Here is a 126,177-nt window from a genome sequence, read left to right on the forward strand (position 1 = left end):
GTGGCCAAGTGGTAATAGCAGAATCATTAGAGCAATAAACATGAACTGCTGAAAAATTACATGCAACAACAGAACAGAATTAAAAATAAACAAGCTAGCCTTTAGGGGAAAGGCCATAGCTCAGTGGTGGAGCATCTGTCTTGCATGATGGTGGTCCCAGCTTCAATCCCTGGCATCTCCAGGTTAGGAATGGGAATTTCCATCTGAAACCTCGGAGAGAAGCTGCCAGGCAGTGGGCAATGTAGACAATACTGAACTAGATGGACCATTGGGTTTGACTCAATATAAGGTAACTTCCTATGTTCCTAACCTCCCTGTTAGCATAAATAGAAACAGTAATCACTTAAAAATAGGGAAAACCCTATGTTAAAAAAGTTAACTGTCAGCAGGTTGACTGACCTCAAAAGCCAGGTCACCGACTCAATGGAATGTCCTTTAGGAAAACACCCAGATGCAGTCAGTGTTGAGGCCATAAAGGCCTCCCTCTAAAGCACATTCTATTGAGTCAGTGGCACTACTAAAAGGGGCCTGCTCCTGGTGGTTGGCCTATCACTGTTCGCCTCCCTGCCTTGTGTCCCACCAGTCCCAATGGACATCGGCCATGACCAACCAAGCAAACCACTGGAAGGACAGGTCGTTCCAGCGTCATTCAGTGTCTCAAACCATTTATGAGCACCATCCCATGTGCAGGCAATCTTAGGCTTATGTTTAAAGCACTTAGAGGTATTTTGTTCTAGTAAACAGTATATATATTTTGTTAAAATAAAAAAATGCTCTGCTCTTGCAACTGCTTATGTCTATTAAGATAACAGTTACCTCATCCAGCCACATTTTACCAGCTTCTCTGCAACAATATCATGGGAGACTTTGTCAAAAGTCTATTTTATTTGGTTTTGCTGTCCTTCATTTGAATTTCAGTAATTTAACGAGTGACATCCAAAGCTGGACTACTGAAATGATATTGGATATCACACATTTAAAAAATTAAAAAAAATTAAAAAACCCAAGCCTACTTGTGTTTCCTTTGTTTCAGCTTGTTTTGTTGAGCTTATGTTACATATGTTTTATTCATCTATGTTGTGGACTGGCAGAATATACGTATAAATAATTTAAATAGATACATATTAGTTCAAGTTATGCCCCATTAAACTGGACGGAGGAGGGAAGACAGAAAGTACACAGGGGAGCTCAGTTATGGTATCCACAATAATAAATGTCAGCAGGCGCAGACAGTTGCTTTATTAATAAGCGATGTTTACAAATCGCCACCTTAAAAATATATATATATATATATATATATATATATATAATAGTTTCAGGGGTGTCGGCATGCGATGACGTCGTGAACAGTTGCCGGAAGCGGAAGTTCCTTTCCCTCCTTTCTCTCGTTGGTGAGCCTCTCGAGCGAAGTATGGCTCCTAGCCGGTGTCGCCGGACAGGCTCCCACAAGGCACATTCCTTGGCGCGCCAATGGAAGACGAAGCGGCGGCGCCGGGATCTGGATCAGATCCACGAGGATATGCTGCCTGAGAAATCGGCCAAGCTGCTGCGCCAAGAGCCGGACCCTGACATGCCTGGGAGCGCCCAGCACTATTGCCTGCATTGCGCGTGCGTAAAGGGGAAAGGCGGGGCCGGGCTTGGGTTTGTCTCTACGACTTCGCTTTTGCTTACTGCGCCTGCGTCAAAAAGAAAGCTGCTTCGGGCGTGACCCTGCTCTTTTTTTTAGCATAGAGATACGAAAGTGTAAAGTAGGCTTCCTCACACTCGGCCCTCCAGATGTTTTGACACTACAGTTCCCATCATCCCTGACCACTGGTTCTGCTAGCTAGGGATCATGGCAGTTGTAGGCTAAAATCATCTGGAGGGCTGAGTTTGAGGAAGCCTGGTTTAAAGTAACTCAATGCGTTGCAGCACTATAGAATTCCTTTTATTTAGATTATCTTACCCTAGGATGGAAGTGAGCACTGCCTATAGAAGTGAAGAATTTTAGCCTGGCTATCCATGCAGAAGCCCAAGGAGGCCTGTCTTTTTCTAACTCACGCCTTGCCTTGGGTTTTTAAACAGTTCCCCACCACATGTACCATATACATGTGTCAGTATAGCCAATTATATCCATATTGGGTAGGGTTGAGGGGTCTTACTGCAGTAAGTGCACTGGAACGCAGGAAGGGCTGTGCAGACACCGTATATTTAAAGCACCCCGCCAAAGAATTATGGGAACTGTAGTTTAGCTACAATTCCCAGAACTCTTAACTCCAGTTCCCATGATCATCTTGGGAGAAATATGCTTTAAATGTTTGGAGTGTTTACAGCCTGCCTGAGCCAGATCACTGGTCCATCTAGCTCAGTGTTTCCTACACTGACTGGCAGCAGCTCTCTGGGCTTTCAGGCAAGAAGTCTTTCTCAGCCCTACCTGGAGATTGAACCCGTAACCTTTTGCATGCAAACTGGTGCTCTCTTGAGCTGTGGCCTTTTCCCTCTTTTAAGATTGCATGTGAGAGGTGGGTCTGGTTTGGCTTTCCTGCCACTCCCCCCCCCCCCCCCGCAATACTCCTTGGGTTGCTGCAAATGTTATTCTACTTGGAATTCCTATCCCTGAGGCAAGTCTAATCTTTGGCTGTCTGAAGAAGCCTTATGCTTACCATAGCAAGATGCAAGGGAGGCAGATCTCCTTTAACACTTGAATAGAAGAGGGGATTTCAGCAGCTGTAGCTTTTCATGCTGAGTTTCCATCTTTTACTCTTATTTGTGCTTCATTGCCTTGCACTCATATATGTTGCATTTGTGGGTTTTTTCATATAGAAAACAACAACATTTTGCACACGGGACTGGATTTAAAAAGAACGCAGAATTCCTGCTTTCTTCTCTATTGTTTCAAACAATAGGATAAGCATTCATGCCTTAACTCAGGAGTAACCAACATGATGCCCTCTAGATGTTGTTGAGCTCCAGTTCCCACCATCCCCATCCAGCATGACTAATGGGCAGGGATGATGGGGCTGGAGTCCAACCACATCTGGAGGCCACAGGTTTCCTGCCCTTGCATTAGGACAGGCTTCCTCAAACTCAGCCCTCCAGATGTTTTTGAGACTACAGTTCCCATCATCCCTGACCACTGGTCCTGCTAGCTAGGGATCATGGGAGTTGTAGGCCAAAAACATCTGGAGGGCTGAGTTTGAGGAAGCCTGCATTAGGACCTTAACTGATGTATCCCTTAATTGGTTAAAATGAAAGGGGCTATTTGTTCCTGGGAGAGAGCATATGTTGCTGGATCCCGCACTCCTAACTGGGCAGAATCAGGGCAGTTTCTTCTGCACTGCCAAGAAAAGTGGACAAGTTTAGAGCTTTGCTAGAAACTGAAATATGAAAGCTAGGAGCTAAATGGCACTTTAAACCTGGGTTATGGGCACAACAACTGAATGTCTAGGTGCGCTTTTTAATAACAGGAATACAAAGCTGAAAATGAATGAACCGCAGCTAAAATATTATGTTCATTTTTCACAAGATCTAGTTCTTCCCCTGCTCACCCTCCTAATATTCTTAAAAGGGTCTCTTTTCCAGTCTTCAGAGAGTAGCTGGAAGTAGGAAGGCAGAAAAAGGTCCTCTTTTCCTTCCACTCTGCAGTTTTAATTTGAAATCCTAGGCGCAGTACTGTGCCCAGAGCTCAGAAACTGCTTGCACTAATGAAATTCCTTGTTGCAAAATGAACCTAGAACAATGGGAGTTTCGAACACTGGTTTAGAGGGTTGAGGTGATGTGAAATGACATGAAAGCTCAGCCTGCACTTCTGATGGCCATTTTCATGCATTTAAATATTTGCTTGGTGCCGTTGCAATAGGCACAGATAAATGTAAGTCAACAAAATAATTTCTGGGAATGAACTTTCTGTTTTTCAAAGGCATCAACCAGCTTAACTTTTTTTCCTTTTTCTCCCTCAACAGGCGATACTTTGTTGATTTAAAAAGCATGAAGGATCACTTCAGATCTAAGGTTCACAAAAAGAGGTAATTTGAATCCAGCATATTATACAGCATAGCCTTTTTCTCTGGGGAATACATAGGCTTGCCTATGCACCCTGCTCTCTTAACCATCCAACGTTTTGGAAAAGCACATCACTAATTATATGTATGTTGCCTGGGTGCTGTCTGGATAATATATGTTTGTTATAAAATAAGTGAAAAAGATGGGCAGTGGGGGCCCTCTTGGCAGTTTGAGTAGTACTAGCACTGGGTGCAACTGTAGGGAGAAAAGTGGTAGAAACTGGCTTTATTAGCACTTAAGTAAATCAGTTTAAGCAGCTCGTTTGACTTACGTTGATTTTGTTTGCTTTGTAGACTGAAGCAGCTGAGTGAGGAGCCGTACACCCAGGAGGAAGCAGAGAGAGCGGCTGGAATGGGGTCCTATATACCTCCTAAGAAAGTCGAAGTCCACACACAACCGTTGGACGAGATGGAGGAATCTGGCTGAGAGAAGCGGAGCCCATCTGAAAATTATGTAGATAACTTGAGACAGTGGGGAGGGGTGTGGGATTTGGCATGTGACATGGGGCTTCAACCACAACTATTTCATGGTAGTAGAACTGGGGCATAAAATGGCTTCAGTGGACATAAGCGTCGCTTTTATTTTTTTGTGAGGGAACAAGCACTCTTATCCTGTCCTTTTGGCAGAAGATGGAGTTCAGCTGGAGGTCTGGGAGCGGATGAGCAGACCTCCCCACTGTCCTATTGACCTGCTTATGTAACTAATTGCGTCTCTCATAGCGGCTCATGTTTGTAAGCCGTGGCTGTGGATTTTTAGCATTCTGCTCTGAATTTGACCTTTCTCCAGCTTCCAAAAGAGTCCCTTTTAATAAATGAGCTGGCAAGCTGCTGGGCTGACCCTGGGCCTTGTGCTTCACTTGATTTGATTTCATGCTCTAAAGTAGACTTTCAAGGGCCTGGAAGAAGAAGAAGAGCAACAGATGCCACACCATAAACCATTCAGTTTGCATGACTTACTTGAGGAACAATTGCTTTGGGTTCCATGTTCAGAACAATTAACTTGGCTTAGAGCTCTCCATTCATCCATTAAGTGTGCATTGGTGGGTTAAGAGAAATCTTGCCATACTTTAGCGTCTCTTACTGTGAGTGCAGCCAGATAGTTAGAATGGGATGAGGTATTCTGGTGCGGGAGAACAGGTGGAAGAGAGAACAAGCCATGTTCTTGCATGTGCCCTCCTCACCTCTTCCCTCCTCATCGCATGCCTGGTTTTGTTGCTTTTGCCCTGGGCAGATGGGGCTTGTCCACCTGGGAAGGTAGCTCATCCAGGAGAAGGAAAACTCTGATCCTAAAGCTCCGCTGCCTTGCGGGATATCTTCGGGAGAAGAAAAGGCTAAAGAGTCAACCCTACACAAATCTGGAGTCCCTAAGACAGTTGGATGGTGCTTTGTACACCTGCTTCGAGCAAGTCCTGCAGCCAAGCTGGTGCCCAAATGTATTGCTCTGCTTTCATTTGGACCACATCAGTGAGGCAGAGAGGGGGGTCTTGTCATCTGGGCAGCCCAAGACCTCCACACACACAGTCCAGGCTAGTGCCCCAGGGAGGTCACTTCAGTGCTGCTAATGCAGAAGTTTGACTTAACGCCCGCAGGCACCCTCTGTTGTCTCTCAAGACAGACAGATGCCCACACAAACAACCTTAGCTTGCTTCAATGAAACACCGCACATAGTAAACCTTTGGACTTGCTCCCACTGGATGGTTGGTTAGTTAGTTAGTTAGTTAGTTAGTTAGGGGGAAAAATTACATACCACTGGATTGTAAGGGGGGGGGGACCCGCAAAGTGGTTTACAAAAAAGAGGAAAAAACCAATAAAGTTATCAATAAAAACTCTTTAAAAATCACAAGTGGAAACATTAAAAACATAGTAAAAATCAGTGATAATCTAAAAACAGATTAAAACACCTGTCAGCATTCTACATGTCTGGGTAGGCTTGCCTAAATAAAAATGTTTTTAGCGGGCTCTGCAAAGAGAACACTGAAGGCAGCTGCCTGATGGCAACAGAGGGAGAGTTCCGAAGCGTGGGTCCTGCAGACATTTAAATAGCTAGTTGTGTAACGTTATCACTTGATAATTCTTTACAAATGGTCTGCTAGCTTACAACAAGGAATATTACGTTGCAAGGTCTGGATGCGTTTGTGGGGGTTTTAAAAAAACCTTTTTCGGTAATTAGGTGATTGAATGAGATACTGCAAATGTACATCTCATTTAGGTAAGCATAGAACTGTGTACCAGGTTCAGATTCTGGGTGGTATGGAAGTAATTGAATCATTTGGGGTTACACTGTGGTGTATACTACATGCCCACTTTCTAGGCCATATGGAAATATCACTAAACTTAATACTGCTGTGATCGAGTGAGTCAGGCCCTAACATCTTGTATGTCTTGTGTGTCTTGTCATGCCTGTTGAATTGAGATATTGCTAGCCCTTTTAGACCCTAGAAATCATGGGAGGGGAACATGCTGCCCTCCAAATGTTTCTGGACTACAATTTCCATCATCCCCAACCCTTGGCCTCACTGGCTGGGGCTGATGGGAGCTGGAGCCCAACAACACCTGGCGAGCCAAAGGTTTCCAACCCCTGCTATAAATGGTTGGCATCCTAGGAGCAGAAATAAATCCTTTGCCACAGCCGTTCGTGCATATTGCTGCAACGCGTTTAGCTGTTGACATCGGCTGAAACAAGCACATCATTTGCTGTGGATCAGCAGAGATTAAGCCTCTATACAAAAAGGCTTTTGGAAGAAGAGAGAGGGATGCTTTTAATCGCCACTACTGCCTCTCCCTTAGCTATTTAGGGGGGACACAGAGTCAAGAATTATTCTAGCCTTTGTTTATGGCTCTGATCATGGAATCTGCTGCAAGTTTCTAAACTCTGATAATCTGTGTTGTTTGTTTTTAACTGGTGAGGGGTGTGACTTGGGAGGGGAGGGGCCTGCACAGGGTCCCAGGGAGCACAGAGAGAGGTCTGAAGGTTCACATTTGACCCCTGGGGTTCCCCCACCCTTGCTTAAGGAAAGACTGGCTTTGGTCATGTTGCGAGCAGCTGCTCCCAGGGTGCAAAAATGACACAGGCAACATTCTTTAAAACAGAGATTTATTGTACACAGTGCAACACGTTTATTCCTAGCATTGTTGGTATGAGACAGATGAATCGGCTAGTATGGTGTTTGAGATCTAGCTGCCTTAGCAAGAGCCTAATCCAGAGAGGAACAAGGGCAGATTTTGGTGTTGAAGATTTAACGGGGGGCCATAGCTGAGTGGCAAAGCACCTGCTTTGTATACAGGGTTCAAGCCCTGGTATCTTTAGCTTAAGGAGCAGTGGATAGCAGGTGATGAGAAAGGCCTCTGCCTGAGATTCTGGAGGGCCTCTGCCTGCCAAAGTAGACAAATACTGGGCAAAATGCAAAAACCACTCTGACCAGGTAAACAGCAGCTTCCCTGTGTTCTGTGGGTAAATTGGTCTGAAACTCCCTGAAGAAGGCAACAATTATCCTCCTGTAAGAGCTGAAAGATTCACCTGCCTCGCCTTTGCACCCTTTGAAACTCCTCGCCAACCCCAAACTATGGGTGCATTTTTTAAAACGGAAGGCTGAGCGCCTTTAAAAATCCCCCTCTCCTTAATTGCTCATGGGAAGGCATGATGTAGGTCACAGCTGTCTGGCCACATACTCCGTTACGCAACGGGCAGTCTGCAGTTCCTTTTGGTTTTCCCATGATGCACTGCTTTGCCCAAGTCAAGTGGGAGGGAGCAGACAGCGAATGCACTCGTTCAACCGTATATAATACACTCGCTTTCTTTTTAATGCAGTGCATTATGCTCATCCGACTTTTTCTCCCTGCCCCTCTAAATACTGTGAGGGGGTGGGCCTGGCCCTCCAGGAATAAACCCCTTTTCTTTGGGAATTGTGTAAGACTTCGATCTTAGTCTATAAAAGACCCACCTTTAAACCTCCATCTGTAACAAAGGATCCATATTTAATTTCTTACTGTAGATCTATGTCGTCTTTCTCCCTCTTTCCTATTCTCTCAAAACAAATGTGGGGAATCTTTTTTGACGCATGGGCCACATTCTCTTCTGGGCAAGCTCCCGAGGGCCACATGCTGGTGGTGGGCGGGGCTGGAGGCAGAAGTGGGCAGAGCAGCAAATGCATATTTTAACTTTTGTACAGTATCTGCACACACCCCTCTACATCTTCCAAGGCAATATTGGACCCAACCAATGAGGTCAGTTCTTCAGCTTCCTTCCTGCATGGCCATCCTGGTTTAAATCCATTTCTGGGCTTTGAATGAGGATCAGATCCAGGGGTAACTTGGGGCAGGGGGCTGCAACCCTGGTAGTGGCCCCCTGAAACTAGAATGAAGCAAGTTGGACAATAGCTGAGTTGACCAGGAGGATCCAATAGGAGAGAATGAAACTAGCATGGCCGGAAGGGGCACTAGCAACACACCGTCTGTGAAAGAACTAGGAAAGTTGGCGCTGAGTTTTCTAATGTGAGCCACCCAGCCAGCGCATGCACAGGATACCTAAAGGATGCTGCTTGTGCCGCAGAGTGCGTGCCAGGGTCTCTCTCCAACCTTGTTTCTTTTCTGTGCGTTCCTGGAGTCCTCTTGGGCCCGTGCAGCTGCCGCTCGGCAGCCCAAGGGTCAAGGTTCCGGATTTGGTTTGGTCTCTTCACTCATTTGCCGGGCGCTGTAATAGGAGAGGCTTAATCCCATAATGGCCAGCAGTAAAGCCAGGTGATTCATCAGCCGGTCTTGAGGTTCCGACTCCAGTCCACTGGCCACTTGCATCTGTAGGGATGGAAAAGTTGAGGTGTAAATCTTTAGAACTGGGGTGGAGAACCTCCTCATACAGAGTCAGAGCCACTTGACCCATCCTGACTGGCAGTGGCTCTCCAGGGTTGTTGGGCATCAAAAGCGGTGCCCTCATGTCTACTTGCAGGCTTCCTGTTCACATCTGGTCGGCTACCATAAGAACAGGATACTGAACTAGGCAAACCTTTGGTCTCATCTAGCAGGGCTCTTCTAATGATGCAGGACTCCCAACTTCCTTTAGCATGACCAGTAATCAAGGATGATGGCAAATGTAGCCACCATTTTGAGAGCCATGGGTTCCCCATCGCTGCCTTAGAATGTCAAAAGCAAACCCAGCATTCGTATAGTGCAAATTGGTCAAATTCATACTATGAATTATACCCCAACACCAAAATACAATGCCGTGTTGCAAATTACACTTTTAGGCAGCGGGAGAGAGGTTTTTCAGTTTTTTTGTTTTTGTTTTAACCCTCTACCTTTTTTTAATTATTGATAATAATAATTTATTACTTATACCCAGCCCATCTGGCTGGGCCTCCCCAGCCACTCTGGGTGGCTCCCAACAGAAAATTAAAAACATGTAAAACATCAAATATTAAAAACTTCCCTAAACAGGGATGCCTTCAGATGTTTTCTAAAAGTCAGGTACAGTAGTTGTTTATTTCCTTGACATCGGATGGGAGAAACCACTCCAGTAGCTAACAATTGCTAAATCTCTTTTCAAGAACGAGCCTTTCTTTGTTTACTTTTACACTGTGTTTGGGCAAACTAGACCATACCTTCTGCATTGTGCACCGCCAGTTTAGACTTAAGACACACCCTCTCTCAACATCCTAGCAAACAGGGAACTTTGCTGAAGAGTTTGCCTCAGGGATTGTCATCTTGGTTAGTTGTACATCATTAACTTTGAAGTAGCTGATATTACACAGGCTGCTGGAGCAATTCTGTGTTAATTAAGTGATTAGAGCTGTTTCCTTATATGACACTCGGGGGAGAAATAGGGTTGCCTGTTTAATTTTGCAATGGACCTTGCCTGCAGGTCAAGCAAATCAGCCATGCTTGCCAGCCAGCCAGGTAGGTGGTGGAGGAGAGTGCACACACATTGTGAGTTCATGCGCATGCACACTACAGCTAAGAACCAGAAATTTACAGCATGATCCTTTATAGGTCTATCCGAAAGCAAGTCCCAGTGTGGCTTATTCCTAGGGGAGTGAGTACAGGATTGCAACCTTAATTTCTAGAAACCTGACGGAGGGAGGCAGAGATGAAATCTGAAAGCTGCCTGGCATGTTTGGCAGAGAGGTGGTGGTAGTGTGAGGTTTTTTTGTGTGTGTTTTTACTAATAACGCTTTAAAAAGGTATTCCCAGCAGTTCCCCAACTGTCTCTCGTCTACCAGGGACAGGTACCAAGTGTAGGATTAGCTAGTGGATCTATTCTTTTTTGATGATGCTGAAAATCCCATTTGGGTACCCTAGAGTATGGTTAAACTAAGTGCAGTCTCCAGCACTGCAGGACTTTGCATGAACCAGCCAGCATCTCATCTCCTCACGTGGCTCCGCCACACGCAGCATCCTCCCCTCTCCTCCCCTGCCCAGAAACACACAGCTCTGTTCGGCAGGCAGTGTGATCTAAGAGATGCATGTTGCTAACCAGCTCTTGTTCACGTGAGCTTGGAGTGTTAAACTGACAACCTGGTTTGAAGGCAGGTGCGCAGGTGTTAAGTTAATATTCATATTAACTTAATAAGAGTGCAAAGTTAATATTCAGGCTTTAAAAAAAATCTATGGAAGCTGGATGTCAGAAGATGTGCAAGTGGGATTTAGGCTAAGGAAGGCCAATTTCTTAATGGGGGTGGAGAATAATGCTGCTTCCCCATTCACCCACCCCACACGCTCATGTAGGAAGCCACCTTACACTGTTTCAAATCGCTGATCCATCTAGATCAGTATTGTCTACACTAACTGGCAGCATCTCTCCAGGATTTCAGACGGGGTCTTTCCCAGGCCTACCTGGGATCAAACCTGGGACCTTCAGCAGGCAAATCATGCACTCAACTGCTGAGCTAGTACCCCCTCCCCTAAACAGAGTCAGATCACCTAGATTTGGTCCACCTAGCTGAGCCTTGTCTATAGTGGATTTCAAACAACAATCTTTCCCAGTCCTGCCTGGACACACCAGGGATCAAGCCTGGGACCTTCTGCTTGAAAAACAAATGTTCTGTGGCTGAGCTATGGCTCTTACCTCTTTTGTTCCCCCAGGAAAAGTAGCTGGGAGATAGCTGCTTTTGTACAATAAAAGAGAACAGCCAGAGGTGATAAGGTTAAGCAAGGTGTTCCCCAGCTCAAAGTGGCAGCAGCCTATGGTCACTTTTTGTCAGCTGCAAACCTAAAATGATCCTCACTGTTGATACGTATCTGTTGCTGTGAAACAAGTTCCATTGCAATCAATGAATTTCTGGTTAAGACAGAGATAAGACCTAGCTCGGAGAGCTGCAACCCTTCTAACTGCATCTTTACGTGAAAGTAAGCCCCACTGAGCTTCGGTGTTAAGTGTTCCTTGGCTACTCAGTGGATGGATCATGGCAAGTTCTCAATGAATGCATCAACTGAAAAACTCAAGGCTCTCCAAAGGTTTAGTTGCGGCACACCTTGAAATTGCTAGGAACTGGAAAGTGGTGAAACCACTTATCGACAAGAACTTGGCTTGATAGAGTCTGGCACTTGGCACTTGGTGAAAAGATGACCCAAGGGTGCAAACAGGTGTGGGGCAGGGTTAGCATTAACTGACAGACCATGGCTGCTAGCCTTCTATGCCCTCCTAAATGTTGTTGGACTCCAGATCCCATCAACTCCAACCAACATGGCCAATGGTCAGCAATGATGGGAGCTGTAATCCAGCAACAGCTGCAAGGCCACAGGTTCTCCACCTGAGATCTAAAGAGTTCCCCCTTATTATTATTATTATTATTATTATTATTATTATTATTATTAGCCCACCCTTCACCCTAAGGACCCAGGGCAGGTTACATCAATTTAAAACACAACATTAATAAAATAATTGTAACTTAAAATCACAAAATGCAATCACAAAAAATAGGATGGGTCCTGCAAATATACATCGCAGGTGTCAAAAGGGCAGGGTAACAATTCATTCAGAGTCTAAAATTACCTAACCACACTTCTGAATACGCTACTTTGGAACTGATTCTGCTCAAGATCACAGACCTTAAAATATTCTAACACTCTGCAAGGTAAGAAGTATTGAGCTTACTTGTAGGAGGCGGAAGTACCCTGGGGTTAAACACTTCAGACGGAAGATCATAGCCCAGAGCAAGTGAGAGAAAGGATAGGTTGCTGTCACCTTTCCCCCCTCTGATTCCTCCCTCGTAGCTTTGTACAGTTATTTTAAGTTGATTCAGGCTGTGGGAGGAAGGGGAAAGAGTTCGTTAGAACATGGTGACCAAGAACAGAAGGAGGAAGAAGAGGAAGAGGAGGAGGTTGCAGCAAACACCCACTGAAATTTGGTAGTGGAACTGTCTATAGATATTGTCTACAGGTAGCCCAGTTGACAATCAATGAATTATCTTTGTGGAGTGCCCACCATTGCTAAGGGCGAACGGCACGGACTGTTTTAGAGTTAATTCACAATTCACATTTCAGCCACATCAGTCGCCTACTACAGGGCAACTCCCTGGGTCACAGCGGTGCACGGTGGAACATCGTCCTACATTCCCCCATTGCTCCCGACCATCTTCCCCATTCTTCAGCCTGCCCTGCTCCCATCCTGTTCATTTTTTACTCAGATGCAAGGGCGATATTCATAAGCATTCATCCCACCACTCACCAGCTTCTGGATCCCGTTCCTTGTGTGTCGCGTTCCAGCAGTACAGTCGGGCAAGTGTGTTATGGGAGTGCTTAAATATTGCCCTCCTCCCATTGCTGCCCGATGACGATCCCTTCCGCAGCCAGCCTCAGGAGCAGCTGTCACAAGAGATCAGTGCTTGCTGCTCTGCCGACCGCACGCTATCCACGTGTGAAGAGGAGTCGGCTTTGGTTGCGGAAAGAAAACTTGTGAGGGCTTTGTGCTGCTTGCACCATCCAAGGAGAACCAAGTTCCACCCCGATGCAGCAAAAATTTCAAAGCTGGCCTTTGTGTTTTCCTCTTCTAATTTTATTATTTTCAAAATCATGTGCATATATGTCTGAGAAACAAAGATAACCCAACAAACCCAATGGAGTTTTCCCTGGAGAACCCCCTAAAGTACATTATGGAAGTCAGCATTCCCATACATACACCAGGATTTATAACAGTATACAACTGTAAAACATGCTCTTATGTGATCTACAAGTTAGTAGAAACCTTTGGAACTGGTCTTTGGTTTTCCAAACAAAATAAAGCTCTGCCATTCTCCAGGAAAGATGTCTTTGTGCTTCGTTCCTTTTGCCAGTCTCAGCTGGTGCAGCTACAATACTATTCCAGGATGGCAATACACCTTGTGCCAAGTATTCAAAGTTTGCATCTTTTAAGTCTTTCCAAAATGTGGCTATAACCATACAACACAGGCTTTTGTACCTGTAGGCCTTACCAACAAAGGGTGCTTTCACAAGGTTGCCACCTAAAGCAGATGCATTGTGGGAAAGATCACTGAGTGTAAAGATGGGGAGGTGACCTAAAGATGCATCCATCGTCCTCTGAAATGTATTTTTTTCATTCCAACTTTTTTAAAAACTGAATATAAAAGCATAAAAAGAGCCTTGCAGAATCAGGCCAAAGGCTCGTCTAGTCTAGCATCTTGTTCTCACAGTGACCAACCAAATGCCTTTGGGAAGATGCTCCTTCAAGTATTGTGGTCCTGAGCTATTTAAGGCTTTATACTGTAGGTCAAAACCAACACTTTGAACAGCGCTGGGTTTAGGGTGGTATGGGCGGTTCCCCTGCACAGGACATCGTGCCGAGGAGCACAAAACAACAACAACAACAACAACAACCTACACTTATACAGGTACCTGCTGAGAGGATCCATAAAAAAGCAACTGTACCAAAAGAAATTGTTGTGAAAGTAAGAAATATGGGAAGGGGTGTCATAATCATATTACCAGAGTCTGTCTGGAAACTAATTGGAAGCCAGTGCAGTCGGGTCAAGATCCGTGCAATATGCTCATAATGCCTTGCGTCACTGAGCAACCTGACTACCAAATTCTGCACCAGCCGAAGTTTCTGAACCATCTATAAAGGCAGCCCTACATATAACATGAGACAGTAATGTAACCTAGAGGCTGCCAGGGCATAGACAACAAGTGATTAATGTTCCTGCCTTGTCCATAACTACCCACCCCCCTTCAAAAAAAAATGTAGAATTTTATAAGGTGGTTCAATTGTGGAACCTATTCATTGCAAGTGACATGAGTTTTGGAGTGATAGTTCATCAGCATCAAATATTTAGCCAGTTATGCCTAGGCCCTACACTGTGAAATATTATTTTGAAACAACTCCAGTCTAGAGGAAACCCACTAGCTCCAAGCAATGGACCAGCTGCAGATTACTTTGAGCCATACAGTTCCCTGAAATAAATCACAGGCGATTATCTTGACGCTCTGCTTCCTGTTAATCTGCTGGCCCCTGGTCATCTTCCCCAAATAAGGTGGGGCAAAAGATAATTACTGTGGAATGATCTTGGAAGCATAGAGGCAACATCTGCCTTCTGTTATATTTACCCCCACTTCTCTGGGCAGTGAGCAGCCCAGGGTAGCAGTGAAAGTGTTTAACTGTCTTTGGATGAGAGCTCTAAGGCAACCTCTGGTCTCTTGGCAATATATGTTTCATGCATCAATGTACAAGCAGAGGGCACTGAAAGTGATCCCTAAAACAGGCTGTGGATCTGCCAGCCCCACATCAAATTTGACTGTTTGGATGCTAGTCTTGTTGGAATCCTGCCTCGGTCAGAGGAATGTGCCAGGCTGCAGGCACCAGCTGAATTCCTTGTTAACCTCCCCCTGCGACTCCCGGCAGGTAAACATGCGAGGTCTGTAATCGGTGATCCTTCCCAGATGTGAGAAGAACACACCATTCCTTCTCTCTCCCCTTTGGTATCCCCAGGGAGGGGAAAGAAGCAGACAGAAATGTATCTACATGCTTTTATTTCTGTCTTTCGCAGCCATACAGATAAACATGTCTGCACACTCTTACATCCACAGCAGAGAGCACATAACTCCACCCATGTACTTCCAGTACAGGTCATATGACACACACTGAGCTAACATCCGTTGCTCAGTACGGTGAATGGACTGCCCCTTTCTTCCCATGGCAACAGTCACAAACATCCTGTCTGGCTTTCCAGCCACCTGCAGCTAAAGAAGCTGCTGCTGCTCGCTGCTGCATTGCTCCTTTTTGGTAACAAGTCTATCAGGGCAAATCGGGCACTTCCCCACCAACCTGTCAGCCCTTAGCCAGCCCCCACCTGTCTGCCTTCTTAAAACCAGTCTAGACGGTGCCCATTGGCTATCAGCTTGCTCCGCCTTAGATGCAGTGTTGTCCTTGTAGAACTCAGCAAAGAAGAGGATAAGGGGAAAACTAGAAGTAGCTGGCTCTGCCTGTCACTGGCTCTGGCTCCACCTAATGTTTGTCTCCTTGCCTTCTACCCTGCCAGCCCTAATAGGCACTAGCCATCACTGCCTGATGCTGCTCTACTCCAATTCCTATCAGCCTCAGCCAGAGATTGTGGGAGTTGTGGTCTAACAACAACTGGTAGGCCATTGATTCCCTTCCCCTGATTTCCTGCCCTTTGTGAAAAATTCCAGGGCTTTTTGCAAAATGTCAAAACCAGAAAAATATAGTGTGTGTGTGTGTGTGTGTGTGTGTGTGTGTGTGTGTGCCGTTTCTATCAGATTTCTCCAAACAGGACTATCGGTGTAGGCTGCCCCAAGGCAAATGTGTGGGCAGCTTCCTGAAAGTTGACAAATGAATGCTGATAGCCGATTCTGGCTCTTTGTCTTCTTGGGACTCTAATAAGGCAAGATGGTTGTCAGAAGAGATTACTCATCCAGATACCCATCCATGCCAGTCAGGGGGAAGAGAACAAATTGGTGTGAAAACAAAGAAAACAAATTAGGCTACAGCTTGGAGAAGGACACAGAACTGAGGTTTAGGCTCAGAACTGTGGGGATGCTAGCGGTTCCCTAGAGAAGCTACGAAGGAGCACCAGGAAAAGGCTGTAGCTCAGTGGTCCCAGGTTCAGTCCTAGTATTACCAGGTAGGGCTGGAAAATACTCTGTGCCTCAAACCCTGGAGAGTCCGTGCCTGTCAGTGTAGGCAGTACTGAACTACATGGACCACTGATCTGAGTCCGTATAAGGTCAGCTTCTCTTATGGATTTGACTGTCTCTTGGAATGTGCAAGCTTCATCTTCAGCTGTGCTCCACCTGTATATTTGTAAATAAACACAAATATTGCAGAACGCTGATAAGATTGCAGCGACCTCCTGGCAAAGGAAACCAGCTTCCCCCTGAAACTTCTCGCTGTTTGCAGAACTTGGTTTTTGTGTTTCACACTGATGTTAGCTGTGGGATTGCATTTCCCCTGAGTGGAACTGCAAGGTGGTGTGATGAACAGCAATGCTGCTCATGCAATTTGATGTTGGAGCCCTTGCAAGAGATGTTTGAAGAGAGTCTCAGAAGACACTTTGAATCCAATAGAGCATACAAAATTCTCTGAGAAAGGTACTTCACCTTCAGCCAGTTCACAATTCTCTGCCTTGACCTGCATTCAAAAAATTATAATAATTCAAAAAGGACCATTCTGTTTCCAAGGGATATTGATTCACTCTGCATTTAAATTGTACACTTCCCAAAACAGCATGAGAACCAAAACACAGCCATCCTTTGAAATTCACACTTATTGTACGATGCAGTTCTCAAAGCAATGTTAACAAAAATGTACATATTAAGGGGGAATGTGCCCATAATTCTTTGAGGGAAAGAATGTGCTTTGAATGTGTTTTGAAGGCATACTGTGTATACAGCCCTAGTGCAAAAAAAAATATGTAGCAATGTGGTCACCAACTTTTCTTTTCACTGGTCCTGCTCTGATGCTTTTAGTGGCAATAACCTGCAGAAATCAATTAAGAACATACGTAAGAAGAGCTCTGCTGGAACAGGTCAATGACCCATCTAATCCTGAACCCAACCAGATGCTGATAGGAAGCTCACAAGCAGGAGCTGAGTGCAACAGCAACACTCCCCACTTGTGAGTTCCAGCACGTGGTATTCAGGGGCATGTGCCTCTTCTGACAATGGAAGTAGAAAACAGTTGTTGTGGCTACTAGCCATTGATAGCCTGACCCTTCATGAATTTGCTAATCCTCCTGAAAGCAATCCAGCAACTCAACTTTGACACAGAAATTACTGAAGAATTATTCCATGATGTAATAGCATAGATACGTAGCTATGCATGCAGTGATGTCTTCAGTGATGAGTAGATCTCTGGCATTCTTTGTCTGCTGATTTATCTCCCTCTAGCGGTGATTAGAGCTCATCTTCACACCAGCATTGAATAGTTTGAAGATCATTATTTGATCATGTGCAAGTTTCTTTCTTTCCTTATTTTAAAATACTACTCTGTAGGCATTGACAGCTCTGAAATTATTGCTGCAACATATTTTTGTAACAAAGCGGCATGAGTGGCGCTGTGGTCTAAACCACAGAGCCTAGGGCTTGCCGATCAGAAGGTCGGCGGTTTGAATCCCCATGACGGGGTGAGCTCCCGTTGTTCAGTCCCAGCTCCTGCCCACCTAGCAGTTCGAAAGCACATCAAAGTGCAAGTAGATAAATAGGTACTGGCGGGAAAGTAAACGGAGTTTCCGTGCGCTGCTCTGGTTCGCCAGCGGCTTAGTCATGCTGGCCACATGACCCGGAAGCTGTCTGCGGACAAACGCTGGCTCCCTCAGCTAGTAAAGCGAGATGAGCGCCACAACTCCAGAGTCATCCACGACTGGACCTCATAGTCAGGGGTAACTTTACCTATTTTTGTAACATAACTTTCAGATTTCAAGAGTTTGCATCCAAGTGATTAAAATCCTCAGATTACCCTGATTTTAAGATGAACATGCCATAATGTAAAATCACCACTGCAATTTCAGCTCTGTAGTATTTGCAAACACAATGAATACTTCTGGATTTTGTTTGCATTGAGCTCAGGGATGTGAAGCCTTTGAGGGCTGTATCTTATCACCTGGTTTTATACTTGGATATCTCTTCTAGCATAACCAAATAACAGGAGCTAGGAGCTGCTGCTGCTGCTGTCCCCTCCACATCTGCTGCCTGGAACAGTTGCTGCCTGGTTAGGATTAGCAAACTGGAGTGCTACTGCTTAGCAGTAAAGACATAGAGAAATTACCTGAGAACATGCAAACCCTAGACTTGAAATCTGACTTTGGAAAAGCATCTGACTTGGTATAAGGCAGCTTCCTGTATTCCTTCCCAGGAAGATATGCAGGTAGGAGCTGGCTTGACTGTCTGTGGTTAATGGTCACCAGCCACAGGTTTTGTCTCCAGTTCACTGATGTGTCAGACACTATTCCTTTACCTTTTTCCATGTGAGAAATGGTTGAAATAAATGCCAATGGGGTACAATATGAATGTTGATGGTGCTGTGGAAAATGTTGATATAGCAGTGGGGTACAATATGAATGTTGATGGTGCTGTGGAAAATAAATGAATATTTTTTTAAAAAAAAATATTGTCTGACACCAACATTACAATCTTTGCTTTTTGACCGGGAATTTTAGATAGAATTTTAGGCAGAACTGCTTCTTCATCTTTTTTGAGACCCAATGTGGTATGGTGCTTAGGACTTGTGAGGCCAAGCTTCAAATCCCAACTCAGCCATGAAACTCACTGGGTGACTTTGGACTAGTCACAGTCTCTTAGCCTAGCCTACCTCACAGGGTTGTTTTGAGAATAAAAATGGAGAAGAGAGCCATACCTTGAACTCCTTGCAGGAAATGCAGGATATAAATGTAAACAACAAGTAAAAATAGTCTCCCTTCATTTTATGTGTTTAGATTTTTGTTTTTCATTTTCTGCTTTTTTATGTTGTGTGCACTGTTTCAGTTTTGCACCGAGCCCTGAAGTCTTCTGATGAAGGGCGGTTCAGGAATATTTTCAATACCATCAATCACTTGCCAGGGCCTACTGGGCCAATTGTGCAAATGATAAATGTCACGTCTCTTTGTGCAGAAAGACCCTACACAGCCCTTTTCTTCACTGTGTGTTTACTGAGAAGTTACATCCCCGCATATTTTAGGTGGACTTGCCCTCCCATAAGCGTGTATAAGACTGCAGGTTTACCTTTCCAGGCAAACTTCAGAGTGATAAATGCACTGTACCTTTAAGGAAGTTAGACAAGGCGGTGAAACTGGTTTGTGTGGCATCCTGTTGAATCAGAAGCTCGAAAATGGGGAGGGAGTGTGTGCCTTCTCAGCAGCCAAAAGGTTATCAGCACCCAAGGACTGGAGAATGAGAGCTTCTTTGAACGGGGGTGAACTGCCCCCTCTACCTTTCCCAATTCCCCAAAGGGGGACAGCTGGACAACATTTACTAACTGGCTTAGAGAATCCTACGTTTTAGAGAAGGCGGGCTTTACTGCCGAGTGACAAGTGGGCGGACAAACCAGAAACCCAGCTGGGAGTTACCTGCTGGAACCTGCAGGTGCGTCTTGAGTTTCATCCGTGATTTCCCTGGAACGGAAACATATTCCTCGAATAGGAGTGTCCAGAAGGGACTAAGCCAGGGGCTTGGAACATGGATCCCATCTCCACCTGGAATACTAAGATGGTGGTGGCCTGGATGAGAGGTGAGAGGGAGAGCGGAACTTTTGGGGAATCTTTTACACCTAAATCAGACAGGTGTGTGTTGCTGGGAGGGTTCTGTATTCGCCTATTGCGCCTCCATGGGACTCGAGGCTGGCCCATACTCGAGGAACTGGTAGGAACCAGGAGGTGTAAATCTGAGCTAAAACTGCAACTATGAGAGAGATGGCAGGAGTGAATAAGAGCCGACCTCTTTGCCCACTGGAATGAAGCACATTCCTGCTCTGGGCAGGCCCTCTTACCTGGCCGGGCGGTTACTACATGTTCAATGGAGTGGGAGGAGAAGCCACTCCCCCAAACAGTGTTGTGATTGCCATAACATGCCCGATTTTTCCATGTGTTGACTGTGGAGAGGTAAGGAAAGGGTCTGGAGGCAGCTGTCGGACATGACTTTCTCTTCCTCCTTTGCCCACTTCTGGCTTCTTAACACAGGGCAGCTTTATTTCCAAATTTGCAGACCTGGGAGAACAAGGAAACCAGTGCCAGATTTACGTATAAGCTAAACAAACTACAGCTTAGGGCCCCACTCTTTTGGAGGCCCCCAGAAAAATTTAAAGGGAAAAACCCCCACTGGATGTACATTTCCAAAAAAACAAATAAAATAAAACCTACATACAGCAACAGTGTTTTGTGTTGTGTAGGCTGCTATTTGTTATGTGCAAGTGGCTTTAGATACCTATTAGGTCCATAAATTACCATATAGCATATATTCAACACAAAAAGCAGTGATAATTTGTTGTTGACAAAGGGCAGCTGGACATATAAAGGGTCCCATTACCTTCAGTAGCTTAAGATCTCATCAAACCTAAATCTGGCCCTGAAGGAAACGGAACTGGAAAACTATGGAGGTGGCTGGGAAGAGGAAGAGAGATCAGCCAAGTCCTCATTTGTTTGCAAAAATAAAATTCTAATTAGATTTAGGACAGGGATAGAGAAGCCTTGTCTTCCAGATGTGTTTGTTTACAGAATTTATATTGCTACTGTTAATCAATTTATTACTCGACCATCTGTATGTTTTTAACACTCGATTGGGAGCTGCCCAGAGTGGCTGGGGAAACTCAGCCAGATGGGTGGGGTATAAATAATAAATTATTATTATTATAAATTATTATCACCAACAGGTTGCAGGGTGGGTTGCCACAAATGAAGTTCAGCATTCTATCCCACTTATCCTGCCCTGATATCTTACAATGAAAGGTAGTTAATAATAATAATAATAATCTCAGGACAGGTCAAAACCATTTAAAATAAAATAGCTGTAATTTCTAATTAGATTTAGGGCAGGAACATGGAACCTTGGCCTTGTAGAAGTGTTAGTTTAAAGAATTAATGTCCTACTCCTCTTCACTACTGATTTCAGTGTGGGTTATTGCAATTTAAAATGCAACAACCAGGAAAAGGCAAAAAAGTAATTGCAATGAAAAATCACAGCTGCAAATTCATCTGTTGTTTGACTCCAACTCCTATCGGCTACCCCCACCTCCCAAAGCATGGCCAACAGTCAGGGATGATGGGATTTGTAGTCACACTAGATCTTGAGGGGCACAGCTTCTCCATCTCTGATTTTGGGGAAGAAATTGAAAGTCATAAAAATATTTGTGGCCACATGATGCTTGACAACGTCTTTCTTCTGCTCCCTTCCCAAGACTCCCCCAAACATGTGATTTCAAAGTTAAAATATGAGATTCTGTAAGCCTTGCCAAATTTGTTATCAGCTGTAGAAAACAGAGTCCTTGGACTCTGATAATGCTTCTTGCATGCCTGGATGGAAGATGAGGGCGGGGTGTGTGTGTGTGTGCTGTGTGAGTGTATTTGGAAACTAACCTACTATGCAAAGGTAAAAATGACATTCATTGCTCCTGCCACTTTTCAGCCTACCACTGGCATGTGACCCTTGCATGGTTACCCAAAAAGGATCCCGGGCTTTAAAAAAAATGGTTCCCCACCCACCTCCTAACTGAAGATGCCAAGGTTTGAACCTTCTGCATGCCAAGCAAGTGCCCTGCCATTGATCTATAGCTCTTTCCAAAACTTCTGGGCCAGTTTCATGAAAGAAAGAGGATCAAATGCTTTCCTCTTTTGCGTTTAGGTTTGGATCCAGCGTTACAAGACTATCCCTTTGAGACGTGGGGCCTGACTGGGAAGGGGCTGCTTCATCTGTCCTATCGGGACCTGGAAGATCTGGGCATGAGGCGCGTTGGCCATCAGGAGCTGCTTCTGGAAGCTGTGGAGCAGCTCTGCGTATTGGTGAGCACATGGCTGTGAACCTCAGTGCAGCTCACAAATCCCTCAACAACTTGGGCCTCTGAAGTACTTTAGGGACCATCTGATTCCTTATCTTCCACCTCAACTAGGGGCATCTTATGACGGGGCCCTTAAGGTGGTTCCACCCATGAGATTCAGTTGACCTTCACTAGGGAGCAAACCTTTAGCGCTACAGGCCCTGCCCTATGGAGATTCAGGGGGGAACCTTCCCTCCCTTCTTTCTTTTGAAAACTTTATTATTTAGACTAGCCTTTGTACTATGAATTTTCTCTTTTTTAATCAATCGCTCCAGTCTCTCTCACACAGATCTCTTCCATCAATCTTCTCTGTTTATGTGTCTTCATAAAAAAAATCTCCAGCATTTTCATGCAACACTAAACACAGTTGTGCAGTTATGCAGTTGTGACCACCTATTTTTGCGAGCAGTTTCTCCTAATATAATGCATTTTTGTATGTGTGTTATTTTCACCAATATCTTCATTTTTCTGCATGTTTTCCCTTCATATATGTATTTTTTTGTAAGCATTATTTAGCTGGGAAACTGCACTGCAAAGTTAAGAGACGTGTCAGTTTCAAAGCATGGCTGTGCTTGAGTTCTCATTTTGAAAAGTGCGAATTTGGTTTAATTTCTCCTTTAAATGTGAACTGAACCAAATCCTGCCCCCCTACTTTGAGTGAAACTTTGCTGTATACAAGCCTTTGTTTCCATTACTGAGGGTAGCTGGGCTTGTTTCCCTCTCCCTAGAACTATGACCTGGCAACGACCAATCTTCAGGTGCTGACTGAGAAGCTGCAAGGCATTGTAAGGACAATTGAAACCTTCATCCTGAGCCATAGGAAAGTTAGCACCTACGACGGATACACTATGGAGAAACCCTCTTCGGACCTCCTGGGCTGTGTGGTGGAGCTGATTGGTGCTGCAAAGGGTCTCTTCTTATGGCTCAACAGGTAAAGACTGTCATGATCATCTTCTCCATTCCCTTTATTTCGAATGTTCAGGCTGTGAGTGTTGTTTATGTCATGGAAATGGCACCTGCCATCCGAAAGAGCAAAGCTGTGTGTTTGTGAATGAATCTCCCAAACAGTCAGATGAGGACTGAGTAATACTCTGTGGTCCTGGAACACTGACTGGCTCTTAGGGGAGAACGGAAAACAAGTTGGGAGATGGAATGGAGTGGAGTGGCTGGGATCCTGAACAGTAGAGTTCCACGCTGCAGCATTTTGTCACAGACTCCATTGGTGTAGACCAGGTGTGGGAACCTTTGGCCCTCCAGATGTTGCTGAACTATGGTTTCTATCATTCTTGGCAATTGGGTATGCTTGTTGTGGCTGATGGGAACATCCAGAAGGCCAAATGTTTCCCACAAAGAGATACTGCTTCTTGTTATCCACTTTGGGGCAGTGAAGGGGAGATAGTCTGAACACTGAATTAACTTAATGGCCTGGAGGAAAATAGTATAAAAGGGCTGGAGAGGGGAAAGGTTTCATGCAGATTTAAGGGAGATGGGTGTGTGGAATGGAAAGGGTTTGGGAGTGTTTAAATGATGATTCACTTGTAGAGTTCTGTACCCGAAGGGAGATAAGGAGTGAACCTTGAGAGAAAAGGTACCAAGGGAAATTGGAGGTCCTGTGTACCGCTTCAAACACCCACTGGATGCTGGGCCAATGCCAGAGCTCGGCATAATCAAGTAGGAGGCCATTTTTCTGAGAGCCAAATTGGAGCCAGATGTCAGCAGTTTTTCAGACTGTCTATGTGAACATAGGAAGCTGCCATATACCATGTCAGACTGATGGTTTGTTTAGCACGGTATTGTTTATTCTTGCAGTGTTTCTCTTTTCAGTGCAGTATTACTTACCTGTAATACCAAAGTCAGGTGGAGAGTAGACAGAAATTGTATTTAAGTGGGATCTCCGATTATCAAGTAGGAGGTATTGGCATGTAGGAAGCAGGCTTATTGATCTTTTCTTGCAGGTATCTCTTCTCCCACCTTAATGATTTTTCAGCCAGCAAAGACATCATCTGGCTGTGTGGCGATCTAGCAGAGATTATGAAAGCGGTAAGTTATTCAAAGACAATGCCTATAATGTGTGTTTTCTGGGAAGCTTAGTTTTGGCCCTCTCTGGGAGAATAAGTGCCTATTCGTGCCACCAGCTGAAGGTATTATGAAGGCCAGAATGTCCAGTGGCCTCTTCCATGGGTCTTTGACTGCCATAAATCTTTGTACTACTATCCAGAGGTGATTAGCTGCCCTGCAATGGCAAGGCAAGTGATTTGGGTGTGCTGGCTCTGTTGGGTCTTCTCTAGTCATTTCTCACTCCTAGCAAGCTGGGCTTACATGTTTTAGGGGCCACAGGCTTTATAGATGCAGGTTGTGCTGTGACTCCAGAAACTGACGCCTCCTCTATGCTGCTAATTCCAGTAGCTGGGAATCACAAGTAGTAAAAGCCCTGCTGATTTGGTGTGCTCAGATCCTGTTTGCAGTCTTCCCATGAGCTGAATGCTTGACTTGAAATGAGTTTGGTCCACAGGAGGTTGTGGACTTTCCAACACTATGTGAAGAATTCATAATTCAGCATGCTTTAGGAGGTGTTGGACAGATGTTTTCCCCAAATACGTGCTGTATCCTATGACGATTTGCTGACGGCTCGCCACAGATGGGGATGCACCTTATCACAGGCTTTCCCCATATGCAGGACACACCCAGACTATCATGTGGTTTGGTGAAATTGAAGCTGGTTTTATTTTTGTGCCTCTTGAGCTGGTCTTATGCTCCCACACCATGGCCACATACTTAACTGAAGCCTCACCCTGGGACATGATGAGATCCAGTTACATTGTCGAGAACGTTCGTAAGACTTCCTCCGTATGTCCCAAATTCTTTCCCACCAACACACAGAAAGGCAATTTAATATTGATTTCCTTCGCTCCATTTGGACAGTGCACCATAGGTTAGAACACATATCCTGATTTGAGCCTCTCGGTGTACAGGTGATCAAACTATGATTTCATTTTCGGTATGTTTGGCATGTCTGTTTCAGGGGAGGAGTAGCAGACCGAACTATGGTTTATCATTTCAGGCATCCACACTATAGCACCTCCTTCATTTAGGTGTCCCTGTGTGTATTCTCCATTTGGTGCCTGAGGCCTTATTCTGAGTGCCAAATGTGGTTCAAAGAGTGTCTTACCCAGTTGAAGAACCTAATTGTGAAATACAGTACCTTCCCTAAGGAGGCTGTGGTTCTTTATTCTTTCTGGTGTTTTAAACAGAACATGCATGGCTATGAATTTTCTTTTCTCCTTTCTATCTAGCTATCTTTTAAGTGTTCCTGTGATCTGCTTTTGTTTGCTGTTATAGTAATTGGAAGAAATTACTATGGTCCTTTATTTTGTTTTTTGGACTTTGTGTGAAGTGTTTTTGTTTGTGTGTTAAACTGTAACTCATTTGGAGTTTATGCTTATGAGGAAAAGTAGGCTGTAAGTTTGAATAACAACAATAATAATTGATAGGGAAACTTCATTAACTGCGGTTTGGTGTGATTTCAAAACTGAGGTTGTATAAACACCATACATTTAAAACCTGCCCCCAAGAATGTTGAGAACTGTAGTTTAAGGGTGCTGGAAACTATAGCTCTATGGTGCTAAACAACAGTTCCCATTAATCTTTTTGAGAGAAGGTGCTTTAAATATATTGTATGTACATAGCTGAGCTGTGTTAAGAAACAGTCTGCAAATTGGCCTGAAGTTTAATGAGCCTCCTGCAGATATTATTGCATCAGGAGGTTTGTTTTATGATGTAAGAACTGGGTCAATCCTTCGGAACTCCCTTCCACAACACATGAGTCAAGTGCTGTCTCCATTGTCATTTCAATGTTTTTCAAAAAACCTTCCTTTTTCAACAAGCCTTTTAAGTGGCGATTCTTCTCCTGGTCTGTGTTTGTGTTGGATTTGAAATTGGATTGATGTTTCTATTGTTAATCCCTTAGTTTAGGGTGTTTCCTAGGAAACTGTTCAGAAAGGAAATAAAGGCTGTGTACGTACTACACCTTTAAAGCACATTCAAAGTACGTTCCCCCCTCAAAGAATTCTGGGCCTTGTAGTTTGTTAAGGGTTTCTGGGAATTTTAACTCTGTGAGCGGTAAACTACAGGGCCCAGAATTCTTTGAGAAAAAGAACATGTTTTGAGTGTACTTTAAAGGTACGCTGCTCCAGAAAGATGGTCGCCCCCATGTTTGGGTCAGAGAGGCCATCCATCTTTGAGTTGTAAGGTGCCAAGCTCTGTGGCTCATTGTTGGCTGACAGAGGATGAGACACCCTATTCTGAACTTGAATGAACTGAGGGAAATGGCAGCTGACCAGAAATGGGTGGGAGGAGTGAGACCGAGAAGAGCGAGGTAAACAAAACTGGATGGGGGCGAGGGAGCGACTTGTTTTTTGTAGAAATAATCCAGTGAGTCACGCTTTGGGATCGGGGTCAGGGCTGGATAGCTGAGTTTGGGGAATCTCCATTTTCAGTTGGATGTAGCCCAGTGAAAGGAAGCATATGCGCTGAGGGGAGACAGAGAGAAAGTCTCTTCAGGGAAGCTTTTACAGGTAGGCACAGCGGTAGGTAGCTTCTTTGTAAAATGTTCCTTCTCTGTGTGACCTTCTGCGATGGAATCTGTGGAATGAGCTGGAGGGACTTGATGACAAATGGTCCTACTGGAAAATCCCGCGGCTCTAGACGAGAGCATGGGAAAGGAAAGGAAGGGAAGTGTGAAGGTCGTAATAGCAAGAAATTGTCAAAAGCTCCATGCTATAGATTTCTTAAAAGAGCTGGGAGCAGAGGGGAGGGGCGTGACAAGGTGTGCCATGTTGCAGAAGAAACTAAAGAATTAGGCTTCTTTATCTAAGTAGAAGTAGCTAGAAATTTCAGGTGAGTTCCCCTCCATTATAGTATTATAAGTGGAAACGTTTTACCTTACTAAAACTATTTGAACTTTAGGAGTGCCCTACCAGGTGAATGATATTTTATGGCATTTTGAAGCAAAGGTTTGTGTGTGTGTGTGTGTGTGTTTGTGTGTGTTTGTGTGTGTTTAGGGCTGTATACACCCTGTACATTTGAAGCACATTTAAAGCGTGCACACACACACCAAAAATCCTGGGGACTGTAATTTGGTAAGGGAATTGTAGCTGTGTGAAGGGTAAATTACAGTTCACAGGATCCATGGAGTGGGTGTGCTTTAAATATATGATGGGCATGCAGCCTGTATTGTTCATTCTGTAGTTCTTTTAAGATAAAAAACATACAAATGACCAGGAAAGAAGAATGTGCCCAACTCATTTTGACGGATGGGAAGGGAAGCTGGGAATGTGGTGGGAGAAGATCTTCATTCAGCTGTGATCTGCAAACCTTCTAAGGCCTGTAGGGTAGGGCTTAGATGTGTGTATTCTGAAAATTTCATATTCTTTCATAGTGTCTCTTAGTACTCTGCTTTTCACTCTTCCTTTTTTCCCTTCCCCACTTCCCACAAGTATTTGTTTTGTTTGTGCAGTTGGGTTCCTGTCATTAGTATTTGCTGGGAAATCTGAGTCTCTGGTCCTGAGACTTGGGGCTTGAGCCTGGGAGCCTGAGGGTGGTGCGTGTTGGAGAAGGGGGCAAAGACTTTAAAACTTAGTGTTTGTATTTTAAAGAAATCTCAAGACTCCTTCTAATTGTGCTGCAGTGCTGGATTGTTATATCTTCAAACTGTCTCTATTTTACTGGAACAGTCTCTGAATTCTGGTGCCTGTCCCTGGTAATGCTTTGTCTCCATTTTGCCCTTTTGCTGGATGCATGTATGAGAGCCAGTATGGTGTAGTGGTTAGAGTGGAGTTGCACTAGGACCTGGGAGACCCACGTTCAAATTCCTCACTCAGCAGTGAAGCTCACTGGGTTATCTTGGGCCAGTCATTTTTCTCTCAGTCTGGCCTACCTTACAGGGTTGTTGTGAGGATGAGATGAGGAGAGGGAGAACTGTTTGTTGCACTTTGAGTTCCTTGGAGGAAGGCTGGGATATGAGCTTCGTGGCTGTTTGGGGTTTTTAACTCTGGTCTCCCAGGTCCTAGTCCAGCACTCTAACTAGTGCACTTTCTCTCTCTCTTTTTAAGGGGGGATCTAAGGAGATATTTTAAAAATCCATTGGATCAGCATGTGGTGAGGAGAACAGTAAATAGTCATTTTACCTCCAGTATAATTGCATCCAAAAACACATCATTTTGTGGAATGTGTACCTCCCTCTGAGATGTGTGCATGGCATTACTTGGAACCTAATACCCTACGTTAACTGGGGGAAGGTCAGTGTTTGAAGATAAGATGCCCTAGTGTGATCTTTCTTGATCCTGGAATACCATCGAGTGGAACACACATGATTGATGACTGCGCAATCTTGTCATAGCTGAAAGCCAGATCCCTCAGGGCAACTTGCCTCTAATGCACACGCATGCAGATGCACGCTTGTGCACATTTAAGATGCCATGTGTGCATAGCTTGATGAGACTTGCCTTGAGTTGTGGATAGCAGATGAAAAGACAGAGCTGTCTTCTATAGTACAGCTTTCCTCAACCTGGTGCCCTCAACCTGTATTTTGAACTACAGTTGTGCTGGACTGGGCTGATGGATCTTATATACCAAAACATCTGGAGGCCACCAGATTTTGGAAAACTGTTTTAGTCTCTCTTACACCAAAATAAAAACCCTGAAATGCCTTAATGGTGTTCTTATTTTTCTGTGTGTGTTTTTAATGCTGCAGGGACTATGGTCAGTGGTATGCCATGTGGAAAATATATCCATCCCTTGTTGACCCTAGAAGGAAGCTGTGCCAAACCTAGGATCTAGTAGCCATTACCCACCATTCTCATGGTTCCTCCAGATATTCTATTTGCTTAGCATTCAGCTTGATTTGCTTGCACAAAACTTGCATGGTAGTTGGAATATGCCCAGCCTTTACTGAGTGTTCTTCTGATTTGTTTACAAGGCAGTTATCTGACAATGGACATTATCCTGATTTCCTTGCAGGCTTGTCTACACATCTTCCTGTTGATCATTTGTTCATCCCACACATTTTGGTGCATTTCCCCATCACTTTCCTAACTGCAGAAAGTCCTTTGGGGCCAAACACTTTAATTGTGCAAACCTAAGTTTCTGGTATGGGCCTGCAAGATAAGGACCGCCTGGAGGCACCCAGAGTTTGGAGTGTGGATGAAGCAACTGGCGGGGGTAGGCATTGGAGGGAATTAACATGCAATCTGTACTACACCTGTGCAGGTGAGCTTGTTTCCCTGGTCACTGGTACACTCAGAGAGAGTCCCTGCTGCTTTTGAATGAACAATTGCTTCCAGGCTGTTGCTATCTTTGGGTGGGTTTCAGTCGCATACTGGAGAATTCAAGCTATCCGGTTAGTGTTGACTGAGAGGTCTTGTGCAAGAAACCTGCTTCTCCAAAAAGAGCAGACTTTTCGTGATAAGCGAAGTGATGAGTAAATGCAGAGGAAAGTGTGGGATCACACTTGCTTTGATGCAGCAGCATTTAACCTCCCCATAAACAAATCAAGAATGGATTCTCATTGAATAAACAACCTTGTCTAATCTCCCTGCAAACAAATCAGGATGAATGATCAGGTGAACAGGTTATCTGGAAGGACCCTAGTTCTTACCTGTTTCTGGGATAGTTTGAAGAGTCTAGCTTGGTTTTCTTTGTACTTGCAGGGCTGCACTGTGTCTGAGAGGGAGGACCGGATTTTACTGATTGTAAGTACTGCAATCTGCGGATGGAATGTGCTATGAGATGAGGCCTGATGTGGAATCTTGCTTTAAATTCTTGGCTGACAGCTATTTTTGGGGGGGTGGGATGTTCAGGTCCCTTTAATCTAAACTGGACATTGTCAAGTACACAAGCCCCCTCAGATGGCCAAGTATGTTTTACTGGCATGAGAAATGTGTCCATCGCCTCTGTTCTGGACATGTGCACACCAGGGATGTACAGCAGAAAATGTTCCAAAACAGCATATTTCCCATTTCTTAAGTTCATTAGGGATGATGAATGCATGCCAACTCCAAGCTTGACAGTTTCAAAGTTTTGCTTTTGTTTACTAGATACAGACAAAACAGCTAAACTAGATCGTTCTGTAGGACCAGAGTACAGTGGTACCCCTAGTTACGAACTTAATTCGTTCCAGAGGTCCGTTCTTAACCTGAAACTGTTCTTAACTAGAGGCGTGCTTTCGCTAATGGGGCCTCTTGCTGCCGCTGCGCTGCCGGCACACAATTTCCGTTCTCATCCTGAGGAAAAGTTCTCAACTCTTCCAGGTTAGCGGAGTTTGTAACCTGAACCATTTGTAACCTGAGGCGTTTGTAACTTGAGGTACCACTGTAGTTGATATGATGCCTTCTAGATGTTGATGGACTATAACTCCCATCATCCATGACCATCGGCCATGCTAGCTGATGGAAGTTGGAGTCCAGCAACATCTAGAGCGCACCACATTGTGGAAGCCTGAAACAACCTATTGATTTATATATTTTTAAAAAACTGAATAGTATGGAGAGAGTGAACTGGGAACAATTATTTTTCTTTCAAAATTGAACACTTGGCGTAATCTAGGTAAATAGCATAGTCTTACGATGGAGTAAGCTGCATCAAAACCATATTTATCCCATTTGGGAAATAGCAGGAGACCGGTCTGCATCTTGTTTCCTGACCCAGGTCACATCCACACCATACATTTAAAGCATGTTGATTCTCACTAAGAACCCTGGGAAATGCAGTTTGTTAAGTGTCCTGGGAATTGTAGCTCAGTGAGTTCCCAGGATTCCTTGGGCGAAGCCATGACCATGAAAGTGCTGTAAATGTGCTATAAATTTATGGTGTGCATGTAACCTCCCGGTTAGCAAATGCATTTTTTAAAAATTGGGGTAGGGGAAGATCTAGGAGGATCTTGTGCCTCCAATTGCATTTGTTCTTACCTCTGTCAGAAGGTTCATAATCCACCTGGTGTCTTCTATAAGAATGAGTTTTTCCCTCTTTGCGACCTGCAGGGCAGACACATCTCAGGAATCTGCGAGCACATCTTGAATTACAGTCCAGCTGAACTCCTGCATCGAACTGCCATCTTGGAGACAGTGGAACTTGTGGCAGCAGGTCCAGAGGACAGTCTGGTGAGCCTGCCAGGCTATTTTTATTTTATTTTTATTTTATTTTGCAAGGCCGTCGCAGGCAAAAGAGCTGAGCGCAAAGCCCCCATCCACAGTTATAAAGTGCATATCCAGCACTTATAAAGGCGGGTGTGATTTTTGGTTGTTCCAACATGAAATAAGAAACAGGAGCAGGAAATCAATAATAAATAATAATCACAACAACTAGCATTTACTTACGTACCGGAGGGGATGGGAAAGTCCCACAAAGCAACATGATGCAGCTAAACAGCATTTCGCGCTGCTCAACTTTACCTGTACTGACTGGCAGTGCCTCTTGGGCGTGTCAGGCAGGGAGTCTTTCTCAGCCCTACCTGGAGATGCCAGGAATTGAACTCAGAACCTTTTGCATGCAAGGCAGGTGCTCTGGCCCTGAGCTGTATGGCCTTCCCTGTTTATGTATGTCTGTCAAGGCTGGGTTGGCAAAGTAAAATGTCAGGTCCCTCTCCTGCAACTTGGAAGTCCCCAGAATAATTGTCCTTTATTGAAAGAATGTTGACCTTCATCACGGGCAGGGTGAATGAACTCTTCTCCCTCCTCCCTTTAAGTTGTCTTAAACAGAGTCAGGCAGGGTACTTAAAAGCAGTGAGCCCATGACATAAAATTGCTTCTGGGCAAATTAAGACAGCTGGAGCTTCACTGTTACTGTTCTCTAAGCACACCTAGCTGCCCTGTAAACAATGGGTGTTTTTAAACAAAACAAAGATTATAGAGAAGAAAGGACAGGAGATCTGGGTGTCAGTGCAAAAACCCCAGGGCTCATGCTGTCTCCCCCCCACCCCCGCCGCCGCCGCCACCGCCACCGCCAAGACAGGCTTCTAGTCAGTTAAGCCCATCATTGTCTATTCTGCAAACCAGAGATACTGGGAATTTCACCTGCAAACTTCTGCATGCAAAAGCAGGTGCCCTGCTGCTGAACTACAACTTTTATTCTGCTGATATAGCAAGATGCCTTATACTGAGTCAGGCTGGGAAACCAGGGTTCAAATCACTACTCGGCCATGAGGCTCATTGGGTGACCTTGGGCCAGTTACTGTCTTTTAACCTAGCCTACTTCAGGGGTTGCTGTGTGGATGAAAATGGGGAGAGGGAAAACCATGTGTGCCACCTCGAACTCCATGGAGGGATAACTATGTGAATATTTATGGGTCTCCAAAGTCTCAGATATGGGTCTTCCCCAGCCCAGCCTGGCATTGCTGGGAACTGAACCAGGCAACTTTTCTGTGCATAGTTAATGCTCTTTTACTGAGCTAAGATCTCTTCTGCCACTGTCTCAGTAACCATGTCTGCTACATCTTTTCCTCTGCAGGGCATTGAGATTAAGTCCTCACCCACCTGTCTCCATTTCATATCGGGAACTGCCCCAGAGGTGAGTCAGAAAGAAGATACAGGGCGTTATTTGTGTCTTCGGGGCATTCCCAGACTGTCACTATATTTCACAGGGATTTGGTTTCATGCTGGCAAATTGAAGATGCACAATTATAGTTGACTGTGGGAGGTCTTGCGCAACAAGCATGCTTCCCTGAAAACTCAGACTTTTCACGCTAAGGAAAATGCACTGGAAAGTTTGGGATAAACCCTTGCTTTGGTGCAACGTCATCTGTCCTCCCTGTGAACCAACTGGCATAAATGCTCATAGCCAGCATCACCGCATCTCCTCGCAACAAATCAGAATGAATGCTTAAGCAGGTCGCCTTGAAGCGCACTCTGGGTTTTCCCATAGGGAAGAAGGGAGCATTAACTTAGGTCCTAAAATAGTGCCCTGCCCTGTCCCACCACGGTGACTTCAGGTCTCTGAAATGAGCCTGTGTGGGAAACCTAGCAACTCATCTAGAGGTGGGGGAGCTCATATTTCTTCCTCAGATTGTGCCAGGCAGAACATGGCTTAGCCCACCTGCTTTGCTCCCCCCCCCCTCCGACAGTGACTCTGCGTCATCCGAAGCTTGGCCAAAACCTTGGCGTGTGTGTGTGTGCACACGCTGTTCAGCCCAGCTAGTTTCTTCATTCCTTTGCCTCCTTGCTGAGCAGGAATTACCCCAAAGGTCAGAGCTTGAAGTTAATACTTAATCCCCTCTGCAGCAACTCCCCAGCCCTCCCCCAGTCTCAACTTTCTCTGTCCAAGAAAGCTGCTTACTTGGATTTGTGGAAGAGTGAGAGTGACCAAGTTGCCTCCTTCTCCCTTCCAGCAAAGGAGATCTTGACGTTTGTTTGTTTGTTTGTTGCATGTGTTGCTCCCTTCCAGTCCCCGGCTGAGCACTGCAGCAGCGGGATCCTTCCGGGGGATGAGATAGTGCAAGTCAACAACCAGGTGGTGGTAAGTGTGGGCCTCTTCCTCATTTGGCTCAGTGGCTGACTACTTGGGCAGGACTAACTAGGATGCTAAGTCAGCTACTGCGGTGGGTCGCAGCCAAATTCGATGGGTCTTCATTAATGCCAGGCTCAGATTTTCCTCCTGCAGTGCTGCTGCTTGACTGCCTTGTCTTGTTTTGATGTGGGTTTGGTTGTAGTGATAGAAAGTCATGGAGGCAGAGCATAGCCGTCATGGCTAGTAGCTGTTGATGCCCATGAATTTGTCTAATCCTCTTTCAAAGCCATCCAGGTTTCAGACAAATTTGCGGAGAACAAGATAGGCTATCCGTGCTTCACCTCCTTAAAAATGGCAATTGGTTGCCTCCTATAGGTAAATTTGCAGCTAGCAACTGGTGAGTGCAGCAGCTCAGGCCTGTAGCCAGAAATATTGTGGTGGTGAGGGAGCCTAAGGGTACATAGAAAGTTAGTTAATTAACTGTGTGACACGTCAGTAACAATTTTAAAAATAAATCTTAAGTGCCTAGTGCTTGCCAAAATCAACAAATTATCTTCTGGCATCTTAAGACTAATACATATTTTAACGTGGCACAAGCATTCAGGGGCTAGAGTTCCCTTCAGCAGGCCTATGAAGTGTAATCCTCAGTTGCAGATGGATGGATGCAGAGTGGCTAGTGTTGCACGTGGAGAGAAGGACCTGAAATGCAAACAGTACAGATAGTGGAAGTTCAGTTTGAGCTAGAATGTGTGCAAGATAAGCAGAATGGTCCTCTACAACAGCCCCGAGAGGTGATAAAACAATCAACTTGGCAATGCTGAGTCAACTAACCCTTGAATGGGAAAGGAAACTATTATCTCTATAGAGACCCAAATGAATAGATCAGACTTCAGGAATTGCAATTCCATTTCCTGCTGGAGCCCCCCACTCCCGTTGAAATTCCTTTAAGATCACTGACAGAGTATGCTGGCACACTGAAATGTTTTGGGTTTTTTTACTGGTTTATGAATATTGCCAGTTCTGTCAGTGTTTTTATCCCAGGGCTTTTGCATAGGGCCAGCCTTATCGTTAGGCATTGCGAGGCAGCCACCTGAGGCAGTGGATATGGGGTGGGGAGTGGTGCTGATGTGTTAGAGCAGGATTGGCCCATGATGTTTCGCTGCTGAAGTTTAACAGTGTGTGGTTTAACAATCAAGCCCTCTCCCCAGGGAACTCTGGGAATTGTAGCTTTGTGGAGGGAGCTGAGGCCTCCTAACAACTCAGCACCCTTAGTGAGGATTCTTTGAGGGAAGACATGACTGTTTAAAGTGGTATGATACCGCTTTAAATGTCTAGTGCAGATGAGGCATATGACTAAGCTAGCCTGCTGCTGTTCCGTCACCAGTGTTAACATAAGATGTGCCCAAGCCCTGAATTTTGCAGCCCTCGTTTAACTTAATTTATTTGACAATTGTTGTTTTTATTTACAGTATTTGCAAACTGTGTTTCTACATTGGCTCATCACCAAATAATAGTGTAGGTAGGTAGGTAGGTAGGTAGGTAGGTAGATACAAAAATATTTCAAATAAAATAATGTTGAAAAATGTGAAACTTAACGAAAAGCACTTTGAAGCTAAAAAATATCATTAAAGGCAAGACAATCTGTCAACCATGTAGGTGGGCTGGACACGGATGAATCTGGTGAAGAAGCTTCTTGAGACGTCAAGTCAGGTGACTTTGGTGCTGAAGAAAATACCACTCATTTTCCCAGGGACTCCCAGTTCCCCTGAGTCTTCTCCTCTACAGCAGAAGGTAAGCGAGGCCTAGAACAGCCCAAAGGCCACATTTCCCTGTGGGTACCACTCTGGGGAGCTGCTTCCCAGTGGTGGGTGAGGCCAGAGGCAAACATGGGCGAAGCAAAGGACAGGACCCTTACATTGTACAGTAGGCAGCATTCAATCTACAGGAAAGTCAAAGAGTTTGGCACCCCCATATACCTCCATCCTGCACCCAGGCATGCAAGAGGCGTTATCCCTATTCAGGGACATATTCCAGCCTGGAACAAGCACCTGAGTGTTAGGATGCGTCTGGGGAGACGGGGGCAATTGGCAGGCCCCCAGCTGGCTCTAGCCCACCTGTCGGCAGCCAGGCGAACTCCGGTTCTTGGAACAGCATCAAAACTGTGACTCAAGCCTCAGAGACCTTTAGAGACTGAGCACGCAAGCCAGCAGAGATAAGAACTCTTTGCAATAGAAGTAGCGGACAGAGGCATATGTAAGCATATTTACAGGCATTTATTCAGCATCAGGACAAAAGAAAAACATGTCTGCTTTCCTTTGTGTCCAGGCAAACAGCATAGGCAAAAGCTATATACAACAGAAGTTCCCAGCAGACTGTGCTGGAAGTAAACAGACATGTGACATACAACAACTCCACATGCCTGTTCTAAAGGTCGAGCGGAACTATATCCTAACACTGAGGACCTCCTGAGATCTCTGTGAAGCTGCCCCATGTGGTAAACCACTGAACGTTAGCTAGCAGCTTCTCAGATCCTGGACTGACTCCACCTCCATGTTTGGCATAGGAGTCTCCTGGAAAGGAGGTTATGCACTCCCTCCTTCCCTGGAGTTTTTAAGCAGAGGATGGGTGGCCACCTGTCATATATGATTTAGTTGAGATACCTGCATTGTAAGAGGTTGGACTAGATGACCCTCAGGGTCCCTTCTAACTCTACCATTCTATGATTCTAGGGGTGTTTATCTGATTACTCCCTGTATAAGTCCTGACAAGAGCTTCTAGAGCCAGACCTACCGCTGCTTATCATCACTATCATTATTATTGTTATTTATTTCCCTCCCTTCAACCTAAGATCTCAGTGCGGGTAACAATATTAGAAATGGTTCAAAACAACTTAAAATCACAGAAAGAAGGTGGGTCATAAAAATATGCACCTCAGGTGTCAAAGGCCAGGTAAAGAGGTGTGTCTTCAGCATCGGATGAAGCAGAGCTGGAGTGGTCTCCTTAGACCATATCTTTGCAGCTATGGGTTGCTTACTCTGAGGTGAGCTTCAGAGTCTTAGTAATCTCACATTTCCAAATAAAACTGTGACTAATCTTTGCTCGTCCTTCCTTGTCAGGCTTTTTTCCTTTTTTTACGACTCCCCTGGAGTGTCATTTCCGACCCAATGGAAAGGCAAAAGCAACATCTCAACAATATACCGAAGGCACAGTGTAGACTGTCCCCTTGACTGTAACAGATACGTGACTTTGGTCTGTTCATTCCATAGGTGCTGGAAGGTTTGTTCGATGTTGTGGAACCCCTGAGCTTGCACAGTGATGAGTCTGCGACTAGTTTTGGTTCTTCAACTTCCAGGTTAGGAATCCAACATTTCTGGGGATTTTAGGGTTTCGGGCCCACTACTGTGCTATGTAGATATTGACATGTGATGACTGTGGGTCTGGTCCATCAAGGATTGCTTTCCCTATCACAGAAAGTGTGGTATTTTTTGTGCTGGGGGGTGGGGCGGTGGGCAGCAAGTTTGCTGTACGAATCAGCTTTAAATGCTCATCTTGAATTTGCTAGTATGTGGTCAAATGCTGCCCCAAAATGGCGACACTCCAGAAGTGCCCTAAGTTGGTGGGTCATCACTGCATCCCATGGGAGCAAATTCTGTATAAACAGACATTTTGTGAGGATGCCCTTCATTTTCTTTGTCCTGAATCTCCCAACCTCTTCAGCTTCACTGGATTACCCCCAGGGTTCTGTGGACTTGACTTAGAAGCTGTAGCAAAATCTGCAACTCAGTGAGTTCTGATGATGTCACACTGTACTCATACTTTCAGTGGGAACGAAACTGCAGAGGGTCATGCTGGAACTTGCCCAGGGAGGGGGCATTCTCTGGTTCAACGCGCAGATGGAGTATCTCTTGAATAAATTAGTGCCCTTTCCCCCTTCCTGTTGCGCAAACCAAGGTCTGTCCGAGTTTAAACATCCCAAGAATAAAATATTTTCCATCCTCTTGGCCTCTCGCTCAGCAGAAACTAGGGGCAGAGGTACTTAGAAAATCCCTTTGTGATCTCATGCTGCAGGGAGGGCTATCTTGAGGCCTGTTGCATGGAAGATGGAGCAAGTTTGTTTTCTCCTGCCCTAGAGGGTAGGACTTGAATCCATGGCTTCAAGTTACAAGAAAGGAGATTCTGACCAAACGTCAGGAAGAGCTGTTTGGCAGTGGAACAGACTCGGACTCTCCTTCCTTGGAGGTTTTTAAGCAGAGGTTGAATGGCCATCTGCCATGGATGCTTTAGCTGAAATTCCTGCATTGCAGAGGGTTGGGCTAGATGACCCTTGGGGTCCCTTCCAGCTCTACAGTTCTATGATTCTATCTCAGGCATAACCAGTGCTTTTTTTCTAAAAAAAATAATAAAAAATTTAGGGGCGCTCTCATTTTGACTCAAGAAAATCACCAGTTTGTAGTTTAAATCGGGAAAAATAAATACAGTAAAAGGACAAAAGGACAGAAATTCACAAAATGTTTAGGGGTATGCATACCACTGTGTGTCCCCCAGGGGAAAAAAGCACAGGACATAACCATTCTTGTTTGAATTTTACTAGAACCTTGAGAGAATTAAGGATTGTAATGCTTCAGAGCACACACACTGCTCAAGAATTTCTTTTCGGTACCAGAACTAATCTTAGTTTTCACCCATGAATCTACTCCTGGTTCCCCACCCTCAAATGTTCTTACTTTCAGTAACCTAATTTGGAAGGGAAAGTATTTTGTTGTTGCTGCTGTTTTAAGCAAATGGTTGTAAAACAAAACAATTACTGATCTACTGCAAATTGCCTTGGAATCTAGTGATTCTGCCTGTCCTAGATTTCTGGTGGTTAGGGAGAATAGCTGTGTGTGTGTGTGATGGAGAGCCAAGATCTCTCAAGGTGTGGTGTTAAGGGAAGAAGGGCAAGGGAGAAGGCAGGGGCAAACATCCAGCTCTGTAGCTGTCTGGGTCCCAGCATGTTTTGCTGCCAAATCGACATTTGCTGGACTCCTTCTTGTGGCTGAAGTGCCAGACAACTGGGATCTGAAGTTCTGGTAAACAGTGCACAGCTGCTATGAAAGATAGAGCTTCAAGTTTGTTTGTTTGTTTCTTTTCTCTTCTTTCTTTTGTCCTTTAAAAGCATGACTGCTGAGGTGGATGGGAGACCGGATTTTCTTCTAGGTCTCCCTGCTGATGAAGAAGAGCAGGAAGCAACCAATTCATGGCATTCGGACGGCTCTCTAGAAGAACCTTCTGGGGCAGGTAAGGATTTGGACATTGGCTTGCTGGTGGTGGACACACTGATGCTGGACTCCATCTCCCAGCGGTCAGGGATGATCAAAGGCAAGAAGATGCCTTACATCAGTGATGGCCAAACTCGGCCCTCCAGCTGTTTTGGGACTACAATTCCCATAATCCCTGACCACTGGTCCTGTTAGCTAGGGATGATGGGAGTTGTAGTCCCAAAACAGCTGGAGGGCTGAGTTTGGCCATCCCTGCCTTACATGGAACAAGAGTGTAGCATTGTCTCACTGACTGGCTGTGACTCCCTGTGACTTCGGACAGGGGACATTTGCTGCCCTACTGGAGAATCTAGGCCAGTGTTTCCCATACACTGGTCTCCAGCTGTTTTTGGACTACAATTCCCATCATCCTTGTCTTGCTAGCTAAGGATGATGGGAGTTGTAGTTTGAAAACAGCTGGAGACCCAAGCTTGGAAAACACTGATCTAGGTACTAAACCAGGAACTTTCTGCATGCAGAGCAGCTGTTCTGCCACTGGGCTGCAGTCCTCTCGCCATTTGAGTATTTTTAAAGAAGCTTTTTATCAGCTCATTACCTGTGGCCTTCTCTAGAGCATAGAGGTCTCAGTTAGGTGTGCTTTGGTTACATCCAGGCTAGATTACTGTCGTGCACACTACTCACAACAAAGAAATGACAATCGGTGCAGAATGTGGCAGCTAGAATGCTTCTTGGAGTTAGGCATTTAGACCGCATTATGCCTATTCTGTTCCTGTTTAAATTGTCTATTTGTTCCCAGGCCTAATTTAAGGCTGTGGTGTTAACCTGGTTCCAAACCGTTTAGAGCAATCTTCACTCTAAAGAGTTTAACTCAAATATGCCCCAGCTAGCACTTGGAGGATGCCAGCTTGATGAAATCTGATTTGAGGCTCTGGAGCTTGGCTTACAGCTGTACACAAACCTGCCCAAACTTTGAGATCAGCGTCTGAGGCTGTGTATTTTACTATATAGTGATTAATTTCAAATAAGCAGTTTACAGAGAATATAAGATATACATTGAATTGTCAATAAAAATAAAAGTTAAAGACAATGTTTTTTCAGGGGAAAAGGATCAAAATATGAGTAAGATCAGTGGTTAAAAATAAACATTATGAACTAAAATTATAGATTAAAATACATGTCACCTTTACATGTCAGGGTAGACTTGCCTAAACAAACGTTTTTAGCAGGCACTGAAAGAAACAAAATGCCTACTCATTGTCAATGGGCAGGAAGTGCCAGTGGGTAGTAACTACTACACTGAAAGATTGGTGTTTTTCAAGTGCAGAATGAACATCATGTGGCAATTGTACAAGTTCCACAAAGTCCTCATGTGGGCATACATAGGGTAAGGTGATCTTCCAAGTCAGCTGGTTCCAAGCTGTTAAGGACTTTATATATGAATAGTAACAACTTGAACTTGTCCCAGTAACAAATTGCCAGTCAAGGGTCTGAATTAACATGTTACATGCAGACAAGATCTCACTCCTCTCAGTCAGTAGTCATGCTGCAGTATTCTGCACTAACACCAGGCTCAAGTGGAGCCCCACATAGATCAGGGTTGTTTTCATAGTTTAGAACTTCAGAATATTGTTTGCTGCTATGCTGTTATGGTATTGATGTATTTATAACTGTTGCAAACTGACTTTTTGAGGACAAGTGTGCAGAAAGGTGGGTTTTTAAATATCTAATGAACAAATGAATCTTTCTGCTGTAAAATCTTTTCCCAGACTGATTAACTTATGAGCTTTGGTTTGGGTTTTTGACTTGTTCTTCCAGGTGCATTTGCTGAACCTGTGCTGGAAGGTGAGAGCCTTGTCAGGGTCGATCCTGAAGGATCCCGATCCACTGATGCTGCTTCCCCTGCCAGACCCAGTACCTTGGAACTTGAATCGGAAGACTCCGCAACCCCTGAGAATGGGTTTGTCAGAGGAATCCAAGGGCTGGGATCTGCAGTTTCTTCCAAAGAGGTAAGAGTTGCATTGTGTTTTGCTTATTTCTAGGTTTTATTTAGACCCTTTGGCTTCAGGTCTAAAAAGGCCTCTCTGAATGCCTGATGCAATAGAAACAAAAATGCAAACTAATTCAGCAGCAGCAACCCCAGCATTGTCTCCAGACTGTCAGCATTTTGCAGGAGTGATTCAGTCACATGCTGTAAATTTGGGTTTCCGCAATTAAAGTGGATTAAAGCACCGTATTGCTCTGGTGCAACAGATTCACTTTACAAACAAAACAGGTTTTTGTGGCTAGAAAAGTGACAGGGAACTGCATAAAAAGTGTGGGATAGATGGTTGATCGTTGGGAAGTCTAAGGGCATGTTCTGTTTACTGCATCCAGTGCACTCCCACTGCTAGTTTTTAAAGCTACATAGACATGTTAGCCACAATCCATATCAATCCTGTGATTTCTTAACAAATGCTGCTGTTTGGTGAGTCCCCCCCCCCCTTCGAACCAGTCTTAAACAAATTGTAAAACTGTGAGTTTGCGTTTATACTGAATTGTAGTGTGATTTCCCCCACTCACTTTTTATTGTGATGTGGGGTGGCTGGCGCCAGCAACACTCAGCCACCCCACATCACTCAGCCATTCTTGCAGATCCTGATAAATTGCTTTTCTCCCCCTCGATTCCTTTCAGGGCAGTGTTGAATATCGACGAAAGCAAAAAGGTAAGGACCGGTAACATCAAATCCTTCAATATTACAAGCATTTCAGCCTATGCTAAAGCTGTGTAACGTGTCCATAAATATATCCTGGTTAGAAGGAGAACAGTTCTTTCTTGTATGCCACTATTCACCAGACAAGGGAGGGGGGAACATTTATGTCCCCCACGGGCCAGGTTTGAAAGGTGGGTAGTCAGTCTCTTGGCATGATACCAGGTGACTCATGTTTGCCCATGTGGTTGGTCAGCCGATTGTCGGAATTGCATACAGCCACGCATGGGGAATGTTGTCCCAGCCAAGGACCAGAGTTACCTGAAGGATTATGAAGACTAGCAGAGCCTTTCCTTCCAGAGGCTCCTGCCCCCTTGAGAGAGCTGAATGCAATCTTTAAAGGGCCCGTGGTAGATTCTACAGCTGCATATTGTGGAGTGGCTGTGAGGTTACAGGGTCATCCTCCAAGTCCCTTGCAGATAGGGACCTGCTATCTGGAGGGCACCAGGTTGGTGAATACTGGTCTGGAGTAATGAGGAAGCCACAATTCTAGAGGCAACAGGAGAAGGGGAAGCAAGGAAATAATGAAAAGGAATGGGATTGTGCTTGAAATTGGCAGTCCTGTTCTTTGTAAAGTGTCATGCACACAGATTTCAGTTTGTCTGAATCGGAGTCCTTCTCATGCCATCCCTGGTTCCCTAAAGCAAGGGATGTGACACCTGGAACCCTGAAGAGGCACATTCTACACTGCAACATTTTGTTGCAGATTCCTGTTACCTCATCATATGGGATACGTAGACTAAACTCACACCCACACTGTATACATTTAAAGCTTGAGGCTTTCTCCAGAGAATCATACTGGAAACTGTAGCTCTGTGGGAGTTAAACTACAGTTTCCAGGATCCTTAGGGGGGAGCCTTGGCTGTTCAAGTGGTATTAATGTGCTTTAAACCTATGGTGACCAAAGCTGCATCCCTAGAAGGATGGCTTGCTCTTGGCCCTTCTATAAATGCCTCCCTAATTCAGCAAAAGTTTTTTTAAAAAGTGCTTGTGGTGGAAAAATCGCAAACTGTATACTATGAGCCTGATTTTTTTTAGTGAATTGCATTGTGCATCCTGTCCTTCCTTTTTGTCATAACACCCCCCCCCCACCCCGCTTGTGTTGAGGAATGGCAACCCGACTGAGTCGCCGCCGAATCTCCTGCCAGGATCTGGGCCAGGTGGACTGCGATGGCTGGCTCCTTAAGAAGAAAGACCACGGGGGCTTCATGGCCCAGAAATGGAAACGGTTTTGGTTCGTGCTGAAGGGTCAATCCCTCTACTGGTACAGCAACCCCAACGTGAGTTCATCCTAGGTTGCTCAGTATTTCAGAGAGTCATGGATCACCAAAGGGTAGCCCTGTTTGTTGTTGTCATCGTCGCAACAGAGCACCTGTCCCACATTCAAGCATTCTTTAGCTGTTAATCTACCCCCCCCCACCACCATCTGAATTAGAATGGAATAGTCCACACATATTTGAACTTGTATATGTGGAGCAACTTCTGTTTTTTTTGTTCATATCAGTAGATGTTCGCTTTTGTGTTTGTCCCTGCCTTCTAATTTCTTGACTCCTTTATTCCAATTAAGTGCTGATGCGGCACATACACACACCCCCCTCCAGCCTAGGAAGTGCTTAAAGCACACAGTCAGGCAAGTGTAAATTCCCAGCACACATCTCTGTGGTTTTCTGGTTTTGTGCAAATCTGAGAGCTCCCCCCCAAAATAACAAATTTTCCTTCTTATTTATTTATTTAATACTTTTTAATACCGGCTTTCTGCCAAGGCACCCAAAATGGCTTACAGTGTTAAAATACTAAAGCAAATGAACGCTATAAAACATAAAATTGGTCAGGGGAGGGAGCAGTCTGACTCTGGAGCTGGCACCTATGTTGTTTTTGCCTCCCACCCTCTCTTCTTACAGAACAGAGAGTGTCCTGTACAATATACAGGATACAATGTATTACGACACTCAGATTCTACAGAGATGGGCAACTATGCTATGGGATATGGGGGGAATGCAAAGGGGAGTAACAGGAAGTGACAACTGATCCACCAACCACCAAAACAAATTGGTGAGTGGAGCAGTTTGGAGCACATTTCCCCCCAGCTTATCAATGTATATCTAGGGCAGTTCACAACATAAAATTACATTCTAAAAAACACAAAATGATTTGTTCTCTGCTATTGCTAGTTGCATCCAGGTTGCAACTGGTCAGTTTCAATGCAAGTTGAAGACCATGTCCATGGAAGCTGGCTGCATCTCTATGATCATGGATGATGGGCGCTGTGGTCCCGCAACATCGGGCGGTCTGCAAGCTCCCCTTCTTTGCTTTATAGCTTGCCCATGGAAGGTTAGGAGCAGCCTGCAGGTCCTACAGCTTTCCCTTGCTTTCTGTAGTAGAAACCTGTTCAGCATTCCAGGGCTGCCGCTTTATATATGGGTAGCAGCAATTGGAGCCAATCAGGGTATGAAGTGCTGCTCTGTTTTAATTGGTGCTTTCCCTTCTCTTACCCCAGGATGAGAAGGCTGTGGGTTTCATCAATGTGTCAGCGTACAGACTGGAAAGCAAAAAGGAACAGAAGAAGAAATAGTGAGTATGTGCAGTGAGCTTGATGGGTGGCTCTGGAGAGATCTTGACCATTGAACAAACAGGGGAAGCTGACTTCTACAGAGTCAGGCTGCTGATCCATCTAACGCAGTATTGTCTACACCACCCTGGGTTCCCTAGAGGGACGTGCACATCATAAATCCAATAATTCACTGACATGCAGCAGCCCTCTGGGGTTTCAGGCAGGAAATCTTTTCCAGCCCTTCTTGGAGATGCTGGGGATTGAACCTGGGAGCCTTCTGCATGCAAGGCAGATGCTCTTATCACTGAGCTACAGCCCTGCTCATAAATGAAAGGGAAATGCATCCATTAAGTAGGGAGAAAGAATGACTAGGACCAACTACCCTCTGAGAATCACCCCAGCGTGGGGTTTCAACTAGCAAGAGTGTAAGATGCTTACTGTTTTTGTTTACTTCACCTACTAATGGCTTCCTGTAAAACATCCTTGAGCAGCTTAATAATAAAAACAGCAGTGGTATATTGTGGAATGTGAAACAGGGACCTCGGGTATCTGATCTGGTCGGGAAGAGGAGGAGGTTTGGATCCCAAGGAGGGCTGTCAGAGGAGAGTTCAGCTCCCATAACACAGAGTTCCCCAAGCCTGACATTGTCCAATGAGGAGCTAATTCCAGCACTTCCACCTGTCAGCAGGGAGGCTTCCCCTCCCAGGGTGGTGTTTGGGGGAAAGTCTGACATCAGTCTGGCTCCAACTCCACTCCTGACTCCCAAGGATGTGGCAGTGTCAGCACCGGGGCAAACATACCTCACAAATCCAGCCTATATGGAGGAATAACATTGGTTTGCCCAGTCCGGAGGCTCTAGGTGCAAACTGCATGAATTGAAGGGCCCACCCCACCCCTTCAAAAGGAGGATGCCAGGCGCATGTCAAGTGTTGGATCAATGTCTTACCTACCCCTAGCCAGGGCTTGTTCTACTCCTCTGCGCTTCCTCTGTTTGTAGCCTGTAGAGCTGTGTTGGGATGCTGTATTGATTTGCACAATAAAGCTTTCAGGATAGACATAGTGAAGAGTCCAGTTCCAGGTCTAAAGAGAGGAAAGCCAGGATAAAGGGGAGGAATATGCAAAGCAGCTTAGTGAGGACCGAGCATGCTCAGTGGGCATGGAATGCTGACTGACTGATGCATGTGATGGTCGTTGTGGGGGAAGGAAGAAGGAAAGGAATATCCTGGAAGAGAGCTTGGCTGAATGGCACCCTGAATGTGAGCATTCCATGCTGCAGCACTCTGTTGCAGGTCCCGCTAGTCCGTCATATTGTACAGTTCATCAGTCATTTTATTCAAGTTCTTGGACCATAATTCTATCTTTCATGTGCCTAGAGTAGAATTATCTATCTCAGCATATCCTGAGCCAAAGAGGTTGGGAGAGTGAAGTTGCCCACTGCAACCATTTTCAAGCCTTGACACACAACTGTAACCATGCAGATTTGTAGTTGGGTATGGGCGTACCTTGCAAAGAATCATGGGGAATTCCACCACAGCCACCTTTTCCTCTTTTTCTGCAGTGTCTTCCAGCTTACCCATGAGAAATACAAGCCCTTTATCTTTGCAGCAGAGACCCTGGCTGACCTGAGCATGTAAGTAGCCAAATGGGAGTGGCCTAAGCAATCTCAGGTTCCACCCTAGAAGCAGCTTTGGGGACTGATGCAAAGTCGTCTCGAGTAGTGTTGCAATCCTTGACAGATGTTGCCTGATTTCCCTTAAGGCCTCACTGCAACCTTATTGTGGAGGGCCATAAACCGAGAAAGATGACCCTAGTCAAATTCCAGCCAGGGTTTGCACAGAAAAACAAAAACTGTGAAGAAATCTAGGGAGTATCTGTTATCAGCTGCTTCAAGCTGACTAATTCCTGAGTCTGTGGCTTTCCAGCAAATACCCAAATACACTTTGGGGAATGAAGTCATCAAGGGGAGTTGAGAGGCAAAGCAGCGTTAATACTGCTAATAAAAAGATCATATTCAAGTAGATATTTTTTTTTTTAGTGATTTCATATACCGCAGTGAGGAAAATTGTCTTGAGCATCAGGGTAAATCTCAAAACAGACTGTTTCTCTTCCCAGGTGGGTCAGCCGTTTGATAACTTCTATGATGAAATACACTCCAGTCCATAAATCTATTCCACATAGTCAAGAAGGTGGGCTCTCAATACTTGATTCAAAATGTTTATGTCTCAACTTTGTAATTTACAAAAATCACTAAAATATATCCTTGAAACAGCAGTATCAGATCTATTCCTGCATTGCAGGGGGTTGGACTAGATGACCCTTGGGGTACCTTCCTTGATTCTATTATTCTACTAGGGGTGCCTAAAATGCATTAAATTAGGTGCCTGGCAAGCATCCCGGGATGTGAGAATGCCAGAGGCAGGAGAGTGCCCTTTCCACAGTTGCTATCCACTTCTGATAGAAAGGTTATCCGCAAAAGGGCTTCCACTTCATAAACAAAACCTATTTAGCATATTCTCTCTCTGTAAACTAAAGAGACTCTATTGCCTGTGATTCCTAAATCCATTTTGATTCCTAAATCCAGGTCTGGAGATATTCCATTTGGTTTTGGCAGACAAAAGTCAATGTTGTAGGCAGTGCTGAGCTACTTCACCAAAGGTCCAACACTTGGTTCATTTCTGTGTCACGCTAAGCCAAATCATGGTTCTCAAAGACATCATGGCCACTTTGCTCCTCCTCAGATCCTGCTCCTGTGAGCTTAAGCCATAATTCAGCAGGCATATGGTTTGTCTTGTTCCAGGCAAACCACAAGCTGCAACCAAGGTTTGTTCTTGGGTTTACAGCTCATGGTTTTCCTGGAGAAGGCAACCCACAAGATTGGTTTGGGATGCCACACTAAGCTAAACCATGGCACAGTTCATAGGAGCGCAGCAGCAGCAGCAAGACTGAGGGGAGGAGTGCAGCAGGAACTCATGCGTTCACCCGAAGCCATAGTTTGCCTTTGTGTTATGTGCAAACTGGTCCTCTGAATAAGGCAGCTTCCTCCATTTCTGTCTTGGGATTTTCAGAGACACAAACTTATGTGTTTTGACAGTGAGAAAGAACAGGACCACATTCTCTTTAATTGCCCCCTACAGAAAGGTAGAGAAAATATGTCTCTTGCTGGGACTGAATTTCATGGTGAATTTCATGTAATGGAATGCGATTGGCCATTGAGAATTTTCTTTGAAAAAAATTCCCCTTTGAACAGATTGCTACAGTGAAACAGAAGCAGAGGACCCTGAGGACGACTCTCCTAGGCATAGCTTTGATCTGGTAAGTATCTTATGGAAGGATCATCTTTACTATGCACTCCATAGTAAAGATGTGTGACCCCAAAGAGGTCCCCTGAAATTGCAAGCCCATTCCCATTTATCTGAGCTATGGGGGTAAGTGGGAATGGACTCACACACTCAGTGCCTGCCAAAAGGTTTTGATAATGCTATATTGATGGTGCAATTGAAATGTTGCTGTGGGGAATCCCCTTTTCACATCAAACGCAAATGGGGATTCTCCACATTTTTTCATTCCTCTTGTTCAATGCATGATGTATTCAAGTGAAAATTAGTGCTGATGTTGATTTCCCCATCTTCCCTCCCCATCCTTTTTTCCTCCAGTTTCATGTCTCTTAAATTGTGAGCCTTAGGAAAAGGGGCTGTCTTCTCACTGATATTTTCAAGCAGCTCAGGGAGCCTTTGGGGCTGAAGCGTGGCATAAGAATGCCAAAATGGGCTTATCCACCTTTCTTCTTGTCCCACTGCTTTCCCCCTGGGGAAAACTGCTCTTTAGCACCCAACTGGAGCAAACAGCAATTTGGGTTTTCTCTGGATTGATGTTTTTTTTAAAAAAAATAATTTTTATTAAGTTTCCATTTGCCAAATTAAACATATCATACCAATTAGTCCAAATTATATCAATACACATAATAAAGTCCAAATGTTTTTTATAATTATAATTATAAAATTATAATTTTTTGTGAGGGGTACCCATGCTTCGCGATCGGCAGGAGTCCAATCATCTATATTTCTGCTGCTTTCATGTTTACAATGATGTTTCCAGTGCCATCTTCTCAACTCTTTGTCATTACTCATTTTCCTTTTCAGTCACCTCCGAGTTCTCTCCACAAGTGGATTGAAAGAAACAGTCTTATTTATATCTCTGTGTGGACTTTGTAATGGTCTCTCGTAGATCTCTCACAGAAATCCAATAGTCCAGGCGTTCCGTTCGAGCAGGCATTCGAGCAGACATTGGCCATCTTGTTCCACTCCGATGAAATACAGTCTAAATGTCCGCTCATTAACTTTCCAGACCCGCTGCATCGTAAATTAGACTCTCCAGGAAGATAATAGCCCTTTCAAATTTACGATCCTAACCTGATAACCGATCCACGGCTCATCCTCCCTAGACCATATATCATGCAGCAAAGGTCTGCCTTTCCATATCGGATCACATTTCTTGCTGCATCACAAAGAGAGCCTCTTTTCTTTCCAAATCTTTCACAGAATAAAACCTTTAATTCATATTTTCCCCCCACAGTTCATTTTTAATCCCACTTGCAAATTGGTCATTGAGACGGTTCTTTAAGGGGGAGCGTTGTTAGGTAAATCACATGAAAAAGTAGAAAGTCTTTCCCCCTCCTTTCCGTTCCATTCCACCTACCAGCATGTCTGCGATTCTCTGATGTTATCTCTGTTCCTTCCGTCCCGATCTTCTTCTCAGTGGTAAAATTATTAGCAGATTAAAACACTCCTGACCTCTCTTGAAGCATGTGTGTTTACTTCTCCAGTTTTTTCTTCTTTTTAAGCAACGCAACCAGGTTCGCTCCTGAAAGCAGCTTCAGGGAGCTCCAAGCCCGCACGAGGGCTATCCGCCCAGTGCCTCTCAGCCCCTCCTTCATCTGAACTCGGGGGTGATTTATGGCAACCACGGGCGAGGGCAGCACTAAAGAGTGGGTTTTCCCTGGGATAGGAGCAGGGCAAAACCACTCAGACTCGTGAGCAGAAAGTGAAATTCAAGCAGAAAACCGCTCAGACTTATGCTTTCTAGACTTGGGACAAGCAGAAGGGTAGACGAGCCTAGTGATAATGAATTTAGCTCTTCCAGACTCCATTTCTTGCATGCTGTAATAAAATCTTGCTTTCTTTCAGCCAAAGCGGAGGGAACTGGAAAAAGATCAGCTGCTAACAGGAGCCGCAGGGAATAACGAATCCCCAAGCAGGAGTCCTCTGGGTAGTCCCCTCCCAAGACAAAATGCAGACCACAGCCCAGCATTGCCCTCTCCCACAGGTGAGTTTCACATTGCCTCCCCCTTCCAAGTTTATGTAAGAAGAAGAAAATGTGAAAGGCTGTTCCTCTTGTACTAGCCCTGCCCTCTAGGGCAGCAGAGTTCTAGAATGCTTTTGCTTATGGTTTTCAACCTTCTGCCTCATGAAGATCCTTCAGGAGAAGAACTGGAGTCTTTGATCAAGTGTCTGAAGCAAGGCGGAGTGTCTCTCATTGGGAAACAGCAGGTGTTCACCCGCGAATATTACCGGAAGTCCTTTGTCAAGCGCAACAAGAACCCGGAGATCAACGAGAAGGTTCATCTTGTTCGGACCCTCCAAAGCACACTCAAGGTAGGTGGAGCATCACATTACACTGGGGAGGAGAACATCTTTCAGCCTGAGGGCTGCATTCCCTTCTGGGCAACTTTCCAAGGATCACATGCTAGTGGTGGTCAAGGCCAGAGGCAGAAGTGGCCAGAGCAATAAATGTGAATTTTACCTTTGTACAGTCAGCTAGCTTCTGTCAACAGATGCACACACTATTGATCCTTCATCCCTCCAGGCAGGCAGGAAGCATGGTCAGAGTTCAAGAACATGTTCTGCATAGGCAGAAACACTCAAGGAATGTGCAGAGCAAGGTCAGGGGGGGGTGAACTGGGGAGAGGAGGTGTAGCATGGAAAGTGAGGGGTGGACTAGAAGTCAGGTGTGGGGAACCTATAGCTCTCCAGATGTTGCAGAACTTCAGCTCCCACCACCCCTGGCCATTGGTCATGCTTGCTGGGGCTGATGGGAGTTATAGTTCAGCAAGATATAGAGGGCCAAAGGTTCCCCACACCTGCGATAGATACCACAACCAGCATGGAAATGCAACAGGCTGGCAGTTTCCTAAGCTTTAAAATCCTTGCAATTCTGGGCTTCAAAGACTTAAAAATAAATTTAGAAAGAACAGTGCATCAGCATTAAAGATGGGACCTTCCTTCCTCCCTCAGGCAAAAACAGCTGAACTTCAACTACTCGATATTCTTCTGGATGACTCTGAACTGACCTCTGAGAAATTCAGAGCATGGAAAGAACAACATCAGGAGTTGTACCAGGAAATCCAGGCCTGGTGGGCCAAGAGGGTGAGCCAAGAGGATGGCGCAAGAACAGACTGTGTGTCAGACTTCAACCCAGAGGACACTGTTGTTGCTGCTGCTGCTGCTGCTGCTGCTCCATAAACTATTTTGTCAGCAGGATATGTGTTCTGTGGATATTACCATCCTCCCTGTTCCCATAAACAAACTCAGATGGTCCTCTCATCCTAGAGAGAAAGAATATGAATGACAAAGAAGAACTTCTTGCTGAACTGAGAGATTGGGAAGCTTGTTTGTTGTCATGGCGGGCATTTTGATTTCATCTGGGTTTATTTTTTTTTAAAGAAGACTGACACATGATTCTGACAGTGCAAAAGAGAAGCCTGACCAAGGGAGCAGGACACTAACTGCTGTCTGTGGACCAACATCTTGAAAAAAGCTGAAAAAGCAAGATTTTAAAGTTGCTTTCCGTAGCTTTGTTTCCCTTGAGAAAGTTATTCAGAAAGCAGCAATTTCACTGACACGTTTCAAGTTGAAACTCTTATGTGTAATTTTAATAACTAAAAAGGCATCCTAGCAATGTGTGGTTTTCAGTTTTAAATGACCGGTGGTTTGCATCAGGAACCAGCTTGGGTTAAGAAGTGGGATAAGCATATGCAAGAATAAATAATATTGGCTACGTGTACTATTAAACTGCAAAAAATGCTCTGACAATATATAGATTCAAGGCTGTCAAACATGTTACTTTGCATATATCTTCAAAATGATGGCTTTCAAATTGTCCAGTCCCGAAACAATGAAGTGTACGTTGAGCTATAATAAATCAAGTATTTTTTTTAGGACAATGCTTATCCTTTTTAAAAAGAACACTTTTGGAGAAGTATCATCTCCTGCAATTCAAAGACACCCTTTTTAGCTTGTATTTCTATCAGCTTCGTGCATATTTGTGTTAATTATAGCCATCCAAATAGACTTCCATTTTCAGTGGGCCCATGTAGGCTTATTTGGCAGAAGTGGGTGTCACATTTTAAGAGGCTGCAATGATGCATAGATAGTGTCTGGCAGGACATGCCCTTTTAATACCCCGCAATGTCCCTGTTGCACAGTCACTGTTGCATTGTGGGAAATCGGCTGATTGGTGCTCGCAGCAAACCCCACTATTAAATCAGGAGCACATTTTAAGGCCCCTGCTTTTTTCTTTACAGCCACAGCTTTAGCTGCCCTATTCAGGAGTGTAGGAAGAGAGGTGCGGCACGCCTCTGGTGTCATCCTTGAGGGGCAAACCGCGGGAGTCAGCACTTACCATGGGGCCTGACCTTCAGAGTGCCTGATCCACGCGTCTCTCTTGGGAGTGACGTGGTGGCTTGGGCCCCTGCGCTGCCCAAAATGGCAGCGTGGGGTTTGCATCCACCATTGCGGCGCCCCCATATGCAGATCGCCACAGCACCCCCGCGTGGTGCACCCGTGGGCAGCTTGCCCCACCCCCACCGCTCCAGGTGCCGAAGCAGCTAGCTATCGCCCCTGGCCCTATACTCGGTCACATATGACTTGCTCGTTGTGCTGGAGATTCACAGAATCATAGTTCCCCAGTGCTGTTCCAGGGTATCTGGGTTCAAATCCCACCTGCCCCTTTTAAAACTTTGGGCAAGCTGGTTTACCATAGACAAGACCAGGAACAGTGGTTACCTATCTGTTCAAGGAGTTTCCTCCTAATTATTTATGTTGCTGCTGGAATTATGTGTATTTTTTGCCATGGTTTAACCAGAGCTTGTATAATTTAATATGCCCTTTTTGTGTTGGTTGTTTAAAGTCCTTTGTTGATCATTTTGTAAGTCACTGCATTCTTTTAAACAAAAAAGTAACTTCAGCTTCAAAAATAATAAAATACTTCATAGGGATTTGTTGCAAGATCAAACAACTTGCAAAATACTTTTTTAAAAACCCCTGTAAGTGCTGAATGATAAATATTTGTTTCTGACTTCTCATTTCCTGCAATTCTTTCCAAGAAGTGGATGGGTTTTGTTTTGTTTTGTTTGCTCCAAAGCTCTGCATACCTTCACTATTATCTAAACGGAGGCACCAATACAGTGCTGGAGGAACAAGTATCCTGAAGACGGAACTCTTGGCATTGCAGTGCAGGATTCTATCACAAACATTCCTTCCTAGTTATTCATTGATGGGTGGAGGCAGGAAGAGAGGGAGTGGCAGTGTTAAATTACTGACCATAGTAAAGCTTAAAACCACTCCATTTCCAAAATAAACACAGAATCTCAAAAAGAATCCCACAGTCTATTAATGCTTCCTCTTAGCAGTAAGACTTTGTCAAAATAGGAATGCTCCATAAATCTAAATCCTCAGGGAAATCAAAAAGCCAAATTTTAAAAGGGTAAAGTATTTGATCAAGATACATGCAAGATAAAGGGGAGATCCATACATCTTTAAAGAACATTCAATGCACATTTAAAGCACTTGACTTCCCCCAAAGAATCCTTGGAATTGCAGGCTCATTCCTACCCATTCCTGGGAAGTCTGTTAAACTAATATATTATAAAATAACTATCAAAAGAAATAAAAGCATTACAATTATATAAAAATAAGTGAAATACAGCATTGTTTTAATGAACAAAGCAGAGCAGTATAGATCCAATAAAAGAGGTGAGTCTCATTTAAAGACCAGGATAAAGAGGAATGAATCTTCAGCATGCAAGGAAAGCTATAGAATGAACATGCCAGACTCACTTCCATGAGGAGGGGTCTGTAGTTATGTAGTTTTTCAGATATTTGGGGCCCAAATCATTTAGGCTTTAAAACACTAAAGTGAGCACCTTGAACAGAGCCAAGAAACAAACTGGCAACCACTGCAGCTGTTTTAAAACAGGGGTTATACGAGTTCTAAAGGCAGTACTATTTTGGGGGGTGCCTTTTACCTGTTGGATAGGTTGAAGTTTCTAAATTGTCTTCAGTTGCTGCCCCATGTAAAACACATTGCAGTAGTCCAACCTGAAGTTCACCACTGCATGGAGTATGGTGGACAAGACATTTCTCTTTGAGAGGTACCATAGTTAGCAAACCAGCTGAGCTGGAAAGAGGCACTCCTAGTCATGAGCTTTCAGTGACAGTGCTGGATCCAGCAGCACCCACGAGTGGCAGCCCTGTTCCAGGAGAATGATACTCCATCCAGGACAGGGATATGAAGAGTACTGTTCTTCAACGAATCCTTGCAGCATCAACATTTCAATATAATCTAATGTCCAGTCTACATTAGACTTGAATTCAATTGGATTTACTCCCTGGTAAATGGGATTGCTGTCTTAACCCTCATGTTCCAGCCCTATCTCAGTATAATCCCACCCCCTCTAATTTTGGTTGAAATGTGCAGATACATTATATTATTATGTCCATTACACCCTACCTGTTGATCTGCCCACTTCAGCCTTAACAGGTTCATCTCCCAGTCTTCCTGTCATGAAGCACAACACACATTTCCTGATAAGCTTTTGTATCTTCAATTTGCAAGTCACCACTGAGCCACATCCTACAAATATTTTTAAAGAGTGCATGCTACCACATACAAAGGTTGGATTAAAAGACCCACCAACCCATTTTGTTCCACCAGTTATCCTGAAATACCAAATTCAGTTCCTTAATAATCCACGTAGTAGGGCATAGGTAGAGTCCTTAAGCTGTTGTCATGATTCCTTTGGAAAGTTGTAGCCAGGCACATCCCAGCAAAGGTCTTGGCTGCTCCTCCACTCCAACCTAGATAGACACATGTTCCAAGATGGAATTTGTCCATATCTGGGGTCTCTGTGTTTGCAATGTTAGATAGGACTCTGTATGCCATATAGGATGTTGCATAGAGGTATAAGGCTCCAGAGAGCAGGAGCAGGAGCCCAGAGCCTCCTGTAAGGCAGTAGTTTGGATGTTCAGACCACCAACGTGTCCCCACATGGGTAAGAACATAACTCAGGAAGCCACCAAGCAGAGAGATGATAGTCAGGGCCCTCACCATCTGAACAGGCCAGGAGATAGCCATCTCCTCTGGAACCGGTTGGCATACCTTGTCTTGTATGCTGGTCATCTCCATACAGCTCTCCCAAAGGCCGTCACTGAAGAAGACATCTTGAGGGAAGCCAGGTCTTTTGGGGAACTCCCGCCATTCTGGGGTTACTGTAGCTGCCAGCATCAGAACCCATCCCATGGGTGCAACCACCAGTCCTAGCACCATGGTGCTGGTTGCCATAATCCACTTAAAATGTCCGTCCTTCCTATATGAGAGCTTAAACCAGACTTGCTTGTCTCCCTAATTTTGGTCTAGTATCAGAATCCAAACTGTTGCTTTTATAATTTTAGTAGCCACATCAGCTTCATCTCTTTCAAAGCAAAATTACAAACAACTGGGAAAGCAGCTCACTTCCTAGAGGGCAAGCGTCATAGCACAAATGAGACAAACCAACTCCATTGAGTTACATATTAATGATCCTTCTATTTCTGGACCCTATTCATGGCCAGTCATAATGAAGGCCTTTAATCATTAATAAGCAACACACCAGCAGCATGCACAACAATTAATCTTGAATGATTATGCTTACATTTATAACCTAACCCACGGTGGAATCAAGGAGATTGTAAAATTAAAACAAGGGAACAAGTAACAGTGGAAGGTTAAAATTTTCAGTGGTTTTTCTCATTTACAATCAGCAGAGAGACTTAAGTTGGGAAAAAAGACTTGAGGTATGGAACAAAGCAAGATGGATTCTGAGAAGCAATTGTATAAGGATGATGAACATGTTATATAAAAAATGTTCAAATGTTTGTTGAAATTTGAAATGTAAGAAGAACTAGTTAAATAATGCAGGATTAAATGAGCAAAAAGTGTTAGTTATACAGATGGAAAAGTGGGAACATATACATATAGGTAAAAGGGTTAAAATACGTACTGTGCTATGTTCTAAAATAGAATTTTTACAAAATGATGTACCATTGGTATTTAACTCCTGAGAAATTATTTAGAATGTATAAAAATATTCCAAATGTTTGTTGAAAATGTCAAGAACACAAAGGGACACTTTATCATGCTTGGTGTATGTTCAAAAAGCTAAAAAATACTTGATACAAATACACAAATTGAAAAAGAGGATTTTGAAAATTAATATTCAGCTGAAACAAGAACTCTTCCTGTTGGGACTAATGGATGATATATAACCAGAAAAAGAATATGGAATACTATTTCAATATATGCTCACTGTGGCGAGATTTTTATATGCATAAAGATGGAAGATAATAATAATAATAATATAATAATAATAATATTAATAATAATAATAATTTTGTATCCCGCCCACTCTGGGCAGCTTCCAACAAAAATTAAAAATACATTAAAATGTCACACATTAAAAACTTCCCTGGACAGGGCTGCCTTCAGATGTCTTCTAAATGTAAGGTAGTTTATCTCTTTGACATCTGATGGGAGGGCGTTCCACAGTGCGGGCACCACTACCGACTATGGAAGAATGGTTATTGGAATCAATGGCTTTGGCTGAGATGGCCAAGTTGATGTGTTTAATTGGAGAAAAATCATTGTTGATTAATAATTAGAAACCCCTTGTGGTCTTTTTGCACAAAAAGGAAAATGAGCTTTAGTACGAAGACTGAAAAAAGGTTGGCTTATGGAAAGGAGAAGAGTTGGAATTCTATTACGGAGCAAGGGCTTTGCATAAGTCTATAAAGCTGATAGTCATAGACCCACAAGTCTTTTCTTTTTCATTTTTTCCCTTCTTTAGTTTTTATGTAAAAAACTAAAATGCTTGGCGTTTGATGTTAACATTTGTATATTGCTTCTTTTTTGTTTTTCTTTTCAAACTTTAATAAAAAAACTTTTTAAAAAATAACCTCAGCTCGGATTTGGCCAATGTGGTATCCTTCACATGGGGCTGGACTGCAACTCTCCCAGTCCTGACCACTGGCTATGCTGCCTGGGCTGTCTCTGATCTAACCTGTCCACTAGATTTAAAGCAGATAACATCCATGAGCTGGATGACATTAATGTTATTAGCAACATAAAGAATGGGATTTCTTTTCTTTTCAAAGGTACGGCAGCAATACACAGAAAGCATTATAAAGAATCATAGCATTGTAGAGTTGGAAGAGACCCAAGGGTCATCTAGTCCAACCCTAACCAAAACATACCGGTAAGTAAATCAAGGTTTATATATATGCAGGTAATTATATAATATGCAATTTTCTTGGTTTTTGAAACAAACATTCTCAGATAAATGTGCAAAGGAGATTTACGCAGTAAATCAAACATTTAAGAGAAATCCAAAATCCACAGTCGGGCAATACTTTTATTAGGACAAACGAAAACTATTGCTCAACTGTAGATTTGAGTGGGTTTTTTTGTTGCTCTTCAAGAGAAATGGAAAAGGGGAAGTACTTCTCAAAAACGCAGTACTCTAATTTATTAATGACACATACATATAGCAACTATAGATGAACATTATTTTATTATTAATGGTGGCTCCTATTTACCTGGGAGTAAGTGCCATTGAATTCAGTAGGGCTTACTTCTGAATAGACATAGTTAGACTTCTGCTGGTCAGGTTACAGAGACCTGCCGTGAACAGCTGTAATGGTCAAATTTAGGGATGAATTAAAAGTTGCTGGTTGTACAGTACAACTGACGATAGAAACCCCGTTTTGATGGAATGAGGCTTCAGGTATTTCCGCCCTCTCCTCCACTACCTCTGCCCTCACTACGGTTCTCGAGAAGGGACAATTTTTTTCTTACGAGAAATTGAATATTCGAGGAGAGGGGACTTGAGTCCGAAAAAAACATTCATTGGGTGCTCGCTGGCCAATTACATTCGGAGGCTGTGAACCAATAGGAAGGGAAAGGGAAACTCCTCCCTTGCCAACTGGCAGAGAAAAGAGGCGCGGCGCCGCCCCGCGGCCGAGGGCGCGGGCCTTCAACGGTCACTCTACGAGGGAGGGGGCGTGGCAACAATGGAGAAGGTGGAGCGTCGTGAGCCTTTTTCTTTTCACCCACGTGCAACGGTCGTTGCGCGTGCGCAGTGAGCGGCGGGAGGTCTAAGGCTCCGCTTTCCCGGAGTTGTGTGGGGAGATTTTGTCGTCGTCTGCTCTTATCCGAGTTGTGAACGGATGTGTTTTACCTCAGCACTCGCTCAAAGGGACGTTTGTTCGCGGACCCGTCATTTGTACGCTAGAGGTAAAATAATAATGATAAATAACTTTCCTCTTTGTGGGTTTAGCCCTGACCCCGTTTAATTCGCCGCTCAGAAGCCCTGAAATATTGTATATTCTTCGGTATGGTATAAACAACCACGGCTTTAAACGAAACCGGGATGGAGGGAGAGGTAGTGAGGAGATGGGTGTCCTTCTGTGCCCTCAGATAGGCACTATTTAGCCTTAAAATACACTCATAACTCCCCCCTAAAACACCATTGCTGGATTCCCCCCCCCCCCTTGGTGGCTCTTTGAAGGAAAGATGCTCTTCATGTACACATGATGCGGATTGAGAGGATTCTAAATAAGTCATGGGCTAGAAACTTAAAACCAGGCTTACTTGAAAGTGAACTCCATCTAAATGGATAGACCGCTTAATGATTCTTCTGCCCATTGTAGTAATTACAATGTGCTCTGCTAGATGTTGAATGCTTTTTAGTTGTATTTTTATTCATTCTTTTGTTTTATATTGTATTTTATTGTGTTGCAATTTGCATTCCATAGAACTCAAATTGTAATATAATGCAAGACATAGAAGCAATAAAAATACAATTGAAAATCGAAATGAATATTTAATGTGGACATGCCATGGACTACATGAACGAAGCTTGTAGGCCACTGGTGGGCCACAGATCACAGTACAGGGAACCTATGCCTTAAGGTGCATTTCTTGGCGTTTGCACTGAAGACGTGAGTCCAGCTGAGTGCAGTAGGACTTATTTCCAGGTACGTTCCAAACATGTAGAATTGGAGCCGCAATTAGAAGCAATATATATTTAGAGGCTAAGGTTGGGTAATGCCTTTATTGCGTCCAACCAAAATGCCACAAAAATGGAAATCTTTTGAGATCTATAGAAATTTTGATTGGGCAGGATGTTACACAAAATAGGGGTAACTACTCTGGATGTTCACTTTAAGATCTGCTTGTAGTTAATGTCTAAAATGGAGATTACAAGCTGAGTCCCTCACAGATGCTGAGATACTTGCTTACACACTTGGGGTTTAAGGATGGAGAAGGAAAAAATGGCTGCTGCCCCCATTTCTTTGAAAAAAACAACGCCTACCCTGTAAACCTGTTCTTTCCTACACACTTCAAATGAAACCACAAGTTCTTGCTCAGGTAAAGAGCAGAGATAAAAAGAAATGTGGCATTCTTTATTTTGGCAAACCCAGAACTTAATTTTGGCAGATGCATTAGGTGACAGGCAATTTAAGTGTGCTACATGACTCCTACCCTCTTAATATGCACAATGGCTGTAATCCTATTCACACATTTGGGATTAGGTCCTATGAAATTTAACAGGACTTTCAAATAAACATGCACAGCATTGGTAATGCAAAGGTTTGTTTTTTTAAAAACTTCCCAGGTCAGGGAACAGGATAAAAATATTATACATGTGCTTTTAAAATGTGAAAATAAAACATGTTTTGGCAAAAATATGGATGATCTTCTATATATCAAACATGACACAAGTCGTATGAGAGAGGCTCAAAGGCATTGCTCCAGATTTTGCATGAATATGCCCCACAGAGAACTGTTGAACTCTTGCCACTATTGAATGTTGGAAATGAATGTGAAAGCCATTAGGTGTGTATTCTAGCCATTGAATCAGAATTAAAAGGATTGTGTTATGTATTCTTTCATTTATTAGACTTAGTCACTTATCACCTGAAGGTCTGCAAGTGACTTACAGCAAAAATATATATATATATATATATATATATATATATATATATATATATATATTACAGTACATAATACCTTAGAAGGGTGAAGTGGGGGAGGGAGTGTGACTAACTCAACATACAAGAATTAAGCCTGATCTTACACCCTTTCTCTCTTCATAGCATATTACCATTGAATTTTTTTCCAGAGCCTGCCTGTTTGTCTGTATACAGTGGTGCCCCGCAAGACGAACACCTCGCAAGACGGAAAACCCACTAGACGAAAGGGTTTTCCGTTTTGGAGGCGCTTCGCAAAACGAATTTCCCTATGGGCTTGCTTCGCAAGACAAAAATGCCTTGCGAGTTCCTGCAGGGTTTTTTCCCTCCCCCCCCCTTTTCCTAAGCCCTAAGCCGCTTATCAGCTGATCCGCTAAAAGCCGCTAAACCGCTAATAGCGCTAATCCGCTAAGCTGTCAATGGGCTTGCTTCGCAAGACGAAAAAACCGCTATACGAAGAGCCTCACGGAACGGATTAATTTCGTCTTGCGAGGCACCACTGTACCTTGTACACATACTGTAGTGATATCTTTATACCATACACAAGAGAATGAGAATATACTCTGGAGATCTGTCTATAGGTTGTGGAATAGGATGTGTTCCTTATACTTGGTTTAGGAATTCTTCTAGATATAAAGCTTTATGTAAGATTAGAAGAGTGATTGGCTAGATACAGTCTTGTAAATTTGGTATTTATCTTAAATTCCAGATAGATACTTTGGTCATAGTTCCAAGCATGGCTGCCTTTGGGGACACTCTAACTGAGACCTCCTCCTCGAACAGAACTGATGGTAAGTTTCCATTTTTAAGTTCCAATACATTCCGGGTTACTGTGGCAGAACTGAATCTGTATTTAGGATTGGTAATGAACTGAATGAGGACCAATAAACTGAAGTTCAGTCCTGACTATTGGACTGTTGCAGTGTGTTGTATGTGGGACTCACTTGAAGACTGTTCAGAAACTGCCTTGGATTGGCTGCAAGGATCAGATGTTGCCATTTTTAAAACTACTCCACTTGCTAGTAGCCTGTTTTCTGAACATAATTCGAAGTGCTGGCTGTTGCCTGTAAAACCCTAAATATGTGTGATCTGACTCATTGAAGAATTGCTTTCTCCTACACATGTCTGTCTGATAGTTAATGTTAATTTCTCTGAGTACTACTCCTACCTTGAGAGGCTAGGCAACTGGTGATAACCTCCATTTGAAGAATTTTTCCTAGAAAATTATCCTGGCACCAAATTTGTTTTTGTTTTTTTCTTCTGGTGACATGTGTTCTCTGTTGTCCAGGACTTGCAGGCTATAAACTGGCTGATATTAATTGCTGGTTTTGCCTCCACTCTCTGTTTTATTAATATATTATTTTATTCTATTTTAATAAGTTGTTTTTTGCTGCTCTGAGTATATTAGCTGAAGAATGGATCCAGATTTTGAAAATAAATAAATAGGCCTCCACAGTCTGGTTGTCTTTTTATCTCCCTTTTCTGAGACTTTGTCAACCAGGAAAGAGATCAGCTTCTTGCTGCACATGGTCTTTTAAGTTCCTTTGAATTGAAATTTGTTTCCATTTTAGGAAATTTCAAAGGTTACAGTTGGTTACAGAGCTAATGGCTTTGAGGACTTCTGACTGTAGAAAAATTATCCATGATGTGACTGTGTACCATATAAGGAAACTTGATATGCCCTTTAGCTTATCTTAGCAGTGGGCAACTTTGCATATAAAACTTTCCCTACACAGATATACATTAGTATGGGATGTGGGGGAAGGCATTTGCTTAGTGCATGCTATGTGTGATGTTAATGAAACATCTATTTTGCTGTTTATATACGTATCAATTGAAAAGTAATTTGTTGGTACCCTGTCACATATACAGTGTCCATTTCTTTTTTGCATTATATGAAGTTGTCTCCTTGGTTTAGAAGGTAGACTACACCCTAAATACATTTCAGAGTGTCCTGCTGTAACTGCATCCTACAAACTCAGACTCCCTTGGTACTCAGACTCCCTTGGTAAGGAAGCAAGCACTTGCCTCACCACTTCAAGATCCAAATTGCTGGCACTGAACTAAAGACCTGTTAACCAGTGTCCCGGTAAGGAGAGCAAGCACTTGTTCATGAGGTGCCTGGGGGTGTTCAGGTGGGAGAAAGGATATGACTTGCTCCATCTTTTCCTGGCTACTGTGGGTGCCTTCTCTTTCCCTGTCATCCACATCTGTAGCTGTGCCCCTAGTCTACTTCCCTCTTTTCATCTCTCATAAGGAGTTCTTATGGAGATGTTGCATAGCCTGCATATGTGCATTGCCTCCCAACACCATTCTACACTCTTGATGGGTAAATGCCATGTGCGAAGTAGGCCACCAAGGTGAGTGGCTTAGCTGAGATGTGAATTTTCCTATGCAAATATTCTCTGGGCACATCCAGATGCCCCTAATTTAAGAGACAGCATGTGTGCTTTTAGTTTTCCAGGGTGTCTTAAATAACTTTCCCAGCACTTCTGCATTCTGCAAATAAGAAATTCTAGAAATCTGATGTGGGATCGCATACATGCAGAGTCATGCTCTGTTCTGCTCTTAATAGAATTTGTTTCCTAGTGCCAGTATTCTGATTAGTATATAGCCATCACATCTTCGTATGATTGGCTTAATAAATACTAAGCAACACTGTGTTGCCCTCCTGTTTTTGAAATGTGTCTAGCTCTTGCATAATCAAACTTCAGTTCTTGGAGGAGTTATCAGCTGACCAATTCTTCTGACATATTTCATATTGGCATCTTGTCAGTAGATGCTTAACCATGCCATGCATAGCATCAATCCTGTGATAATCAAACTAGGGCCCTGCATTCCCCTTCATAGCAGCATTTGGGTATTGCAAACATGTGGCAATATGAGATCAACAGGAAAGAAGCTGTATCCCAGAGAGACAAACTTTTAAATTGTATTTTTGCTGACTTAAATTCATGCAAAGGTACCCAAGAATATGGAGAGGAATAAATATTGTTAGTCAGTATGGTGCCTTGCTGTTTGGTTGAACTGCTGTTGTTTTTCCTGTACTGAAACCTGAGAGTTGCTAAGAATAACTTCACACTTACATCTAGTCAGATCTGGTACTTCTGCGTCAGTATTTTCAGCATTCATACAGCCTTATTCTGTACAGCTGTTGGGGAGAATCAAAGCTTATTTTGGGGGGAAGCTAATGCCAAACAGGGCAGCAATTGCTTCACTTTTCTAGGAGGTGTTCCAATCTACTGCTGCTTTAGGGTAGTCGCCAACTTCACTTGACATGTCCAGCAGCAAATGAGAATTGCAGTGCTGTGGGTTGGGAATGTAATCAAGAGCTCAGCTCCTCGGTCCTGAGTAAGTGTTAGCATTTTATAAAGCCACACTTCAATACGTTTTTTATGAGCAGCTAGAAAGTTCCACTTTTCTTTTAAGATCTCATTTGATCAAATGAAAGTTAGTCTGGTTGCATATTCACATTTGAATTGTCTCCAGAGGCTGATGTAAATAAGCTAGGAAATATAGCTATTGTTTATAAGAAAATGGCTTTTCCTTTTTATCATATACTGTAGTAGCTCTGCTGCAATGTGTGAGGTGCCTAGCTGCGTAGTGTACAGATAAGCTACACTTCTCTAAAGTATAATGTTTTGAGCCTAATCTACCAGTTGTTTTTCTTTTCCCAGCATTCTGCAGTTCCAGTGACGGTTCTTCATTTCAGCCCATCAAAACCCAAGTGGCTATCCCTACAGCTCATGTCATGCCTTCCATGCTAGATAGGTCTTCTTGTTCAGTGGGTGAATCAAGCATACTTCGGACCACCCTGACTTCCTCTCTGCCAGTCTCTTCAAGTAGCACAGGAGGGCTGATGTCCAACCATGATCCTGATACTCTGAGGCACTCCCAGGTGTTTCACAGGAACCCTGTTCATCTTTATCAAACGTCAGTGGAAAATGGCTGTAACCAATCCTCTTTCGTTGCTCCTGACCAAACAAGTGTGGAATGTGCTCAGAAACCCATTAGATTGGCTGCTGAACTCACATTTAACCAATCTCCTCTTCTGGATAAGCAGTCTGCTGGTCCTTGGTCCCAGCTTCAAATGTGTAATTCAGATACTGCTGTTACTGGCCTAGAAAAAGACCCATGCAAAGTGCTGCTAGATGTTAAACCAGCAACAGAAACCAACAGAGTCTGTGAAAAGCAGGTACCCTTGAGGCTTAATCCTGCTACTATGTACCCCAGCCCAACAGCTGCTCAGTCTCAGCTGTGGAAGCAGGAAACTTGCACACTACATCAGCATGAGAATTGTGCACTTAGTGCCTGGAATCAGCACTTGGACCGTGTTCGCCTGCAATTGGAGCAGATTCAGGTAGAAGGTCTTTTTGAAACAATCTGCTTTAGTTTAAGAGAGTGTGTGGACACAACAAGAGTATAAAGTTGAATAGCACTTTTAGCCCTTATTCACAGTTGCATATAAACAGAGTTATTCCATTGCATGTTTATTTTTCTGAAATATATATGTTTCCACTTTCTATTTAAGTGTGAGTCTTTCTCCTCTAAATTGTTTTCTGCTTTAATCTCTATGATAGTGGTTTAATAGAAATAAAATATACAGTTGTCAGTGACCATTGCTGTTGTATGGATTTGTCTGGTGAAAGAGTACAAGGTAATATGCTTCCTTGACTAACGATTAATGAGGGTGGAATTGATAATCATTAGTATTGTCCATGTGGTGCTTTAGTTTACAGGGAGAGGTGGCACTGTGCCATTTTTAAAGGAGAAGTTCCTGAAAAAATGGGCAGCCCATGGGTATGCATAGGGAGAAGTCCTGTATTTGTTGTATCTGGTTTTAAAGGGGTTTAGGGATTCTCCAAAGTGCATATTCCAGCCTTGTTTTTCCAAATGTTGTTGCTATAAATCATGAGTTCTTTTTGACTGTGTATGGAAAAAATTGCAGACAAGTAACAGTTAGCAAAATGACTGTGATTCATTTTGCCTTTTTGAAAACTTTGTCAAAAAATCCACACTCTCCTAGTGAGATGAAACCATCATTGTTTAGTGACTTAGAGCAAATCCCCTCCATTCCCTGAAGAAAGGGAACTTTCATGGTTGGTCCAGTGTATCATTCCTCTGTAACACAGAGAGTGATCTAAAATTATTGAGTGCAGTTCTTTATGGAGCTATTTTTTTCATAGTGTTTTGATGTGTGTCTGGAATAGCTGGGTGTAAGATGAGTCTTCTATGTATTGGTGCATGGAAGCGAATAGCCTCTTAAAAGTTGTGTCTGAGCTGAACCTAATGCCTTATTTCTGTCTGACCCTCATGATTCCAGCTGCAAAACAAAGCTCCTTGCTACCATCCCTTGGGGAGCAGTACTTCACTGCACACTGTTGATCCAGCCCAGTGGGTTGGTATTGTAAATTCAAATGAGAACCTGCTCAGGGAGAAAGAAATCCTCATTGACAGGTAGGAAATGGAAATAATATTTTAGATTTCCAACTATCAAGTCTGAGACTGTCGCTCAGTTAGCATGTAATGAACATGTAACACTAAGCCATACTATGGTTTAGCATGAATGAGCAAACATGGGGGTTCTGGCATTTAAGTTGTCACACTAAGCTGTGACTTGGTTTAGTGTTATATTCAAACCTGGGCTCATGTTTTGTCTCACTTTCAGACAACACATATTTATTGTTTAAATTGAGGGATGACAATGGGAGGTAGCCTCATCCCCAGTTACCTTTTCCCTTTCCATTACTCTCCCTCCCCCACCTTTGCTTCCTGTCTTTAGATCATAAGCAGGCATTGGTAAATGCTATTTAAAAACTTGTATAAAGTCCATCCTACTGAATAAAACTTCTTGCTTTCTGAATATCTGACTTGGCAAATGTAAATATGTGTGTTGGGGTTATTCCTTTTTTGAAGGCAAAGGCAACACATTTCACAGCTGGAGCAGAAAGTACGAGAAAGTGAGCTGCAAGTCCACAATGCCCTCCTGAGCCATCCTGCTGCTTATGGGGATTTGTATCTGCTCAGAATGCAGGTAAGTACCATCAATTCATGGCTGGTGTGGATTGAAGATTCTATTTGCTTCATTTTTCTGAAGTAAGAGCTGCAGAAATAATGCTTGGGTGAAGAAGGTTGGATTAGGGAAATGCCATACTAGTCATCTACCATTTCAGGATCTTCTGAAGCTCTGGATCTGACAGTATCCACCATACCATTGGTCTTTTTTTGCAGGAAATGCAGAGGGAAAACATATTCTTACGAGCTCAGTTTACTGAAAAAACAGAATCTCTTACTAAGGAAAAGATTGAATTGGAGAGAAAACTGGCTGCTTTAGAAGCAAGTGTAAAACAGATCCAGGAGGCCCATAAGGAGACTATACAGAAGCATACAGTGGAGCTGAAGAAACAAGATGAAAGGGTGAGCTGTTTCTATTAATACAATAGTTATCTCCTGGTTTCCACTAAGATACTTGGTTACAAAAGGAAAACAGTACATGGGCACATGGTATATGCAGTGTTTTGCTTCTGATTATGGACATTGCAGGTAGTAAGAATAAACTATCACAAAATATGCAAGGAATGTTGGTATACAGAATCCTCCCCCTCATGAATTTGGAGTTAAGGCAAGAGTACAACAGCTTCTTGCACTTGAGTTTATATTGAAGGATTGACTCTGGAGCAAAATAAACCTAGTGCTTGGCTCTTCTGACATCTAAACCTGGAGTCTTGATACAGTTCTTGCTTGCTGATCTTGCATCATGTAGCATTGCTTTTGGAAATTGGTTTCTGTGTTGAAGATCAGTAATGTGAGTTAGAAATACAGTGGTACCTTGGGTTACATACCCTTCAGGTTACATACCCTTCAGGTTACAGACTCTGCTAACCCAGAAATATTACCTCGGGTTAAGAACTTTGCTTCAGGATGAGAACAGAAATCGTGCAGCGGCGGCGCAGCAGCAGCAGGAGGCCCCATTAGCTAAAGTGGTGCTTCAGGTTAAGAACAGTTTGAGGTTATGTACGGACCTCCGGAACAAATTAAGTACTTAACCTGAGGTACCACTGTAGTACTGTTTCATTAGTAACAATGAATGAATGCTAATTGCAATACATTTATTAGGCAAGCTTAGCAAATTCAAAGTTTATTTACTAAATATAGATAAAATAAACATGTTAAACAATTTTGCTCTCTGGGGCATCAGAATTCCTCTCCACCAAAACCCCACATCAGCGTTGAAGATTCTACATAATTAAATGCAATGGGCAGAAAGCTGAGCACATCAAGATTTTTCTAAAACGGTGGCACCAGTACTGGACTGGGTTTCTCTGAGCATCCAAATCCTACAATTTTTCAATATGAAGCTTTAACTGTGCTCTGCATGTAAAATGTGTTGCATTCTTCATCAGCATGTCTTAAGGAGAATATTTTTTTTTACTTAGCTGACACAAGTTATCCCCTGACATCATGTTGCTGCTTTTGTGTAGCCTGGAGTGAGATTAGCCTGTGTGATGGCCCATTCTGTCTTGAAGTACTCTGCTTGAATGAAGTCTCTAATGTATATTTTATTTGTGCTTGTAGGTTAAAATAGTGTTTGCCCCTCAAAGCTGATACATGCACTCACTCAATGAGTGAAAAAAGTCCTCTAAGAAAGCCCCTACTTTTGTTCTTTGTTTGTGCAGGTAAAGGCAAGAGATAAACATATTGAGCACCTGAAAAAGAAGTGCCAAAAAGAATTTGAGCAGAACCGTGAAAAGCAGCAGAGAATTGAGACTCTGGAGCGTTACGTTGCTGACCTTCCAATGTTGGAAGATCATAAGAAACTCCACCATCAGGTATATTGGTATCTCCTGGATACAGGTGCACTTGTGCCAGGTCTTTGCATCTAACTGAGTGTGCATGGCTGGATGGAATGGCAATCTGTTTTCAGGAAGTGAAATATTCTGATCTATTCAAATTTCTTGGAAGAAGATGTAGGAGACATATGCTTTGCGTGAAAGAAAAACTGCTAGGAAAGAATTCTATTGGTTCTGAAGTGTGCTCTCTCTCTCTCTCTCTCTACTTTTTTAGTTAAAAGAATCTCAGCAGGCAACTACAGCTTTGCAGGAATCATTGACTGCTCTTGAGAAAGAGCTTGCAGATGTTCGTGCCAGTTGTAGAGAGAAGGAGCTGCACCTAGAAATGCAGAAACACAAAGAAATGGAACTGCTTTCTACCATGCGCAGGTAATGCTCTTGGGAACTGTGAGTGAAGAAACAGAACGAAATAAGAGAATGTTATTTGGTGTGGTCTCAAAGTCTTATATTGTATAGTGCTTGTGGTGGAACTTCCCTATAATGCATTTCTATCAGGGATGCAGTGAGAGACAATATGATAGTACAAGCCTCGGGAATGAGGGTGGGGGCAAGAGGTGGGAATAGCTGTAGAGTAGCGGTCGAGTGGGAAAGAGATCGTGTTCAGCTTGCTGTGTAGATGCACAACATTCAGTTTTTAAAACTATAAAAGTGAGTAACGGAGCTTGGGGGCAAAGAGTGGACTCTGGAGTTAGTGTGATGCTTAAGAGAGAAAAATGGACAATGGAGGAGCAGACACCACAGGAGCTGAGTATATGGGTATTGGCCAAATCTGCCTTGGGTGCCTTGGCATAAAGGCAGTATATAAATGCAATAGATAGATAGATAAAATAGTTGGCTATAGGCATGTAGTGAGCTTGCTATTAAAAGTGTGTCATATCAGTTTTGTCTTCCAAATTATGGTTTTCTGGCTTCAGAATCAAGAGGAGATAATTTGGCACTGGGCTTTGGGCTGCTTTTAAAACATTAGTAGCATGTGATGGAGGCAGATCCATTTTGTTTAAACTACCCAGTTGTGTGGAAGAGGGGTGTGTTTTGAATGATTAACAGTAAAGGCAGTTTACAGTGGGGGTGGGGGGACACAGTCCTTCCTCCTGCCCATGAATCCGTTCCCCATCAACTGAGTGTCCTTGCTTGGGATATCTTTTTTTAAAAATTGTAGCTGTTTATATTCTGTCTCTAGGGATACAAATCCTTCCAATGTGAATCACAATTGCCATCAAAATCCATTGACACAATCACAATCACCAATATAATAACATAAATAATCAGAATTCTTCCCACAATGCCTTGTATTTGGGGAGTTGACAGGACAGTCTAGTTGAAGCAGGCTTCGAGGCCTGCTGCCTCTCCTGAGATCCAGTGGAGACAGGGTGAACAAGTTTAGGGAACTTGCCATGCTGATTATGTAAGGTTGTCAATTTCTTCCCATGTTGGATGAGGGGTAGGGAAGAGCTACAACACAATGTTTGGCTTTTTCGTTCTTTCACAGAAAAATGTGGCCTTGTCTCCTTAACACAAATGTGACTATGACTTAAGAATGTCTTTAAAATGTGTTTTTTGTTACTTAAAGTGTATGCTTTTGGAGCAGAGTAGGATTTCTACTCTGTCAATATGGGATCAAGGGGTGGCTGTAGTTCAGATTGAGTATTATGAAATCCATCTTCAAGGGGTGAACTTGTTGAGGTCATTCCATTTAGCATTGGCATCTTGTTTCTTAGTTTACAAGATAAAATGCAGCGTGGGAAGAATTCAGCAACAGACGACACTGCCCAGGAGTTGAAGAAAGAGAAACAAGAAAAAGATTCTCTGCAAAATGAATGTGATCTCCTTAGGAAGGTAACCTACTCCCAGTGGGGAATTGGTGGTTATTGGGGATCTCATATTCTCTGGCAGTTGGATCATATTCTTTGTGCAGTCCCACATATGGGTTCTGTATCTGCTAAGATAGACAGCTCTTTTAGATAGGTTGTGCCAAGCTCAGTGATTAACATCACACCCCTACCTCTAGGTAGGCAACCTTGCTATTCTCCTATTTGTGAAACTGCACAGAGATAACAAAGAATAACAAAACAGCTTGGATTGTCATTCACTGAGGCGTCATTGTGTACTTGCACCCTTCTTCCTCACTGCAAATGCCATTAGGACCTGCTGTCACTTGAGTACTTGTATAGTCCCTGCAACAGTGTGTTAGGAACTGAGCAGGAAGGCAGGAGCCATGTCTCCAGGATATGCACTGTGAGGGTTGGGAGCAGGCTTCCCATCAAAATTAGTATTGTCTAGTTCTAGAAAGCTCCAAAAATTGTTTTATTCAGGCACAGAATAGGGCTGAGCGATATCTGGTTTTCAATATCACAATATCACCAGCAAAGCATCACAATATTTTGATAGATCATGATGTTTGAAATAAGGTTGGAACTACGTAGAGGTGAATATGGTAATGCCCTGGCAACTTCTAGTACATACGGGTCTAACTCTAAAACTGATAAATTTTTACTTACCTTTAGCATGTTGTTAAAACTGTTATGTTATAGTACTACTGTACAGATAATGTTTAATTAGCACATTGTCTCTAAAATTAAAGCTGTAGAAGTAATTCAGTAGCATAGATATCAAAGGTATGGTGAGATAATGTTTACTGAAAAATTGATTACATTACTAAACAAGAAAAAAAACCAATTCACAATCACAGTCACACTTTTAGATATTCAAATATACCGTATTTTTTGTCCTATAGGACGCACTTTTTCCCCTCCAAAAATGAAGGGGAAATGTGTATGCGTCCTATGGGGCAAATGCAGGCTTTCGCTGAAGCCTGGAGAGCGAGAGGGGTCGCTGCGCACCGACCCCTCTCACTCTCCAGGCTTCAGGAAGCTATCTGCAAGCCGTGAGAGCCTGGCGCGAAGTCGCGCAGCTCTCCCAGGGCTTGCGGAGAGCTGCCTGCACCCCGAAGCCTGGGGCGAGCTAAGCTCAGCACGTCCCAGGCTTTGGGCAGATATCCGTAAGCCTGGAGAGACCGGCGCGACTTCCCGCCGGGCTCCCTAGGCTTGTGATAGCAGCCTGTTCTGGGGGCTGGGGTCGGGGGAAGCTCGGGCTTCCCCCGCCCCAGCCCTGCGCCTGGGGGGGGAAATAATTTTTTTTTCTTTATTTTCCCCCCAAAAATCTAGGTGCGCCCTATGGGCTGGTGCGCCCTATGGGGCAAAAAATATGGTATTTCACTATTGAGTCTTAGTTGAATGTATGCCTCTCACAACACAGTTGTTCGATTGTTTGTTAATTTTCTTTTCTAAACCAGGCCAAAATAGAAACAATGGAATGGATAAATTTTAACAGAACAAAAAATTGCTAAACAAAATTTATAGTTTAATGCCAGGGGAATTTGCATTTCTTTTATAAACCAGGCCAAACCAGAAAGAATTGATAAAATTTTACAAAATAAAATATTATTAAACAAACATATTTTTTTTTGCAAGGAAAATTTGATGCATTTAATTATATGAAGATTTACTCAATGATAGCGTGCTTCAACTTTATCATTACAAATTTCTGGAGAATATATTAATGTTCATATATTAATTTGTTATTAGTAAGAACAAATTTGTGAGAAACCAAAGGGGCAAGAGGAGGATTTAGAGGAGTTCTAGGTTAGGGAGAGGGTCTGGAGGAGAAAATGAGGAGCATAATGAGGGAGAGACAGAGACAATTGAGCATACACACAAACCAACAAGAAGCACATGCAGATGGGGAAAAGAGGGAAGTGGCCAGAGCAGCGTGTTTTTGTTTTTCTTTTTTACTATTACCCCAGTTTATATTTTTATGTGAGAACAGGAGGAGGAAATGGGCCCCAGATTCCAGAAGCCATGCCTTCTACCTAAGCCACCTACCAGCCCGGTGCCTGCCTTTCAGCAAGAGACTGGCGTCTCTAAGGAAGTTCCCGCTTGCAGGCTGTTGAGCTCCACCTGCTCAGGAGACAGAGCAGTCAGGCGACGTTAGGCTGCCCACTCACTCGCACACATGATACCTCCAAGGATGATTTTTGCCTGCTGTTGAGGAGGCAGGCAGGGGAGACGGAGAGCTAAGGCAGAGAGTTACCCTGCAGTTCACACACAATTTCTCAAAAAGCGATTTTTGCATCAGCCTGCTGCTGCTGCTGCTACCGGAGGCACAAAAGAGCATCTGAGGCAGAGTTACCAATAGTAATGGCTGCACAGGACAGGAAGAAGCATTGGCTTCCTGAGTTATGCAATGTTGTGCTTTTTGACTATTGCACACAAGCACACATACGATTCACGATATATTGTCAGATAATTTGTTTAAACAAATGGTTATCACAATTTGTTCTTTATATCGATATAAGACAATATATTGATATATTGCCTGACCCCAGCGCAGAACTCGTATGTGACTGCACAGATGACCACGTGAGGAATCACGGTTACAGATAAGCATCTGAAGAGGGAAGAGTTTAAATCATGAAGATCTTAAGCTCAACAATCTAGTACTTCCTGCAAGTGTGATCCTGAATTAGTGATGTATTGCTGTGAAGAGTTATATTTCAGGACAAATAATCTCTTCTGAACAGTCCACAAACAATTTGGGGTTGAGAGTAAGATCAGAATGTAGTCTCTCTAATTGCAAATATGGGGTCATACACAGTAGTGCAGTGCTCATAAATGCATTTGTTAAAGCAATAAACATTCAATTTTTATTATTTTGCTAAGAGTACATCTAAGGGTGCTAATAAATACATGGGAAGGTTTTCATCTTTTTCAGATTGTGGATAATCAGAAGAAGAAGATGAATCGGTTATCTTCAGAAGTAAAGGTGAGTTCAAATTGAAGGATTGGATATATGGTTCATGTATCCAAATCATCAACAGGATAATCAGAATTTGTTTGTTCTTGTTTTCCAGGATCTAGAGAATCGGATTGCTCAGGAGGAAGACACAGGTCAAGCTCTCAAAGTGGAAGCACTGAGGCAGGAGAATGTAATGCAACAGCTGCGCATAGCAGTGAAAGAGGTAGTCTCCCTTTTAAATATTGGCATCCGTTAAACAGATTAACCAGCCAAACTACTATGTAGTAGGATCTCAGAAGACATCTGAAGGCAGCCCTGTTCAGGGAAGTTTTTAATATGTGACATTTTAGTGTATTTTTCATCTTTGTTGGAAGCCGCCCAGAGTGGCTGGGGAAACCCAGCCAGATGGGCAGGGTACAAATAATAAATTATTATTATTATTATTATTATTATTATTATTATTATTATTATTATTATTATCTCCATTCCTAGTCCCTCCCTCCCTTTTTTGCTTTAGAGCACCTTGATTGCCTAATAGGTCTGTGTTCTACTTCTCAGATTTGTAGCCTTATTTGAATCCTCCTTCCCTTTGGTTTGTTATACCCATATAGAAATAGTGTTTAGTGTTTTTGGTACTCCTAGGGCCGTACAGCAATTTGTAGCTTGTGGCGGCTTTTGGTTACAAAATCATAGTATCAAGTAGCTCAGGATCTAGTATCTCTTTTATTCCCACCTCCCCAGTAATTATGGTTAGAATTGAGATCACACAGTGACCTCTGATATTTTATGACGACATTAGAAAGTGGGTGCTGCTGCCAATCTGAAGATTTCCAAAATAAAAGACATACTGTAGAATTGCAGTCTCACACTAGGGGCTGATAGAGATCTTCTTTAATGCTCCAGCTTCTCTTCCCCATTCCTTTTTAGCTTTCTGTACAGAACCAGGAACTGATGGAAAAAAATCTGACTCTTCAGGAGCACCTCCGGCAGATTGAGCCGGGTCAGCTACTGTCTGATGAAACAGCCCACCTTATTCAAGAGCTGCATAGAGAGCTAGCCAGCTGCCTGCAGGACCTTCAGTCTGTCTATAGTGTTGTAACTCAAAGGGCTCAAGGAAAGGATCCCAACTTGTCATTATTGTTGGGGATTTGCAGTAAGTAAAACTAAGTTTTTTCAGCAGCTAGTAGTAGATGAATGTTCTTTCTTTGGGGCTCTGAAGATGTAATGCTTCTCCTGTTTTATTGGTTGCCTGTTGATAGCACAAGGGTTGCCAACACTTTCTAGGTCTGTGGGCATATTTGGCGTTTTGAGATAGTTTTGTGGGCTTAGTCGTGTCTCCTCACTCCCCTGGGTCATTCTGCTCCCACAATGGACAGAGGAGCACAAACAAATTCCTTGCTTTTTTGTAAGGTCTATGTAAAACTGAGATCCAGTAGAACTGAAACAGCCTCATAAATTTGCCTGATTTTACTTACACAGAGCTCTCAAAAAGCATATTCAAAGTAAAGCTTACATTGGTAGCCTGTGTAGTAAAAATTACATACCAGCTGCTTGCCAGCACTGCTTAAATATGGGTACAAATCACAAATTTTAATCATACACACAATGGTGACTTTAAGGGGATCTCTTGAAAAAAAATGATGATCCATAAGCCTTAGATCCATGTGTTTGCACCATGGCAGTGCTGGAAAACAATGGATCCATGAATCTTATGGCTCATTAAATGGACATATGATCTGTGAGGAACTGAAAAAACGTTATGCAATTTCAAGAGGATCCATTTTACATGTGGTGCGTGCACCCACATGCTCTCCCTGGCACTCCTCTCTCCCTCCTGACTCCAGCACCCTAATTTTTCTCCCGAGCCCCCCCTCTTTAGCTGCTTGGGTGCTGCTTGAAGCCTTGAAAAGCCTATGGAACTGAAAAAAGAAACGCAGGAGAGGGTAGCTCACTTCCTCCACCCTTGCCTCCTAATGACAAAGGTTATGGAGAATATTGGGGGGCACTAGGAAAAGTCTGTAGGAAAAGAGTGTCATGGTGCCCCCATTTTGGCAGCTTGGGGTTTTATGCTGAGGATATCTTGTAAATTGTTTTGCTGTCATCAAAATTATTCAGTTATGTTTGCTTCACTTGAAATACCGTTTCAGAATCACTAGACCATTGACATTCAACACTTCTCAGTATACTTTCTTAACCATTTGGAGACATACCCAAATGTGTATTAATAATAGTGAGAGCTAGAATGTGCTTTAAAAGGGGGGGGGGATAAATCTGTTTCTAGCCTTAAATGGGATATCTGCAATCCCTGAATATTACCTCACTCATCTATCTTTGTTCTCCAATATCACAGCTGTGCACTGTTCAGTTAAAGAAAAGGATGACTTACAGAAACCGGGCATGATAGCGAAGAAGCTGGAGGATGTAAAACAATTGCGCAAAGAGATTGAAGATTTACGGACTGCTATTTCTGACAGATATGCACAGGATATGGGAGATAACTGTATCACGCAATGAAGGCAAAATGATGGGACCCAAGGACTAAGATTCCACATCCATGAAAGCTGCTATAGGGTGGGATTTTCCAAAGCTCCTTCAATATATTATACTTCCTATTTGATGCCAAGTGGAGCGTGTTTCCTGCACCAAGAAATCAAAGTATTTCTCTTGCCAGGAAAGTTCTTTGAAGAAAATGTCTGTGTTTGGCACACACTTCCTTTTTATTTGCAATTGGTTAAGATTTTGGGCAGGCTACCAAATAGCTGGTCCTTCCAACTGTGAGTTCTCAGCAGTGACATAATTGCAGTTCCAGGGCTAGTTCATGCTTGCAATCACATGCCAGTAAATGCACCATCTCTTCAGCTTGTAGCCTGCAATTTCATGAGGAAGTATGTGAATGGAGTAGTACATGGTTACAGCTGACAATCATTTCTGTGATTTTTGCAGCAGCACTTTTTCTAGATACCATAGTCATAGGAATCACTCTGGCTACTGTGTACTGCAGCTTATGCAAAAAAATATTAGTGCAATTGTGGACATGCACAAGACTGAGGAGCCACTATGTCAGCGTATGTGTAGAAACATTTAAATTGGTCTGGATAAAGATGCTCTGAAATTCTTCAGTACTCTGAACTGTTCTGGTTTAGAAAGGACCCCCAAAGAAGCAGGAGTACAATGTTGGGAGTTCTAAAAAGCCTTGATGCATTTACCCTCAAAAGCCTTATAAGTACAGCTGCTACCAAGGAGTCTGGTCTTAAAAGCCTTTATTAGTTCTACAAATGTCTAACTGGGGCAGGGGGGCTATAACCTACATCAGTAAAATGGCCTTTCACAGTGCCTGTTTTAATGGGTTAAAATGTTCCCATTCAAATGCACCTTTTAAACTGTTTTTGTATGTCTCTGTTCTTTACGCACATACTTACTATATATTCCAAAGTGTGGATTTTCATACTCGTGTGCCTTAATTCCTAGAAATAAACTGTCTGAGATCAGCTGCATTCTTATAGGTGTGTGGCTGTATTGCAGCATTTGGATTCTTTCCATCTATCTTGTGGATCTGACTTGATCAAAAATATTGAGATCCTTCACTGGTTAGTTGTTATGACTAAACTGATCTGTACAAGTTATGGAATGTAGGTAGAGGAAGAGTTTTTGAATGCCCCTCATGTTTCAAAATAAAACGTCACACCTCCAATTAGAACATTTAAGATCTTGGCAAGAAACCTATGCCTCTTTCTTTACACAGATGGGAACTTTATAATATGGAAGAATGTTCAGTCATGTAGCCCAGATGTGTTATGCTCTTGGTGCAATGCATGTACTTGTTCTAAGGTTTATGAATACACATGGAATTGCCAACTTAACAAGCAGTTAACTGCAAACTTAACAAAGAGCATTTGTTGCCTCTTGCTGCTGTTTTCCCTACCTCCCTGGATATAACTGCAAGCGTACTTTTAAAAAATCTGCCTCAACATGCAATTGGCTGACTAACATCCCACCAGCAGTCCCTTTCTATGTATGCATTCTTAAAGTTCCTATCTCATCTAAAGTGGTGGGTTACATATCTCTGAATCCATCTGAGGTGCATTAAATCATTCATAAAGAACTGATTAAACTAGTAATAAAGATGTATATAAGAGAGGAGGAGAGAGCATTGTGAAGTAGAAAGTGAGGAACTTGGTAACCATCTATCCAGGCTTCAGTGTGAAAAGGGTAGATTGAAAAGGGTGTATTGAACCTGCAGAAAGATGGGCACACACGACCCATCTCAAACGCCAAGATCTGTTTGTTGTTGAGAACAGATGATGTAGAAATTGAATATTTTGTTCATAGTTTATTGCTGCTATAACTTCTTTCCAGGAGGAATCATTTTAAGCCTGCTGAAAAAATGGGTTTAAAATACAGCTTTAGGTTAGTGAATGGATTGATCAAGTACAGTCATACCTTGTTTTGCTACCAGGATCCATTCCGGAGCCCCAGCCGCTAGCTGAAAAGGACGCAAGGCGAAGCGCCGTGTCTGCGTTTTTGCACATGTGCGAGTGGCAAACCTGGAAGTAACCCATTCTGGTACTTCTGGGTTTCCTGCAGACGTTCGCCAAAGTGGACGTTAGACGAGGCAGACGTTCACGGAGGTATTACTGTACCAGGTTGAATCTGTTATCAGCATGAAAGGCTGGAACATCCAAAGTTGTGTATTGGGACAAGAATATAGTTTTCTTGATGCTAGGCTGCTACACCAAAGAGCCTTAACCAACAAAAAATAATGAAAGTGCTGAATTTCTGACAGTTAATGGAAATGTGGCATTTACATGACATTCTGCCCACTGGCAACTGCTACCCCTGCCAAAGCTATTTCCTAATGAAGTGGGAGTTGTGTGACTCCAGCCAGTGAAGGGATAGTTGCTTTGTTGTCATGGCAAACTCACTGCAAAATACCAAAGGAAGAAAACATTATTATTACAGTATTATACAACAGGTTTACCGGAAAGAAAAATCTTGGTTATAATTTTAAAATATCTGAGTCACAGATTTTGATTTTGTACCTAAAGAAAGCTTACTTTGCCAGGCTACTTGGTACTTAGTATTTTGATTACAAAATAAAGTGGAGTTTCTGCTTTTTAAAAAAGTGCCTTTATCCTGGACTGCTTTGAGTTTTACCTCTGCCACACTTCGCCTTCACCCTGCCTTGCTACCCTCCCATTTCATGAGTAATAGACTAATCCAATTTGGCACTAATTTATTGTATTCATACCATTTTCTCTGTGAGGAACCTTTGGCCCTCCAGGTGTTACTGAAAGTACACCTTCCATCATCCCTGCCTGGTGGCCACGCTTGCTGGTCTAGGTAATGCTAACACAATGAAATAACTTCAGGTGTTATTTTGTTGCTCAAGCAAACCCACATATCGGGTGTGGGTGTACAGAAATGTACATGCTGCTGGCAGTGCTAGAGTTGTTATGTATGCAGGGGTAGTATTACAGAGAAAACAAATTATTAGCTGAGTAAATACTAATATGTGTATGAATTCCGAGGCAAACTTGCTGCCATATTTTATGCATCATAAAAGGTGTTCTCTTTCTGAAAGCAGGGAGTGTCTCTTTCCACGATGGTGTTTGCCAGCTGGAATTTTTATGAGCACTTTTATCCCTGCTTGTAGAGTTCATTCTTCCTTGATTAACTGGGGAAGCTTTTTAAGTCGAGCTTTTTAAACCAATTAAACGTTGCTTCCTTACTGATAAAGGACCGATACAATGTAGTTCATGGACCATAAACTATACTTTAATGGAAAGTAATGGTTGGTATTTTCAACTTTCTGCTGTCCAACTATGCACGGTCGATGGTGGTAAACCTCAGGCTGCGCGTTCTTTCCTCGAGAACAAGTCTGCGCGCGAAGGGGCTTCCTTCCAAGTTAAGACTTCCCGGACCAACTGCAAGTGGATCGTGAAAGATCTACAGAGACACACACTCCTCCTGAGAGCCTTTGGGCTGAGGCTCCGCGCCTCCTGAAGGAAACCGAGTCCCAATCCAATGCATGGGGACAACGAGCGACCCGCCTCCAAAGCATCGCCTGGCGGCCGGATCGCAGACTATCCGCCCCGCATGCCCGCGGCTGTAGACCCCATTGGCCTCCGCGATCACATGCTGGGCGGGGCTGGGAAGGAAGCAGATTCCTTCTCCACCCCTTTCCTCCGCTTCCTTCCAGGCACCCACCCAGCAGCCAAAGAAGAGAGGGAGCGGCGACAAAGCCCAGCATCATGGCCAGCCTCACGGTCTACAGCACCTCGGTGACAGGCTCCAGAGAGGTGAGTGGCGCGCCAGGGAAGGTGAGCTGCCTCGCCGAGCGGCTGGCTTCTCCCCCGCCCTCCTGGCACTCCGAGGCGGAGCTTTTCCGCCATCCCTCTGCAGCGTGCGCTCCCCTTTCTTGCTCCCTCTCCCTTCCCCGCCCCCATGCAGCTGGCTGCCTTTTCAACCCTCGCGTCCTCCCGCTTGAATTGAGCCCCCCGTTTCTTGTCCCCTCTCTTCCAGCTCCCTAGACGGGCTTCTCTTCCATAGGGGATTCTTCTCTATCCAGATGCTACAGTCATCTTGTTTTCTCCCCCAAACCCCGCGAATGGTCTATGAGAAACCGGAGGGGAATCCAAACTGGGAGCCCCTCCAGTTCTCTGATGGCGGAACGAACCAGAATGAGAGGTCCAGATCTCCCTTCCCATTTGAAAGATGATTTCCCCCCGCAGCCCAGTGTCTTCCTTGAACAACACAACGCCAGGCTGATGGGAGTTGTAGTCCAGAACATCTGGAGGGGACCAGTTTTTTCTAGGGGTGGATCCTCCCTTCCAGATGCAGTCTGAAGCAGCAGCTCCCTCCCCCTTTCATTTCTGAAATGGCCCTGCCCTCTCCTCGATGCCTAGAATCCCGCCAGCGCTGGCATTTGTACATACTGGGCTTGGTCTGTATTTGGAGAGAAGTGGAACCTCCTCCCTCACAAAGCATGGCTGGTCTTGCAATCCCTGCCTCTGGCTCTTTGTTTTGCATTGAGCAATATGAGCAGGCTGTGTTCCCATGTGTGACCTTCCCTATGTATCAAATCCCAGAAAACAGGGCGAATAATCTCCCACTCACCCTCCCCCCCCTTTGTGTGTTCTGCAGATCAAATCTCAGCAGAGCGAAGTGACCAGGATCTTGGACGGAAAGAACATCAAATACACCCTGGTGGATATCTCCCAGGATAACGCCCTGCGGGACGAAATGAGGGCCAAATCGGGCAACCCAAAAGCCATCCCTCCCCAGATTTTCAATGGGGACCATTACTGTGGGGTGAGTGGTTGGTGTGGAAAAAGTTATTTCGCTCCCTGATCAAGGCTAGTAGTGAAGAGATGAGTTGGCTGTTCACAAGAGGTGTGACTGGTGTGCCCCCCCCCCCCGGACAAATTCTGATATATAACTATAGATCTGAAACCTGCAAGACCGTTCATATATTTAATAGCCTTCAAGAGGCCTTTAGTTTGAAGCCTTGAATGCAGACCTGACCTATGTATGCAAATACATGTGTGAGTAGGCCTGTGTGCCTTAAAAGAGGAGGCCTGTTGCTTAAGTCAGGGGCCAAATGCAGCCCTCCAGGCCTCACCCCCCCCCCCCCCGTCCTTGGGACTTACCCTACTTTACTGGGGATTGAACCTGGGACCTTCTGCATGCAAGGCTAATGCTCTGACACTGAGCGATATGTGTAAACTTGTTGTTGCCCTGCCCATTTTTTCTTCTGAAAAGATCACACGTACACACAAACACACACAAACAAACGTGGCTTAATGGATGCCTACCCTGGTTTATGTACAAGGTTCTTTATGGCCCTATGTATGAGTTGCACTTACAGCTTTTAAAGGCAAGGCCTGCTTTGTCATTCTAGCCCTATTGTAGTCTGTCCATGGTTATGCCCTAGCAGGCTGTGGTGGCTGGTAGGATGGAAGGCAGGGAGACTAACACTAGGTGGGGCTAGAGACCAGTGACAGGCAGAGCCCCCACCCCATGTCTGGTTGTAAGTAAGAATATGGCAGGCAGGCAGGTAGGGCTGGCTGAGGGCAGGCTGGGGTTGATGGGGTGATGCCCCATATGCCTGAATGGACCTAATTAGATTTGTGGGTAATGCATGTATAATGCTCAGGTGCTAGTTGGGTTGTATGTGAGTCTCGTGCTTTTTTCCAACTCATTGTAGTAAATGCTCACTGCAAAAATTACAAATGTAGTATATGCGCAGTGACGTATTATTTTAGAGATTTACAAGTTGACCAACATTTGAGCTTTTGGGCTCCTTCCCCCTGAATGGGCTTTTTTTAAATGTCCCTTGGATGAAAAGCCTACCCTGGCTATTTGTGGACATTTGTGTACTTAAAATGGCATTTGTTATTATTATGACATCCCTGGGGTGCTGCTCTTTTGAGGTGACATGCCGTTGCCATCTGACATCTAGGGAGCAAGCAAAGGTTCATGCCCTCCTTTTGTCATCAGCTGCTTGTTGCAAAGTGCTTCGGAATGTGTGGCGAGCAGCAGGTTAAGTCAGGAAATAAAAGTGAATCAGAGGCAATGTGCCTCTGCTGGGAATTACAAGCGGAAAGAGTTGCTGTTGCACTTGGGTCTATTTGTAGCCATCCCGTAGCCATCTAGTTGACCAACAGGGCCCCTTTTGAATCGGAGCGAGGCTAAACTGTGTTTTTTAATATTAAAACAAAACTTTGTTATTGAGCCTCTTCTAGGTAGATATGTCAGTGGACTACTAACTATGCCCTCCCTGTCTGGAATAGATCTTGGGATAATAAGGATCCTCTTTCTCTCCTCCCCGCCTCGAGGATTCCCTGATATGACAGGGAAGCTGTGGCCCTCCAGAGGTTACTGAAGTTCCCATCAGCTCCAGCCAGCCTACTCAGTGGCCAGGGATGATGATCGCTGTATTTGCATTCCAGATGGACCCAACCTCCTAAGTCCTTGTCAGCCCTATCCTAGTCACAGGTTATCCAGCCTCAATAAATGGAAACAAGACTGATGCAGACAGTGCTTAGCTCTCCTTCATTGGAGGTGCCAGAGGACCATCTATCAGCCTGTGTTGTTCCATCCCAAGGCTATAATTCCCTGCCATGTTAACAACACCCAGAAGTGACAGATTCCAGATCAGAAGTCATTTCCTGTGTCACTTGTGAAAGCTCCCTTTGTAACACCCAGCTAACAGGAAGCCTTGTTTGGTGAAAAGGGGCTTTTCAGCCATGAGCCACCCATAAGGATTGTGTCATATACATCATTAAATAAGCTTCACCCTCTCTGTCTGGGGACAGATTTCCAGTGTGCTACTTGGGCCAAGTTCTGAACGACTTTTATGCTTTAGGACGGGGGTGAGAGAGATTTGAAAGAGAGTTGCTTTCTATTGGACGGTTTTTTGAAAACTCTGAAGCCAAGGTGCTTGATTCTGTGGTTATCCTCCCTCCGCAACCCTTGTTCCTGACCGCACACCAGTGCTCGCTTAGTCTCTAGGTCACTTTATCTGTTCTAAAGTCTGCCTGTCTTTACAGGCAGGAGGTAATGACCATTGTTTACAGCAACCACTTTTTCTGAAACAAAATTTTAATAATGAACCTCTGGTTAACTGTGGTCCCTACTCTTTCTGCTTCTGATGAGCCTCTTGAGCGAGCAGGTTGCAGAATGGAGCAAGCTAAATTTGGGAGCACAGAGGCTTCTTTGGTGATTGGTGCAGAATTCCTCATATAACTCTCTTGACTTTTGTTTGAGTACTCGGTTCAAAGGCTTCCTGTGTCATGTTCCTGTGCCTTGATGAGAAAAGAGTTCTGTTGAGCTTCTTGCCCTAGTAGCAAGAAGCTCAACAACTGCACTATACATTTAAAGCAGTATCATACCACTTTAGACAGGTATGATGGCTCCCAAGAATCTTGGGAACTGTAATTTGTTAAGGGTGCAGAGTGTTGTTAGGAGACCCCCTTTCCCCTCTGAGGGCCACAATTCCCAGAGTGGTTTAAGCATCAATCCTCTCCTCCCAGGGAACTGTGGGAATTGTAGCTCTGGAAAAAAAGGTGGTCTAATAATTCTCAGCATCCTTAACCAACTACAGTTCCCAGGATTCTTTGGGGGAAGCCATGACTATTCATAGTGGCATGAGACTTCTTTATGGGGCCTTGGAGAGAAAGAGGCTCCTAGCTTTCTATTACATATTGCCTTATTATTACTCTGTATTTGAGTTTTGTTTCTTGCTTCTCCCATCCGGCAGGACTACGAACTGTTTGTGGAAGCAGTGGAACAGAAGACCCTGCAGGAGTTCCTCAAGCTAGCCTGAGCATGCTTTGTTCCTTGCCCCTTGACCCTCTGCCCTACCCCAAACCTGGACTTTGCATTCCAAATGGATCACTACCCAACCTCCTATGTCCTTGTCAGCCTGGCCCTGTGTGACCAGACACCTCTCCAGCTCCCTTTCATTGCCTGCTTCCCTCTCAGCATGGTCAAAAAGAAAAACACTTTGCACATTCCTTTGAATGCTGCTGGGCCTTGCTGCTCGTGCCTCTGTGGATGAGAAATCTTACCAGTCAAGGACATCGGAAAGCAGAGCTTTCCCCAAACCTCCTCCCCCCACCCCTTGTGCCGAGCCTGCCCTTGAGAAAAGAACAAGGGGAGGCGTTGCCTCTTGTCTTATAACCAGTTGCAAATGCTGGCTTCCACACTTCCTCTTTCATTCCTACCCAGGAAATGAGAGCAGCAGCCGTCTGCTATAATTAATATTACTTTGTTATATACCAATGCAAAAGTACTGCACAAGATGATGCGCTGAAATTTCATTTTCTGACAGAGAGATGGGGTAGGGTTGTACGTGTGTCTTAAAAATTACTTCAGTGCAGCTCAGACTCTCCTAGGAAAAGCGGTTTCCAAGAGGATGGTGAGAGCAGATCTTGTATTCCATTAGTGTGTTCCCACCCCAACTCATATGGGACGTATATAGAATGCTAGGTCTGTTCTTGCATCAGCTGTTTCACACTTTTTCTTTTTTTAAAAAAACAAAACAAAAACTGGCTTTTTGCAAATATGGACCAAGTGCATTTTCAGGTTTTTTCCTTGCTAAAAGCAAAATTTGTAAAAATGGCCATCTCATTTGAGATGCTATTAAATGTTGCTAAAAACCTCAACTGTGGCTTTGTGTGTATCTTTAACTGGAAGATAAAAGTGGAGTATCATCCTGATTATTGATTCAGAAATCCATTTTCCAGCTCTCCTAATAGCTGGGTTGATCACATTTACTATACCTCAGCACAAAACGATTTGTTCCTGGACCAAGCGTTGGACAGGTGGCAGAGCCTTGTAGGCTATATTGGGACGGTTTGAGCACAGTTGCATCAAATACCCATAAATTTCTAAAATACTATCCTTGCGCCCTTCCTCAATAACTGAAGTTGATGTATTACAAAAGCGTAAATTGTAAAAACTTGTGCACTGAACCCAGGATTGTTTTGCTGTGGATGTATGATGGGAGCTGCGGCATCACAGAATTGTTTCTAGTTACAGTCAGGTTGTCTCTAGGAAGGAGGCTCGGTTGCGATTTGTCTATTCAATGGCAAGATTGATTCATTCATTGTGTGGGATTACCTGCCAGTGAAAACAATGCTATGCAGAAGGTGCTAGTAGGGGAAAATGCACTTGATAGTGATCACCAAGAAGAGGCCCTTAACTCATCATGCACTACTTCTTTAAGTAGAGTTCCCCTCACCTCCCACAGAGGAAGGCAGTAAGCCGGTGTAAAATGTCAGCTTACTCATTTGAGCTCTTCTTAATTTGAGACTGCAAATGGGAACTGCAACAAAATGTATGTTTTATGCTCAGGGTGCCAACCAGCCAACATGCTCTCTTCCAGGATATGCCTTTCTGTTCCCACTTTCCCCAGGCTTTATGTTTTTTATTCTTCCCCATCAATCATTCAGCATTCAGTGCTTAGTACTCAAGAGTGGTTTAACAATTGATCCCTCTCCAGAGGGAAGGAACTTCGGAAGCTAGCCTTGTGAGGGGAATAGCAGCCTCCTAGTAACACTCAGCACCTTTAGCAAACCACAGTTCTCAGGATTCTTTAGGGGAAGCCCTGGCTGTATAAAGTGGCAGGATAGAGCTTTAAATATATAGTGCAGATGGGCCTAAGTCTGGCAGGAAAATAGCCCCCATCTCCCAGTTCGGCACCAAGGAGGGGAGAGTGGGGTCTTGTTTCTGTATTGGTGCTAGGCTGTGGAGACTCAGGACAAAGCTTCAAATCAGAAGAGGCAGAGTTTTACAATGAGCACAAATGGCTGAGATTTGTGGACCTCCTGGGCATTGGTGGTTTTAGGGGTTAGAGGTGCTGTGTTATGCATAGGGAAGGCCAGATGCATTGGCATTCCTGTTGAAAAGGTGCAGATCACCCAAACTTTGGACATCTCTCCTTGTGGCATGCAACCAGTAACAATTAAGTAGATAAGGCAGTCATGGATTAGTAAGCACTAGGAACCAATTTAACAGGTCAGAAAAAGCATCTGGTGTCTTCATAGAACAGTACAACTTCATAACTTCGGAACAATTAAGAAGGTGGGGAAGAAGAGGAATTGGATATGCTTGAGTCCTTCCTCCTTGTCAAAGAAAAGGCTGAGTCCATTCGGTACACCACTTTTTAGCAGAATTGTGGCTCAATAATTATTTTTAAACCCTTCTCTCTGGCTAGCTAATTTTCTGGAGGAAGAGAGGTTTTGACATGGACTGATCATTGAAACATGCAAATTCCATCCCAGAAGGCGTAGGGAATGACACCCTGAAACATGGCTGTCAAGGCCCTCTTTACTGAACAACTACAAAGATCAGTCAGGGGGTGGAAGAACTTGCTACCTAATATTGCAAGCCTTGGGCAAACGGAAACAATAACAAGGGACATTATATTGAACAAGGTGGGTTGCTGTTATGAGATTCGGTCAGCTTTGCATATAACTCGCCAGAGGAAGAGAAATTAACTGTGTTTTGTTGTGGCCTCAAAAGAGACCTGCTAAAGGTAATTTCTCCCACACACTGGCTGGTTTTTAACTGCAGGACATCCACGTTTGGCCGTAGCCAGAGTTGTATGTGTGGGGAACCTAGTCCCTCCAGCATTTGCTGAACTACAACTCCCACAATCTCTGACCACTGGCTAGACTTACTGGGGCTGGTGGGAGTTGTAGTTCAGCAATATCCAGGGGGACAAAGACTCCCCAGTCCTGCCAGAGACAAGGGATGGGCTGCTCTGGCACTGCATCCACGCTATGGGGGTGGGGGGAGAGGCACATCTCACTAAGCTTTGGGGCATTACACACAGTGTATGGGCTGGCTGAAGTTGGGACTCCCTGTTTAGCCTCTTGCACAGGGGAGGAGAAGCTTACATGTGGCTGAGTTGCCTTTGTGGCCACACAAAGTTCAAGGTTGGGTGCGCAGGTCCTTTTCAGCTTCAGGAAAGGCAAAAAATGTTCATCTCCCTTTCCCATTAGAACTAGTGGAGAACCATGGGCATTTCTGATGTTGCTGAACCATAACTCCTATCAGCCTCGGCAAGTGGCCAGGGATGATGGGAATTATAGTTCAGTAACATCTGGAGGGCTGAAGTTTCTGCACACCTGCATTAGATGAATTAACAGGCTTGCATCACAGGTGCCTCTAACCCCACCAACTAGTTGGTAAACCCCATTTTTGAGGCCCTTGTAGGCTACAGGAACAGGGTGGGTGCTATCAAGCACATGGTGTGCACCAGTGCATGGTCTGGGACTCAGCACTCGTTTGGTGATGCAGCAGCTTAGAAAAGGGAAACTTCATGCTAGCACCAGTAGCCCAACCGTGTACTCTTTCTTGGAGCGAGGGTCTAGTGTTTCTGATGAGAGCTTTACAAGGGCCTGAGTCTCTTCATCCATTTGAGGCTAATGATAACCTAGACCTGGGGCCAAGCCCCACTCAAGCTGGGTAACAAAGGGAGGGTTAATGCCCAGTATTCCAACTACACCCCAACCCCGGCTTTCTCCTTTGACTGGAGGGCTGAGAATAGCCGCAAAGGTTGGAGCTTGGGTAAGTGGAAAGGTCAGTCCTTCCCTGTTTCTCTCTCTCACTAGAGGATGTCATTTTTGCACAGGCTCTCCTGAAGAAGGCACACTACTCCCTAGCTGAGTGGCAGCCAAGCCTGATGAATCATCCACTGTAAACCATTACACTTGTTGCCCTTGTGATTTGGTTGACGGGGCCCTTTTCTGCAGCCGAAGCGAGGCATTGGGGACCAGCCCACACTCCTCCAGCGTCATGAAGTTGTTGTTATACACTCGATAAGGAAAAGTGCTGATGATCTCGTAAGGTTCCATTTCTTCTCCCCTAGGAAATGAGCAGAATAGTGCTTGTAAGTAAGCTGATTTGGAATTTGACATTCAAATGCAAATAATTTGTTTAATGCAAAATTTTAAAATTTGAATACACATATTGAATAATTGTTTTAAATTTATCGGCATCTTCGTTGCTTTGGCTTTGGGAGGCATCAAGCCAAGAGTCTGCATTTCAGAAACTATGCTATGTCACTGCAGGACCTAGACAATAATGCCATTGGAAGATTCTCTAAGGAAAAGACAGCAGAACCCCGCACTTCAGTTTATTCTCTAGAGAGGCTCCTTACATTCAAGAATGAATATTCTTTGCATGACCCCTAGTATCTCTACATCTGAGCTATGCAGCTTACCCTGTTTCCTGTGGTCATAACAATCTCTGTGTGTTCAGCCACACGTATTGGGCATGGAATGAAGAGTGCCTATGGCAAGATTTTCCAGGATCCTCACTACTACTATCCCTTGGCAGTACCCCTACCTGCTTTGATGGTATCATGACCCCAACCAAAAATATGAAAGCAATGTCGAAGTGGAAGAGGCTGACATGGTATGTGATATCACAGGCACTTGTATTTATTCTCTGTACAAACTCCACTATGGAGTTGTGGCAGAAACTGGAGAACTCAGCAGAGGTCAAAACCAGAAGGAAATAAGGACAGATAGTAAGGAGTAGGATACACAATGGTGAAAAATTAACTGGAAGGTGAGTCAGGAACCTAGATGCCTGTATGATGTGATAGATCAACTCCTCCAAAGCCATGGGATCTTTCCTACCTTGTCCCTCCCCAATAACCTGAAAGTCAGTCATAACCCCGGAAGTGTTTATTATTTGCCCTTCACCCCCAAACATTTACTCCCCATATTGCATTGCAGAGGCCTGGTCCTCCCAGATTCTAGGTGGGAGATCAATCTGAATCAATTGGCAACATTAAGCAAAAACACACACTTTCCCCCTATTTGTTTATAGTGAGCACAGACTTTAGTTGCTGATGTTAGTTGCAGAATCAGGAGTTTAAGGTTCAGAAACTTCTACAAAAGGTTATCTGCTAGAATGATCCCTGTTACTACCTGCTCTGGGCAAGATGCTGGCGCAGGTCTCCGATGGTCTCGGTGAATGGCATCTTGATGATATAGGTCTTCTCCCCATTTTCTGACTTTATCCGAAGAGTTGCGACATTGGGGTTGGAGGCCTTCTTTTTTTCATTCCCTTCCAACCTGAAGATCAGAAAAGCTGGTTAGAGAAGGGACAATGCTTTCTTTGAAGAGGGTGGGGAAACCTTCCCAGGTTGACAAGCCCCATCTGACCCTCATTTCCCTCAACAGAACATGCAGAAACTTGTTCAAGCCATATGGGGTATTAAGGAAGGAGCAGTATCTCTGGTGGGGGGACAGTTTGTGCAGTAATCTCACCACCTTTGATGCACTCAGTTCTCACCTGTGGCTCCTAGAAGCTGACAGTGGCCAAACCCCAGGAAATGGCTTCAACTGGCCAGCTAAACCAGGTGAAGGTAGCTGATGGGTCTTAAACCCTCAATGAATCAGGTGTGTAAGGGACTTGTCTGTCCCCTGTCAAAGGTGAATTATGAGAACCCAAGTCACATACTTCTCAATGCAGCTCTGAATAAAGGGAATCACCATGAAAGAAAGTGCTACAGTGGCCCTCCAGATGCTGCTGGACTCCAACTCACATCAGCCCCAACCAGCATGGCCAGTTGTCAGGGAGGACGGGAGTTGTAGTCTAGCAACATCTGAAGCGCCGCAGGTTCCCCCTCCTGCACTACAGCTTGAGGAGACTGCATGATGCCACAGCCATTAATGTGAAGAAGGGAAATTGCCTTTTCTTTTTTACCTCTTCTTCATTGCTGCAATACTGGGGGTCTCCACCACAATCACTTCGTGGCTTTTTCCACCTGAGCCCTGGAACCAAAGAAGGAAATCTGTGTCAAAATCTGACTGTCCTGAGAAATGTAAACGGAATCAGCTGCCCTGCTCATCTCAGCACATCCAAACATGAAGCAAAGTTGTCTTTTGTTGTACTGTTTAGAACTGAAGGGTTTGGTCCTGGGTCCTTGGCTATTAATTAAAACTTCCAAACTCAGCTCATACTCCAAGCTCAGAGTCGGGAAGCTGCCCATGGGCTGGCAACCCTTACTCTAACCACTACACCACATCACACTAGCTTGATGGCACTATTTGAATGCCAATAATATATAGCCTTTGGGGAAGTGAGAAGATGACCATATGAACCCCAATTTCCTGTTCTTCTGATACTTGGGATTACAGATGTGCATTCCCCCCTAACCTTGGCTACCATGTCAGCATTGATTCTCAAAATGAAGGCAGAAGGGGAACGATTATCATTGTGTATCATTTGTATTGGGCTTTAGGTGGACAAGGAAGGAGACCCTAAAAGGGCAGGTATTCCACATGTGCATCCTATATTCTTTTGACACATCCTGGTCACAAAATTAAATTCTGGTAGGGAGAAGGATTCTAGGTAGGGATATGGTACCTAAGCTCATGCTGCTGCAAAGTATTGGCTATTAGCAGAAGTGCTGACCAGAAGAAGGAACCCCAGAATCAAACCCCATTACATGCAGGCTGGAGAAGGAGTTCCATCCTACCTGGAGGGTTTTTTTAATTTCTCCTCGGATATCGATCACTTGCCCATCTTGAATCCGTGACTTTGGAAGCTTATTCAAAAACTGCTCCATGGTGAGCTTAGGACCTGCCATAACAGAGGATTGTGGGAGTAAATGCTTTAGTACAGGGATGCCCAAACTTTTTTCAGAGAGAGCCAGATTTGATGAAGTGGACATGTGTGAGGGCCGACCAAAGTTGTTGAGGTGTTGTTTTTTTTAGGGTTGAGGTGGTTGAGCTTTTTTTTTGGATTTTACCCCAAGAAAGAAACTGCCATGGGGGCTGGATTGAACTGGTCAGGGGGCTGGATTAGGCCCCCAAAATGGACTTTTGACACGCCTGCTTTAGCAGATAGGCAAAGAAAGAACCCTAGGCATAACACTGGTACTTTGCACTAAAGATCTTGTCATCCAGTGGCTGCAGAAGTGAGAGACAATTACTCTCTGGTTGCCAGCCACTAAAAGAAAGAGCTCCAAGCCATTTGCCCTGAGACTGACTGATAACTGACCAAAGCACAGCCCATCTCTGCCACCAGCCAAAGTGCTACTTCTAATCAGGTAAGAAAGCCAGCAAGGGGAAATCAGTCTGGTTTACAGTCAATTTAAATGCCTGTTTCACAGCTCATCCCTCCTTTCTGGCATTGGCAGACAGGATCTTCTTCCTCTGTCTTTGTCCTCTATTCCACTCTCCCTTCTTTGTCATTTTCATTTGGGAGCCTGGGGGTTGGGCCTGAGTCTTGTTTTGATTTAGTTACAGTGCCTGCCACCAGCTCTGAATTGTACCTTTTACTGATGTAAGCCACTTTGGAAACCACTCTTTGTCCCCCCCCCCCAATGCAGCATGTTACACTATCGTCGTCGTTAGTAGTAGTATATACATTGTTTTTTCATTCATTCATTTTTAGTAATTGACTTCTTTCCAAAAAGCCTTCTGAAGCGCTTCTTGACAAGATGTTTGACTGGTGGGGGAAAACAAAAGGTCCTTTCCATCACAAGCAGCATATAACACAAAATGTCATTCAACACAATGCAATGTCAAAAGTTTTGTCATACAAGAAATGGAGCCATAATTAACTGAGTGGTTGTAAGTAAATAAGGAGATGAGTTGAGGACCAGAATTTTAAAACACTGAACGACACACACACACACAGATTAAAGGAAACCAAACAAATAAGAACAAGAACATAGGAGACTGCCTTATAGTGAGTCAGACCACTGGTCCATCAGTAAAGTCTATTCTGGCAGCAGCTATGCAGCAGAGAGGGAACCGTTCCCAGCTCTACCTAGAGAAGCTGGGGATTGAACCTGAGACCTTCCGCATGCCAGGCAAATACTGCTGCTGAGTTAGGGTCCTTCCTACACTCACCATTAACCACCATCTCACCTGGTATCTCATTTGTCTCCTTTAATCCGCTTGGTCTGGCAAGGCCAATGACGTGGCCCTGGCCTGGAAAACTTTTGTGCTGCAGCTTCCTCTCCTGAAATACGGTGTCTCTCTTGTCGGTGACCTGTGGAAGAGACCCGTATTGCTATTCAATGCCCTACCTAACCCCAAACTCCAGAGCTCAGTGTTAGGCAAGGAAGTGTTAGTAAATGTTGGCAGCAGTGACAAATGGAGAATGGAAGAGAAGTCATCATTTCCTTGTGCAGAAACTGCAAAACAAATGATCAGTCAGCAGGGATGCCTCAGCCTGATCAGCAGGACAGTTGCCACAGTGGCACTGCCTATCAAGCTGGTAATGCTTGATCCAAACTCAATAAACCACACTTGGAGAGAGGTGGGTCAAAAAAGGTTCACTCAAAGCAAAACATTCAGGGTTGTATTCAAATCTAGTCCTACTCATGAGTAGATTGGGCTGGCTAAGTAGTGTCCAGTAATTTCAAGAGACTACTCTGAGTAAAGCTTAGGTTGGATACAACCCTCGGCTGGGAGCCACCACAAGCAAGGCCTTTTCTGCAGCCATCGTAAACCAGTGTGTTTGTGTGAGGAGTCTCAGTGATCCAAGAGGTGCCACTGCCTCTGCCAGACCAGCTGCTGTATAAAAGAAAAGAGGGTCCTACCCCTTGTGCTCTCCTTCTATCAGAAAAGCTACATGAATCTAATCCAAGAGCCACCACTTAAAATCCAGAAGCAAACTCAGGGCCAGTTTATGCAATCCACAAAATCAAGTGGCAGCTCATTTCCAGACTGCTCAATCTGGGCTATGGGAAGAAGTGGGTTGCATATTTGAAACATTATCCTAGAAAAAGAAACACACACATATAGAAAAAAACACTCTGCATGTGCTCTGAAAACAAGCATGGTGGGAGAAAGGTTATCCTGCTACATAATGCATTACTTTCCTTTGTGCTGTGAATTTTCTCCCATGACACGCGGACAATCCCTCTGGCAACACAGCATAGTACCGAACAAAAATACATCACTACTTGATTCTATAACTATCTCTCAGAAACTAGAAGGTGAGAGCAAATGGGAAACCAGAAAGGTATATGAAGCCAAAGAGGCCCAGCTGTCACGTGTTCTGGATCTCTAACTGTATGATCCTCTAGAGAGGATCCTCTGCCCCAGCTAACTTTTGGACCCTGCGGCTTGTGCCCTCTTCCCTGCTTGAGTCTAACTGACTGTTCAGTTCTGGCGCTCCCCACACTTCACCTGCAAAAGGAAAGGGAGCAGGTGCTTCCCCTCTGCTGTCTCACAGGGGCTTTTTTCAGAAACCCCAGACCACATTTCCTTGTTCTTGTTCTTTTCTCTTTTATGTAAAACATTTCCCACTCATCTATGAATAATGAGAACAAAGAAACACAGTTTCCTCCACCTCCTTACGAATAATGGGCAAGAAAGCAATACACTTTCCTCCCACCTGTTTGGAAGAAACTGCTCCAGTTGCCTCCAAACAAAGCAAACACACCATCTTAATAAGTCACTTCTGCTGACAAGGATCAAAGCAATGCTGTATCAGTAGTTCCACCCAAATACACTACTCTAGAAAGTTAAAAATAGTCTATTGATAAACGACTTCCTCAATTCCCTTCTTTCTCTAAAACAGAAGGGCACAGCAATCCCAAGGAAGGTGGTAGGGGTGGGAGAACAGACTATAGCACGACTTTATTAGGGAGCACCCCTGGGCTAGCACTGGCCTGGTCAAAGGATGGGTGGCAGTCCCTCTCTGTTTACTTTTTCTCCCCCCCCCCCCATTCCTGCTGCAACTGGTTTCAATGGAAAAGGAAAGAACTACACCAGCTTCAAGAGTGTAGTATTACTTCCTAGTCAAGGGCATGTTCAGAGAACAAAAGGCCTCGTATCCTGTGAAGCTAGGGCCTCCCACAATCTGTCTCCAACACACACCCTTTCTTCAGTTGCATCAGAGCATTAATAGAATGGGATAGCGCCAATAGAATGGGATAGCGCGGGTGGCGCTGTGGTCTAAACCAGTGTTTCCCAACCGGTGTTCCGCGGCACACTAGTGTGCCGCGAGACGTTGCCTGGTGTGCCGTGGGAGGGAGGCGGGCGAGTCGGGCGGCAAGAGGCGGGGCGGCGGCGGCGAGCACACGCGGGGCGGCGAGCGAGCTCCCTCCCACATCCCATCGCTGCTCGCTTCGGCCGGCCGCCCCGTGCTCCGCGCGGGTGTTGGCCAGCCTTGCGCACCCGGGGGATCACCCCCCGAGAGCGCAAGGCTTGCGGGCGGAAGCCGGCAGCACGGAGCACGGGGCGCCCTTTGGAGGCCATTTCGTGCTCCGCACTGGTGTTGGCAAGTCTTGCGCACCGGGGGATCTCCCCTCGGAGCACAAGGCTTGCGGGCGGCAGCTGGCAGCGCGGAGCACGGGGCGCCCTTCGGAGGACGCCCCGTGCTCCGCGCTGGTGTTGGCCAGCCTTGCGCACCCGGGGGATCTCCCCCCGAGAGCGCAAGGCTTGCGGGCGGCAGCTGGCAGCGCGGAGCACGGGGCGCCCTTTGGAGGATGCCCCGTGCTCGGCGCTGGTGTTGGCCAGCCTTGCGCACCCGGGGGATCTCCCCCCGAGAGCGCAAGGCTTGTGGGCGGAAGCCGGCAGCACGGAGCACGGGGCGCCCTTTGGAGGCCGCCCCGTGCTCTGCGCTGGTGTTGGCCAGCCTTGCGCACCCGGGGGATCTCCCCCCAGGAGCGCAAGGCTTGCGGGCAGCAGCTGGCAGCGCGGAGCACGGGGCGCCCTTCAGAGGACGCCCCGTGCTCCGCGCTCGTGTTGGCAAGCCTTGCGCACCCGGGGGATCTCCCCCCGAGAGCGCAAGGCTTGCAGGCGGCAGCTGGCAGCGCGGAGCACGGGGCGCCCTTCGGAGGCCATTCTGTGCTCCGCGCTGGTGTTGGCAAGTCTTGCGCACCGGCGGATCTCCCCCCGGGAGCGCAAGGCTTGCGGGCGGCAGCTGGCAGCGCAGAGCACGGGGCGCCCTTCGGAGGACGCCCCGTGCTCCGCGCTGGTGTTGGCCAGCCTTGCGCACCCGGGGGATCTCCCCCCGAGAGTGCAAGGCTTGCGGGCGGCAGCTGGCAGCGCGGAGCACGGGGCGCCCTTCGGAGGCCGCCCCGTGCTCCGCGCTGGTGTTGGCCAGCCTTGCGCACCCGGGGGATCTCCCCCCGGGAGCGCAAGGCTTGCGGGCGGCAGCTGGCAGCGCGGAGCACAGGGCGCCCTTCGGAGGACGCCCCGTGCTCCGCGCTCGTGTTGGCAAGCCTTGCGCACCCGGGGGGCGCGTGGGGCGCCCTGAAACAGAGGGTTCCCCATGCTGCGGACTGTAGCCTGCCGCCCGACGCGCGGGGCGCCCTGAAGCAGAGCGCCCCTCGCGCCAGGCAGACATGGGCCAGCCCCACAAGCTCGGGGGACAGCGGGGAGGCGCAGCACCGCCATCCCACTGTTCCCCGACCTGGTTTTGGGGGGGGGAATAAAGGATTTTTTTTTCCTTTATTTCCCCCCCCCCCAAAAAGTAGGTGCGTCCTATGGGACGGAGCGTCCTATGGGACGAAAAATACGGTACTTACTATTTCATAATAAAGTAATTATAAAATACTTTCTTTGTGTTTATTTGATGCCTATTAAAGAGAGTTACTTTATATATAGTCAATATAGGCACAGAGTTAATTTTTTAAACATTTTCTAATGGTGGTGTGCCTCGAGATTTTTTTCATGAAACAAGTGTGCCTTTGCCCAAAAAAGGTTGGGAAACACTGGTCTAAACCACTGAGCCTTGCCAATCAGAAGTTTGGGGGTTTGAATCCCCGCAGATGGGGGTGAGCTCCCATTGATCTGTCCCAGCTCCTGCCAACCTAGCAGTTTGAAAGCACGCCAGTGCAAGTAGATAAATAGGTACCACTGCAGCAGAAAGATAAACAGCATTTCTGGTTTTCGTCCTGGTGTCCCGTTGTGCCAGAAGCAGTTTAGTCCTGCTGGCCACATGACCCGGAAAGCTGTCTGTGGACAAACGCCGGCTCTCTCAGCCTGAAAGCGAGATGAGCACTGCAACCCCATAGTCACCTTTGACTGGACTTAATCGTACAGAGATCTTTTACCTAGTGTGGTTTCCATGGCTCCCCCAAGAAGGTCTCCAATGGCAGACCTCCCTCTCTGTAGTCAGAGAGGGAGGTCCACAACATCCAATGACCCTTCAGGGAGCTTAGTATCGCCGCCTAATCAGTTAGGTTTTACCACAAGCGATATATTTAATCCTCTTCTAATCAATTCTCAATAGATGAAGCAGCAACGTTCCAGTCACATGCTTTTTCAAACGTGGCTGTTTATAGCAAGTTAATCTCTAATTCTTTACTTGCCTTATATAATATTGGGCATAATCTAAAAGAAGAATTTGTGCACAGTTTCAACTTTCCATAAACAAACACAACTTGGGGACAAGCCTACCAAATATAATAACCACTTTCAGGCACTGTCATTTTGCAGAAGATAACATTTTTCTTAATTTGTGATCACTTGCACCTGTATGCTTTTCACCATCCCTGACCATTGATCATGCTTGCTGGGGCTAATGGGAGCTGGAGTCCAATAACATCTGGGGATCCACAGGTTCCCCACCTCTTGTCTAACATTTTCTGGCTTTTTGGTCTGCCCTTTTCTCAGAGATCGTGTCCTATTATTCTTCCCATTTGCCTGAGAGCTCTCTTCTCCCACTCCTCTTCCTTTCTTGGGTCTCAAAATGAAACATAAACTCATTTTCTTCAGAGAATGTTCACCCACACAGTCAGTGTTAATCTATTACTGCACACAGAACAACCAATGATGATCACAGAAAAGGTAAGTGTTGTTTTTTTTAAGGAGGGAATCTCCATTTTTAAGAACTGAAAGGTGATCCAGTTTTTTAAGCAAAAAGCACTCTTAGTTCCTCATATATAGAACAATCAGTTCCTGAAAGAGGAAAAAACATTATAACTGCTTAAAGAGAGGTTCTCAGTTCTGCTTAAACAATGGAGCTGCTCTAACTTCAGACCACATTTTTGATAAGCAAATGAAACTTCTGCAAACGAAGAACTCAATAAACAGGAAGCTGTAGGAGAGCAGGGGGTGGTGGCATACCTGAAATGGGATACCATCTGGGTAACGCTTCTGCAGCTCAGAAGGGAAGTAACCGTCCATGATATCTCGTAGGAGTTGCTGAAACCACAAGCAGGGCCCACATGTCAGATTTTTCTCTATACTGAGGGTGGTAGTGCCCCTAAACATTTTTTGAGTCTGGGGACCAGTTTAAGACACTATCATGTGAACCACAAAATACAAATTTCACAGATGAACAATTGGTGATGCTCAGAACACTGAAACAACTAAAAAACCTACAACCCCCTCAGAATTAAAATGAATCAAGATAAAAATGGAAAAAGGAACCAACCAAACAGCCAGAAAAGAACGTGCCAAAAAAGCTTGAAATAAAATAAAATAAAATTTTGAAGTAAAAATAAACACTGGGAGGAACAGAGGCTTTGGCAGGTGCTAAGGGAGGAGGAGGGCAGGGTTAAGGGGGCAATAGCACCCGCAGGAATCACAGTAGAGGCCCCCAGGGCTGTCTGGTGACTGAAGAACCACAATAAGCAGTCCAGATAAAGGAATGCCTCTCATTTATTTCAGTTTACAGAATGCTCTCTTACCAGAGCTGGAAGTGAAACAAAAAATGCACATAACAAAATGTAAATGTGTCAACAACCTCAATTTCACCAATCCAATTCTGACTGCAAAATATTCAGTCTGAAAGAGGAATTGTAGCTCAAATTCAAAACAGTTCAGGGACGAGAAACCCACAATAAGGAAGAAGCAGACTACAATTTTGGGAGGCAGCTCTGAGTGCCCAGTCTTGGTGAGCATGAGCCCACAGCAGCATCTGGTGGCAGCAATTCTGGTAGTGGTCTGTAGCAGGTAGCACGAGCAGGGGACTGACAGGCAGATCAGAGCCACAGCCTTCAGAACCTTGGACAGGTCTTGGGGGTAGACCACTTGCTCCAAGGACTGCTTATGCTAACTGAGCTATAGCCCCTGGGCTTGAGTGTAGGCACAAACCAGGTCCCACAAGCCCTTTGCTCTGGATGCCTCCTTGATTTCATTCTCCACCTCAGGATGACCCAGCACATTTTGATCAAGAGGTTGATAGGCTTTAAAGAGACAGTCCTCTGCCTGGAGCTTGACACTCCGTTACCTCTGCCTGTTGTGGTGAGTAGGCTTGGAGGCACATTTGAGACTAGGTTGAGCTGCAGCCACTGGGAGTCAGTGGCTCAAACGTTTCAGATTTGGGCACGCCTGGCTTAGAAGGGCCTTGATGACACAACTCAGATTACATCAGGGCCCCAATCAATGCTTCCTGGTTCAGCTGTCTACTTTCCCCAAGTCAGTGTTCAAGGTGCTGCTGGCAGTCTGGGTCATAATACTGTCGGGTTTCACTTCCTCCTCCATGGGGTACAACCACAAAGCTGAGCATATTTCCCTATCCTCACACCATCAACTGGGGTTGGTTAATGCTGAGAATAATGATACCAGGATACAGCAAAGGTTATGGGATGGTGATCAGGCGGAACTCAATACAGGCCTCCCATCTGGGGAGGTGGGCAGCCTTCTATTTCATATTGTGTGGACCCATCCTTAGATCTGGAGGTATCTCCAGACAGCTTTCCTTTCTAGCAGGTGTCAAACACAAAATCTAAATCTCACTGCATGTGCTTGCCAGATATCAAATATCACTGAATATTGACATCAAATATTCAGAGAACAGCCAGGGAACATTTTACATCATAATGCTCAGAAAATAATTTTGAAGAGCAAATTAGTTTTTGGTTTACTCAGCTCATCTTCCTTATTTCATTTATCATCATCACCACCACAAAGGTTAATTGTTGTTATCCCCATGTTTACAGATGCAGCATGGAAGCCACTGAGATCTGCCCAAGACCATACAATGAGCCTATTATGAAAAGTGAGATTTGAAGCCAGGCCCACATCCAGCACTCTGCTTACAGACCTCCCTGGCTTCCACATAGCTCACCTATACCATTCAGATCTTTGTAAAGTGAAAACACTTGCAGATACACCAAGATAGGTACTAGGGTATGATCTGAAGGCACATGACCCAGTTATCTTGTGGAAGCTAAGCAGTCTGGCCTGGTCAGGTTGCAGATGAGACACTGCTTGGGTACCCTACATGTGGATCCATGACTCAGTCCCACACAGTGCAAGTATGAAAGTTGTGTAAACTGGAGTACAGCCTGAAGTCTCTTAAAAATAAGTACATTCTCCCAAAAGAGGGTGTGAGACTTTAGTCACTAGACTCCATGTCTTCCCTTCACAGGGACTGAGACTTAAGCTTAAACTTTCTCTTCAACCATAAGAAATATTAACTTTTTTAAAAAAGGAAAATCAAGCTTTGTTCAGGCATCTGCTAGGAAAGAACCTGCACCCTTTTCACCACAGGTTTCTCCTGGTAAAAAATTGTAGAGACTGGGCAGTTACAAAATTGAGTGTTCAAAAATACACAGTACTGCTTTTTTAAAATGTTCAGCCAATAGTTGACTCATTCACTGGGAGGAAAGTCTGGCAACCTGCTTGCTGCTGCAAACTATCTCTGCGGGGGCTGAAGAAGGACGTTCAAAATTCAAGGATTTACATGTGGTGAAGAGTCCAGCAGCTTGCTCATTATGCGTAGGGAGCTGCAATAGCCGCAAACAGAAAGGTCCCATGTGTGAGTTATATAGGACAACTTTCAAACAGTTGCAGAGGCAGCAGGTGGGACTTTGTGCCTGAGGAAGGAAGCTGGAATGGTTTCAAAGTCAGAAGCAGAACAGCCCTGTGCTCATTCTTGCTTTCCGTTACTTCCTCCTTAACTTGTAACTCTTGCTTTATAAATTTAAAATGTGCCATTGAACCACGAGGCATCTCATTTTTTAAAAAAGAAAAAGGTAGACTACAGACTCTGGGAGTCATCCTGCCCTGATCTAAGGCACTCCTTCAGAAACACAATATGTGCCTCCTTGAAAGAAAGCTACCAACGCTCTTCAGGCGCATGTTAGCAGCATTTCTATGTACTGTTTGAATACATTCACAAATCACACAGAAAGATGGGTTGGGTGAGCAAAAGGGAAATGAGGGGGGTGAGTGCAGTACCCTTGCCACAACCCCTTTCTCTAGGGTTTTTACTTGAAAAGTGTATCCCCATCCCTCTCTGTGTATGCGATTGGCACAGTTTCAACCTGAAGGAAGTGCCCCCATCATGCTAACTGTATTGTGTCTGAATCCAGTTATGGTTATTCTCATTCCCCTGCCTCAGGCAGGCTTTCGTTTTTTAAAAAGGTCAAGCACCTCGCAAATGCATCAATTTGGTCTATGCTTGTGCCAAATTATTACTATTATTACAAGTCAATCATTTTTAGACAAGAAGAACTGCTGCAGAGAGTGGGAGATGTGCTTTCATGATGTCAGCCAATCAGCACTATGCACAGCCAGCAGAACCAGTCAAAGCTCTGAGCACTAGCCTTCAGAGAAGATTGCACCCGTCCAAAGTGAATGAGTGCAATTCCACTGAACCTTGATCGCCCTAATTATGCATAACTGTATATAATCTCGCCGTCTTATCAGGCTTCTTACAAGAAAATGGAAGGAGTCATAAATGCTATAACTTATTTCTGGGCATAAAGTGGGGATTTTGTGCTATCAGGAAAGGCACACAAAAATGTCTGCTTTGTCATCATGTAGCCATTACTATGGGTACACCTGTCAGCCAGCCAGTCGGTGATTAAATTTCTTTAAGTATTGATTCATACCTGTGTGGAAGGTTCTTCATATGAGCGGAAAGGCCCTTTGAACATGACAATCCCATTTTGATAGAAGGTGAGGGGGATTGAGTCCAGCTGCTTCAGCCTAGCACCCCCTGCCGTATGCTCGATTTGGGACACGCCTTCCCCAGCCAAAGCATTTAAATCTTTCAGGTTTGCAAAAATTAAATCAAAATTGGTTTCTGAAACAATGGATTCACCTATGACAAAAGGAGGAGAAATGACTAAGGGGAAGAGAAACTCTCAACACTGCATTTTAACTGCAAAATCTTTTCCAGCATCACGAAAAGCAGTTTCCATGACAAAGTAATGGAGGAATATTGTCAATAGGACACTATTTCTACAATTAGAGTTGGATTACATAGGGTGGTATCCAATGCACTTGCTCTGTTAGTGCAAGGACTTAGGCTTGTTCAAATGAACTTTCCACCCTCTCCTCCTCCTGGACATGCCCAGTGCCCTTTCCAAATCTGCTCTGGAGGGTTGGGAAAACCCCCAAGAACAAATTTGGGGAATACAAACAGAAAGGAGAGGGAGTAGTTCTGTTGCACAAGCATAAATCCTTGTGCTAAAGTAACAAGTTACTTAGTCATACAATGTGTACAACCCATAGGGATAAATATGGATTTTGTGCTCTAGGGGTGGAGTTGTTGCAAAGCAGGGTACATGATACCTCAAGGTTCAGGATAGTTATTAGGAGTTTTTCTCCATTTATACCCTGCTTTTCAAGGCAAAAGCTTTCAGAAACTGGCTTATGGTACGACTAAAACAGTTTAATTAAAATTAATAAATTGAAAACTTTTTTCCCAAAACCACTTGTGCCTGACAAGTTTGCACTATTTGCTATGAGAATCTTGGTAATGCTGATTTGTAAGGTTATTAAATGAATGACAATGGGGATAATTTTTGATGTATACAATGCCATCAATGTACATAGCATATTATTGAGTTCTGTAAACGAAAAGACTGTTCTTTACGCCAAGGAGCTTACAGTCTAAATGGAAGTAAAGTATGCTCTGTTGTCTTAAGGTATCTAAAACAGGGCAGTCTTTTGTCCCGGCAAACCTGGTTTCCAGTAATGCTTTGACAGCTCACTCCTTTCATCACTTTGTGCCTGAACTTCTCCCAAAGAGTCTGTCCCTTCTCCAACCCAGATCAATCCATAGTCATTCAGAAACAGCTGCATAAGGGGAAATGGGGACAATTTAGACAGGAAGGAAGATAGCCGAACCAATGGTGAGAATAGAAAAATGCTGAAGGAAAAATAAAATTGCTACTTTCCCAAAATGAACTTTTATTTAAAGCTGCAACCTAATTAAATCAATTTTAAATAAGGATGATGTGAAAGTTCCTCAGAGCCCAACTCATATTCAAACCCTGGGGATTTGGAAGACCTGAGGCCAACCAGAACGTACGAGATCTCGTTTCCCCCTGCTTCTCATTGTCTTAACACAAGGAGTAAAAAAAAAAAAGGCAAAACAGAGATTCCCCTCCCTCCGATTTCTGCCTGGTACCATGGACTCTGAGAGGTTAGTTTGTTCAAAGGCTCTTGTTCACGTCCAACCCAGTAGCCACCCATAGAATGAACAGAAATTAAGCTCAGATTCATAGAGAAATAATAATAATCTCTCGCTCCCATTAATCTTACCTCCATTTCCCAGACCTGATGCTGCAATTTAAGGCATATCACTTCCAGTTCCTCTGCTCTGCTCACCCAAGAAGATTCAGCTTGCAAAGAAAAAAAACACCCAAAGATATGTAGGGGTTCCTCATTTTGATTAATATTAAACTGCACTTGTTGTTGTTTAGTCGTGTCCGACTCTTCGTGACCCCATGGACCAGAGCAAGCCAGGCACTCCTGTCCTCCACTGCCTCCCGCAGTTTGGTCAAATTTTGGTCAAACTGCACAAAGAGCAGCAATAGTCCAAGTCTCTGTTATAAATTAATGTTCTGACTCAGAATGGAAAAGGTTAGCATTTTACCTTCGAACACACTTCCTTCCAATGGGCAATTCCATATGGTGACCTGGCCGGTTCTGGACTTACTGGTGCCTTAGAGCTTAAAACATGACCTGCATTATGGTGGGGCCTCAAAAGCTGCTCTCTCCACATGCTCATACACACCCTGCTAGCAAAACTTGGCATCTGCCTCTTGTTGAAGAGAAAAAGAAGCATTGAGACATGTGCTACAATGTTACCTTTTCCTTTCTTAAGGATTTTTATCTGCTCCTCAAGCTCCTCAATCTTCTTATCCTGCAGATCCAAATAAAAAAGGCAAAATTTAATACCAGTCACTATTAATTCCATGTCATATATGAACTGCTTCCTATGAAGCATCTCAAATCAATTTCACAATAGAATAAAAACATATACAAAATAATTGCATCAATACAAGCAGAACAATTGCATATATAGGAAACCAAATTCAAAACCAATACAGATTTTGAATGGGATAAAAGATTCCACGCTGAAAGCTTGCTCAAAGAGGAAAGTCTTCAACAGACGCTAAAAATACATTAGAGAGAACCCGTGTCTCATATGTAGGAGCATGGGGTTCCAAAGGGTAGGTGCTGCCGCAATAAAGGCAGGATTCCTTCATGTTATGAAGCAGGCCTTCAGATATGATGGTATCTGCAGGGTGCCCCCTTCTGTGTTGCAGAGTGATCCCCCTAGTAGTTTAACTATCAATGCCTCTTCCCAGGAACTTTGGAATTGTAGCTCTGTGAGGGGAATAACAACTCTCAGCGCCCTTAACAAATTATATTTTCTAGGATTCATATATTGCTATGAATCAACACACATGATCAGAAACAGACTGATCAGTCCATCCTTCCTCCCACTGTGAGTTTACTGGTAGTGGCCAGGAGTGAATGAGCCTTCTCCATCGTGGCTCTCCGGCTGTGGAATGTCCTCCTCAGGTAAGCTGTACTCTTTGGAGTCTGTAAGCAGAACAGTTGGAGCTACTGCCATACCTGAAGCCCCTCCACTCATGCTGTCCTGGGTGGGAGATGGAGGGCAGCTTCATCCTCCTCCCCTGCCCCTTTTTCTGCTGCAATAGCTCCAGGATGGTGTACCAGAGAGGTCTAAATGGGGAACATTGCTGGTAGCTGGATCAGCTTAGGATCCAAAGATTCTTGACCGCCAGCAAGGATACTGCCTGCAACAGCCAGTGCCTGCCTGCATTTTCAGCAGTGCAGCAGGGACAAAAGCAGAAGATTGTGGGTTTGGATTGCTCTGCTAATTTTCTTTTCTTTTTTTACACTAGGCAAGGACATTTCATTTTCCCAGGCTTTTAAAATTACACTGTGTTTCTTTCAGTATTGTTTTTCTCTATTCTTCTGATCTTTTTTTTTTTTAATGTATAGTTTTTTTCCTTATCTGGTGTGTTTTTACTTGAGGCATTGCATTCTTATTCCCATCTGGCTTTTTAAAAATTTGCTGTTTTAGCCAATCACAGATCACTCTGTTATAAGACAGCCTATACATAGTGTAAATGATTGTAATTTTATCAGATTGTAATTTTATCATTTATTTATTTTTTGCATACCATGTTGTGAGACACCAACCCACCCAGATTGATTTATGCAGTTTAGAAAAAAATAATTAAATAATAAACACTTGAATTAAAAAAAATCTAATAAATAAAATCTTAACATGATTCTGAGATCAACTATGACCAGTTTGAACTGTTGCCATGCTAGCGCAGTTCCTTTGAAGCCTGGCATTTTCACCTTGTGGTATATTGCCCGTGCTTGGCTCTTGATGCTCTGTTCCAAGGAAGCAATCTTCTGCATCATGGAGGCCATCAGCTCCATATCGTTGGGAGCAGACCCTAAAGGCACAAAGTCAACAGATTGTGAGAACAATTTGGTGTCAAATGTTCTATCGAGATGCCGACCCCACAATGGCATGTTGTGCTCCTTGGAAATGGAGCACAGGGCCAGAATGCTTGGTATGTCTTCTGTGTCGGCTCTCTGCCCAAATCCTTGGCAGAAACAATAGAGGACTAGTATCTGAGTCACCAATGGGGGAAGACTGCGGAGGTGCAGCTATGTTGCATCCCAGGCATAGGCTGACATTTCAGTGGTAGGTGGTAAACTCTATTTTCCACAGATTCTCTGCACAAACGCACACATCTGTAGATGCTCTCTCTCTCTAGGATGGGAATATGGCTATTGCCAATCACCCTACATTTTCTATGTTGTACTCAGAAGGATCAAAACATACAGGAGGCAAGGGAACAATGTTCCTCAGCATGGCATAAACTTAGTCTGTCACTCCTCCCTCCCTCCTTCTAGTTACCCAAAAGAGCGAAAAAGGGAAGAGAAGAAGGAATGGATACAACTGGAGCTAGATGCGACTCACATATATGCCTTGATTCTTAAGGAATGAAGGGAAAGCACAGAATGCACAGATATTTGACCTAGAATTCAGTTTCCTGAGAGTCTCAGCTTTTTTTAAAAAAAAAGTTTCTAGACTTTATGGTTGCAAAGATATGATTGAAAGTGTATAGGTGAGCAAGGCATGTTGAAGTGAGAGGTGTTGGATAATAATTCTGGTGGCTGGAGATGGAGACCTAGTGCCCTGAAAAGCTCCTTGCCAAACCCTGTGACAAGCAAAACCAGAATAAAAACATGCAACTTTGTTTTTAAAAGTGCAGGAAAAATATGCAAAATAAAATAAGTTATGCAAAAGTTCTGTTTCCACAACTTATACAGGGTACAGAATTTCATTTGTTTTGACACAGATCCTGCATTGCCCAGCTGTATAATCTTAATTTTTTTGAGTACCCCTATTTATTTATTTTTTTATCCCCCATCTACAGAGAAAATCTTGTTTACTCCTGGCTTTTCAGCTTAAGTAAGAGATGTGCAGGCTGGCTGTTCCACTGCTGACTCAGGCATCAGTCCCCCCCCCCACCCTATCCTTCTGGTGGGCTGCGTGGTTTTTTATTTTTAAATGTGCTGCATGAACATTTGGGTTTCTATCTGTTCATTAGTCACCTAATTAACTAAAAATAAAAGGAAATGTTTTTCAGGGCCTGGTTAAGAAAAGAAGCAGAAATTGTGCACAAAATTTGTCATGGGCAGAAAGAAACAAGAGGGTGAACTTGGAAAAGTCTGTACATGTGGCTTCATTGGCATGTGGCAAGGTGTGTTGATGCTGGCAAAGAAGAGTGTTGCTTCTGGGACAGACATGTGTGAGGTCTCAGAATTCGGTTCTGCTTAAAGGACCTAAATCCTTTAAGATCAGAGGCAATGTTAGTGTGGGTCACTTGGCCTAGCTTGGGAGAAAAACATCTTCATCAGCAATGCTGTCCATACTTTATGCAAATCAATTCCATATTTTAGATCAAGGGCCCTTGAGACTCTCTCTGAACCACACCCTTCAGCAGCCCTACTCTCCTTGAATGTTTTTGTCGAGCTGGAATGTGCCCTTCAACTCTGATGAGGCCTGAATGGAGGCTACAGAGAGGTGTGTGTAGAAACTAGCCTGCTGTATAAAGGGAAACTTTGTGTTCATTGCTTTGCCCTTTTTTGTCTCTGTTCCCAGCCACCACTGACATGTGGCCCCTGGAAGGCTGCTAAGACAGGAATGTGGCCCTCAGGCTGAGAAAGGTTCCCCATCTCTGTTCTAAATAAAGGGAACCCAGCTGCTACAATCAAACTACATCACACAAATCAATGTCATTTGTGCTGAGATTTTGCATACACTTTCTCAGTATGCATGGTTCTTTCTAAACTTATGCTACAGGCAGACAATGGGTTTTAAGAGAACTGAAAATGGGTAGGAGGGAGGTTTTGCTTCCCACAACATGTACTTATCTTTGTTTGGCCCCACTGTTGCCTCTGGTCAAAAGCAAGTTCTGCAGGTTTTTAAAAAATACTAAAATAAACTCCTGTAGAACCTGTGTGACTTCACACAACGAACAACAAGGCTTTCAACCTTGAAAAGAAAAACACTGGATCTTGTCAGATTTAATGCTAAACACTGTAAGGTGAGATTAAAGCTTCTGCTTTTAATTTCAAACTTACCAGAGTTCCCCATTATGTACAAACTGCAAAACTATTATTAGTTTGGGATGGGGAACCTGTGGCTTTCCAGATCTTGCTGGATTCCAACTCCCATCAGTCCCAGCCACCATGGCAAAAGATGATGAGACCTATAGTGCAGAAACATCTGGAGGGTCACAGGTTATCCATCCCTAGTTTAAATTATGGTTAGTTTGGAGAAGCCAGGTTTAAAGCATGGTTTATTATCCCAGCATGTTTACTAACCAGAGTTCCCTGAGTTTGGAAATTTTCAAATGTATTTCCACTATCCTTAGTGCTAGAGGTAATAGAGACTCAAAGCTGAGGTTGTCATGAGTTCAAATTCTGTCCCAGTTACCCAATGTGATCTATACATGAGGAACTACAAAAGACAAACAGCCCTTGTAACATGAACATAGAGCACACAATGTCTGAATTAGCTACGGAAACAGAAAAACAGGAAATAGTGGAAAGTGCTGCGGCCTTTACCATCCCAGACCTTGAATTTGCATGGCTAATGTTAGCCCTTGGCATTACCCAAAACCAATCTCATCTCCAACCCTTCCACTCATACCCAATGTCGTTGGTTTTTCTGCAGTTCCATCTGAGCATGAAGGCCTGCTGATTGGAATCTGAGCTCTGGGCCCCAGGATTTCATCCATCATTGCTGCTTCATCCTCTGTGAACAAAAATGATCAAATCATTATGAGGAGCACAAAAAGGACTTCCTCTGCTGTGTGGGTGGGTGCACGCATGTGTATGTGTGTGTAAGCAGAAATGTCTGTTGTCATGAGGAGACAAAGTAGCTAGACTTGCCAACTGTACCAATTTCCATTGAGAAGGCTAATTGACAAGAAGTAAAGTAAGCTGTAAAAAAAAAAAGTGAGCCAAACTCTAGATCAACATAAGCTGGTGGACTTCCAATGTAAGATCCTTCATTAAGATCCTGTCAAGACTAACTACATCTTCTACTTCCCCTGAGGAACCTATCCAGAGCTCTCTAGAGTTATACCACTTTAATTAGTAGCACCCAGAAACTGCAGCTTACTAGATTTTTTTTCAGGATTAGTAAAAATGCTCATATATCACTAATGATATATTTAAAACATAGACAATTTGCTGGGGGTGAGGGGGAGGCCCTGAGCCTCATTAGTTACCACAGCCAAATGAGGCAAGGATTGTAAAGACAACAGGCACCCCCATCTCACAAACAGCCAGTTGACTGGAGCACAGTTGAATTTCCAACTCTGCCATTGACTCTTGGGTAGCCTTAGGTTTCATACACTCTCAGCCTAATTCTTTGCCAATAAAGGGGAAAGAGTAATCCACAGGTTTATGTAGGAACTGATGAGAAATTAGAAAGATCATACACTGCTATATACATAATTATTTGGAACAGGGTAAACAAAGCAATGACAAGGATCTTACCACTCACCATTCTGAATGCTCTCTTTGAAAGGTGCTGTCCTTTTTCTGAAATCCAGAAGAAATCAGGAGTTATCACTCATAAAACAGGCAAGAAATCAATGATTATCCATGTAAATGTATACTTCAAACATAACTGATGAAGAACATGCTTGCAATTTTACACTACAGTTGGGAAATCATGCCACAGCCCTTTGGCTTTCTGATATGAGCACACATAATGAAAAGAGTGACTTCAAGAATGTGATGTGAGTAGAGGCCATAAAGCCCCTAGATAACTACACTGTAAACACATAGACCGTTCCTAGTTTCAAATTCTGGTGTGAGGTACATACAATGCTAGAATGAACCTGAAAGCTGGATTCTCTGTTATAAAACTAACAGGCCCTGGTTTTCTCTGTGGCTCCTACATGTCCAGGTGGTTGTATGAATGAACCCTCACTTACCCTGGTGTCTGCAACTGGAGTGGCATCCTGCGAACCTTCCCCAGAGAGGAAAGAGGAGACGTCATGGTTTACCATGAATTTACAGTTTTAAATTCTAAGGAGGAGGGGAGGGAGAGAGATAGAAATGCGTTACAATTTGTGGCATACATATGCAACTCAGAATTCCCTATGTGGCTTATCTATATGATGCACACATCTCTGCACATTGCTAATTTTTGAAGATGTGATACACTCCTACAGCATCTCTAAACTCAAAGTCCAAACACATTGGATGCAGTGAGGGGTCAACCTAGGCTGACACTCTATCCATTCACATGACTGACTTGACAATTGCAAGACCAGCTCAAGGACTGTCTAAACTACAAAATCACCATCTTTTGCCAAATAAACTTTTCACACTCCTGACTGTAAGATTTAGTACCAAACTGAGATACTATCTAGATAGCTACCATCTGAATCTGCCTGACAGCCCACAGAGCACTCAAGTCAGCTACAAAAATGGCTGCATCTGTTTCTATCTCATGTTTTTGTGAGCACAAAATGAGAATTTTTTTAGATGTACTCCAGCCTGAACTCCTTGAGGAAAGGGCCGTGCACCAATGTGCCAAAATAACAATGGAGGGGCAGCACTGGAAAAATATCTGGAGAGAAAGCACCAAATATTATGTGGCCAGATGCAAAGGAACACAGAGCGTAACATTTTGTGGACTTGGGGTCATTTTGTTAGGTGCATGAAGTGTTATCCACAGGTGGCATATCATACCATACACACAGATACAGGGCAGTGGAGAGGAGGAGGTATTGTACAGTAAAGCCAAACCTGCAATGTAAGTGGTAGATCATTAGAAAAGGAATCACAAAGAAAACTGTAAGGGGATTGCAGAGTTGAAAAAGGTGTACAAAAGGACAGCTAAAATGATCAAGGGACTGGAGAAACTCCTCTATGAGGGAAGGTTACAATGTTTGGTGCTTTTTAGTTAAGAAAAAGGGTGATATGATAGAAATATATAAAATTATGCATGGTGTGAAGAACGTGGATAGAGGTTTTCTCCCTCTCTAGTAATACGAGAATCAGGGGTTTCTCAATGGAGTTAAATTCTAGAAGACAAAAAGGAAGTACTTCTTCACACAGCACATAGTTAAAGTTGTAACTGTGGAAAACTGGGAATCTAAGTTGGCAAGTGCTGTTGCACTAATATCCTGCTTGTGTAAAGACCTCCTGTGTGAGCGGAATGCTGGACAAATGGGCTGTTAGTCTCACCCAGAGGAACTCTTCTTATGTTTATCTGTGGGATTGTATTTGATGAAGAAGGCTGAAGGAAGCCCATGAAAGCTTCTGACATATGAATCTTCCACAGCAAAACCCTGTTCATTCAGCAGTATATCCTACTGATTTCAATGGGATTTGGATCCTAAGGCTGGGGCCGATGGCAGGTGAAGCCCAAGGACCATCAGGTCCCCGCTTCATGCACATGGGATTACAGTTTAACAGCACAAACCTATATACAGTATATGTTTACTCAGCAGTAAGTCTCACTCTTACTCCCTAGAAAGGAGGGTTGGGGTGGCAGCCAAAGGATTGCACACTTACCAGAGAAGAAAGCCAAATTAAATTTAAGTGGGGCAAGGATGTTGAGCAAGCATATACACAGGATTATGGGGGCTGCTATCCTTTACCCACTTACCTAGAAGAAATTCCTATTGAATCCCATGGGACTTACTTCTGAGTAAAATGCGTGGGCTGGCATAATTTGTCTTTAAAGTGCCACGAAGGTTTGCATTGTTTTTGCTGCAAGAGACTTAAAGCGGGTTCCTGGGTGAATTAGGTAGGAGCCGCGCTTGTGAGGATGAAAAGCAGCCTCCCGACCCGTTTTAACAGTTTGCCTGATCTTCACAGTTTAAGACACTCACCCGCCCATCTTGAGGCTTCAGGCCGGCGCCGCCATCTTGTTTACATTCGGTTGCCTAGGTAACGACTCCAAGCCAGAGCCTGGAGTCAGGAGACTACAATTCCCAGGATTCAGCGCTCCTGGACCAGTTTCTTTCTTTCTTTCTTTCTTTCTTTGCCCTTCAGATTGGCGGCGCAATGCTATATGCATGTTTACTCAGAAATAAGGCCCCCCTTGTGTTCAGTGGGGTTTACTTCCGGGCAAGTGAGCATAGGATTTCAGGCTGCATAAAAGTAGGACAGAAAGCAACATGTTCAGGTCCTCAGGAAATTCCCCTGTGAGGGAAGCTTGTGGCGTTGGGGGCTTTTTGGTAAGGCGAGTAAGAGGGGACAGGAGAGAGGTGTCATGGCATAGAGAAAATGGCTAGAGAAAAGTTGTTCTACTTCTCTCAGAACACTATGACTTGTGGCCAAGGAAGAGGAATGCTGGAAGATTGCAGACAGGTGAAAGAAACTACAGTGGTACCTTGGGTTAAGAACTTAATTCGTTCTGGAGGTCCGTTCTTAACTTGAAACTGTTCCTAACCTGAAGCACCACTTTAGCTAATGGGGCCTCCTGCTGCCGCTGCGCTGCCGCTGCACGATTTCTGTTCTCATCCTGAAGCAAAGTTCTTAACCCGAGGTACTATTTCTGGGTTAACGGAGTCCGTAACCTGAAGCGTATGTAACCCGAGGTACCACTGTACATATTCTTACAGCACATAGCTACACCATGGCATTCCCATATTTTAAAAAATGAGAATTTGGACAGAAAAATTGTTGAGGTTTTGTTGTTGTTTTGCAAAGTTGCTGAGTTTTTGGACGTTTTTGAACCATTTCTGAGGGAAATCAGCAAAAATGACACTGCCGACATGGGCTGTCATACATCCAGATTTTCCCGGGCAATTCTTTAACCAATTCCCTCCCAGACACTGCTTGCAACTGCAGTATTCCGGATATGTCTGGGAAATTCCAGATGTATGGCAGCCCTATTTCCACAGGAGGCAATGATGGCCTGCAAGTTGGACAGTTTCAAAGGTGGCTTAGACAAATTCATGGGGGTAACAGGTATCAGTGGCTACTAGATATGATGACTATGTTCTGCCTCCATACGTACAGTTTGAAGGCTGTATGCTTCTGAATACCAATGGCTGGAAACAGCAGAGCATGTCCTTGTGCCTAGGCCATAGCTGTCAACTTTCAGATTTGAAAATAAGGGATTAGCAGCCTCACCTGTCCCAGGGACAGTCTATGGGATATCAAACAATCCGGGATAGCAGCAGGAAGCAGTGGGAAACGGCGCTGGAATAAGGGAATTTCCCGCAAAAAAAGGGAAGGTTGACAGCTATGGCCTAGGCCTTGCTTGTGGATTCCCCTGGCATCTGGTTGGCCACCGTGAGAACAGGATGCTGGACTAGATGGGCCATTGGTGTGATCCAACTGGCTTTTCTTATGATGCCAGCAGCCATGCCCTATTTCAGGATGTTCCATTTCTACCACTACATTTCCCCAATTTGCTTCCCACATGCACACCCACTTCTAAGGAGCTTCCCTCCTTATTTATTTTACTTCTGCAAAATTTGGGGTTCCCCAAAGCTTGCTGATACTTCCCTCTTTTGCATGTGGATGTTGTCATTTTGACTACATTTGCAATGGCACTCACAGCTTGAATGTTGAAAATATAGAGAGTTCTATGCACACAGTCCCTCCAGCATTATTCAGACAAAAAGTAGGGTCAGTTTGATGTTTGTTATGTAGACATTTCTCTTGTGTAAGAATGTGTCATAAAAATACTTTAAGGAGTGTCTCATCCCAGACTAGCTTGCCCGCATGTTAAGATAATTAGTTATATGCAAGGTTGTGTGTTATATTTAATAACAACTGCTGGGTTACCTTTGCAAGTACATGGAAAAATTCTGCCAGACCGGGGGGAAATTGCTATAAAAATGAATCGTCTAATGAAACTGGTAAGATATCAAAGGCCTACTAGAGACTATAGTAAAATTGTAGCATACTGAGAAGCAATAATCTTTGGGGGGGGGGGATTCCCCCTATGCATTTGGACACCTCTTAAGATATCATAACCAAATTTTGCGCAATTGTTCTGGAGATCAAAGAGCATGTTTTCATTTATATCTGGATACAGCTGGACACCATTTTGAATCAAGGTGGTGTACTGAGATGGCATACTGAATCTTTCAAAACTGCAGACTTTAACCACCATTTTCAAACCTGCACAGATTTTTTTTTTTTTGTTTCTTACAATTCTAAAGCAGCATTGGCTACTATTAACCTATATTACGAACTTTAATGGAGTGGATATTTGTAAATTTAAATTGCACTAAAAACATATTAAAAATAAACTCATTTGCTACCACCCTGTGCCAAATTGCATCTTCATCAAAACTGCTTCAATATATTTGTCAGCAGCAAAGATCCATTTATAGAGTGTCATCCCCAAGCAGGGTTGCCTAGCACTGACTCTGTTGTCTTTTGAGTGCTACCAGGAATGAGGAACATTTGAGGGCCACCACTTCCTCATCACTGAAATGGATAATGCAACTCTGAGCTCCATATCTAATCCTGTCCAAAACGAATGACATTAAGGTGCTCCTCCTTCCTAATACCCCTGCATCATGTGTACTAACAGCAAGCTCAATCATCTTGAGTGTTGTTCCGTATGTAGCCAGAGGCGGTGCTAAGTAGGCTGAAGCCTAGGGCCTCTAAATCTGTGAGGCCTCCCCTCTCCCAAAATTGCAAACCCAAGACTTCACGTGAAGGCAGGGCAACTCGGATCCAGCAACTATGAGACTCAGAGCCAGCCAGTGGGGCCCAATATGAAACTCTGGGGTCCAACTTGAAATATTTTTGTGGGGCCCTAGTTCACAGCCAAAGTCTGCAGAATCTTAGAGATATAAATCCTTGTGCAGGTCATTTCCAAAAGGTCAACAAAGCCCTTCAGAAATCAGACCTGTAACTGAGTTCTTGTACAAGTTTGTACAGTTCACTTCTGGATTTTTTAAGGAAAATTAGAGAATATTTTGATGAGCTTGAGAAACAAGCAAAAGCCACCTTGCCAAATGTTAACTACAAAACAAGGAGACAGTGAGGAAACGGCAAAGAAATGACAGAAGTGCACCTGATGCCTTAGATGCACTTTCTTCAAGAGATAAGTTTAAGATAAATCCTTTATTTCTATATTAGATGCACTTGAAGCCAATTTAACAAGAATGCTGTGTACAGTGATGTTGCACAATTGTTTTTCCGTCCTTGCTATTCTGATAGCATCTAAGCAAGAAATTCAGCAGGGTGTTGAACTGTTGATGGAAGCATACCCAGAAGATGAAACTTATTGATGAACTTTTGCACTTTCACCTATATGTGAGACAAAGCCATAGGCTTACAGCAGAGCACTCTCTGTCTCCTACAGACCTTTATCAAATTCAGATGGCCTTTCTTAACGTGGAAGCAATTTTGTGGCTATTTCTTAGCTTTATGGTCACTAACTGCTCGGGGGAGAGGAGTTTTTCAAGACTCAAAAGAATTAAAAATGAATTAAGGGCCACAATGTCTCAAGAGGTTGTCCACACTGAGCATTCTGTACATTGAAAGTGACAAACTTAAACAAATTTTGATGAAGTTTTCTGATGTCCTTTAGAGGAGAAATTGTGAGTTGCAGAATTTTAAATATCCATCAGCATCCTTGGCTTCACTCAGTTTTGTTTATAGCACTCTTCCATTTTCTTCTAGTCGTGAGGGTGGGGGATTGGGAGGGGCCTCACGAGTAGCCTAGGGCTTCTCTTCATCTAATAATGGCCCTGGCCAAAGGGTTGGATTCAGTTAACTTGGTGCACTAGCAGGAGTCAGCCAATAACTCCTGCTAGCACAACAGGCCTTTCCTACCTCCCTTCCCCCCCGTGCTCCTACAGATACACTCTAGAACAGTGTTTTTCAACCTTTTTTGGGCAAAGGCACACTTGTTTCATGAAAAAAATCACGAGGCACACCACCATTAGAAAATGTTTAATATTTTTTTCTTTAATGGCAAACAAAAACGTTGCGGACCGTTCTCTGCTCAGCGGGGATCGATCCGCTGATCCCCGCTGAGCCGGCGGATGACAGCTCCGTCTCCGCACTGTGTGCGGAGAGGGAGATGTCAGAGCCCCGCTGCTCTCTATGGGGAATCGGATGAGAGCGGACCGCCTGTCCGCTCTCATCCGATCCCATCCGATCTGATCCCCACCCAGGGCGGATGGAAAATAGGGTGGACACAGTCCGGCGCCCACCTAGTGGGCGAAAATTTGACTTTTTTAAAAAAAATCTTTCGAATTTTTCAATTTTTCCCACGGCACACCAGGCAACATCTCACGGCACACTAGTGTGCCGTGGAACAGTGGTTGAAAAACACTGCTCTAGAAGATTGGGAGAACTTCCAGAACAGCTCACAGGGCAAGAGAGGGGAGATTGTTCCATCTAGCAAGCAGAAATGCTTGTGTTGATGGACCAATGGTTTTAGCATGATGAATTCCACCTAAAATGCCACCACCCACAAGAGAGGTATCAGCAAGCTTGGGGAACCCCTGAGCTTTTGCAGACATGCAGCAGTCTGGGTGGGGGAAACCCTAACGCTGAGCATGGGGATCGCTTGCGCAGCACACCTACACACTGCAACCAACACGCTAACGTGTCATGACACAGTTTGGAAAGCTCTGCCCTAAGGATAGGCAACTAAAAATAGCCCAAAGAGGAATGAGCATGCTCAGTGAGTGGCCAGGGAATGCCGACTTACTGTTGAATGGAAGGGGCAGAGGGAGAGCAGAACAGAACAGAAAACTTGGGGAGGGGGGTGGAATGGAATATCCTGGAAGAGGATGCAACTGGCTGGAACACTGAACATAGTAGCGAATGGCATAATGGGCCAGTGACGCTTACCTGACTTCCCTGCAGGTGCATTACTGTTGCTTACAGGGAAGGAGAGAAGTGAAGCAGTTGGGAAGGTAATGCAAGTTCACTAGGAGGACCACCTAAATGGCTCTGCTGGTGTGTTTGCACTGCACTGACTTCTCCACTCCCTTGCTCCCCAAGCCCCAGTGAGCAGCAGCGACTGACCCATCAGGAGGTAAGGTAAGATATCTCAGCCTCACCATGCCATCCGCTGCTGCCTGAAGGGGAGCACTCCACACTGCAGTATCTTGTTGCAGACATCACTTCTGATCACTCCTTGCATTATTGCCACAACAAACGTGGGTCAAAAAGCTAAACTGGAACATTTGTGGTGTAAACTGTTACAGGATTGCAAACATGGAGTTTTGGTACATGTGCTGATTGGAAAAGAAGCAGTATGGCCACCCAGAAATTTTTGCAAGCAGAACAAGAATTGAAAGCAGAATTGTGTATAACCATCCTGATACCACAACAAACCCAATAGAAAAGGGAGCATTCAGACACTTACACAACAACCTTGCTAAATAAAACACGGTGTAGTTATCAGTATATATGTTGGCTGATGGCAAAGTACAATTGTACTTGTAGACTTTGTACAAAACAAGAAGCATGATGGCAAAGCTCAGAACGTAAGTGCTGTAGATATGAGACAAAAACCCCAGAATTAGCAGCAGTACATAGAGCTCTCCGGAGAAAGGGACCCATATTGTTGCTGAACGGCTGGAGCCCTCCCACTAGGACAGGCTACAAATAAAACTAAAATCTACTATCAAAGGAGTAGCCCTCTTGTGCATCAGAGACATTTTTATCCATTTGCTGGAATTCAGAGCACCGAGTTGCTGCTATTATATTCCATTTGGGTTAGCAGAATTCTAGTGTCTTACAGGAAGTTTTGGAGGCCCCCCGTAAACCTATTATAAAGAACACACACAAATGCACACACACATCACCAGCTAATGCTAGAGAGCCATGTAGGAAGCAGCAAGCAGAGGAGTTTGTGATTGGTGGACTCCTCCTGCCTCTTTTCCATCTACAGTGTGAAACCTCTTGAGCGTCTTATCTCAGAGAAGGCAGCTCCCCTTGCAAGAAGTTCCATCCATCAGAGCTCTGAGACAGCTTCACCATGAAGGCCATCCTGATCATTGGTATTGTGCTACTGATGAATCTGACTCTGGCTGTTGCCACTGAGGTAAGGAGTGGTCTTATTGGATGTGACAGTTGAAATGAGAATATTCAGTTGCTTCAAAACCCTTATTTCGGGTACTGAAAGAAGGCTGTGATTATGTAGCGGCTGCAGTTTGGGGGAGTGGAGGCGGCATTCATACATAGGAATTGAACATATTTAATACCACCTGTTTCTGAAATGCAAAGCCCAATCCTGTGCATATTTCCTTGGGTGTATGTCCTGCACGGAGTTCAAAAGTGCTTACTCCTGTCCCAAGTGAGTTCACATGGGGAATGCAGACATTGCGTACATTGGATGTAGGAGGCAATTCTAGAGTAGGACCATGGATATAAAGCTTGGAATTTTTATTTTGCAAAGGCATGCTCCAGCCAGTGCTAAGTACCCTTAGACTCTGCTGGTTTCTGTAGATCGAACTCTGCTAATTTTGGTTTCTCTCAGTTGTTCATTTTCCCAAGCTTAACTTCACTTCTCCACATTTACAATTAAAAAAGAAGTTAATGCAAGTTCGTTAGCATTTTAGTGCACATTTCTCCTAATATATTTTGCCTAACATACCCATTTTTGCAAAGCGATTTCCCCTAATATACGTAATGCATTTTGGTGAGTTATTTTCAATAGTATACACATTTGCATAAATGTTGTTACAGCATATGCATATTTGTATACATTACTTGAATGGAGAACTGCATTGCAAAATTCAGAGAAATGTGAATTTGAAGGGGTGGTTGTGTTTTTGTTCGTGTATTGTTATGGAAAGTGAAAATTAGATAGGTTTGACTCTAAATGTGAACTGATAGGGATGGAGGAGAAATTAAGTGGTTCAAAATGTCAGAAATTTGTAGTCCAATGTACAATCCCCCCGCTTTTTTTGGAAGTGAGCACTGTGTATTTAGGTTGGGCTGGACTTTTAACAAGGCACATACACATAAATGTGCAGGTCTCCTTACAAATAACCCCTGGTGAATTCAAATGGAGATATGTTTCTTTGATCCTTACAAAAATATGTGTAAAGAAGCAGACATATCTGTAAAGATTACCATCTGACCAAGGGGAAACTGTCCAGCCCATCCCACATAGCCTACTTTTACACCTTTAACAAAAAGCTCATGGGTAAAAATATGCCTGCAAAATGTTTCCATCTTTTGGGAGATAAAACAGGTGGGGGACTTTGTGGTTCTTCAGAGATTTTCTGGATTACAAAACCCATCATACTTGACCATTGGATATGCTGGTTGGGGCTGATTGGAATTTGAGTCTATCAGCATCTGGTGAGCCACAGCCTCCCCATCTCTGAGACAAAGCATTATCAATCTGTTCTTAATGGCACAAGCTGTTCTTAATGGCCAGTTTAAAAATGTCCCGGACATTTTGCCGCTTTCTGCCCGGACATTGCTTCTGACCACAAGGTACATTCACAGGATTAAACAGCAGTTTTTCCACTACTTCCCCTTGTGAGGGCTGATAAAGCAAGCTGCTGTTTATCTGACATTTTAAAAATCTAAACTGGAAAAGCCAATGCTTGTCAAAACCTTCAAACTCACCTCTTGTGGTTTATGGGTGATGACCAACTGAGGATTATAAACATGGGTGAGTACCAGATTGCTGCTTTAAAACCAGAACCATTCTGATAGATGCAATTTATCACACACAACACTTTTCTTCTCTTAACTCACATAACCAACTTTCTCTAATTTCCTGCCTAGGAAGCTCCTTAAGAGATCACAAATGGGTCATTGGCAACAAATGTTTGTTTATGGGTTTCCACCCTGGAAATAATAAAAATGGGTTAAGTGCGTGGGGAACAAGATGCAGGCTAGCTTTTTAAGGACAAAAAACATGCATGCATGAAAATAGCAACAGATATCTCTAGAATATCTGCCTGTTCATCTCTAACAGCTATAACTGTTTAAAGTGGTATAAGAGCACTTTAAAAATATGGGGCGAATGTGGCCATTGTCCCCATGGGAGGCCTAGGTGCTCCTTGGCTTGCTTTCAAACAGACATGGACACTGTTTTATTTCAGCAAGCTTTTTATACACAGCCATCTTTGTTCCACACCTTTACTACTTTTTTCAGTCTTTTGAAAAAATATTGTAGTTTGTGAAGGGTACTAAGAGTTGGTAGGAAACGCCTATTCCCCTCACAGAACTACAGTTCCCTGAGGGGTTTAACAACCCCTCTTCCCAGGGAACTCTGGGAATTGTAGAGGGAACAACTCTTAGCACTTTTAACAAACCACAGTTCCTTGGATTATTAGGGGGAAGCCATGACTGTTTTAAGTTGCATGCTGCTGCTTTAAATATATAGTGGAGTCCCACTGAGTCCAGTGGGCTTTATTCCCAGGGTGTAACCAGTGCAGACTGGAGCTGATGTGAATTATAGTCCTGATCATCTGGAGGGCACCAGGTTGCAGAAGACTGATGTACTAGCTAGATCTGATTTCCCTGGTATTTGGGGCGCGGTCTCCTTGCCACCGCTGCAGTTCTCAGAACGTTGCATCACTTTCTGCCTGTGTTTCCTTCTCTGCTAGAATAACAGGAAACAGGTTTCAGGTGCTGGCATTGCCTTGAGCAGGGCCTGTCATTCTTTACTGCTTACCTGCCAATCTCAAGGCCCAGAACATCAGCTGCTGGGGGCCGGAGGGGAGAGGCAGTCAGTCAGTTGCAAAACTTCCCGGGAAATAGGTGCCAATTAGATAGCAGTGAAAAATAACCTTTTATGAGGGTGGACACATTACATATGCAGCAAACTTCTGTGGCACCATGCTATTGTGGTATCTTTCTCATTGTGTATCTAAAACAGAAGTAAGGTACCTCAGGATTGAGAACAAAATGAGGCCCTTGGACTTCCTGTGGACTCAACCTTTACAGGCCTCAACCTTTACAGGCCCTGCTCCCCCACTGCCTGAATGTGTTCTTGAACTCTGAAAAATGTCTTTTTCTCTGGATGAAGGACAGAGAGGGGGTGTGGGGGTATAGCCACAAGCTACCGCACATAGGTGGGAAATGTAGCTCTGTTGTTTCACCAGCCTTTGTCTCCGGGTCTGTTTTGTGTTGGCTGTCCACATTTTGAAGTACAGTCATACCCCGGAAGTCGAACGGAATCCGTTCCAGAAGTCCATTTGACTTCCAAAACGTTCGGAAACCAAAGCACGGCTTCTGATTAGCTGCAGGAAGCTCCTGCAGCCAAGCGGAAGCCACGGAAGCCCCGTCAGATGTTCGGCTTCCAAAAATAGTTCACAAACCGGAACGGTCACTTTCGGGTTTGCAGTGTTCGGGAGCCAAAACGTTTGAGAACTAAGCTGTTTGAAAACCAAGGTACGACTGTACTTGACATAAGACTGATGTCACATCTGAGGCTCTCCAGTTGTTGTTGTTGTTCTAATTATTATTTATGAAATCTGTTGGTCCCCTTTTTGACCAAGGTAATGCAAAGGGACTTGTAATCTATAAACAAACACATACATTAAAACCAGCACTGAATAGAAACAAGGAAAATGCCCAATGGCAATCCTGTTTTTAAAAGGCAGGATTGAAACATTTTACCCACTCAAGGAGTTAAGAGCCAAAGGCCTGGCGAAACAGACACGCCTTGCCTGGTGCCTAAAGCTATGTAATGATGGTGCCCGGCGAACTTCCCTGGGGAGAACATTCTACAAGTGGGGAGCCTGGTGATGGGTGTAAGAGTCTAACAACATCTGAAGGGCATCAGGTTCCCCATCCCCAATCTAAATAGACCCAATCTGGGAAGACCATTAGGCTGTATCCAAGTAAGTTTTGCGCAGAGTTTTCCCATTAAAAGTAATGTACCCTAACTTAGTCATGTTCAGTCATTTAAATAGGTTAGCACTGGAAACAACTCATTGGCCCAGATTCAGCCTTCTCTGACTGCCAGTGTAAGGGCTGTTGCACTAGCATAATGTCAAAAGCAAAGTTCAAAAGTTTGTGATCCCTTCAATGCGAGTAAACAGCACTTCCTCTATTTGGTCCAGAAAAGAACAAAAGCATGTCAAGATGCATGTGAATGCAGGGAGAGCAGTTTTCTCATGCAAGGCGGAAGAGAGCTTTGTTTGAAGGAAAGGGGTGTAGCTCCGTAGTAGAGCTGCTGCTTTGCATGCAGAAGATCACAAGTTCAGTCCCCGGTATCTTCAGGGCTGGAAATGTCCCCTGCCTGAAACCCCAGAGAGCTGCTGCTAGGCTTTGTAGACCATACTGAGCAAGATGGATCATTGGGCATGACTTGGTATAATGAGTCTTCCTATGTTGGTAAGGTATCAACTGTGTCAACTAATGTAACAAAGTACCCTGCAGACCTTAAGTTTTGTTGAGAACTACTCTGGCCCCGTATCATATACTCTTCTCATTTGCTCTTTAGGAGGCAGCAGACTCTCCCAAAGTCACCACTCCTGCTTCTACACCAGCTTCCAGAGCCATGTCCCTCAATGGCCCAGCTTGCTTTCTGCTACCACTCCTGATGGTTGTGATTCATCTCCTCCGAGTATACTGAGCCTGGAGAGTCACTCCTATGAGGGTATTCCTTGGAGGGCAAATTCATCTCTTTTCTGCCTTTAGGGAAACCTTTCCTCCACCGATGATCCAGCCAGCACCTATGCTCCAGCTACAACCAACCCACAATTTTGGGCCATGTGGCAAAATTCATGGTCCAAAGGCTTTTGGCTTCATCTTCACCACAATGGCTGCTTTATTTGCAGAATGAGAGGCAAACCAGAAGGACTTCTTGAACTTGATCCAGATCTGTGGGCTCATGCTCAGATGGTCTTCGCAGCAGGCAATGCATGCAGGTCTAGAATGCATCTTCACAAAGACATATCGGTTCCCTGAGATAGGCAACTCAAGTGTCACCTACTCATGTGCACTAATTAACAAGAGGCACAAATCCACTGGGATGTTTGCTCGGTCAGGCCCTCCAGGAAGAAACAGGAGTTGTGCATAAGCACTGCAAGGCTCCTGTTTATTTCTGTCAGGAGACTGTCCTGAGGCATTGTGGCTCAGATCTGCCTCCTAGTCTGCCACCCTCAATGGGCACCCTAAAGCTGTTATCCAAGGTCCCAGAAGATGACCACCCACCTCTTGTTTCTATAAGCCTTTCAGTTAATGCCATGCTATCCTCTGTGAAGCATCCCACCCACGCACCCAACTTCAGGAATCATTTGAGGTCGCTTCCTGGTCTTCAGGAGGTTGCCTCTTGATTCGCAGCAAATTCAGGTGTGGAATGTCAACCCTTTGAAGTGGCAAACCTCAAGAAGTTGGCTGAAGATGGTCCAGGAAGATAAACCATGCAAGATAAAAAGCAGTGTTTGCAAATGTTCTGCCTTTGTTTTCTGTAATCCCCCACGCAGGGTGGGTCAATGAATGAAATAAAAGCTTCTTGGCTGGAAAGCCTGCCTTTGTTGTAGCCTAGACTGTTCCTGTGCAGGGCTGTAGCCAGCCAGCCAGCCATGTCCCATTATAGAATATCCCATTCCATTCTGGTTTTCCTCCCCATTCCTATCACCAAAAAAGCGGCAAGTCAGCACTTCTTGCTCACTGAGTGAGTATGCTCAGTCCTCACTGAGGTGTTTAAAGGTCTGCTCTCCACCCCACACTTTTAGCCCCCCCCCCCCACGTTTTGTGCTTATAAAAACATGCTTCTGCTCTCTGCCCAAGTATGTTTGCTGACTCCTTCCTCTTGTAGTGGAAATGTGGGATCTACTATTGAAAACGAGGTCACTGATATTATACATTAGCAGCCTCATACCTGGCATTGCTCAGGAATTCTAAGAAACCAAAAAGTCAATGCTGGTTTGAAATCAGTGATTAAAATCAATGCAGTTTGAAAAGGCTCGGTCCACCATCTTGATTAAAAACACGGTGACCAATTGTATCCAAACATAGACAAAAACCTGCTCCTTGACCTCAGGTGCCAATGAGCAAAATTTGGTTACAATATCTTAAGAGGCGTCCACATGCATAGGCAAGTAATTTTCCAAAATTAATAGTGGGCTATATTATAGAAAGGGGATGCAGGTGGTGCTGTGGGTTAAACCACAGAGCCTAGGACTTGCCGATCAGAAGGTGGGCAGTTCGAATCCATCCAACGGGGTGAGCTCCTGTTGCTTGGTCCCTGCTCCTGCCAACCTAGCAGTTTGAAAGCATGTCAAAGTGCAAGTAGATAAATAGGTACCGCTCCAGTGGGAAGGTAAACGGCGTTTCCGTGCACTGCTCTGATTCACCAGAAGCGGCTTAGTCATACTGGCCACATGACCCAGAAGCTGTATGCTGGTTCCCTTGGCCAATAAAGCGAGATGAGTGCCGCAACCCCAGAGTCGGTCACGACTGGACCTAATGGTCAGGGGCCCCTTTACCTTTACCTTTACATTATATAGGAATGACTTCTCTGGCATACGTTTGTCTAATCCCTGTTGAAAACTATATTTCTAAGTGCACTTTTGGTGCCAAAGGAGGCTTCCCAATGCAAATAGCAGTTGTGTGTGTGCATGCACATGAACACTATTTTCCTCAGGACAAGACTATCACTAGCCATGATGGCTACTCACTGGAAGCAATGCTGTTTCTGTTTTTTTTTTTATTAAATATTTTTTATTAATTTTACAACATAAACAAAAAACAAACAAACATAACACGACTTCCCCATACCTCCCCTTCACTGCATTCTTGTTTTAAAATTTTTTAGCAATCCTTCATCCATTTTTATATTTAATTCTCTTTAAAATTTTCTTAGGCTTAAGTTTTTACAGCTGTAATTCTTTATATCCAATCCCTTGACATCTTAACATTCCGAAATTTTACAACAATTTTTAAGATAGATTTTGAATTTTTTCCAGTCTTCTTCCACTGTCTCTCTCCTCTGGTCACGGATTCTGCCGGTCATCTCTGCCAGTCCCATAAATTCAGTCACCTTGGTCTGCCATTCTTCCAGAGTAGGTAATTCTTTAGTCTTCCAATACTTTGCCAAAAGAATTCTTGCTGCTGTTGTTGCGTACATAAAAAATGTTCTATCTTTCTTTGGAACCATTTGGCCTACCATGCCCAAGAGAAAAGCCTCCGGTTTCTTTACAAATGTCCACTTAAGGATTTTCTTAATTTCATTATAGATCATTTCCCAGTAGGCCTTAATCTTCGGGCAGGTCCACCAAAGATGATAAAAAGTTCCTTCGCATTCATTACACTTCCAACAGTTGTTATTGGGCAAATGATATATCTTTGCAAGCTTGACTGGGGTCATGTACCACCTATAGATCATTTTCATTATATTCTCTTTTAGGGCACTACATGCCGTAAATTTAATACCTGTGGTCCATAACTGCTCCCAGTCAGCAAACATAATATCATGACCAATATCTTGTGCCCACTTAATCATGGCTGATTTAACCGTTTCATCCTGTGTGTTCCATTTTAGCAGCAAATTATACATTCTAGACAAATTCTTAGTATTGGGTTCTAACAATTCTGTTTCTAACTTTGACCTCTCCTTCTGGAATCCTAGTTTCCTGTCCTGCTTAAAGGTCTCATTAATCTGGTAATAATGTAACCAGTCTCGGACTTTAGGTTTCAATTTCTCAAAGCTCTGTAGTTTCAACTTTTCACCATCATATTCTATAATTTCACAATATTTTGGCCAGTCTGAATCCATGTTCAGTCTTTTTACCGCCTTGGCTTCCATTGGTGACAACCACCTGGGGGTTTTACTCTCTAACAAATCTTTATATCGGTTCCATACATTATACAGTGCTTTCCTGACAATATGGTTTTTAAAGTTTCTATGAACCTTTACCTTGTCATACCATAAATATGCATGCCGCAATGCTGTTTCTGAATGCCAGTTGCAGGAAGCCACAGGAGAGAGCGCTATTGTACTTGGATTCTGCTTGCAAGTTTCCCACAGGCATCTGGTTGACTACTGTGAGAACAGGATTCTGGACTGCATGGGCCATTGGCCTCACTCAGCTGGCTCTTCTTACATTCTCGTATGTGAGAGGGATTGTTTTTTTCTGACCTTCAGCTGTAGCTTGGCTTACAAGGTATCAGTAGGCAATCAACTCCATGCCATGAAAAACAAAAACAGAACTGATTTCCGCAGATCAGGTTGAAGCAGAACAAATAGGTTCCCAAATGGCAGTGGCCGAGGGGTTTTACTTTGGGGTGGGGCTCAGAGTAGCTGGCTCCTGTTCAACAGAGGCTTAATATACAAATTACAAATGCTAAAAGTTGAAGCTTTTTTAAAAATGTCATTGGCAAACGGAGCTAAATATGATAACCTGCTAGATGGTGCAGATTAAATTGCTGTTTCAAGAGTTTGGTTCAAAAGTTCACATCCCTAATCACAAAAAGCAGGCCAGGTATTTTGCCTGACGGGAGTTGTCGTCCAAAAAATTGGTAGAGCATCATGCTAGCTGATGTAGTGTATGAGGGCTATGAGGCCTGGGCATTAGGGTTCCCTTTTAGCACCTGCTGTCTCAAATTAATGTTTCTGCCCCTTTGAGCAAAATGCTACAACGGTATTTTTGCATTTAGCCGAAAAACTGTAAAAGGGCATTCTCCCTGCCCCAAGGTAAAGCTAACAATTGCTTTGTTACACCTGAACAAAATCTTTTATTTTTCTGCTTAAAACAGGATACTCATATATCCCACCCACCTTGCTTAGACACCAATGTTTCATTTCCCTTCTAAACATGTGAGAGCCACAGTCTGCAGTCTTAGATCGCATGCAGATAAGTGTGGGTTTCCTGTTGTAACCGAGGTAAGTCAACATCTTTCTGAACAGGTTCGCATCTTTGTTTCAGAAAGTGCAAATCTGATAAGATTCGGCCTTGAATGTGGACCCAATCAAATATCTTGTCCAAAGATACCTGTGACACTTCCAGGCAAAGTTTTGCATAAAAGCTATGCTGCGGGGAAACCAGTTTCCCTATTAGCAGTCAAGGTGACACAAAACCCTCTTTCACCTTCTCTTTAGTAAACTAACTTCTGGGCTATGCCACTCATCAGGAAGCATGCTCTTCATTGGCTGAGTTCCCTTCCTGGGAGGGACAACACAGTCCAGGAGGGAGAGAGGTTCTATTCTACATCCCACACTGTTCCTAATGATATAGGAGATTTGACCTTCCCAAGGCACTGGAAGCACATCAATATTTTATATGTTCTGCACTTGACCCCTGTTGGGCATAACAGACTCTGGGGCCCAGTCATACTTAGTTGTGGCTCAAGTTCAGTCCTGACCGTCTGCCAAAGAGGCCACACCCCCTACATTCTGGGCTTTCTTCCCCTACCTGAGTAGTGGGAAGGGACTTTGTCCTTTGCCTTCCTTTCTTGACCGGGAACTGAAGCAACGGTTGAAACCCATGGAGAAGCCCCACCCAGAAATAACCACATGCAAAAATATTCCAAAGAAAGCTAGACAAATCAATAGCCCTTGCCTGCATGCAAGAAAATGGGCTGGCTTCACACATAAAAACAAAACTTCCAGGAGGGACAATTTGTTATGCCAAGCCCCTGCTATTTCCACTATGCCCTCTAGCTGCACATTGGTTAAATACCGTATTTTTTGCTCTATAAGACGCACCAGACCACAAGATGAACCTAGTTTTTGGAGGAGGAAAACAAGAAAAGAAAAAAATCTGAATCTCAGAAGACAGAACAGCAAGAGGGATCGCTGTGCAGTGAAAGCAGCAATCCCTCTTGCTGTTCTGGCTTTTGGGATAGCTGTGCAGCCTGCATTTGCTCCATAAGACGCACTCACATTTCCCTTACTTTTTAGGAGGGAAAAAGTGAGTCTTATAGAGCAAAATATATGGTAACTGATCTTGTTAAACTCCTAATGCACAACTGCATCATACTTTTAGCAACTGCCTGTTAAAAGATTTAGTATGTGCCACAAACGAATCCCATAAAGAGGGGAGGAAGATGCAAGCATTTATTTTCAGAATGTGTACATCCATGCAAGGAACCACTGCTAGCTCTGATTCTGCTAAGTTTTGTGGGATGTACATATAGTGAAAAGTGTAAGCACCTTTATTTGATATCTACGTGCAAAATGGCTTCCTGACAAAACCCTGCTCCTTCACACAAAAAGACTGAGGAAGAACTCATGCGCTATCCGCTGCTGAAGCAAACAGAACCCTCTAGTGGTGGAAATGAGAAATAGCAGCAACAATTCTTCACTGCAAATAGATGTCTTTCCTATAGCGCCCAAAGCTGGGGCTATGAAAAGTGAGGCAAGGGTTCTGAGAACCAGCACATGGAAGAAGCTGGTCCTGGTTTAACAACCATCAATGCAACATGTGTCAGTGATGAATAAATATGGGGGTTTGCCTAATAGTGAGTCAGACTACTGATTCATGTAGCTCTGGGTACGGAAGCAGATCCCAAAGGACTCAAGCATGGATTCCTTTAGGAGCAGAATTTACGCAGTGCAGAAGAACCTCACACATCAAGCACTGCTTCTCCCCATAAGAACCGACTTAGACCTTGTGATCCTCATCTGAGGCTCTTCATCATGTGCCTCCTCCGAGAGGCAACAAAAGAACAGGCCTTTTCTGCAGTGGCTCCCCACTTATGGGCTGCTTTCCCCAGAGAGACTCACCTGGTGCCTTCATTACATATCTTTACGTGCCAGGCAAAAACATTTCTCTTCTCCCAGGCATTTGACTAATTAAACAATTTATGGCCTTTTAAATTGTGTGAGGGTTATTGTTTTTGTTTATTGCTGTGTTATGTATTTTGTGTTTTTATATTGTAAATCACCATGTAAACCTCTGGTGGGTGGTACAGAAAATTAATAAATAATAATAATCCACCAGCACTGCAGAGAAGCTTGAGAATAGCATAGGTTGAGGTTGATCTCTGACAAACTATAGCAGAGGTG

General features: G+C 44.1%; 5 protein-coding genes and 2 long non-coding RNA genes across 15 annotated transcripts; 5 read left to right on the forward strand and 2 right to left on the reverse strand.

The window, feature by feature from the left end:
- Positions 1 to 1,366: 1,366 nt before the first annotated feature.
- On the forward strand, positions 1,367 to 4,877 carry ZNF593 (zinc finger protein 593). The gene is made up of 3 exons (XM_081869862.1): positions 1,367 to 1,608; positions 3,942 to 4,004; positions 4,335 to 4,877. Exons 1-3 carry the CDS (start codon positions 1,412 to 1,414, stop codon positions 4,465 to 4,467), a joined length of 393 nt encoding a protein of 130 aa, XP_081725988.1. The 5' UTR covers positions 1,367 to 1,411; the 3' UTR covers positions 4,468 to 4,877.
- A 2,240-nt stretch (positions 4,878 to 7,117) lies between these two features.
- Positions 7,118 to 19,373, reverse strand: LOC309346194. Its single transcript, XR_014158445.1, has 3 exons — positions 19,238 to 19,373; positions 12,127 to 12,275; positions 7,118 to 8,831 (listed from the first exon to the last, which is right to left on the reverse strand). It is a non-coding gene; the product is annotated as an uncharacterized lncRNA (long non-coding RNA).
- Positions 19,374 to 19,565: 192 nt separating this feature from the next.
- Positions 19,566 to 50,767, forward strand: CNKSR1 (connector enhancer of kinase suppressor of Ras 1). Of its 3 annotated transcripts, XM_081868870.1 has the most exons (21): positions 19,566 to 19,704; positions 21,810 to 21,967; positions 22,731 to 22,933; positions 23,958 to 24,042; positions 29,709 to 29,750; positions 31,038 to 31,157; positions 32,503 to 32,562; positions 33,436 to 33,507; positions 35,155 to 35,289; positions 36,765 to 36,850; positions 38,654 to 38,775; positions 40,572 to 40,762; positions 41,428 to 41,458; positions 42,611 to 42,783; positions 44,001 to 44,074; positions 45,613 to 45,684; positions 46,167 to 46,240; positions 47,302 to 47,366; positions 49,238 to 49,376; positions 49,524 to 49,705; positions 50,345 to 50,767. In XM_081868870.1, exons 1-21 carry the CDS (start codon positions 19,653 to 19,655, stop codon positions 50,570 to 50,572), a joined length of 2,364 nt encoding a protein of 787 aa, XP_081724996.1. In that variant the 5' UTR covers positions 19,566 to 19,652; the 3' UTR covers positions 50,573 to 50,767. The 3 variants fall into 3 exon arrangements, with proteins under 3 accessions (XP_081724996.1, XP_081724997.1, XP_081724998.1); XM_081868871.1 differs by lacking the exons at positions 19,566 to 19,704; positions 21,810 to 21,967; positions 22,731 to 22,933; positions 23,958 to 24,042 and adding exons at positions 25,839 to 25,912; positions 28,113 to 28,158; XM_081868872.1 differs by lacking the exons at positions 19,566 to 19,704; positions 21,810 to 21,967; positions 22,731 to 22,933; positions 23,958 to 24,042 and adding an exon at positions 26,170 to 26,377.
- A 6,708-nt stretch (positions 50,768 to 57,475) lies between these two features.
- Positions 57,476 to 75,560, forward strand: CEP85 (centrosomal protein 85). Of its 5 annotated transcripts, XM_081868925.1 has the most exons (13): positions 57,479 to 57,656; positions 60,105 to 60,186; positions 63,073 to 63,755; positions 64,719 to 64,852; positions 65,312 to 65,429; positions 65,627 to 65,812; positions 67,072 to 67,224; positions 67,460 to 67,614; positions 68,964 to 69,081; positions 72,016 to 72,066; positions 72,155 to 72,262; positions 72,967 to 73,192; positions 74,390 to 75,560. In XM_081868925.1, exons 2-13 carry the CDS (start codon positions 60,132 to 60,134, stop codon positions 74,551 to 74,553), a joined length of 2,151 nt encoding a protein of 716 aa, XP_081725051.1. In that variant the 5' UTR covers positions 57,479 to 57,656; positions 60,105 to 60,131; the 3' UTR covers positions 74,554 to 75,560. The 5 variants fall into 5 exon arrangements, with proteins under 5 accessions (XP_081725055.1, XP_081725051.1, XP_081725052.1 ...); XM_081868929.1 differs by lacking the exon at positions 67,072 to 67,224 and having other exon boundaries at positions 57,476 to 57,656; XM_081868926.1 differs by lacking the exons at positions 57,479 to 57,656; positions 60,105 to 60,186 and adding an exon at positions 62,588 to 62,746.
- A 2,618-nt stretch (positions 75,561 to 78,178) lies between these two features.
- Positions 78,179 to 83,207, forward strand: SH3BGRL3 (SH3 domain binding glutamate rich protein like 3). The gene is made up of 3 exons (XM_081869891.1): positions 78,179 to 78,338; positions 79,183 to 79,350; positions 82,301 to 83,207. The coding sequence occupies exons 1-3, from the start codon at positions 78,291 to 78,293 to the stop codon at positions 82,364 to 82,366; spliced, it is 282 nt and encodes a 93-aa protein (XP_081726017.1). The 5' UTR covers positions 78,179 to 78,290; the 3' UTR covers positions 82,367 to 83,207.
- On the reverse strand, positions 83,086 to 109,250 carry UBXN11 (UBX domain protein 11). Of its 2 annotated transcripts, none has more exons than XM_081869205.1 (15): positions 109,148 to 109,250; positions 107,237 to 107,330; positions 106,801 to 106,838; positions 105,940 to 106,044; positions 103,065 to 103,165; positions 101,532 to 101,586; positions 100,983 to 101,062; positions 100,400 to 100,514; positions 99,323 to 99,534; positions 95,604 to 95,681; positions 90,444 to 90,567; positions 89,045 to 89,148; positions 88,270 to 88,337; positions 87,489 to 87,635; positions 83,086 to 86,415 (listed from the first exon to the last, which is right to left on the reverse strand). In XM_081869205.1, exons 2-15 carry the CDS (start codon positions 107,299 to 107,301, stop codon positions 86,256 to 86,258), a joined length of 1,452 nt encoding a protein of 483 aa, XP_081725331.1. In that variant the 5' UTR covers positions 107,302 to 107,330; positions 109,148 to 109,250; the 3' UTR covers positions 83,086 to 86,255. The 2 variants fall into 2 exon arrangements, with proteins under 2 accessions (XP_081725331.1, XP_081725332.1); XM_081869206.1 differs by lacking the exon at positions 109,148 to 109,250 and adding an exon at positions 108,922 to 109,113.
- A 363-nt stretch (positions 109,251 to 109,613) lies between these two features.
- Positions 109,614 to 120,692, forward strand: LOC309346186. 2 transcript variants are annotated; one of them, XR_014158433.1, is made up of 3 exons: positions 109,614 to 109,628; positions 115,144 to 115,296; positions 119,668 to 120,692. It is a non-coding gene; the product is annotated as an uncharacterized lncRNA (long non-coding RNA). The 2 variants fall into 2 exon arrangements; XR_014158434.1 differs by lacking the exon at positions 109,614 to 109,628 and having other exon boundaries at positions 114,468 to 115,296.
- Positions 120,693 to 126,177: the final 5,485 nt, after the last annotated feature.

Source organism: Podarcis erhardii (genome assembly GCF_964252035.2).
Source record: "Podarcis erhardii genome assembly, chromosome: 7".
Taxonomy (NCBI): domain Eukaryota; kingdom Metazoa; phylum Chordata; class Lepidosauria; order Squamata; family Lacertidae; genus Podarcis; species Podarcis erhardii.

Excerpts from the sequence above, each read along its gene's own strand:
- ZNF593 (XM_081869862.1), top strand. The coding sequence starts at position 1,412 with ATGGCTCCTAGCCGGTGTCGCCGGACAGGCTCCCACAAGGCACATTCC. Across the intron at positions 1,609-3,941 it reads CACTATTGCCTGCATTGCGC|GCGATACTTTGTTGATTTAA; the intron begins GTGCGTAAAGGG and ends CTCCCTCAACAG. Across the intron at positions 4,005-4,334 it reads TCTAAGGTTCACAAAAAGAG|ACTGAAGCAGCTGAGTGAGG; the intron begins GTAATTTGAATC and ends TTTGCTTTGTAG.
- CNKSR1 (XM_081868870.1), top strand. The coding sequence starts at position 19,653 with ATGGATCCCATCTCCACCTGGAATACTAAGATGGTGGTGGCCTGGATG. Across the intron at positions 42,784-44,000 it reads ACTGGTACAGCAACCCCAAC|GATGAGAAGGCTGTGGGTTT; the intron begins GTGAGTTCATCC and ends CTCTTACCCCAG. Across the intron at positions 49,706-50,344 it reads CCCTCCAAAGCACACTCAAG|GCAAAAACAGCTGAACTTCA; the intron begins GTAGGTGGAGCA and ends TTCCTCCCTCAG.
- SH3BGRL3 (XM_081869891.1), top strand. The coding sequence starts at position 78,291 with ATGGCCAGCCTCACGGTCTACAGCACCTCGGTGACAGGCTCCAGAGAG. Across the intron at positions 78,339-79,182 it reads CGGTGACAGGCTCCAGAGAG|ATCAAATCTCAGCAGAGCGA; the intron begins GTGAGTGGCGCG and ends TGTGTTCTGCAG. Across the intron at positions 79,351-82,300 it reads ATGGGGACCATTACTGTGGG|GACTACGAACTGTTTGTGGA; the intron begins GTGAGTGGTTGG and ends CCCATCCGGCAG.
- CEP85 (XM_081868925.1), top strand. The coding sequence starts at position 60,132 with ATGGCTGCCTTTGGGGACACTCTAACTGAGACCTCCTCCTCGAACAGA. Across the intron at positions 69,082-72,015 it reads AATGTGATCTCCTTAGGAAG|ATTGTGGATAATCAGAAGAA; the intron begins GTAACCTACTCC and ends CATCTTTTTCAG. Across the intron at positions 72,067-72,154 it reads GGTTATCTTCAGAAGTAAAG|GATCTAGAGAATCGGATTGC; the intron begins GTGAGTTCAAAT and ends CTTGTTTTCCAG.
- UBXN11 (XM_081869205.1), bottom strand. The coding sequence starts at position 107,301 with ATGACGTCTCCTCTTTCCTCTCTGGGGAAGGTTCGCAGGATGCCACTC. Across the intron at positions 106,045-106,800 it reads CAAAGAGAGCATTCAGAATG|AGGATGAAGCAGCAATGATG; the intron begins GTGAGTGGTAAG and ends TTTTGTTCACAG. Across the intron at positions 103,166-105,939 it reads AGAAAAACCAACGACATTGG|GGTCTGCTCCCAACGATATG; the intron begins GTATGAGTGGAA and ends TTGTGCCTTTAG.